The sequence below is a fragment of the Hypomesus nipponensis genome, chromosome 21 (genome assembly GCF_054491055.1).
Source record: "Hypomesus nipponensis isolate SF chromosome 21, ASM5449105v1, whole genome shotgun sequence".
Taxonomy (NCBI): Eukaryota; Metazoa; Chordata; class Actinopteri; order Osmeriformes; family Osmeridae; genus Hypomesus; species Hypomesus nipponensis.
This window is the reverse complement of record NC_140381.1, coordinates 12,758,201-12,866,350: the sequence shown is the minus strand read 5'-3', so window position 1 is coordinate 12,866,350 and position 108,150 is coordinate 12,758,201. Positions and strand designations below refer to the sequence as shown.

At 40.2% G+C, this 108,150-nt stretch overlaps 4 protein-coding genes across 4 annotated transcripts; 2 read left to right on the top strand and 2 right to left on the bottom strand.

The window, feature by feature from the left end:
* The first annotated feature begins 2,204 nt into the window (after positions 1-2,204).
* mrpl45 (mitochondrial ribosomal protein L45) lies at positions 2,205-39,878 on the top strand. Its single transcript, XM_084684901.1, has 8 exons — positions 2,205-2,363; positions 14,947-15,142; positions 19,951-20,068; positions 20,602-20,700; positions 21,577-21,625; positions 28,496-28,645; positions 28,741-28,914; positions 39,051-39,878. The coding sequence occupies exons 1-8, from the start codon at positions 2,301-2,303 to the stop codon at positions 39,147-39,149; spliced, it is 948 nt and encodes a 315-aa protein (XP_084541027.1). The 5' UTR covers positions 2,205-2,300; the 3' UTR covers positions 39,150-39,878.
* Positions 39,879-39,882: 4 nt separating this feature from the next.
* LOC146238055 (uncharacterized) lies at positions 39,883-42,045 on the bottom strand. Its single transcript, XM_084684900.1, has one exon. It carries the CDS (start codon positions 41,420-41,422, stop codon positions 40,241-40,243), a length of 1,182 nt encoding a protein of 393 aa, XP_084541026.1. The 5' UTR covers positions 41,423-42,045; the 3' UTR covers positions 39,883-40,240.
* Positions 42,046-42,608: 563 nt separating this feature from the next.
* On the bottom strand, positions 42,609-104,840 carry gpr179 (G protein-coupled receptor 179). The gene is made up of 12 exons (XM_084685981.1): positions 103,936-104,840; positions 103,541-103,649; positions 101,401-101,509; positions 100,284-100,528; positions 96,953-97,021; positions 95,978-96,087; positions 95,565-95,803; positions 63,795-63,933; positions 44,553-44,655; positions 44,242-44,388; positions 42,748-43,843; positions 42,609-42,634 (listed from the first exon to the last, which is right to left on the bottom strand). Exons 1-12 carry the CDS (start codon positions 104,838-104,840, stop codon positions 42,609-42,611), a joined length of 3,297 nt encoding a protein of 1,098 aa, XP_084542107.1.
* LOC146238054 (uncharacterized) lies at positions 75,804-80,136 on the top strand. The gene has a single exon (XM_084684797.1). It carries the CDS (start codon positions 76,769-76,771, stop codon positions 77,462-77,464), a length of 696 nt encoding a protein of 231 aa, XP_084540923.1. The 5' UTR covers positions 75,804-76,768; the 3' UTR covers positions 77,465-80,136.
* Positions 104,841-108,150: the final 3,310 nt, after the last annotated feature.

Below are 108,150 nucleotides of genomic sequence, written 5' to 3'. Positions count from 1 at the left end.
TTAACAGTATATCTAAGATTATTTCATAGGAATGACCCTGATTAAAATAAAGAGTAGTGTCATGACTCTGAATTGTTAACACAAATGTTTCCTCTTTCCAACGAAAACGATCAAGTTCATGATAATGACAGAGTTACGTGGACTAGTTGTTTGGCTATCGATATTTACATTCAACACGCAATTTATGCTTTTGCATAAGTAGCCTATGCTACATGCTTCGATACCCAAATAAATGTCCCGGTGCACATAACTCTGTCAGGCTATTGCATTTTGTACTTCTGTCGATCAATTTCTTATTTCGTGTTAGTTAGCCTACTGCATCCATCCTACTGCAGCGCTGAAGTGTAGTACCTGCTCGTAGGAATTTTCTTTACTCAACGTTGTCCTGAGGGCAGAAACGTTTGTGATTGGTTTAATCTGACAACCAATCGCAATAGAAGAGAGAATTGCAGAGGCGGGGCCTCCATTTTCAATCTTCAGGCATTTTCAGTTGCGCACAGCCAAGATCGGAACTGGTTATTATTTCAAAGCATTCATATATTCAAACCATAAACACTAGCTAAGCTAGGTAGCTAGCTAGTCAAGCCATCAGGTGAGCTAGAAAGCTTAGCTAAGCTAGATAGTCAAGCTAATAATGTGAGCTTGAGCTAGAATGCTTAGCTAGCTAGTCAAGCTAATCAGGTGAGCTAGAAAGTTTGTTAATGTACATTGCATTAAGCTTTACTGTACTCGTTTTCAAAAAACAATGGCTATTTAGGGCAGTGTAGTATAATTTATATATTTGGCTTTTCTTCATGGCTGTTTAGTCTCATCTGGTCCCAGGGCAGAGACCATGGTTTCCCGCAATTTTGTCTGAGTGAATCTCCTGGTCTCAGTACAGGTTGTATGAGGGCAGGTGAATCTCCTGGTCTCAGGGCAGGTTGTCTGAGGGCAGGTGAATCTCCTGGTCTCAGGGCAGATTTACCTGCCCTCAGACAACCTGCCCTGAGACCAGAGGAGACAGTTGACTCCCTGCCCTGAGAACAGAAAAATACAACTTCTGCCCTGAGACCAGGAGATTCACCTACCCTCAAGACAGCCTGCCCTGAGACCAGGAGATTCACCTGCCCTCAGACAACCTGCCCTGAGACCAGAGGAGACAGTTGACTCCCTGCCATGAGAACAGAAAAATACAACTACTGCCTTGAGACCAGGAGATTCACTTGCCCTCAGACAACCTGCCCTGAGACCAGGAGATTCACCTGCCCTCAGACAACCTGCCCTGAGACCAGGATTCTCTCAGACAAAATTGCGGGAAACTCAATTCTCAGGTCTCTGCCCTGGGACCAGATGAGACTAAACAGCCATGAAGAAAAGCCAAATATATAAAATTAGACTACACTGCCCTAAATAGCCATTGTTTTTTTGGAAAACTAGTACAGTAAAGCTTAATGCAATGTACATTAACAAGCTTTCTAGCTCACCTGATTAGCTTGACTAGCTAGCTAAGCATTCTAGCTCACCTGATTAGCTTGACTAGCTATCTTAGCTAACTACCTAGCTTAGCTAGCGCTTATGGTTAACATGTATGGAGACACGTAATGTTGATAGCACTGAATTTATGAATGCTTTGAAATGTTAACCAGTTCCGATCTTTGCTGTGCGCAACTGAAAATGCCGCCTGAAGATTGAAAATGGAGGCCCCGCGTCTGCAATTCTCTCCTCTCTCGCAATTGGTTGTCAGATTAAACCAATCACAAACGTTTCTGCCCTCAGGACAACAGTAAAGAAAATTCCCACGAGCGTATTGCGTACCCTTTCCGTTCAGAGTTAATGTGATGGGTTTTTGAGTGAATGTAATGTCGTTTTCCATTTGGGGGAGCTGTTTTTGTATTGGGGGGAGGTGAACAAGTCATCCGATTTGGGGGGAGTTGACTCGTAATTGGGGGGAGTGTTTTCATTTGGGGGATGTACTCATATTAGTGGGGGTGTTTTGCACTTCAGGGCAACCGTAAATAACCCCTTTTTATATCGTCAAATAACGAATTAAAAACAAACCGATCTGAAAAAGTAGCACTTTAACAGACTTAAGAGAAGAACTACCTAAAATGACAGAAATCATCTTTGGAGAAAAACATATTAGACGTGCATTTAGTTTTTCTTGTTTGGCTCATGTCCCATCCGCTTACATGGAGGGGCGGGCCACCAGGAGGCGATGAGATGTTTGGCGTCGCTTTTCAGAGCTGTTGTACCGTCCCTTTTTTTGTAACAGTCTATGATTCTTTGACACATCGGAAGTTCTACACGGTTCGCAAAGAAGAATGGCGATGTCCACGAGACGCATGCTATTACCTTTTCATCGGATGTCATGCTGCAATTTGAAGGTGAGGTATTTCTTCGTTTTAAGTGTTTAGCGCTGTACTTTCTAACTTATCAATAGCTTGCAGGGTGTTTTTGTAAAGTGGATGTCATTTTGTAGTAGCAACGGGAATCTAGGCAAACGTTGTAGTTGTCTGCGATTGGCAGCTCGTTTTCACCCTTTTTCACAGCCAATTGCGAGCGCGGTCGTTTTATTCGTGCTAGTGATGATGGAGCAATTTCACCACACGAAAGGATTTCCTGGCCGCCATTTAGGTAATTGATAAATAAGTCTAAACAGTGCCTTATGGTTTTAGCCGAGTAAGCACGGACCTTTTGAATAGTGAATTGGCAACCGTTGGACGTCCACCGAATCATGCACGACATACAGATCATATTGTAGGACTAGGGAGGACAAACGTTCTGCTCTCAATGTAATCACGACGGTGTTCCAAGCTCCATTTGCAAAACTGAACTTATTGCTCATTTTACATTGTGATAAAAACACAATTGTGATATTTAATGTACAATACGATGTACGTTGATATTATTAGTAGATTTACTTTCGAAAACGGTAGTCAATTTTCGCTTGTTGAATGAGGCGTTAGCATAATTAGCCTTCGTTGGACGACATACGATAGCGGTCTGTGATGCATGGGCGTAGATTTCGGGGGACGCTAGGTACTTGTCCCCACCAATATTTTTGCGAATTGTGTTGCTATTTGGATCGATTCCGACGGCCAGGACGCGACAGTACAAGAAACGCCATAATTTGATTGGCTGAAAACCCGAAGGGGAGGGTTACCTGACACGCGACACGCACGGGAAGAAGCATATGCTACTTTGCTTGCTTGCACTGGCAGTCGCAGACAAGTTAGTGGGTGTGTCGGCGACAACGGTACAGCTAACTTACCAGGGCTGTCTGCCAACAATACATACATAAAAGGCCAGAGTAACACATTTTAATATTCCCTTCAGCATGTAGGCCTACATGTTTGCCCCTTTTTGTGCTTTGTAGATTAGATATGCCTCCACCCAAGAAGAAGGGGACATACGAAGCTTTTTGAAAAAGCAGTGTAAGTCAGGCTAAATAACTAGCCTCACTAGCAGTGGTAGTGACCAGGCTTTCAAATGCAAATTCTACTGTGGAAAAGTATTAACTGGTGATATTATATGTTACCCAGGATATTGTTACAGCTAAACCTAGCTTCTGTAGCTAATCTTTCAACCAAGGTTAGGAGTCTAGCCTAGGACAAATTCACAGTTGATGGACTGTCACTGCATTGCTAGACAGGTGCTGGAAAAAACAGTTGGCAATGTGAATAAGTTAACACTGTTGGTTATTCAAATATAATGAATCATTATTTGATTATTAATGTCCAAATAACTGTATACAATATGGTAGGAGGGTTAAACTTGCCAGCCATAGGATAGGCTACAAAATGAATTAAGCATTTTGTATGCAGGAAAGACAGCATGAAAACACTCCAGATGTAGAGCAGGATGAGGAAACAGCATCAGGGCTTTAAGTGAGGTTTATGATAATAAAACATGTTGTTATTCAGCATTACAGTCTCATCATCACAGCCTCTTTTTTTGGAGAGTGCATTTTTAGATTATACAGTTATACTAGCTCTTTAGGGATAGTATACAGAATGGCATCTCGATTTGCGCGGATGGGTGGATGTCCCCACCAAGTCTGAGACCAAACCTACGCACTTGCTGTGATTGATCCGTTTTCAATCGTTAACACTAAAATAATAAGGCCTCACATATCGATGAATGTTTTATGATTTATTATGACATCTTATTACTAGTAAACAATTCATGAGTAACAATTGTTCTTATATACCTGTAGTTTTAACCCTGGGGAGGGGGAGAATATGAGTCTGAAAACTCTCCGTTGGGCTGTGACTACGGGGCATGTTTCAACCGAACTCGTAAAACAAATGCCTCTACGCTCAATTGGATAGACCTACAATCAGAGCAATGTAATATGTTGTTTGTTGAAAACAAATTCAACCCATTCGTGACATTGTTGATTACGTTACTGTTGATCATCTGTCCATCATCGCATAAAGCCCGCCCTGGCAATTTCATTGGTCCGCCCAGATCCTGGTTTCATGTAGTTGTTCCCAATAAGAGACCCTCCAGACCCAACTTCCCAACCAAATTTTTTTGTGGGCGGAGAGAAGTTGGGCTGTCAGCCAGGCTATAGTAGGCCCACATAATGATGTAATAAGTATGTGGATACAAGAAAGTATGTATGTGGTACGTAATAAGATGGCTCAACAAAATAAGTCAAGTTGTGACCATCCTTGTCGTCTGGCTCATAGAAACAACAAGAAGACGGGACAGTTTTATGGTTTGCAGATGAGCAGTACTGAGTTTACAAATGTTTTTCAGATGTATGAGGATGTAGTTGATCGGTTTGCCTCGAAGAACAACTTAACAGTGACTGACTAGTTTTCTTTATAAAAGGCTTCTCAGAACAATGGCAATAAAAGAGGCTGGAGGGTTGGATGCTTTTGAAGCAGGACCAGTCTTGGTATGGCCATCGGAACTAGACACTGACTGGAAAGCACATGTATGCTACTATAGCTAGAGCTTTTTTGTGGGAGCAGAGAGATCATTTTGTCATTCTCCTTTTTAAATTCAACCTAATCAACACAATAAAGTAGGCTTGTTTTGTCCTTGGCTAATGCATGGTCTAGGGGCGTCGTTAGACCCTTTTCACTGGGGCACAGCGCACCGTCACTTCAGGAGACTTCTGTACAGGATCGTGAAAGCAACATTATCACCGGTGGAGCCTACATGTGAAGATGTGTTATCCCAAAGCAGTATCCAAATTAGGGCTGCACGATTAATCAAATGTTAAGCACGAATTCGGCTCCCCACAATCAAATTTGTGTGATCGAGTGATATTTAAAATGCGTCATTCCGTTCATAGAACGCTCCGTATCAAAGTTTTTTTTTTGTAAAGCCAATCTAGCGCTCCGTAAACCAATTAGTTTGACATTGGCTGTGGCTGCATAAAACGACCAGCAAGAGTTGCCGCTTGCTGTCTGTGGTAAGAAATTCAAGCTGGTCTGTGTAAATATGAATAGTCAAAGATGGAAGTTTCAATAAAATTTAATAAGACTATACAATTTCATATGATTAAACAAAGTACTTTGTGATCAGTCTCAACGAAGGAGGAGGTGCTATCCACACAGATCGTTCGTAGGAGTGATAGCAACCATCACACATGTTCAACCTTATATAAACTTTAGATCAATGGCATTCTGTAAGGTCAATCAATCAATGTAGCAAACTCTGTGATTGGATAACTCAACTTAGTGACAGCTTAAAACAATACATTTCCACCAAGAGCCCCAAAGTTCTTTGTTGTCACAGCTCTCTCCAGAGCAGTAGATAATAAAGCCACAGGGGTAGACCAGTCAAATGGTCAACTGTCCTTTGTGTGACCATCTTCAAACAAGAACTTAATTGACATCACCTATGAAACAGGAAGAGTCAGGGCAGCTTGATCCATGTATCTATCTCACCACAGGTGACAAGAACAATACAACCAAACCCACATTGTCCTTAGACCAACTGTCTCTTCCCCCCAGGTGACAAGAACTCTTTCAGGTCACCCAGACTTCCTGTCTCTTACCAATGAACATAGAAGATTATAGATTTCATACATATATGCATATGACCAAAATTTCTACAACACTGTCGGGGAGGAGTTATAAATGGCTCTTTAAGTCGGAAAATGTGTCATTTTATGTATTGGGTTATGGTAAACTCTTTCTCCAATCTGCAGGCTGCAGCCGGCTGCGGCGCTGCGTGGAGTCGAATACACCTAATGTCTGTTCACGTGCCTCCATGAGCCAGAGCTGTTCCCTGCACCATGCAGCTCAGTTTCTAGATGTAGACGGTTACAGACAGAGTAACGTGAGGAAAATTCCGCAACAGATAGGAATCGGTCATAAGCAGTGGCGTAACTATAGTGAGTGCAGGGAGTGCAGCCGCACTAGGGCCCGTGGCGAAAGGGGGCCCTGTCCTCGATCTCAAGTGAGAACTCTACCTGAAGAACTGACTGGGCCCCTCGCTCCGCGTAAATCATAGAAAGGTTAACATATGATCCAGTCCGATCAATTCACAAACATTTCTCAATTATGGTGTCAGTTATTCTCACCTGCCCAATAAACATTAACAATAGTCAGTTTTAACAACAGCAAAAAGCCTAATTTATTTAGCCTCATTTGCCTTTTGCTGAATGAAACGAATCTCGTTTTTATTAAGTAATATTGTCTGGGTAATATGTTGTCAACGATTCTATAGCCCACCCACACGTTGTGATCGTTTGCCATCCTGTTGTGTTGCGCCTTGTGTGTTGAATAATTGCGGTTACGCTACCCCATGCCCTTCATTCAAAAACACAAAAGTGGCTGCAGGAAGCGGCACGAACGCAAAGAGTAGGATGAAAGGGTGGCAAAGCTGGCAAAATTATCTTCATTTGGATTTGTGGCGAGGACGCTACGTCTGACCCCCAGCCCAACAGCAATGAGTGAAACTCAGCCACCAGGGTAGGCTAACGTTTACTGTCTAGTATAGAATGCATTTAGACATGGCTATTAAACGTTATTAAATGCACGTATAGGCATAAGGCAGCAGCCAGGTTATATATTAAAAACGATGTGCAGGATGTTGTTGGAAAATAGCTAACGCTAGATAGTAATCACTCATCATGGCTAATCAATCAATTCACAATGTGTATTGTAATAAGCAGTGTTGGGAAAGTTCACTTTCTACGTGAACTAGTTCAGTTCATAATTCAAAATGTTAAACTAAGTTTAATGCTCCAAATAATGAACTAAGTTAGTTCAGTTCTTTTTTTTCCATATGTGGCTGCCGTCTGCAATACCGCTCTCTGCCTCTACGCAATTCGGCGTTCTCACACTTGCCATGCATAGACAGTAGAAGAAAGAAAGAAAAATAAAGAACACGCAGCGATTGACAGGTTGGGTAACCCTGGACACAAGACTGTTAACGGTGTGTTTTAGCCTGGAAGTCTCTAGAAATCTGGCACCTTATTAAACCAAATTAAAAAGATTGAACGCGCCATTCACAGACACCAGAATGAATGCATCCACTGCACAGTATTGTTCATCAGGCAGTAATACAGTAGGCTACGTTCAGTTCACGTTCACCAAAATTATGAGCAAGTTCATGAACGTGTTCAGACGCAACACTGATAATAAGTACATTTCCATGTGCCTCGCTAAAATCAACACTCCATAATTTCGCCCGATGATAGGTCGGTTAAGGGGCCCGTTGGTGAGATCTGCACTCGGGCCCGCCAAGTCATTGTTACGCCGCTGGTCATAAGGCTGCTAACAAAGAAAACAAAAAAACTACCTGTGACCTGCCTTCGCTAATCCCTAAACTCTTATTTTAGAAACAGTATAAGTTTAGATAGCTTGCAAATACAGAGGATAGCCTACCGAAGTTGAGTTAGCCAATGTCGTTAGCGATGCTAGCTAACGTTTGCTAGCTGCATAACTTTTAACTGGGTCTTGCAGTGCTGCTTGATTCACTGTAATTATTCTGAAATGTTATGTTCTACTAGCCATTAGCCTACTTGAGCTTGGCACAGTTTTCCAAAGCCCTAGTGTAACTGAGACGACTCAGTAAATAATTCCTCTTTCAAGTCATAAGCCCCTGTTCAATTGGTGAGCATTAAATTAGCTGCGAGGTCTGTAGAGATCTTGGGACTATGCCACTCGAGCGAACACAGATCTGTGTTTTGTTCATGCAGCATTCGGTTAAATAAAATCGGTAAAATAAACGTAATGAGTGGAACAAAAGATGAAGTAACGTGGCATTTTATTTTGTTTGAGTTTTAACTTGCCCAATGGGGCAAGTACATTTCTCTTCCACTTGCCCTACAAAAAAATTCACTTGTCCCGGACAAGCGTACAAGCGTTAATGTCGAGCCCTGCCGTATTTGTTTTTTATTGATTATATATTTTGAGTTTTATTCACATCCATTATGCAGGTACAATGCATTGTGACAATAAAATTTGATTATGTTAAAATCAACAAATAATCGTGATAATTAATCGTGATCTCAATATTGATCAAAATAATCGTGATTATCATTTTGTCCATAATCGTGCAGCCCTAGTCTCATGCTATCGTTAGCCGGAACCTCAAGTATTTTTTTGTTGGTCTTTGAATTAGACAATTATTTTAAGCACAATTAAAATCCATTATTTCATAATCATTGAATTTTTATAACCTAAATTAATCTAAGCTCTTCAGATATGCGAACCAGCTCCGAGCTGGCTCATTCGCGAACGACCCATCACTAAGAGCAACTGCACGGATTCTAATGACGACACAGCTATTTCATGATTGTCCAGACTCACACACGACAACTTTGACTCGTGTTTTGTATTTATTGTGACACCTTCAGTTTCACCAATGCTGACATTTGTACCAAACAATTGAATTAAATATTTGCCTTTCAGTGGGGATTTATTTAAGACTACAAGGGAAGCTCGGCTTCCCCTAAAATGTCCCCAAAAAATTATGGTCAAATATTTACTATTGTGTTAACAGTTTTAATGCGTTAGAACACATTCATCTCGAAGACGAGTTTGTTCAGAATCAGCTACATATAGCAGGTCGACTAACTCAATTTCCTTCTCATACTTTCCCCGTAGCATCACAGTGCATGCGATTATGTCTTGCCCACGGACGCTCTGCGTCTCCGGGGGTGAATGGAGGAGTGGGCTGGCCTGGATGCTGGGCTTCTGCGTGATGATTGAAGGGTCTGTCGAAAGACTGCATCTCCTTTTAATTGACAACGATTTTGTACTATAAAAAGGCGCCAAAGCTATTTAAGCTCAGTCCCATCTCGGATTTTGCAAGTGTAGTCGAAACAAACTTCTGCAACCTATTTCTTGGTATTTGCATGGCGAATTTGCTAGCCAATTTTCATCATACATTTCATACAATTAAACACCACATTCCTTGTTTCAGTTGAACCCAATTCCCACATTTCCCTAGCCTGACGTTGTCATACTCATAATTCTAGTCAGAATGAGTCTGATAACTCTCCGTTGGGCTGTGACTATGGGGCGTGTTTCAACCGAACTCGTAAAACAAATGCCTCTTCGCTCAATTGGATAGACCTACAACCAATCAGAGCAACGTAATGTTTGTTGAAAACAAATTCAACCCAAGTGTTCTTTGGTGACTTGGTTGATTACGCTACTGTTGATCATCTGTCCATCATCGTATAAAGCCCGCCCTGACAATTTCATTGGTCCGAACAGCTCCGGTTCGGACATAGTTTTTCCCCAAACGAGCCCCCCTAGACCCAACTTTCCGCGGGATAAGTTGGGCTGGCAGCCAGGCTAACATTTCCCCTTTCGAATTTAATATTGTTTCGTTAGATCGTTCGTTCAGTCATTCATGTAGTAGGCCAGGGCTCAACATTAAGGCTTGTCTGGGACAAGTCGATTTTTTTGTAGGGCAAGAGGAAGAGAACTTTACTTGTCCCACTGGACAAGTTAAAACTCACACAAAATAAAATGCTATGTTACTTCATGTTATGTTCCAATTATTATGTCTATTTTACTGAATGTATTTGACCGAATTCTGCATTAGCAAAACACAGTAAGTGGCTTTGTCCCAAGATCTCTACAGACCGTGCAGCTAATTTAATGCTAAACACTTGAACGGGGCCTATTACTTGAAAGAGGAATTATTTACTGTGTCATCGCAATTACACTATCAGGGCTCTAAAAAACTGTGACTTGCTCAAGTAGGCAAATGGCTAGTAGAACATTTCATAATAAATTCAGTAAATCAAGCAACGCTGTAAGACCCAGTGAAATGTGATACAGCTAGCAAACTAACGTTAGCTAGCATCGCTACGACATTGGCTAACTCAACTTTGGTAGGCTATCCTCAGTATTTGCAAGCTATCTAAACTTATACTGTATATAAAATATGATAAAATGGCCGCGAGACAAGCTTTCACGGGTGTTCGCGTGTCTGTTGCTTCACTCCGTGGGCCTGCACCTCGTCGATTACTGTTAACAACGTTAGCAGGACTACTTGGTTTGCGTTGCCTTCCCAGCGTGAGAAGTAAAATGTTTGGTGTGAGAGCTTCTGAGCAGGGGCTATTCTAGGATCAGACCTCTAGGGGTACTCAGCCCCCAATTAGAATGCGACATGAATACAGTGCCTTGCAAAGGTGCTAAACCCCCTTGCTAATATAAATCCCTAATTTCACTTGATAACAATTGATAGATTTGTGTTATTACAGGGTTCAACATTAAAAAAAATTGCGGCTGGCCCCATGGGCCAGTGGGTTTGAAACTTACTGGCCCCCTCCATAAGTTGTAATTTATCATTGTTACAACAAAACCAAAGACTTAGAAGTTATGTTTTTCTGTTAACATGTTTAACCATTTATTAAACACATCCTGGATATAAAAAGAACAAAAATGAAATCACATTTCTAGTGATAAAAAATTATAAGGTAATAGTCAGCAAAACAATTGACTTCTAATCTCAAAAATGACATGCTCTCTTCCCTGCTGACATCCATCTCTGCGCGACTGTCTGGCTGAAACTGAAACCTCTGCTCCCTCAAACTAAGGGTGTCCCTTTCTTCATGAACTACCAGCATCAAATGATAATAAACAATATATTTAAGAAAATATAAAAAAAAATAGCTTGAGCACTCCTAAAAAGGATCTAAAATTGCCACTGAATTGTACCCTCTACAGTTTCATTAATAAATGCATTGCAGGTCAATATAACTTATGTGCCCCTTAATTTTTTTGCTTGCGCTCCTAAAATTTTCAGTCGGGGGCTACTGTGCTCCTAGTAAAAAAAGTTAGTCTGGAGCCCTGCTAGTGTTTGCTAACGTGAGCTAGAGTGGGGTTGCTTACAGATGAAGTCTGATTAGTTCTAATGCCAAATCGAAATAATTTAACATGTTTTGTTACAGGCTAAGCTAATCTTGCCATTGCAAATGAAAAATGCATTTCGGTATCAAAACCCTGCATGTGGGAAATATAACATCTATCCTATGTCTGACAGTGGGGACGTATTAAACAAATCAGAACGCAAATTTAAACATCCGCAAAACAAATGTTTGAATGCCATCAATGATGATTTATTTGTAATGAAAATAAAGTACATGAAAAAAATAGGCTACAATAATGTGGTTGCCAGGGGTGATGATTAGGTTACCACTTGTCACAATATGGTTGCCACAATTTGTCAAGCCCTGAATATACCTATACTATATATACTATATATAATTATTTATAATTATTGTAGGCCTACAGTGACTGATATACTTTAAAATAACCTTTATTATTTAAAGCCTATACATGATGATGTCCGGCGCACTTATTTATTTTTGGATAATTGCACCCCTGACGACAGACGACACAGTGCATCTTAGCTCCATAAAAAGGTTGCTTACGTTTGAACTCATAGCTCTACTTTGCTTTCATCTTCACTTTTGTCTCGCGCCAGTTCTTAAATGTATCGAGATTCGAGAATTACAATTTGACAACCACTCACTCAACTCTCGATTTGCCAAATGTGCGCCCCACGAGCTGCAGTTATTTATGCATTTAGTAGATGGCAAAACATATGAAGGACGTTAACTTTTACGAAAAAAAAAAAAACAATCAATAATTTGCAGTGACCCGATCGGGCCAGTGAGTTGCTATTTAACTGTCCCGACGTTACTTTTTACTGGCTTTACTTACTATTGCTTATGTCAAACCCTGATCATTATGCAAAATATTGAATGAATGAAAAAAGTAAGGATGTCCCTTCATGAACTACCAGCATCAAATGATAATAAAGAATAATATATATAGATACAATTTTTTTAGGGGTGCTTGAGCACCCCTAAAAAGTTACATTTGAATATTAGCTGATATTTAACTACATACATAACCGATACAAATGCTGCTAAAGCTTGCTAGGTACACCACTGCCGACGCTAGAACTAGAAACGTCAACACAATTTTTTTATATATATATATAAAATCATAAATCTTTAAATGGACAAGTGACTTTTGTGTATGGACAAGTGAAACATTAATGTACTTGTCCAAAGGACAAGTGCCTCAAAAAGTTAATGTCGAGCCTTGCAGTAGGCTATGCTAGTGTTGTAGGGGTGACCTAACCTGTGAACTGGCCAAATAAAGGGAAACATTTTACGATGTAGGCCGAAAATGAGCTTCCCCTCTTTGAAAGACCAGCAGCTGCCACTGCTTCTTACGTATGTATTTCTTTCAGATTATCTCTCATAACAGTGAGGTATAACATCCCACCAAATGGTTTGACGAAAAACATTTATAGAGATTATTTTTTTGTTTTAAATTTAGATTTGTCGATTTTCAGAAGTGTTCAGTCGAGTCTTGGTCGACCAAAGAAAATCTTAGTTGGGGACAGCCCCTACTATCCCCATCTACCACACTTGGTGGCGATTCACAGACCTGGCCCACATCCTTTTTGCTGACTAAGGCTCCATTGCCTTACTTGATCCTGCAAAGTTTTTAGCACAGTCATTGTGACTCTCTCCAGCGGTCAAACTCCTGCTCTATTTCTTTCTCTCGCTTGACATTGTCCTTCAGAGCCCAAGCATGACAATATGAGGATAGACTATGAGGTCCTATCACCAGGCCTGAAAGGAGGTCAATGCACACAATAATTCCATAATGAGGTAAAGCCTCTTTTTTGTCAGGTACTGTAAAAAGACATGCTGATGTTTATAACTGCATCTGCATCCTCCCTCAGACACTCTGCATGAGCCTGCCTGATCTGCTCCGACTCCAGCCTTCTCTCAATTTCTGCCAATAAAATGAAAGGCATAGTGGATCACTAACTGTTCATCTGGTTTTATTGACACAGCACACATTAATGTAGCCCACCAATACACATTTACTTTTTCTTTAGTGGCAGAAGCATGACACACAATAAGAATAACCTCCCTCCCTTCCTTTGTAAGCTGCTTCCATGTCCTATCCAAAGCACATACTTATTGTGTGTTATTTCTGCCATTAAAGGAAAAATAAATCGGTATTGGTAGGCTACATTATTTAAATATTTTACAACTTTTTTCGCTTTGAAATCAAAAGGAAAAGGCAGGGCTTAAAATTTACGGTAAAATTAATGATGAAAAATATGTCTGGGACAGTTCAACAAAGACTGCGGGACGACTGGGATGGTAGACCATAACAATATAAAATGAATACACCAGTGGTTCAACACATGTTTCACCCACTTTGTGTTTATATATCACATTTAGCTCTAGCTTAAAATTTGGCTATAGCTCTAGACAGTGACGCTCGTCAGGACGTTCATGAACATGTGGATGTAGAGCTAATACTAATAAAAAACATTGTCACAACGTTGTACTTTAATATGTAGATGCCCATATCAAAACAATCTGGGGGAAGAAACGCAGCAATGCCACTCTTGATTCTTTTTTGAAGTTATCCATTGTGCCACAACTTTCACAGTCTCTATCTAACTTTCTGAATTACAGTTTACGCATAGATCTACTTCGTGAAGGAGTTTCATAATCTGCTTCATTTGTTGGTTTTCCCTTGTCTTCTTGCTAGTGACAATTGTTGTATTTTCTGAGGAGAGGTTTTGTTTGTGCTGCTTTCTGCATTTTTTTATTTTAAAGATCCTGCGGAAATATAAACAAGTGTCAGAACACGTCACATGATCAATCTGAAAGAATCAAGTTGTCAGACACCAGCCAATGGCGTTTTGAGGTCTAAACCCACCGTTGTACTTTTACGATTGGTTGCTGATACAAAGGAAATTACGTGTTTGGATTATGCAGGAGAAAGAGAGCTTTACAACGATACCAATGGTGACATGGGACAGAACGGTCACGGTACTGTACATTGTGTTAGTATGCCAACACTAAATGTGTATTTTGGATGTTTACTTTTAGCTAGTTTGACATGTTATAGAAGTCAAATAGCCAACAATCTCAACATTGACCAGTCCAAGATAAAACTATATTATTGCCTGCCTTTTCTGACAGAAAGGAAACTAAATATGCGAATCAATCTGAACTCTGATCACACCCACAAAACGTAACTAGATAACAATCCTATGTTGCTGACAAATTATAAGGATTCAGTTATCGTTAAAATTGTGGATCATCCTTGGACTTCTTCAAACCTCCAACTTTTCTAATATGAAAGTGGTAAAAAAAAATGAAACAAGTTTCCATCCTAGCACAATATGAAGATTCCAGACTTTTTTGCTGATTACAGTTTTTACCAGCACGTTCCATATTTTTGCACTTACATGTATAGGATATTATTGCAGTGTGTACTTGGCTTCTGCAGTTCAAACTGTGAGTTCTGATAATGAAGCAGTGCTTCTACTGTTAATTGGACCAATATCTTGTATATTTTCAGTTAGTTTTCCAGTGGTGTTTTTGAATTGTAAATCAACCATTAGTCTTTCTAATTAGACATTAACTAATTAAATGAATCTACATGAAGTATGCCTAATTATGTTCTTTTCCACATTCCATCCATTCAGAATGCAGTGGTCCCTTTGGATATGCGTTTTCCCCTGCCCTTTGTGGTGTCAGTCCGGACAAAGAAGCGCTACTTCATTCCACCTGCTGTGGGTATAAAAGGGAAGACCCAGGTAGACCAGGCGGCTAAAGCCAGAGCAGCAGGGATTATAATAAAACAGGAGTACATGGAGAGAGCCATCAATATTGCCTGCACTGGTAAATTGTGTTTTTTCTACATTGCAATGTTTTTATCATTGAGACTTTGATACAAGGTCTTAGATGTACACCCAGAGTACAAAATGTATGTAATATTTTGACATTGATTTTCAAGCAAGATGTCTTTGGAAGATTCGGTGTTTCTCAAACTTTTTTCAGGGACATCTACTGTAGACCAAAATCATGTAGCCTACATAGTACAATGTGTTTGACTGGTAACAGTAGTGTGAAAATGTCCACCTGGACAGATGATGGGCGGAAATAATCCTTTATTTATCGGCCAAATTTTCTTATCGAACCAATAAAAATTCAAGCAAGAAGATTTGTTAGTGGAGTTAATGGAGTTTAAAATATTTCACAGAAAATAATTTGTTTGATATTGGTACACATGCCATATGTCATTGGAAAGCTACAATTCTTGTGATTATATTGACGTAAACAATTTCAAGATGGAGTCAACAGTAAGTACAATCAACATCTTTGTCCGACCACCAACATCTCAACAAACCAAAAGAAAACAGACTGCTCACCGATCAAGCCTCACGGCTGTCCACTCATAAAACATCCCAACAAGAATGGTCTGGTTACATTGTCAAAGGTCAAAACAAACCAATCAAATAAACATTTTCATCCAAAACACAGTATTACATCCATAAATACCCACCGACTCTTGTTGCGAATGGAAGTTTATTAGACTCTTTATTCAAACGGCAATGCATTTTCAAATGGCGATTGAATGTGCAAAGTGGCAATGCAATCTGCAATTCAAATAGAAAAGCAGTTGTCAAATAGCAATTCAATGTGCAAATGACAATTCAATCCTCAATTAAGTTTTTGAATACAATTTTGAATAAAGTCTTGCATATTATGTTGACAAGGTTTTTTGACTCTTTATTCAAATACCAATGCATTTTCTTAATGTAAATTCAATTGATATTCAATTCAACTGCTAAGGCAGTGAGCGTTGCAACAAGTTCTTCCGTCACCATAATGCTGTTAGCAACAAAATTGCGTCTAAGATTACTCTACCTCTGATTGGTTGGACAAAGGTACAGACCAGAGCCTAAAAAGATGGAGCCACATTTGTGACGTCGCAAATGTGGCTTTTTGAAAACCAACCTTTTTTAAAGCGGCAGTTTCTAATTGGGAGATCTGCATAGGAAAGAGGTGTCAATGGACTTTGAGGTTCACTGTATGTCAATTTGACCCACCAAACTGTCGTTATTCAACTATGACAAGGTAAACTCGGTTTTGCATTCTATGGCCCCTTTTTGAAAGAACAGCTTTCAAATGCCTTGTTTTAGTGTTTTAGGACAATTTTACAGGATTGTGAACAGTGAGAAATCTCAAACTTGTCTCAAGTTTTTGTCAAATAGTTTATTTTACCAGGAGAGTCCCATTGAGATAAAACATGTATTTTTCAAGGGAGATCTGGCCAAGACTGGCAGCAACATACAAACGTATAGTTTTAGATAATAATAATCATTCTGCAACAAATTCCATAAGGGTGCACAAAATATAAAAGCCCCTTTTCCCATTTCTGTTCTGGCATTTGGGACAGCGAGCATAAAGAAGTCCTGAGAACGCAAGGAGTGTTGTCTGGCACTTTTCTGCATGAATAAAATACACGGGTAGTTTGGGAGCAGACCAAGGATTGCCTTATAAATGAAGGCCGAATGCTGTTTTACTAAAATATGGACCTGGTTAGTCTCCCTTTTAAATTAATGTACTGGGTCAGTGTCACATAAGCGAACATCTCACATCCTATTCGCTATTCAACTCGCTAGTGTATCTAATTCAGGCTGCAGCTGACAGTAGGCCAGAGGTTGATTTGCTTTGTTTGTGAAAATCTTGACCTGGCTGGATAGCTAGCTAATATTGTCGTTAAACATACTGTCAAATTATAGGCTATTTACCGGTAGGAGGAGCCTGTTAGTATTCTTATTCATCATCTTCTCCTTGCGCCCCAATATCTCAAAGTCCCTGGTTAAAAATGCCACATTTGACTTTAAGGGGAGCCACAGGCCATGGCATTTTCACCCCATTGCTCCAATTCTTCTGCAACTTGGTGTACATGCCTTATTTCTCATGTGGAACAAAAAAGCCTTAAGGACCCATAATGTCTGCCATGATAGATTTTGCTGTACAGTGAAAACCTACAAAAATCTTCCCCTCATGAACCATAGGTCCAATTGATTTAAGTCAAGGTTTTTCAAGTGTAGAATACATGTCTTCCTATAGGTGATCAGGATTAAGGTATGAAATACCTCGTTGGCAGATGTATATTAGGAAAATGTTCACACAGGATTGCCCAATTTCTTCGTTTTGATGCATCTGTTTCAACTATGTGAGGCTGCAACATAACCCATAACCATTCCCTCTTGCATCTGTCAGGGTCAGATGGCTGAGCGGTTGGGGGGGGTCGGGCTATTAATCAGAAGGTTGCCGGTTTGATTCCCGGCCGTGCCACATGACGTTGTGTCCTTCACCCTACTTGCCTCGGGGAGAATGTGTCTGTACTTTCTGTAAGTCGCTCTGGATAAGAGCGTCTGCTAAATGACTAAATGTAACTAGGGGAAATGACAACAGAACCCTGTTTCATTCTACACTTTGCTCTTAGTATCTTAGTAGTAAGTGTAAATAAGCAGCAACAAATGTATGCTTTTTATCTTCGTAAATAGTAAGTATGCATATTTATCTAAAATATACATTAATATCAATTGCACCAACAAAATGTACCAATCTGCAACCGACGCAAGCACATCCCACACATTTCCCCAGAAATGATGTACCCTCTCTAGTCGGTAGCCAAGCAACGAAGTTGAAACGTAGCCTAGGCCTATATCTACGAATGTGTGTTCTCAAATATACATGAATTAACATTTTTCAATTCCGTTGCATTCAAACCATCCCCTCAGTGAAGGTTGGCTAGCAACAGCAGCAGTGACTGACCTTCAGTGACAGGTATCTTGCTTCCAACTTTGGTTTTGTCAACCCAGTCATTTGGAGCAGATAATCTAAAACATGCAGGGCTACAATAGGGGCAATACGTTATAGATGTTTAGCTTAGAGGTTACATAGTGTAGCAAGAGGTTAGCAAGTTTCACAGAAAAAAAATGAGGCTGGTCAGTAGCTGCCTCTCAAGAATGCAGAAGCCGGATCATGCAATTTGGTCCTGAAAAGCTCGCGTTACTCCTACAAACAAATGCTTCATAACTCCAAAGTTTTGACTTATTTGACAAAATGTTAAACTTGTCTTTACTCAAAATATGGGCTCAGATTTAAATTTGAAGCAGTCAAATCTAATCTAATACTGTAGGAAATCTCCCATGGTATACTTTCTGGTTCCTCTCAGGCCAAAAATGGATGAAGATACATTTATTATTCATGCCCAGTAACCCCTTAATCAATTTGATGTGCTTTTAACTCATGTTCTCATGAGTATCTGGCAGTTTTCAGAAATCCAATCAGCGATTGGACGGCGAAGATATTAAGGCAGGTCAAGGCAGTTTCCCATATTTGAATGCTCCGGCTGGAATGGGTTAAAGAGCAATCTGATTTATCTCTAACACTAAAATATTGCTTTACACATCCTCTAGTTATAAAACAATACTCCGATTCAAGTTCATATGAAGACAAAGTTTAGTACTAATAAAAAAAGGATGGAAGATGAAAAGTAGATTCATTGTGAATATTTGAAATGTAGCTATGATCTGCCAATGGAAGTCTGTCTGTCTCCCCTCATGTGCGCATGGTCAAAAATTTTACTGACACATCCAGAATCCTGACATGCATGAGCTTGGGGCCACGCACACACATCTGAAGCTTCCTTGCAAGGCTGGTCTGACCAAGACCCCACCCCTTGCTCCTTGGCTGGAAGCAACGCTAGAGTTTGGTGGTATTGCATTTCAATTTGGTGTCACAATGGAAAAAACTTGGCACATTGAAACTATAGGCCACAACTGACTTGCACACTACAAATGACCCACCCAAATTGCCCATAGGTGGTGCTAGAAGCCCTAATTGTAAAAATGATGACATTTCCACCCCATGAGTAAAAAGAAAATGGACGCGTGAGATAAAGCTGTTGTTACACACATACAATTTGCTTCTTGCTTGTTGCCTCAAAAGTAAAATTCCTTTGCGATTTAAGTTTGCCCACCGTTGCCCTTGTTATTTACAGCTGATTGCCTGTCGATTACACTTGATCCACTGGCAGCATAAAAATGTGTCTGAATACGCTTATTCGCTCCTTGTAAGCGGCTCTATGTGGTGCTGGAATTAGCATTTACTTCCTTCCATATACTGTGCTAGCTGTGTCATGCTAGGTAGTTTCTGACTGGCATACAGACATTGCTCGACCACAAATGCCCAAATAAAAGCATAGAATAGGGTTTGCTCCTCTTGCTCACACTGCCTCATGTGACCTCCATTGAAAATGAATGGGAGGTCAATTTTGTCTACCGGCCTTTAGGGAGATTGTTAATTGTTAGAATAATAATTCTAACAATTACAAGAGATTTCTTCCTGCCGGAAGAATCGTAAATGTATATGTGAGAACAATTGTGCGTCTTGCTTGATAGCAAGCACACTAATGAACAGGACACAGCTTCACCGTAGGAATACAAGATCTCTCTAATCCCAGTCTGTAGTGCACCAACAATCTAAGTTGTTCTAGAAGAAACGTGGGAAAAAAACCTCTGACAAATGACATCCTTATCTATTACTAAGCTAAAAAGCCATTTGTGAACCATTGTATTGACGGTTTTAAGTGTTAATCAATGTCTTCCTCTTTCTCTCTCTGGCAGCGGGAGTCTTCGATCCCTACATCCCACCAGAGGGTGATTCCCGTCTCTCCAGTTTGTCTAAAGAGGGTTTGAAACAGCGGACCGAGCAGATTAGACAAAGTGCTGCTTCTCAGCTAGCGTAAGATGTAGTCTGTTAGTGTTTTTACATGTTAAATGGACAGTCTACATTTTTATATATTTGTTTTAATGATACCTTTAGTGTTATTTATCTAGCTAAATCGTTTTGGTGCGAGTTTTGCAGATATTGGCCATAGTGATGTTTACCAAACTTACCTGCTAACCATATTACCACGCAGAAGGAAGCGAGTCTTATCCATGAGCTGGTTGGTGTTCAGCAGAAAAATACATGAAACTGTTTTATATAAAACTGTTTGTCTCAAGATATGTTATATCAACATTTCTTGTCGCAGTGCTGTTGAGGTTTTTTTTTTGTTGCCAAAGATTGTTTTGGGGCTAAAGCAGAGTGCCATCTAGTTCCATTTTATTTGAGAGAAGGCCAACATCTCTACACCAATATCTTCAAAACTCTGCAAAAACTCTCATCATAACAATCTAGATGGAAAATGGCAGTAAATGTAAGAGGAAAATATGAATTTTGGAATGGAGCTGTCTTTTTAAACCCTTGAACACTGACATCTACTTTTCCTTTAGGATACGTAAGATCAAAGAGCACGACACAACGTTTACCTCAAAAGAGTTCCCAGGGCACGCCCAGAGGATTTACATTGAAGCTCACAACGCTCTTACACAGTAAGGCATTCAGAGACAGACAGTACTTAAAAGCTTAAATGCTCGGAGAGATTTACACCATTGTTCAAAATTTTGCCATCCCTTAGAGAGGTCCTTGTTTTCAAAAGAATAGTTACTGTTTGGTCATTAAAATGACATCTTGCGCTGTGCTACAAATGTTTTTTTAAACATACTTAGAATCTAAGGCCCACTTTTCCAGACATGGATAAAGCCTAGTCCTTGAGAGAAATTCAATTAAGATCTCCATTGAAAATGTTTTTAGTAGTGCTGTCAATTTAACGCGTTATTAATGGCATTAACGAGAACCCATTTTAATGGCGTCCATTTTTTAATTGCGCAATTAACGTTCTTTTTGGCCCAGCAAACGTTGTCGTTTTTTCACATGCTGTTGCAGCAACTATTGACGTTAGAAAAACTTCAACACCACACCGGATCTAGACCGGAAATAAAACAGGCACGCCTCACACACTTATTTGGGCTTGCGAGCCGGCTAAAGAGTAATAGGCTAACGTTACATTTGAGTGGATGGTGAGTGCAAGACGGCGAAAGGGATGCCAATAACATTCTGAATGGAAAGTCAAAGCCAGGCAATTGCAATGTTGTTTTCAATAAAAATAAACATTTGCACCAAGCAATCCGATCCACTTTTCCATGTTGATAAGAGCATTAACATTAGTAAAATGTATTGGACAAAAAGAAATCAAGGGACATTTAGAATAGATAAAAATGTGCGATTAATCGCGAGTTAACCATGACATTAATGCAATTAATCGCGATTAAATATTTTAATAGTTTGAAAGCACTAGTTTTTTGTCTAGGACTATGCTTAATCCATGTCTGGGATACTGGGCCTTCATCTAATTTTTCTGTTTTTAGGTTCAATAAAGAGAAACTCCATTCCCTTGTCACAGAAAGGTGTTATCCTGTAAGTTACTGCTTATGTTCTGTCCTATTTATAGACCCTTTTTCAGTTAATAAATATGGGGATGTTTTTATGTGGGCGGAGCTTAGGTGGAGGCAAAAGGATTCACCTGACCACTTTACTTACACTAGCTATCAAGTTATCTGGTTTTTTTAACAATGGTAAATGAATGCACTGCGTTTATGTAGTCGCTGTAGATAAGTGTCTGCTAAATGACTAAATATAACATAATATATAGCGCTTCTCTACCTTAGCGGCACTCAAAGCATTGGAGAAAGTTTACTAAACAGATTATAAAACGGTAGGCATTAGGCTATACTGTATAGAATATAGGCTACTAGCTGTAGATGAACTGAATGAACACATGCTTTGTATAACGTAGACTAGTGATGTCACGGTACCAAAATGTCAGTAGTCGCCACCAATACCAATGAAATTTCACGGTATTCAATAAAAATGTTGATACCAAAGCAAAACTAAATAAAAGGGGGTTACCGAACAGCTCATTTGTTGATGGTAAGTCACCTACAATATCTAAGACTGTAGCCTACTTATGACAACGTCAGAACATTAATACAATCACAATGCATGTAGGCCTAAAGGTAACACATTTGTGTGGACTGAATGTAGACATTAAGTAATGTCAGCAGATGACAGCAGATCATTTGTAGAGCTCAAAAATATAAATGACTTGACTTGAACATAAATTATAAGAAGTAGAAAGAGTGGATTCAACACGCTTCATGGGGCCATTTAAATTTTGGTCGCGCTACAAGCACAAAATGTAAATATAAATGCCAAACTCAAATTTCATGAAACTATGTAATCTAAAAGCCTAAAGTGTTAACCCTGTTTTTCCTTCCTTTTGTATGCCCCAGTATTAGGTATTGCATTAGCAAAATGCTGCAAATCATCTTGTTTTTGGAGATGTTCTCATTGCCTCACACCCAAAATATTTCCATATGTGGCTCTTCCACTTTTCTGGTTGACAACTTTTACATTTAGTCATTTACAGTGTAGCCCCTGCGGCATAAGCTACTTATCCAGTGTTGCCAATTTAAAGACTTTGTCCCTAGATTTAGTGACTTTTTGCCTTCCTTAGTAACAAATGTCATATAGCCATTTTCTGCGACTTTTCAAAGAATGTAATTTATACAAACACAAGAGAAGCTCAGTTATTACCTAGGGAAATTATTTACTTTTGTAATCATGGCCACCTGGTCCTAACTACCACGAGGAGTTTTAGCATTTGGGTAAACCTCACAATAATTGCAACAAAAACAAGATTTTGTGTCCTCGATATTCGGAGAGAAAAAAGTGTTAAGGAATTATATGAATAGGAACAATTTGAAAATCACAGATGTGATCCTACGCCTTTTGAGTGACAGCTATGAAGTCAAACCCTTTTGACCGATTCATCTGGAATATGGTTTAATAGTTTTTCCTGTAGAAATTTGGGAATTACATAACCGTAACTGTCAAAAGTATATATAAAGTCAACAGCATTTGCAGATTTCCGCTTTTTACCCTGAGGCTAATTTCGGTATTTTAACTCACGACACAGATGGCAAGCGTCACTCCAATTACTTTTACATTTACATTTATTCATTTAGCAGACGCTGTTATCCAAAGCGACTTCCAAGAGAGAGCTTTACAAAGAGCATAGGTCACTGATCATAACAACGAGATTGTCCCGAACATTGCAAGTAGCCAAAAACATGAAGCATACATTGTGAAAAAGCTAAACAAGTGCCAAAAGGGAAGACCCATAAGAGCATGCAGTTATACAAGTTACAAATTAAAACAACATGAACCACAAAAGTGCAGGACTGTACCTGTAGAAGACAATCAACAGTAACATATTTCACAGCGAGTACAAGACTTAGCTTCGTTATATCTAACCTAAAAGAGCAATGAGTCACTTAATAAGAGTTATTGTGATCCTGGAGGAAACTAACTAACAAGTCCAGCCAAGCATTCTTAAGTGCCGTTGTACTCCCGGAACAAGTGCGTCTTGAGCCTTTTCTTGAAGGTGGGGAGACAGTCAGTGTCCCTGATGGAGGTGGGGAGCTGGTTCCACCATTGGGGGGCCAGGCAGGAGAAGAGCTTGTGTTGGGACCGGGCAGTCTTGAGCGGTGGGACCACCAGGGGGTTGTCTGAAGAAGACCGTAGGTGACGGGTGGGGGTTGAAGGTTGCAGGAGAGACTTGATGTAGACCGGTGCAGTCCCGTTCACTGCTCGGAAGGTCAGTACCAGGGTCTTGAATCTGATACGGGCGTTGATGGGTAGCCAGTGGAGAGAGATGAGGAGCGGGGTAACATGGGAGCGTCTGGGTAGATTGTAGACCAGGCGGGCCGCCGCGTTCTGAATCCTCTGAAGAGGGCGGGTTGCACATGCTGGGAGACCAGCGAGCAGCGAGTTGCAGTAGTCCAACTTGGAGAGGACCAGTGCTTGGACTAGCAGCTGGGTGGATTGCTCAGACAGGTATATCCTGATCTTCCGGATGTTGTAGAGGGTAAATCTACAAGACCGGGAGACTGCGGCGATGTGGCCCGTGAGGGAGAGCTCGTCATCCATGGTAACCCTGAGGTTCCTGGCAGAGGATTGGGGGGCTCACCGTCGCAGATCCCAGGGTGATTGACAGATCATGGGAGATGGAGGGTTTAGCCGGGATGATGAGAAGTTCAGTTTTGGCGAGGTTCAGCTGGAGGTGGTGCTTGGTCAACCCAGGCGGAGATGTCTGCGAGGCAGGCTTCAATCCTAGCTGAGATCCCCAGATCGGTCGGGGGGAACGACAGGTACAGCTGGGTGTCGTCGGCATAGCAGTGGTAGGAGAAGCCATGGGAGGTGATGATTGGTCCAAGTGAGGTGGTGTACAGAGAGAAGAGGAGGGGTCCAAGGACGGAGCCCCGTGGGACACCGGTGGAGAGCTGGTGAGGGTCAGACAGTTTGCCTCCCCAGGAGACCTGGTAGGATCTTCCCGAGAGGTAGGATGAGATCCTCTGGAGTGCAGTGCCAGTGATGCCCATCTCAGAAAGTCTGTAGAGCAGGATCTGGTGGTTAACCGTGTCAAACGCTGCAGAAAGGTCCAGCAGAATGATGACGGATGACCTCGAAGCCGCTCTGGCAGACTGGAGGGCAGTGGTGACTGAAAGGAGGGCAGTCTCTGTGGAGTGGCCGGTCTTGAAGCCCGATTGGTTGTGGTCAAGCAGGTTGTACTTTTCATGGTTATCTAATCATTTTTTTGGAATAGCAGGTCCTACTTACTTCAACTTTTGACTGGTACTGTACATTTTTCTGCAATTAAATCAACAAACTTCATTCCCTGTTGGATAGTTTATGCTAAAATGTTCATATTATGTAAAACGCTCCAAATGTAGGTTTTTGTTGAGCTTCCTTAAAGCTGAGAATTCTTATACCTTATTGTATACATTCAACAACTGGGAAAGTTAGTCTGTCTAAAGTAGCTTGATACTTGGCTTGAATAGCTGTGTATTTGCATAAAGTGAGATCCTAGTTGTGTATCCTCAAACATGCCTATTATTATAGTGATGGTAAGTGACAGCTACAGTACATATGTCTATGGCGTAAAAGTAGTACATCTTAAGACACAAGACGTGGTGTTGTCAACATCAGCAACATACATTATTAGTAGCAATATTTTGATAAAAATAACTGACTAGGATAGATTGAGGGAGGAGGTTGATTGATATTTGGGCTCAGTACAGAGCCGTTATTCTGCCAGACACAGTAGTTCAAAACTCTTATCGGTGCAGTAAGGCAAATTAAGGTATCTAATTGATATTGTTCATGGATTAGCCAAATGCAAAGCAAGACTACCGTATTGTACAGTGCATCTGGAAAGTATTCACAGCTATTCACTTTTTCTACATTTTATGTTACAGCCTTATTCCAAAATGGATTCAATTCATTTTTTTCCTCAGCATTCTACATACAATACTCCATAATTAGTTTTAAAAATTGCAGTAAAAGGCACCTGAAGGAATCTCAGACCATCAGAAACTAAATTCTCTGGAAAGATGAAACAAAGATTGAACTCTTTGGTCTGAATGCCAAGCGTCATGTCTGGAGGAAACCAGGCACCGCTCATCACCTGGCCAATACCATCCCTACAGTGAAGCATGCTGGTGGCAGCATCATGCTGTGGGCATGTTTTTCAACATCAGGAACTGGGAGATGGGATCAAGGGAAAGATGAATGCAGGAATGTACAGAGACATCCTTGATGAAAACCTGCTCCAGAGTGCTCTGGACCTCGGACTGTGCCAACAGGACAATGAAGCATACAGCCAAGATAACCAAGGAGGGAGTCAGATGGCTCAGTGGTTAGGGAGTCGGGCTATTAATCAGAAGGTTGTTGGTTCAATTCCCGGCCGTGTCAAAATGACGTTGTGTCCTTGGGCAAGGCACTTTACCCTATTTGCCTCGAGGGGGGAATGTCCCTGTACTTACTGTAAGTCGCTCTGGATAAGAACGTCTGCTAAATGACTAAATGTAAGGAGTGGCTTCGGGACAACTCTGTGAATGGCCTAGTCAGAGACCAGACTTGAACCCGATTGAACCCCTCTGGAGAGATCTGAAAATGACAGAGCACCAACGCTCCCCAGTCAACCTGATGAAGCTTGAGAGGTTCTACAAAGAAGAATTGACACTCCCCAAAAACATGTACCAAGCTTGTAGCATCATACAAAAAAATGGCTGTTTTTACTGCCTTAGGTGCTTCAACAAAGTATTGAGCAAAGGTTGTGTACATGTTATATTTTGGTTTGCAGATCTATAAAAAACATTAAACCTTTTTCACTTTGTCATTATTGGGTATTATGTGTAGTATTCTGAGGGGTGAAATGAATTGAATCCATTTTGGAATAAGGCTGTAACATAATGTGGGAAAAGTTTGTCAAAAAAAGAGGCAATGACGATTGTCTTTCTGCTGCCAAAATCAAGCTCTAGTTATAGATAGTAGCCTACTTGTGCCTTCCAATTTGTAGTTCTAATGGCTATACTAAGCCTGGTCCTGCCTGGAAAACATCACACCCTCCTTTGTCGTACCATAGTTCTGTGAGAAGGCTTTAAAAAAAGAAAAACAATCACTGTTGAATTGACATTCTGCTTAGATTCTGAGGAAAACTGATTTAACAACATCCTCATTCACCTGATAACATCTCAAGACTACTGGTCATCTACCAACTACAAACCATGAAACGGTCCCTGCATTATTTCCCACACTGTCAATAAGATGCTTGCATGAATCACTGCACAGATCAAAGCAATCAATTTCTGTAAGTTAAATGTCAAGTATCTTATTGTCAGTGTAGAAAGTTAAATTTGCATTTGAGCAGTTGAGTCCATGGATGCTATTCAGGTGAGGACGTGGGTGATCAGTTTGCCTCAGCATCTAAGAAGAATGTCAACAGTGAATGTGATTTATTGGGTTTTCAAAGGCTTCTCATAAAACCAAGGCATATAAACAGCAGACTGGAGCTTTTTAAGCAGGACAAGCCTTCATCAGCCATCAAACGATAAACAAATTGGAAAGCTCAAGTAGGTTATCTGTACTCATAGCCAAGTGTTTTTCTCCACGTGTTTTCCCATAGAGAACGTTGTATTACCTTGCACATCACAGAAATGAAATAAGCATTCAACATTGTCAGTGTCTCTTAAACACCCTCTAGGCCTATACCCTACAACATATATTTTTGAACTTATTACTAGGAGGTCAGCCATGAGACTAAGATTCCCACACATTGGGGTCATGTGAGGCAGATGGTGGGAGTCACAATCTTTTGAAACTTAACAAGATTTGGTCATACCTACAGTACGATTAGCTGTATGTTGAAAATAAAATAGATCTTTTTCACTATGTAAGGCTGGTTGTCACCCTGCCCCCCACCTCTCATATGCTAAAATATGGAGTTGCTGGACAGAGGAAACTTGCATTGCCTGACATATTTTGATAAGGGTCAAGATGTGGTCTTTCTACAGATAATAGTTGGGTATAAAGACGTCCTTATGAAGGAGTAGTAAAAAAGTAGTAGGCAAAATATCTTTCAACAGCTCAAGGCAGCTTGATGGTTTATTCAGCAGGCAAGGTGTGTTCACAACACGTACAAGGACAAAGACCTAAGCTCTAATGTCCCAATCTTATAGCCTAAATGAGGATAATTCCCCCGCCCTGGGAATTTCTATGACGGTATCACATCCATATCCTACGTGCTTGGTGTTTTGGCTGGTAATATTGTAGATGAACTTCTACAACAGCTGGAAAAGCCCATTTCTATTGACTCCCCCTCAAATGTCCCAGGCCTCGGTCCTTGAAGCAACACAACTCCACTTCAACTCTTCTCGACCCGAATTATCCTATCCTTCATCACTAGTTCTGGCAACCCTAATTATGTGTTATTTTCCAATACCTAGGCGTATTTACACAAACCCAGCTGTTCCCACTTTCTTTGTAATGTTCTGGTCAGAACCAGTCTGCAGAGTGGAGTTTTATGAACTGCGTAGTATTATAACTGCGTAGTAATCAGCCATTTTAGGCCCATCACTCTGACCTGGCCTAAGTTACATACCTAGCTGTCCCATAATCAATCATTTCCCACAACAAAGGTAATTGTGAAGCATTGATCTATGGAATCTTGATCTCCTGAGGGTTTTATTTAACAGATACAAAGATAATATAGAAATGAAGGGAACACAACAACTTAGATTTTTTCAGTTTTTGCAGTCCATGTTATTATAAGGTACTCCAAGATAGTTTTTTTGGGGGCACTTAGTGTGACTGTTAGATATGTATTCAGATGTTTCTAAGTTTCCCTTTAAAGACAAAATCCATAAGCAATTCTAACTGTTGCAGGAAATGACGAGGGCCAACCGTTATAAGACGCTGCGTTGGAACTTTGTGGAATCACTTGAACCACCAAAGGTGGTACATGCACGTTGCCCTGACATGGTCAGTAAAGGCAACCTGTATGGTCAGGTGACTCTACGCATACACTCCAGACAGGTAACCGAAATACTTGCGCTTTTTCCTGCTAGTTTTTCACTTACTTGTAAGCGTATCTGTAATGGTTAAGAACAAATCTCCTCCTTCCCCATCAGACGCTAGCTATCTATGACCGCTTTGGGAGACTGATGCTGGGGAGTGTAGAAGAGCCTAAGGATGTCCTGGAGTATCTGGTCTTGGAGAGGCACCTCATCAACCCGTATGGCCGCTGGAGGTTACATGGCAAGATTGTTCCAGCGTGGGCTCCAGCCAAAGATCCTATCATTAAGGTAATCTTTAAGAATAACTAGTGCACAGTGCCTGTGATGCAGTCGGGGATTAAGATGTCGGTGAGACACAAAAACACAGATTTCTGGTACTAAAGATGGTGCACAGTGCCCGTAAAGAAGTAGTTGACACACACATATTCCTGGAATTGTCAATAGGGCACAGTGCCAATAATGCAGTCGGGGAGTGAGATGATTGTGCCACAAATATGTCTTAAATTATAGATAGTGCAGTGCCCATGGTGCAGCTGGTGATGACATTTCTTCTCAGTGGCTTTGGTACCTACATTTCTTAGATCACAACTGGCACACAGACACACAAGATTAATGATATTATAGATGCAGTCATTGCCATGATGCAGCTGGTGATGGTAATGTTGGTTAATTTATTTGGTGTTTAGTTTGAGTTTTTCCATCCGTCAACACATTTATTCATGTAACAAAATTAACTAATCTATACAGAAATATGTATCCACTTTATATGGTCTTTCAGTTAGCTAGCCTGCATTTCATCCATGAAGAAAATCCTTTGAAAGAAGCTGATTCAATGTTTTGCCTGTCGTCAGCACTGCTAACCTGGCCATGGCTTCTTACTGACGGTATTCTGAAAAAGTTGCAAATAACCTTCCAGCTATCCTGAAATGTAACACGATCTGGTGAATAGGTGCCATTTGCATTTATTTTAGTTTTTTTTTACTGTTTTCCTTTTCTTGCATATTATGAAAGTTAAAGTGTTGGAGTCACTCATTATAATAAACGTCATTAATTTCCGTGTTGATAGTCTGTGACTATTTCAGTCAAATGTTTGTTGTCAAGCCATTCAATAATTCAGCAAAAAAACAGTAGTTATAAATGATGATAAATAATAATAATATTTATAATTCACTTTATATTAACTAAAATCTCAAAGTGCTAGAGGTTAAGAACAAGAAAGGACGAATACAATTTATGTCACACAAGTTACAGGTTAGACTGCAGTTGGTCTATAAATGCGTAGCCCGACATTATCAACATTTTAATGTCAGCTGACAATGATAACGTTGTTCTCCTCCATCAAAAGAATAAACACACAGGGACCTCATAAACATTCAATGGTCTTATAGATCCAGTTTTCGTAGCAAAACATTTATTGTTCTTAATTTATTGTCAGGAAACAGTCCAAATATTGCAAATGTGAGAGGCAAGTGTAACTTGTTTAGAAATTCCCCCGAACAATCAGACTCTTTTTTTTAACTGTAAGATTGGGATTCTTAAAGATGCTGTGAAACAAATTCCATAATTTGCTTCTTAGTACATTATATAATTGGGAACTTAGTTCCTGAAAGCATGTGTTAAGCGTGAAAACTGTCGCACTGAAATGTGCAGTTAGTTCTTCCGTTTTCAGCTCAGGTTTTGTGACCGATCTATGTCAGATCACAGACGGTTGCATTCTATTACTCAGCTGGTACAATGCAAAGACAAAGTAATGAACACATAAAACAATCAGAGACTGAAGGTATGGCTGTTCTGATATATGCAATTGATTTAGCTGGTGTTGCTGTTGTTGCTAAATTCGAGGGAGCGGACCGTCAGCTCCTTCAGGCGACATGCCCCCCCAGTCTCAAGCAGAGAACACTGCTGATTTTCTCAGATTTTCACAGCATAATTTAACATACTTGTCTGTTTTTTTTGTTGTTTTTTTTTGGATGGGTCGTAAACACATTCTTCTGTGGTGTGATGAACTTAAAGAACAAATTTTCAATTTGACTTCACAGGATCTTTAAATAATTGATCTCTGCATAGGTGGCCTTACAGAACATGCTTCAAAGTTGTCACTTTCAAAAGGGTGGCATTTTCACTCCATCAGGCCAAGATGTCTGAAAGTTTGAAAAATATTGGGCTAGTTTTCTGGCATTTTGGGGTGTTTGGAGTAGGGGTGCTCCATCAGGATTTTTGGGACCGATCGTGAGAAGCATTATCGGCCAATACCGAGTACCGATCACCATTTAAGGAGTGTATTTGAAGCCTTCTGTTTATCATGGAGCATTATCAATTTAACTATTGTTAACAACAATGTATATTGAGTATAACAATGAAGTTATTATAAAATATCATGTATTAACAAAAACTGTTTATTTAATGGCAGGAAACATGTTTAACATATTCCACTCTCTTTCTTAGAGACGCTTTTTAGAGACGCAACATAAACCATAAAAGCCTATGCTGGGTTATTGAAAACACCTTATAAACAAATTGAACCATCCTGCTGAAAAATATTATGAAAACAGAATAAACTGTCTTTATAAATTATAACTTTAGACTATAAAATGCCTTAGTCAAAATGTTTTTCTTTTTTATCTGATCGTATCTTTTGATCGGCCTTTATAGCAAGTACCGATCTGAGTATTTAAAATGATTATCTGCCGATAATGAACGGCGACCGATCGATCGGAGCAAACTGACAGGGCTCAACATTAAGGCTTGTCCGGGACGAGGGTATTTTTTCTTGTAGCGCAAGTGGAATAGAAATATACTTGCCCCACAGGACAAGTTAAAACTCAGAACAAAATAAAATGCCATGGTACTTTACATTATGTGCCACTCGTTACAGCTCGTTTACCGATTTTATTTTACCAAATTTTGCTTTAGCAAAACACAAAGTGGCTTTGTCCCAAGATCTCTACAGACCGTAATTTAAAGGGGCAATTGGGGGTATTTCACACTGTTCCTTAAGGTCTCAGAATAGGGTATGTAACATTGGTTGGGTTGAAAATGGCCCGGGTGCTGTTCTATGCCCTCTGACAGATCCTCTGAAATGTTCCCGGGAAAAAACACTAGCTTTTCTCCTTTTATGGTATGCTCATTAATATTTATATAAGCTGCGCGCTGATTGGTTGGTTATCAACGAGTGAAGTTGGAAACAAAAACGCAACACGGCCAACAGAAGCACTCGCTGAAACACCGAAGTTGGAGACTTGAAATAAAAACGCGCAAATAGATATATCTATTGTGTCTACACAACACTGTTTTCAACAGATTGACTATATCATTTGAAATGAAAACATTACTTGTTTCCACTTCTGTTGTTGAAGCAAACTGGATTGACTTAGGTGGGTAGAACGTTAGGCTATAGCTTAGCAACCAAACCATATTGTGATTCTACTCGGCTTCAGTTAGCTAGCTAGGCTAGCTCTAGATATCTTCCTGTAAAATAACATGACAAAGATCTGGACAAACATGCATCGTGAATTGTGGATTTTCATTACACAGGTTATTTATTTGAATGAAACACAGTCAGGAACATGAATCAATGTTAGCCCCATTGCCAATAAACTAGGCTCAATTATCACACATTCTACCTCTTGCGTTAACTAGCAAGCTAAACTTGTTTACATGCCTACAGTCTAGGTGTTACTAGTAACAGTTACTAGCAATGCTAACGTATCCTGTATCTAGAACCTGCCTTTCTCCAGTTCTTTCAAATAGATTATCTAGACAGGCATTAGCAATAAGCCAGACTGCTGTTCGTTTACTGGCTTTTTTTCGGAAGCTTCCCTTCTAATGCCGACTACAGCTAGTCTAGCTAGAGTCATTTGATGTGTGTAGAAACGTATTTAGCATTCTACCTGGTATGCTATATACAGGAAACGTTAGCATTGCTAATAACTGTTAGCACAACATCATACTGTCCTTATAGCTTGCGGTTGCAATGAGCATACGGTCGGAACAGCACCTCTTTCCAGGTTCAGCTTCCTAGCAGGTCCTGCTTGAAATTGTCCAAGGTTGTCAAAACTTGGGTGAAATGTTCAGAGCAAATGAATGATTGAGTGTCGAACTTTGCCGGGATCTTCTCATAGACAACAGCAGCCATGCCTGTTGAATGTTTGGCTCCTTGGGAAGACTGTGAGTGTTAGCCTTCCCTGTACAGCCTGGAACAAAGCATTTACGACAGTGGTCCATTTTCAATATCCTTGTTATAATTCAAAACGTTCTTCTTTGTAATTCCTTATAAGTAGCCTACACAGAGCAGCGCGCAGCTAAACTAGTATCGGAGATAGACGCTACCTCGGGCTGGTCTGGATGTAAATTCTGGGGCGTGACAAAGATACAGACCAGAGCCAATAAGAGGGCGATCACCGGTCCTACGTAGGACCGGTAGCTTTGTTGAAAAGCTAGCGTTTTACAGCCAAATTTTTTCTTTTTGAGATTTGAATAGGAACGAGGTGTCAATGGACTTTGATATTCACGGTATGTTCAGTTTACCCACCGAACTGTCGTTATTCAACTATGACAAGGTAAAATCGGTTTTGCAGTCAATTGCCCCTTTAATGCTCAACACTTGAACGAGGGCTTATTGCTTGAAAGAGGAATTATTTACTGTGTCGTCTCAGTTGCACTATCAGGGCTTGGAAATACTGTGACTTGCTAAAGTAGGCAAATGGCTAGTAGAACATAACATTTCATAACAATTTCAGTAAATCAAGCAGCGCTGCAAGATCCAGTGAAATGTTATATACAGCTAGCAAATTAACGTTAGCTAGCATCGCTAACGACATTGGGTAACCAACTTCGGTAGGCTATCCTCAGTATTTCCAAGCTAGCTAAACTCATACTAGATAAAAAATATTTTTGTAGACATAATGGATTTTGCCACTTAACTTTAAAAACAATTCTACAATTTCCCTTTCTACTGAAGGCTGATTTACCAAGGGGTCCTTTAAAAGGTGTATACTTTACAGTTGAATATTAGCTAATATTTAACTATGTACATTTAACTGATACAAATGCTGCTAATGCTTGCTAGGTACACAGCTGCCGACCGTTGCTAGCTAACGTCAACACAATTATTATTTTTTCTAAAATGATAAATCTTTACCCGGAAAAATGACTTTTGTGCATGGATAAGTGAAACGTTAATGTACATGTCCAAAGGAGTGCCTCAAAAAGTTAATGTCGAGCCCTGCCTTAGTTTGAGTACTCATTGGGTTGGACATTTTGGGTCGGCACTCATTGGGTTGGACCTGGCAACCCTGAACACAGGTTTGATTTCATTCCCAGTCCTGAGTCAAAACTTTTAAAGAATGGATCAATGCCTGATGGGCCTGACCTGAGCATAGATGGCCTCACAGAACACGCTTAAAAGTAGTCACTTTCAAAAGGGTGGCATTTTGACTCCATCAGGTCAAGGTGTCTGAAAGTTGGAATGCATGCCTCATTGCTCATGGGGAACCAAAAATTGTCTAGAACCCATATTGTCGGCAATTTAAAAAAATTACTTAATCAGCCATTGCTCCAATTGTCTTGAAATGGTGTGTACGTGTATGAAATACATGTCTGTATCATGTCAATATTGAAATAATTTGCAATGTTGAGGAGGAACCCATCATTGCAGCTTGCAGCTATATTTTAGGTTATAACTGTCTGAATTACATAATTGTGCAAGAAGGCTTTGCGACATCTGCTGATAAAAAAATGAATCGCAGCCTTGAAACACAGGGGAGAAAGCGCAACCAGCAGGAATTTAACTGAAACAGGAGGAAAATAACTTCTAACAATTTTCTTCTGGTGTGATCTGCAAAGTTGAGAACTTTTTTTAAATATATAATCCAACGGAGTGCCACGATTGACGTTGTTCGGATCAGCATTTCGACGTTTCTGAAAACAATCCCCGTCTTTCATGGGATCTCCACAGGCATCATGGGAACTCATCCTGGCCCCTTCACTCTGATTGGTTTGCTGGCTAGCTAACAGAATGATGATATACAGTGGATATACTTCAGAATAATCTGTGAATTTTGTTTCATAATTTAACCTGTTCCCGTTCCTTGGCTTGCCGGCGAGCCAGAAACGCTGCGCCCCCTCCCTCAGTGAGAACGCAATCAATTCAAAAAAATATTTTTTTTCGACTAGTACACATGTTATACATCGTTGGAAAGCTACGATTCTTGTGCTTCCATTGAAATAAACCAAGTTAAGCTCAACTCGCAACAGAAAGTACAATCAACGTCTTTGTCCGGTGACCATTCAACAATGCCAGAGAAAAAAGTTGTACTTACCTACGATTACTTAGGAATGTTCCAGGTATGCACACAACTCATCAAAACCTCATCTGCTTACATTCCCAAGGGTCCAAAGTATCAAACCATGTCTAGTAGTTATCCAAACAATGAATTATATCCACACATAGCCACGATCTTGTTGCTTCATTCTCACAAATCCCCCCCAAAAATTGACGAAGTGTTTCAAATAATCCCTCATAGCAACTCATGTGAGTGGACTAGAAAGCCGAGGATAGTCTTAAAATGGCCGCTACACTCTGACCTCTTGATAGACACCTTGGTTGAACCAATAGGAGCTTCCATGCCCCGGTGACAGCCCTCTAAAGCCAACCAGGTCTGTGCGTCCCGCCCCCCCCCCCGTCGCCCCCCCCCCCCGCCCCCTTCTACACAATTTTTTTCTAACTGGCCTTGAATTGCTCTGAAATGAGCTAGTTTTCCTTGTAGCTTAGAGCTAGCTGTAAATGGCGATACCCCACATGCCAGGTTTTGTGGAGCCTTCAAAATAAAAGTAGATCGCGCAATATGTCAGTGTTCTTTGTGCGCCAATCCTGGGAATCAGATAAAGCACTCCAATGTGTTCATGCTTCAGTTTTTGTGTTTCAGTAATACTAATGAGGGATTTAGCTGTTATATATGATAGTTCTAAGTACCACCTTTCATTAGAGATAACAATGATACCTTTTTATCCTAAGAATTTGACCTTGGTTACAAGGGTTTTCTGGAGTCTCCAAAAGGCCCTTTTAGAAAACGCATGGATGTACTCTTATAAAAACATGTGTCAAATATGAATATATTGTGGTATTATGTTTGACTTTTGATCTGAATTGGGTAAGGCTTCAACCTGTGGTCCAATGCTGTCTTCCAGCTAATACCTACCACCTCTAGGCCTCTTCAGGCCTCTGTTTTCAACACAAAATCTAGGCGGAAATAGAAACTTTCACTTTCCTTGTGTTCAAGCTTCTATTTCTCAACACCAGTAGGACTGACAGGGGTCCTGACAACAGGGAACATAACTTCAGAGTGTCAGCTTTCAAAAGAGTCCATTTACATGCATGTACTCCAAATGGTTCAAGAACAGCAGTCAATTTAGTTTGGGTATGCTGTTTAGGCGTTTTTGGGCACATTTAATAGGAATAAGAAGGGTTACGGTGTTTACTAGGGGTGGGGTGAAAAATCAATTCACATTTGAATTGCGATTTAGTCTTCTAGGGATTTACATCGATTACAAAAAAAAGAAAAAAAATGTTTTGATTAAAAATCGCGAAAAATCGTGTATCAGTTTTTAATCGATTTGAGACCCCAAGAATTTATTCGAATTGTGAGGTACCAAAAGATTCCCACCCCTAGTGTGTACTGATGTCAACTGCCTGCACATTGCAAATGTACATGCAAGCGCTGTAAGGTTAATTAGGCCTACAATTATGACAACTGGCTCAACTATTATGCATGGCTTCTGTTATGAACTAAATGTTTAGATGTTTGTGGTGGTACAACAATTTAACAGAGAACCAAAATAGTACATTTTGATCAACATAACGTAAGCAATTTATTACGTAGGAAACAGCAGACAAATGAAGGTTACATAATCATGAATATAGTCAAACTGCATTGACTAGAATAGATGATGTGGAAGTTGAACAAGTACTTCAAGAAAATTTCAATTGTGATCTGACAAATAAAGGTACGAAACCACGTCAAGAACTTATCACCAGCTGCATCACCGGCACTACTCTATAATTTCAGACATATGTGTGTGCCACCAATTTTATCACGGGCATTATGCAAAAGTAATCTATAAATTATGTGCAAAATTATGATTTAAAAAAACGTGAATTCTATGAAGTGCATTAGCTTCACATGGGTGTTTGTGTTGACTGGTAACCGCAATTCTTATTCTCATGACATAGCAGGAACAATTATTGTAATTGTAAAATGTTATTGCTTTGTAAATGGATAAACATAACTAATAAATGCATTCCCTCCATTGCTCCATGACTCTTGCATTTGGCCGGTCACACTTGGCTTAAGTGACGTAACAATAAGATAAATGAAATGTATTCTTGAGCTGTATGTAGGTAGAATGGAATGCTTTGAATGTTGGGTAACTGGATTAGAGTAAGCTAGACAACGTTGAAAGGAACTGTTGAGACCAAATGTATTGATTCACTACTCGATCGATCATTAGAAGGGAGGATGGGATATCACATCTTAAAAAAGCCTAACAGATGCTTTTCACGGTTACCAGCTCAAAAAAAAATTAAATGATGTGCACAATGCAATGCCTTATTCTGTTTAGTCGGTAGATGTAAAGGAAACAACATATTCTAAATGATCTGTCAGGCTAGATAAATCAAGTAGGCCGCCTATCAAATTCAACTTTCATTATATATGGGCTACTGCCCTCGCGTAACCTGTCATCCACACTTGAAACTGGAGTCCCATTGTTAAAGTAATAGCATACCTAAAAGCAAGATACACATTCTCAACCAGTATATTATTCACTAGCTATTAGTGTTATCACGGAACCACAATTTCAGTAGTTGGTACCGATACCAGTGAAATTTCACGGTACTCAATACCATTTTCGAATTAATTATAATATATAAAGGTGACTGAACAACTGTTGTTTGTTGACAGTAACAGTCACCTACAATAACTAAGGCTGTAGCCTACTTATGACAACAGAGCATTAATACACTATGCATGTCGGCCTAAAGTATAAAAAAGACATTAAGCAAACTCAACTTATTACTTATCGATCATTTGTAGTTTATAAGAAGTAGAAAGAAGTAGAAAGAGTGGCGAATGTCTTTTTCTTCCGTTGTTTTTCCGAAGGCCGTAAGAAACATTTCAGAAGAAACTTCAGAAAATGTTCGAGAATGAGGCCCATTGTCACTAGATTTAGTGACTTTTTGCCTTCCCTAGTCAGAGATAGATTAACCAACGGGCCTACCGGGCCCAGGCCCAGGGGCCCATGAGCTCAGGGGGCCCCTAACCCAGAGTCTGTGTGACGTCACTGTTATTAACTTGATATGTACTAGTGTATTGATATGATGATATCAGCTGTAGCCGGTATATGCTAGGCTTAAGTCATTAATGTCTTAAACAGGGCCCCCAAAGTCCTACTGATTAAACAAAAAAATTGCCTAAACATTCACTTTGAAGATGTCACAAGAAAGAAACCATCATGATAACTTTCAAGAGTGTTTATCCCTTCAGTTTATCTATAGGACTTTAGAGGGGCTGAGTACTCAATGCAATATGGGCCCTTCAACTTTTTAGGGAGAAATCCAAAAAGCAAGTGCAAAACAATAGCATTTGAGCTGTGCCTAAGCACCCCCAACACACTATTTATTGAAGATATAATATTGTTAAGCCTTTGATGGTCATTTTTCAAGAAAGAGAGAGGGTTGTGTGGGCTACAAATGTACACTCTATGGTTACAACTATCAAATATTTCTGGAATATAAACGTTGTTTATTTTGTTGATTACTCGAGTACTTTTGCATTTTTAAACAACAATATCAATATTCCTGACAAAAAAAGAATGTTTAGTTTTTTTTGCCCTAACAACGCTTCTAGTTAGTAAAACCGTCTCAGCGCTTATAATTTTAAAAGAAAAGCATGATCCACACCAAAACAATAACAACAACTATATAGTGGAATTATATTGTTGGGATCACTTTTTATCCCACTGATTTGATCAAGTGCGAAGATATTATTTATTTTTCTCTTCACTTTGGTCAAATGACCGGTGCTCCGCTTGATAGGTGTATCTTCTAAAACAATTTAAGATTTCAATCAGAATAAAGTTTAATTGACAAGTGTACATAAACAAGGAATTTACTTTGGTGGGTAGTTGCATACAGTAAACATATAATAAACATATGAATTTTAATAAACATAAGCATCTTCAACATATGACATACTTTTCTGCTAAAATAAGACATGTTATTCATCACAAGTTCCTGTTTCTCCTACACAATTATGTTAACAATGATTTGACTGAATTGACCTTAACCCTGCTGATTTTAATGTGGTTTAAGTCTAATGTGGAGCTCTGGTGAGATTATTCATGTGTCCATTGTTTTTTCTTTTCAGACTGTAATGATTCCTGGCCCTGAGCTTAAACCAGGTCAAGAATTTGAGACCCTCAACTTTGAAGTTCCCAAGCCCGAGGCCATTCAGTGGCACAAGTAGGCCACAAGGGAACAGTTACTTCCTGTAGGCTTCTAATATACATGGCAGTATAGTTTCCAAGATTACATTGTATACACATTTCAACAAAAACAAAAAATTGTGTGCTATCGATTGTTTATTGCAATAATACAATGAGTACATGTTGATTCAAAGAATACAAAAATAAAGGATCCCAACTGCTTATTCATTTTTTATTTTGAGTGAATCTGTATTTAAATCATATTTCAATCCCAAATTATATAAAAAATAACCGATATCCCAACATGTATCTCTGTCTACATTAAAAAAAGATATAGGTATTGGATTTATTTAGCACATCAATTCAACAACACTAGAAAATGCAAAAAAAAATGTACCATAGTACCCCCCAACATTTTGTTATTGACAACAATTGTCAATAGGGCTTCAGTTCCTCCAATATTTTTATTTGTATTGTATTATATATAGGCATTTTTATCTTGCACTAAAGGATTATGGTTAGTTTGAATTGTCAATAATTTTATAAACAATATTTATTGTGTTTTTGTAAAGTTACATTTATTTGTAATATTTAAATTGTTGTCACAAACGCTTGTTAATTTCATAGTTTAGATATAACGTTAGACATAGGGCCACCAGTACATCATTTGTAAAACATTCAAAACTGTAACAGCGTTCAAGTTAACCTGGTGGTATGGATGTTTTTTTCCCTGTGTGTCAAAACATTTAAATATTGTTTTGAAACACTCACTCACTTTGTACTCTTTGAAATAACTAATGGACCCCACAAGGAGGGGTTAACTAAATGTTTCATATGGTAATAGAATCAATCAAACACACATAAAAGACAATTTTAAGAAGGATTAAGTAGGAAATAAACTAACTGCATTCAATACTTTTTTTCATTGAGAACTTGGTTTTTACCCTGCTTTGTTGGCTGAGAGAGTCTACATGTTGCAGAGGGAGCACTGTAAGTAGTGTAGTTGGTCCAACACATTTCACTAACTTAATTGTAATCTTCTGGTATGAGGGAATCACTTTCCATATTGATTTATTTCATTAATTTACGTCTCTTCAGAAACCATACTTGATGTCACCAAGTACTAACTGGTCTACAAGTCATCTGGGAAGACAAAGGCCTCTGCAGCACACTCAGCATCGTCATCCTCTTCATCTTCTTGAATGTCCTCAGGCTCCCATGTAAAAACATCTGAGCCACAATCATGCTCTGAAATTGAGCCGAGTTTAGTCTCTTCCATCTCCCAAGGGCAAAGAGCATCACGCCGAGCCAAGGGCATATTAGCTTTAGCCTCCACCACTTCTTGCATTCTTTCAGCAAGCTGTCCATTGTCTATCTCATCAATAGAAGAAGCGGCCTGGATTTGTATGACATCCTCCGTGAATCCTGATGGTTCTTCAATTTTGGATGAACAAACATCTACTTTACTGCTGTCTTGTTTTCTGTGTTCAGGTTGTCTGGAGACGTTTGTATCCTTAGTCCCTGGTTCTGTATAAGTGCTTTCTTGTATTTTTATAGTCTTGGTTTTTGTAGTTTCCTCAAGACAACTGTCTACATGAGTGATGTATTCTCTTATTGGCTCAGCAGTTTCCCAAGGACATATACATTCGCGACCACTGTCAGTTTCCCAAGGACAAACGTCTACTCGGATGCTGTCTTGTCTTTTTGTTTCTGGATTTTCGGTTTCCCAAGGACAAACATCTACTCGGATGCTGTCTTGTCTTTTTTTTTTTTCAGGATTTTCGGTTTCCCAGGGACAAACATCTACTCGGGTGCTGTCTTGTCTATTTATGTTTTGGGTATCATTAGAAACATAAATCTGCCTCATCTCTAGTTCCATAGTCTCCCATGGACAAACCTCTACACAAGTGCTGTTTTGTGTTTTTGTCTTTTCTGGTCCGCTGAAAACACAAGTCAGAACCCCATCTCTCTCCACTGTCTTTAATGGTTCTACAGTTTCCCATGGACAAATGTTACTCTCTTGTCTCTTTATTCTTGTGTCTCCTTTGATAATGTGTGTCTCCAAGTTACATACGTTTGATTGAATAAGTGAATCTTGTCTTTTATAGTTTTCAGTATGAACATTTCCACTCTTCATATGACACAATTCGACATTTAGTTTGTCCTCTGTCTTTTCAAATACATCAGTTTCCCAAGGACAGACATGTACTTGAGCACTGTCTTGTTTTCCTGGCTTCTCTACTCCTTTTGAGAGAACATCAGTGCTACTTTGAGTCTGTGTTTCTATAGATGTATTTGTATTCTTTTTTGACATGTCTAGATCCTCTCTTTCCCACAGACAAATATTTGATTGAGTGTCATCCTCTGTATTAATTTTTGCTGTTTCCTTACAAATATTTGCTATCTTAGTTTGAGTTTGAATTGGATTATCTGTGTTGCCAGGCTCCCATGGACATACATCTGTTGGACTGTTGTGTCTTTTTGGTTCAGGAAAAAGGTTTACTTCACAGGCATCATGTCTTTCTTGAGATTTGGCTGTGTCTCCAGTTTTCCACAGACAAATGTCTGTCTTTTGGGCTGGTGTCTCATTTGAAAAATATTCTTTGGTTGTTAGGTTGGTTAGGGATAACTTTGGGCTCTCTTCTTCCCAAGAATTAATACATGAAAAGTTTTCAGGCGGTTCAGGGAAATCCCATTGGTTGGCTTCTAATTTCTGATTTGCCAAATTAGGTACAGTTAATTCTGGGTCAGTTTTATGCGGTGTTGTTTTGTTAGTTTGACAATTTTCATCCAAATCAGTTGATATATTCTCTAATTCCCAAGGACAGACATTAACTCTCACAGTCTTGCATGTTTCTGGTATCTCAGGTAAATTCTTACTCTCTTTTGGTCGGACATTTTCATAAATATCATCAACTTTTGTGAGGCATTTACTTTTATCCATAGGAGAGTCCAAATGTAGACTCATTTTAGTTTTTGATGTTTCTGAGATTTCCCCAGGACATATGGTTTGGGCTCTTCGGTTAAGTAGTTTAGATTTCTGCTGGGACGGTTGACAGAATGAGGTATTTGTGGGTGTTGATTCCCAAGGACACACATCACCACGGACACTGTCCTGTCTCTTGAGCACCACCTCCTCTTGCGATTCCCATGGACACACACTGGCACGTTCAGATAGCTGTGCTTCTTCGACCTCCCAAGGGCAAATATCTGCTATTGTACTCTGTGCTCTTTGTGGTGATTTATGGGAGGGACCAGCGACATCTAATGGGCAAACATCCCCAAAGGAAACACCTATAGTAGGCATAATTCTGTTACCACCTACTCTGTGCACTGAAGGAGTTCTAGCTTTTCTGGACATTTCATTGGTGCTGTGTGTACTGTTTTGCCTGGACACAAAAACGTTCTCATACATGCCATCCTTTTGTATGTCCTCTAAGTCCCAAGGATAAACACCAGACTTTACAATCACAATTCTCCTTGGACTTCTTTCTGAGGAATCACCTGAGGATAGTCTGATTGCAGCCTGTTTCACAAGACAAGGTTTTGTGTCTGTTGTCATGCTTCTTTTTTGATGCGTCTTTCGCTCTAAACTTGCGTTGCTACAAGGATTTTGACCTGCGCCTACACTGTCCTGACCTTTTAGTGAAATCGAGTCATCTGTCCTGTCCTGTCCTTTTTCATCCTTTCTGTTTTTTTCTTTGAGGCTCCCATCAACAGATCCTATGAATGCTTTCACAGAGAGCCACTTTTGGGTGGATGTACGGAAAGAGAAGACCCGTCGCTCCTTTGCAGTTGTTTCCTGGTCTGACATTGGAGAACCTGACGCACTACGCAATATAGGACCCTGGGGCCCAGGATATTCACATTCTCTATCATCCCTGTCTTTGCATGGCTCCCCAGTAGTGCACAATGCAAGAGGAGGGGGTGCCAAATGATCCCAGGGGCAAATATGTTGCACTAATGGTGACGATAAACTGTCTGGGTTCTTTGACTCAGTGCTATGAGACAAAGCATAGGTAACATGCTTCTGGCTCTTGTCAGTAGGCCGTTGTTCCTCCAGCTCCCAGGGACAGATCTCTGCTTTATCAAAGGACAGAGACTGGAGAGCACTTGTAGTCTGGTCCTTTATTGTGACTTCCTGCTTGGACTTAATCTGCATATTTAAGATATCTGTGCCTACCCGGAATGTGTCCTCAAGACTGTGAACCTTACTTGAAGTTAGACTGAGTGATTTATGGAGCTTGTTGTGATCAGGACACAGGAGATTGCTGTCTACTGTGAGGTTGTGAGCACTTGCTGACTTAAATACCAATGGGGCTGTGTCTAATGAGTCAGTCTCAGAACGTTGGGATGCCCTTTTTGCTAAATTGGCCCACATTATTGAGTCATGCAATGAATGGTCTTTGTCTCTAACATAGTCATGTTCACTCTGGGATTTACACAGCACTGGTGAAAGCTGCCATACTGATTCATCTTTGTAATTCACACTCATGGTTTCTAACGTCTTTTTACATGATTCAGTGTTGGAAAGGCCTCTGCTAATGAAGGGTTTCTCTTTGTCTTCGCGGCTGCATTGCCTACTCAGGGATTCTGGGATCTCGGTAATTCGCTTTATAATTGACCTGCTAAGTCCACGGCGAGAGCTGCGCTTCTTCTGTAAATGAGGGTTGTTAGTTGTCATCTTTTTGGTTTTGTGGACCTCCAACTGGGCATATAATTTCTTCAATTCATCCTGGTGCATGTAAAGTAAAAAAAAAGCAAGAATGGGAATCAGGGAAGATGTTGGAATGAATGAGGAGAGGAGAATAATGAGTTACAAGTACAGTTAGTTGAAGGACCAATTCATTACATGAGTAATAGGGAAGAAAAGGGACGGGTAGAGAAATCACAGGTCAAACCATATTATTCATGTCTATTCTATAATTTATATTGATTAAAAAAAACAGGGCATTTAAATTGGCATTTATATTGCTAATTATTGTAATATTTATGTTTGTGTATAGATATGGAATAATATATATTTAGTTTTTTTTATACTTAATATTATGTTTCATTATCATTCTGTTCCCATTTTTCCCAGAGCCTGAATATAAATTGTCAATAAGGCATCAGGGGAGCTAAAGAGTTTACCCGAATGTCATCGGGGTCCAAGCTGTGATCACTCCAAGCAGAGGTAAAACTGCTGTTGAGATAAGAGCCAGAGCGTCGCAAGTCCACCTCATCTTCATACACCTCTGCTGCAATCTCTTCTCTCCCTGGCCTTGAAACATGGATGAACTACATTTGACAGAAAAAATGGCACGTTACCACAGGGCAACGTTTGCAACTTTAATTACCATTTGTACTCTATATTAATAAAACAGAATTTGAATGCATTTTATGTACTTTTCAAGATGGCGTACAGTACAGTTACTGCCATATATCATCAGTTTGTATATTACCTTGGGTATAAAGAGCAGAGCCAGGGTCACAGTAATTGTGACATGTGTGTGGGTAAAAAACAGTAACAGCACCCAATCAGGATGTAGAGAGGGCAGGACAAACCTGAAATAAACAAAGCATATTTCATGTATGGTCCTTGTTTCTGTGAGACTTCGGTCTTTTATTGTACAAATTCCAGCAAATGTTTTATGTATATGTTTTTCTGGACCTGCAGTATATCATAAAAATATATAATCTTTTGTGTGATTACATTGATTGTACATTTTTGGGATTCCTCCGTCAAGAGGAAATCTATTGGTATTGTTCATTTTATTATTAGGAGGAAACTTTTCATTGAGTGTGCTTGCCAAACGGCACAGCAGAACCTATATTCTCATATATATTTGGTGGCCAAGCCACCTTAAGTGTTTCTACGTATTCTTATTATTAGGGGCCAAGCAGCGAAGCTGCGAGGCACCTATTGTTATTGTTAGTTGTATTATTATTAGGGGCGAAGCTGCGAGGCACCTATTGTTATTGTTAGTTTTATTAGGATTCCTCCGTAAGGAATAAAACCTATTGTTATTGTTAGTTTTATTAGGATTCCTCCGTAAGGAATAAAACCTATTGTTATTGTTAGTTTTATTAGGATTCCTCCGTAAGGAGAAAACCTATTGTTATTGTTTGTTTTATTAGGATTCCTCCGTAAGGAGGAAACCTATTGTTATTGTTAGTTTTATTCTTTTAAGATTCTTCCGTAAGGAGGAAACCTATTGTTATTGTTAGTTTTATTATTATTTTTCTAGTTCCATGGGAGTCAATGGCAGCCCCTAGAACTGTTTGTGATATTTGGCACACTCATTAAGGACAGTCACTTCTATACTTACACCCAGTTTCATGTCTCCCATTAGACCACTCTAGCGCCACCAACGGGTCAAAGTTGGACTTGTGTTTACACACCTTTGAACCGTATGATTGATTTTTCAAAAATGAGGTACCATTGGATTCCCTGGATCAAGACGAGTTCAACCCACCCTATGGCGTCAATTTCCGGTTTTACAGATTTTCCGCAATTTCTGGTTTTATCAAAAACATTTGAAAGCCTACACCTCCTACAATTATTTTCCAATCTTCCCCAGAATTGGCACACATCATCATCAGAGCAACCCTCACTCAGGCATTACTTTTTTCTTGGATTTTCAAAACCGTTTGTCCGCTACAGCCAATCAAAATTGGCAACAAAGCAACCAAACAGGAAATTGGATAAAATCTCAGCAAATCTTTGAGATATCAACATCAAACTGGGTAAGATGACCCTCTTCTGAGGATGCCCACACAATTTGGTGTCATGTGATCACTGGGCGTGGCCCCGGGAAGTAAAAATGTGTTTTGACCAATAACTATTCATTTGTTTGCCTTTATTAACTGATTCCTTTGTCTCATGATATCTTGGGACATCCTGTGTGTGACTCATAATTTGTGATAATAGCCGAATTGATGCGGCCGCCGTTTTGAATTCATTGAAACCAAAACTGTAAAATCGGAGTACAATTACTGACTGTGTCAGTTTGTCTGTTATTGGAGTCGAAGTTCTAACATTAATTTACACAGCTACTGTAGGCTAACTAATCAACAAAGCATATGTAAAAAAAAATCTGGAAACCTAAACCCAATGCAAACCTTAAAACTTTATTTATTTATTAACAAATATTATGCCTTTTTCAATCGCGAAGAGAGTTTGTGGAGCTGTGGAAATATTCTCTATTCTGCTGTCTGTTCTTATTCTTCTGTATCTCACAACAAACATGTATCTTCAATTTGAACAATGCACCGCAAAGCAGCAAAATAAATGCTTCTTTCAACAAGAAGTCAAATGAGATCAGCATCAAATTTCCAGTAGCGAATTACATTTTGGGGTGGCACCCGGGGTGGCCAATCAGATGTCAAGGGTGTCCAGTGCCACCCGGACACCCCTCTGGCTCGCTACTGGCTGTAACTATGCACCAAGGCTGAATTTCGGGAAAGGTACTACAGATACAGTATTAGGGAACCACTAAGGCCTATATAAAAGCATCCAAAAACAGCATTTCATGTGACCTTTAAATTCTATAACAAAGACAGTATAATGTGAGACTTCTGTCTCCCCTTCGTTCGGTTGCAATTTCAAGACAAAATCTTTCACTCTTTGATTGGCGATCCAAAGAGTCATGCATCGGGTGATACAAAACAGGTGTTGGACCGAATTCTCACTCCCCCGCAGAATCCCACTCCCCTACGAGTGAACGCGCACTGCCTTCTTAGCGTAGGCTATTGCTAGTTGTAGTTTGACGAACCAAAGCGATTTTTACAAGCCCAAATTCCCTCGTCTTAGCGTTTGAGGAAACTGTCAGTAGGATATTTAATTCATGTTTCATCAAAATATAAGTTTTTGTTGTGCTGCACTTGAGAGCCGATACGATTTGTATGTCATTCTACGCGTAAAATCCGAATGATCCACTCCCGAAAATAGACGTAATTTGGAGCTGCACTTGAAAACCATATTGATGTCGATGTTGTGCTACACTGTCCTATTATCGGAATGAGGGTAATATGCAAGGGCGTAGGTTTGGTCTCAGACTTGGTGGGGACATCCACCCATCCGCGCAAATCGAGATGCCATTCTGTATACTATCCCTAAAGAGCTAGTATAGCTGTATAATCTAAAAATGCACTCTCCAAAAAAAGAGGCTGTGATGATGAGACTGTAATGCTGAATAACAACATGTTTTATTATCATAAACCTCACTTGAAGCCCTGATGCTGTTTCCTCATCCTGCTCTACATCTGGAGTGTTTTCATGCTGTCTTTCCTGCATACAAAATGCTTAATTCATTTTGTAGCCTATCCTATGGCTGGCAAGTTTAACCCTCCTACCATATTGTATACAGTTATTTGGACATTAATAATCAAATAATGATTCATTATATTTGAATAACCAATAGTGTTAACTTATTCACATTGCCAACTGTTTTTTCCAGCACCTGTCTAGCAATGCAGTGACAGTCCATCAACTGTGAATTTGTCCTAGGCTAGACTCCTAACCTTGGTTGAAAGATTAGCTACAGAAGCTAGGTTTAGCTGTAACAATATCCTGGGTAACATATAATATCACCAGTTAATACTTTTCCACAGTAGAATTTGCATTTGAAAGCCTGGTCACTACCACTGCTAGTGAGGCTAGTTATTTAGCCTGACTTACACTGCTTTTTCAAAAAGCTTCGTATGTCCCCTTTCTTCTTCTTGGGTGGAGGCATATCTAATCTACAAAGCACAAAAAGGGGCAAACATGTAGGCCTACATGCTGAAGGGAATATTAAACTGTGTTACTCTGGCCTTTTATGTATGTATTGTTGGCAGACAGCCCTGGTAAGTTAGCTGTACCGTTGTCGCCGACACACCCACTAACTTGTCTGCGACTGCCAGTGCAAGCAAGCAAAGTAGCATATGCTTCTTTCCGTGCGTGTCGCGTGTCAGGTAACCCTCCCCTTCGGGTTTTCAGCCAATCAAATTATGGCGTTTCTTGTACTGTCGCGTCCTGGCCATCGGAATCGATCCAAATAGCAACACAATTCGTTAAAATATTGGTGGGGAAATTTTGTCATTTTCAAATGTTGGTGGGGACAAGTACCTAGCGTCCCCCCCTAAATCTACGCCCATTGTAATATGTTAATTATGTGCGACTGCTGTTATGTCACTGTCTGGTTAAAGCGAGCACTCTTCTTTGTATTCATTTGTACATATCACTTTTAGTAGAACTATTCACTTCTGATTCTTGATTACGTTGTACTTGCTGTTATAGGCTACTTACTAAATGCACTATATGCCAATTGTAATATAATAAACTACTTGCCACACAACTGTTTTGTGTTTTCAATCACATTTTATAGATCCTGCTTCCCACAGCCTTGTAAGTATCTTCTAACTTGCAATGTACAGTGCTTGGTTCTAGTACCTGATAAGCCAAGCCTGGACCTTCCCTTTGTGAATGGCTAGTGGAAAACATCTAATAAATGATGACATTTTGATTGGTGATTTGATTTACAAACAAAAAAAACTATAAGGATATACTTAACAAAGGGAGATAAAGAGAACTCATACACAGTAGCCTAATGCAATGCATACAAGGTGAAAATAATGGGGCATTAAGTTGTATTAACATCTTGAAAAACATCTGATTGCTGTTCTGCTACAAGTGTTTGTCATTTCACTAACGGAGTTACAAAATTAAGCAGAGTTGTGGGTTTTATAAGAAGCCTTTTATCAATCTGCTGATTGGAGAGAATGTTTAAATAACACAACTTAAAAGGAAGTCTCTGAGGATAGGATGGTATTGATAGTGATTAGAGAAAACAAATATTACAAGATATACAGTCAAATAGGGTTTGTCAGGAATCAGACAGCAATCCTTTTAACAGAATCTCACCAGATCATCCAGGGTCCTACTCTCTTGTGCACTCATCAACTCAGCCCACAGGTTTGAAATAGGGTTAAATGAATTTTGCCTTTGTGTGACCTTATCTATATAGGCTACAATATTTTACTGCTGGTAAATTCCTAAATATTGTTGTGTATTTTACACATCTTTCACTTATATTTGTCAATGTGTTGCCAGTAATTCTGGAGTTGGCTGTCTGAACACGTGATAAGGACATGGCTATTGTGATCAGCATAAGCACAAAGGAAATGTATTTTCTTCCACCCTCTATATCCCTGAAATGTTCAAATAGAACTGTGTTCATCTATGTTTAATACAACTTAATGCCCCATTATTTTCACCTTGTATGCATTGCAGTAGGCTACTGTGTATGAGTTCTCTTTATCTCACACGCTACCTCACCAATTTAACAATCCTAAAAACCAACTGCTACTTGAATGCACTTCTACACAGCCATCATTGAGTCCATCCTCACCTCTTCTATCAGCATCTGGTATGCTGCTGCCACTGCCAAATACAAGAGCAGACTGCAGCGTATAATCTGCACTGCTGAGATGGTGATCGGCTGCAATTTGCCTATCATCGAGGACCTGCACACCTCAAGGACCTTGTACACCTGATATTTTATTTTATATATAATTAGTTTAGTTCTTAGGAATATTTAAACTTTTGTACCTTTACTTAATCTAAGATTTGTATATGTTTGGTGTTTGCACCTCCCTGTCACAGTAAATTCTGTGTTTGTGTTTGTATAACATACATGGCAAATAAACTAAATTCTGATTCTGAGTAGGCTTTTGGCAACACTGTTCATCATACCTACCAAAATCCTACCCCCCCAAGATCTTGGGGCTATAAGGTCTGACACACCCCAACATTATTTGGTGGCTCCTCATGCCCTGTAGAGTGTGCCGTAAAAAGCTTTTAATACTAGTTGCATAAATGTAAGAGTTAGGAGGGGAGTAGGATTTTGGCAACACTGTTTTGCATACCTGCCGAAATCCTCCCCCCCCCCCCTCATATTTTGGGATTATAAAATTTGACACACCCCAACTATACGGGGATGAGGACAATCTGGATGGCGACACTAACTGGGTGATAGCTTGTCAACTGGTATTGAATACAAAACTTTTTTCACTACTAGAAACATTTATAATGAAGCATTGGTATTTCTTTTTATAAGTGGTCATGTTATTATAGGTTACAGTTTTTGCCATTCCTAATGTTTGATCATTCATTATCATTTCACAAATTAATCTTAATGTTTATCCAAAATCTTGGCTGAACATTAAGGTTGGCTGTGACTCCATCTGTGTTGTGCTAAAATCCAACTGAGAGGAATATGTCTGTGCTGCCTGCCGTAAACATCCCTGACCTGTTTTCATGATCAAGCCTCAATCTTGTTAAAACTCTTCTTTAAATTATCAATTTCTTTCTTTTTTTCTACCTTTTGTTAAATATATCATTATAGTTTTTTTCTTTAAAATAAATGTGATGGAACCAATCAAAATGTCATCATTTATTAGATGTTTTTCACTCGCCATTCACAAAAGGAAGGTCCAGACTTGGCTTATCAGGTACTAAAACAAAGCACTGTACATTGCAAGTTAGAAGACACAAACTATAGGCTGTGGGAAACAGGATCTATAAAATGGATATGATTGTAAACACAACAGTTGTGTGGCAAGTAGTTTACTGAGAGGGAAATAGAAGTTGCATTCTGGTAGGAGAGACCTGTGAGCAAGGGCCCTTTTATAGAGCCTACATTTGTAAAATAATGTAGATACTCATTTACCAGACGATTATATGCCAATTAATTGGCATATTGTGCATTTAGTACATATAACAGCAAGTACAACGTAATCAAGAATCAGAAGTGAATAGTTCTACTAAAAGTGATTCGTACAAATGAATACAAAGGATGCTCAGTTTTACTAGACAGTGACTGAACAGCAACTACAAATAATTCACATATTCCGATAACATTGTTTTCAAGTGCCGAAGTACGTCTATTGTCTTGAGACAATCGTTCGGATTTTACGAGTAGCACGACATACAAATCGTATAGGCTCTCATGTGCAGCACAACATAACTTATATTTTGATGAAACATGAATTAAATAGCCTACTGACAGTTTACACAAAGCATAAGACGAGGGAACCTACGCTTGTAAAAATCGCCTCGGTTCGTCAAACTGCAACAAGCAATCCGCTAGGAAGGCAGTGCGCGTTCACGCGTAGGGGAGTGGGATTCTGCGGGGGAGTGAAAATTCGGTCCAACACCTGCAAAGGCTGGAACAACTGAGCTGTCCCCGAGCCTCTGAAGTTGAAGTCAGTTTCCCCAGGTGAAGTTTAAACTCACGTTTAACTTAAATTTACATTGGTAATGAATATAATGTATGCGTACAGTGACCTATGCACGTTGTAAAGCTCTCTCTTGGAAGTCGCTTTGGATAAAAGCGTCTGCTAAATGAATAGGCTACATGTAAATGTACGCTAAAGACGATTCTGCACCAGCGAAAACAGCGAGTCTTTTACGTTAGCCATAAGTCAAATCGCTTCATTTGCAAGAGCACTCTGTCCTTTGATTAGTTTTGATTTTAGTAAAGACAAGAACAGCTTAATATATAAACTGTTGTTTGTATAACGTTTACTGACGGTCGCTGTTTTGCCGACCTTACGTTACAATACAAAATAATACAGTGCCAGTTGGGAGATCGATCATTTATATGATCAAGCAACCCTATAAAATCCACTTACTCGAACATGCTTGTGAAATGTTCGCTGCAGAGCATAACAACTGTCGCCTTAAGCTTTCCGCCAAAAAATGGGTGATAATGGATCCTTTGTGGACTGTATTGATACGTTTTTAATTGGGCTATAACAAGTAGGACTACTTGAGTATTGTCTGCTGCACAGATAGCACACATATGTCTTGAATAAGTCGGCTTAAGATCGAAACGTCGTATATGCATCGACAAATGATCGTATTTCTTCTCATATCTGTGCTCCATCCATCTCAAACGTCGCAGATACGTCGGCTCATCGTCGGCTCATCATCACCAGGGCCGGTGTTGTATCACCCGATGCATGACTCTCTGGATTGGCACCCCCTCGCGGGAGCGCGCGCGATTCAAAGAGTGAAAGATTTCGTCTTGATATTGCATCCAAAAGAAGGGGAGACAGAAGTCTCACATTATACCGTCTTTGTTGTTGAATTCAAGAGAAGGATGTCTGTTATCTGTGTAAATATCAGATGCTATTTTCAACACAAAATCCTTAAAATTCGTCATTCAAACGGTATACGCGAACCAACATTCTTGCTCCACGACATCGCATTCTGAGGAAATATACCCCAGTATGATCATGATTATTGCTACACAAAATGTATTTTGTGTTGCAGGTTCAAAGTATTTCACATGGCATAGCTCTTCATACTAATGTATAGGTTCAAAGGCATGCGATTTTAATGCAGTTAGCCTGTGCGTAGGCTGGGTTACTCAGACAGGTCGAAAACAACAGCCTTCTGATGCAGAATCAGCTGTCCTGAAAAGGGACCAAAGGTTCACATGCCTAACCTACAAAAGACAAGTACTAAAAACAATGTATCAACCATGTATCAACATCAAAAGAACCATCGAATCCTTTTTTAAGATAGGAAATATTATTCTTATTGTTTAAATAAATGAAAAAATAAAACATAATAATCCCTCACCTACCATGGACTATTCTGTTTTCAGACTTGTCCACCCTATACATACACATGTATTGGTATTCAATTTATGCTATTAAATGTACATAATGCTGGCGTAGAAGGATAGAAACGTATGCAAGGGAGAGCATTTCATGGCAGGTTTCCCATTAGATGTAAGTGCAATGAACCCCCTGTTAACCCTGACCAGGACAGTGTGACATGCCTGAAACTTACTGTGGTTACTCATACTAGTGCCCTCAGTGTACAGTAAGAATCATTTGATGCTGGGATATACAGAACAGACAATAGAGGGGGGGGTGCATCTCACGACAGGCTTGTTTCATTCCTTCTTGTCACGAAATGCACCCCCCGCTAACCCTGACTAGGAAAGTGTCACATGCCTGAAACTTACTGTGCTTACTCATACTAGTGCCCTCAGTGTACAGTAAGAATCATTTGATGCTGGGATATACAGAACTGCCTTGACATAAAGAAATACTTTGTAAAGATGTACCTCAATAAACATTAGTAACAAAGAAAATAACACAAAAGGAGTCACGTATTTATCATACACTAGATTGTATTGGTTATGCATACAACTACAACAGGACAGTGGTTGTCCTGTCAGCTCATTTGTACTGTTTCCCAAAATCAAAATACCTACCAGCAGGTAATATGGGACTGCAACTGCATTGCAAATAATAAAAGGTTTATATTATTTAATTGTATTCAATATCTTTAATTTTATAGTGTCTGTTATTCACAGAGTGTGTGCAGTGCACAATATGGGGCTAGTATGAGTAACCACAGCAAGTTTCAGGCATGTAACACTTTCCTAGTCAGGGTTAGCAGGGGGTGCATTAAGCCTGTCGTGAGATGCACCCCCCCTCTATTGTCTGTTCTGTATATCCCAGCATCAATTGATTCTTACTGTACACTGAGGGCACTAGTATGAGTAAGCACAGTAAGTTTCAGGCATGTGACACTTTCCTAGTCAGGGTTAGCGGGGGGTGCATTTCGTGACAAGAAGGAATGAAACAAGCCTGTCGTGAGATGCACCCCCCCCTCTATTGTCTGTTCTGTATATCCCAGCATCAAATGATTCTTACTGTACACTGAGGGCACTAGTATGAGTAACCACAGTAAGTTTCAGGCATGTCACACTGTCCTGGTCAGGGTTAACAGGGGGTTCATTGCACTTACATCTAATGGGAAACCTGCCATGAAATGCTCTCCCCTTGCATACGTTTCTATCCTTCTACGCCAGCATTATGTACATTTAATAGCATAAATTGAATACCAATACATGTGTATGTATAGGGTGGACAGGTCTGAAAACAGAATAGTCCATGGTAGGTGAGGGATTATTATGTTTTATTTTTTCATTTATTTCATTTATTTAAACAATAAGAATAATATTTCCTATCTTAAAAAAGGATTCGATGGTTCTTTTGATGTTGATACATGGTTGATACATTGTTTTTAGTACTTGTCTTTTGTAGGCTAGGCATGTGAACCTTTGGTCCCTTTTCAGGACAGCTGATTCTGCATCAGAAGGCTGTTGTTTTCGACCTGTCTGAGTAACCCAGCCTACGCACAGGCTAACTGCATTAAAATCGCATGCCTTTGAACCTATACATTAGTATGAAGAGCTATGCCATGTGAAATACTTTGAACCTGCAACACAAAATACATTTTGTGTAGCAATAATCATGATCATACTGGGGTATATTTCCTCAGAATGCGATGTTGTGGAGCAAGAATGTTGGTTCGCGTATACCGTTTGAATGACGAATTTTAAGGATTTTGTGTTGAAAATAGCATCTGATATTTACACAGATAACAGACATCCTTCTCTTGAATTCAACAACAAAGACGGTATAATGTGAGACTTCTGTCTCCCCTTCTTTTGGATGCAATATCAAGACGAAATCTTTCACTCTTTGAATCGCGCGCGCTCCCGCGAGGGGGTGCCAATCCAGAGAGTCATGCATCGGGTGATACAACACCGGATTAATGTATGGGCAACCGGGTCAGTTGCCCAGGGGGCCCACGACGAAATGTCGGGTAACGTGCACTAAAATAAATTACAATGAGCAAGTGAACTGTCCAGTGTTTACATACTCACTGTTTAAGCGCGACAAATTAACCAATTAAATCGTGTGAATATTTTCTAACAGAAGACATAGTTACCCTTTACGATTGGTACAATGGTAAGGGAGGGTGGGTTTAATGTAAAGGCTGAAAAAAATTAGAAAACAACGTAGCCTAGCTAGACAGGCAGCGCGGAAAAGAATGGAGAGGCGGTTAGAACCGAAACTGTACTGTCCTGTAGCTAGTGGTCCAGGACAGTGTAGCTAGTGGTCCAGGTCAGTAGCTAGTGATCCAGGACAGCGCCTCTGCTGGCACAGGACAGTGGTACGTGACAGCGCCTCCACTGGTACATGACAGTTACTGTTCTGTTGATAGTGGTACGCAACTGTCTCGTAACAGTTGCATTGGTTGTCTTGCAGCATTTTTGGTGACTGTCGCATAACATTTTAGAATGGGAGAACAGGCTATAAACTTTTATTTTCAAAATATAAGTTAAACTGTCTACCACTGGAGGCGCTGGGCTGGACCACTAGCTACACTGTCCTGGACCACTAGCTACAGGACAGTACAGTTTCGGTTCTAACCGCTACTCAAAGAATGGATCGACGCACTCCTAGCGCTAGCGGGTAAGTTAAGCGAAAGCAAAAAAAGGAGAAAGAAGCGAGAGGAGCAGCTTTTTTACAAAGTAGGATGCTTTCGATCGACAGCTTTAAAAAAAAAAAAAAAAAAAGGTTGATCATCAGAGGAGGCACCTGTTGCTAGTGCTATCTGGTAATGTGAGCAATGAGACTGACTTTTCTTGACTCTACTGTGACAATAGAACGCGTTATTTAGGGTAATCACTGTCAAATTATCCTGGAACGCAGGTGAATCGAACGTTCAGAAAACATTATTATCCTGAATGTAGCTGAGAACGCCGTCTGAAAATATGGCACCAGAACTTTCAGGTCCACGTCCTTTTCTTAGTTCAATAACTAGCGACTTCTAGCAATAAATGAAAAACAAGTATGCCAGTTGGCACGTAGACACTTAAACCGTAATGCTATCAAATGTTGGTTGCAATAAACATTGAGAAAGTGTATGAAAATACTGTTAATAGTTTTTGCCAATTTGGCTACCTTTCATAGAAGGTCGGCACCATTAGGACACATATCTTAAACTGAAGTGTAAGTTGTTTTCTTCAAAATAAGGTATGTTTAGTCAATGTTAAAACATACATTTTGAGGAAAATCAAGTTGAAGTCATGTAGATGAAAATCCCATAGGAAAACATTGGAATCTGAACGTTCTATTGAGAAAAAAGTAGTTTTTTCCCCTTGTAACTTTTCAGCATGTCGGCACCACATGGACACTTCCTGAAAAGCTACATTAGGTCAGAGCCATATAAAAAGAGTAAATATAAGTAAATAAAGCAAGTAAATGTATCTTCCACTTGCCCTACAAAAAAATCCACTTGAGGGATCTTTATTTATTATTACGCCTATGCTATTATTCCCGCTGCTGGGATGTATAATTTAATTACATTTATAGTTTGTATGCTGTTCATTTTTCATTGGCTGCTGTAGCCTACTGAACAATCAATATTATTTTGCAACGGACATAGTTTTACATATATAACTAGCTGTGGTAGTGGGAGGGGCCCAAGATGCCTTTGTGCCCAGGGGCCCAGAATTTGTTAATCCGGCCCTGATCATCACTGACTGTTTCAGGAAGAACGTTCAATTAGGCTCATTCTGTGTTGTATTGCAAGCATATCTATAGCCAGAGACTCGCCAGTCAGAGGTGTTCACTTTTTAAACCGTCATTTTTCTTCCCAAAGAAGGAGCAGTCGTTGTTAGGTAAGTAAATGAAAGTAGAAAAATATCAAACGTTTTGCTATAAGTAGCCTATGCCAACAACAATGTGTGAAGCTATGGAACACAGAGTTAGTCAAAATTAAATAAATAAATAGGTAAATAAATAGATAAATACATATGAAATAAATATGGCTATGAAAAAAATTCTGAAATCAAAAAAAGATGGCAATAGATATAGCATTATATAATTATATAGCTGAATCCATTTACCGACATCTATAAATAAATACATTTCTTTATTTCAAAATTCAGTTTTTGTAAAGACAACATTTATATATTTCATGGGACTTTTATTTCCTAATGCCACATTTATTTATTTTTTGAAACTTTACATACCACTTTTATTTTCACATATATTTCCACACCACCTTTATTCCCACACCACATTTATTTTTGTGCTGTATTTATTTCCGATCTCATGTGCAAACTAGTGGGGCGTGGTTATCTTCAGACCAACGCAGCTCCACACAAGATCGAAGGCAGATAGGGACACCTACATTCGGTAGACTATGGAAGACAAGGCCGATTTATACTTCTGCGTTTTTACGCACACGCACACGGGGAATGCCCTCTCCGTCAAGAAACGCCCTCTCCGTGTCCTCTCAGAGCCCCTCGGAAAGCTCTGCATGCACCTCTTGATTTTCCTGACTATACGTCTGTCCGTCCGTCATTTTACGGATACCCCTTGGCTGTGATTGGTCCGTATTAAGAACCGCTTCTGTCAGGGGCGGGGGCGGGGGTTGCCGTGACCAACAAGAGAACAGAATCCTTTGACCGCCATTGTTGTAAGTTTTTACAATTCATATTTCAGCTAAACAGTACATGTAAATCAGCATCCGAAATAATTTTGCTTTCAGCACGCAGAGCCGTCGGAGTAGTATAAATTCAACCAATCCGTCCGACTCCGTGCGAGCGTCTGTCTAAAGTATAAATCGGCCTTAAGGCCGAAATATGCTTCTGCGTCTCCGTTTACGGATGGGCGGGCGCACGGATACGGACGGATAGACTGCGTTCATGGTTCTCCGTAGGCTGTGGGTGCTGAAAACAATTCACCGCCAGAAGAGTAGGTGGCACAACGTTTTTTTGTAAGACGTCGTCGAGTGTTTATTTACCTAGGTTACCAAGAAGTCGGAGCAAATTTACAAATTAGCCATTTAATCAATAAGATATGCACATATTCAACAACTACACTGCCCATTTCTCGTCACATTTTAATTCAGATGCTGATTTACATGTACTGTTTAGCTGAAATATGAATTGTAAAAACTTACAGCAATGGCAGATTCTGTTCGTCCTGTTTATCACGACAACCTCTAGCTCTCCGTAGCTCTCCGTAGCTCTCCGAAATTACGACGGATCGTTAAAAAATTCAGGAGGTGCACGTCAAGCTCTCCGAGGCTCTCCGAGGGCTGACGGAGAGCCCGTAGAGGGCGTTCCGCGGAGACGAGGGTGTTCCCATGTCTCTGTTTTTCGAAAAACGCAGAAGCATATATCGGCCGTTAGTCGTGTCAGAGAGCGCATGCTGGCCTTATACATCAAATGGATCAGCATGGCTTGTCAGGATGTATTATTTTGGCACACATTGTAGATTTTGTAGAGGTACTTCAGCGTATTTTCTGAAAGCTTACATCCTAAGGATGTGATCTGTGGAAAAGACTACAGGTTTGAACACACATTTGACCATTTCTGAACTGTCCATTCATGCTTTAGGGAGATGCACATTTTTGATGTAGCCTAAATAATTATTAGGCTTCTAAACCTATACCAATTGTGAATTTGATACGCTGATAACATGATTTACTTCTCAGAAATCTTCATATGAACAATCTACATTAAGCTTATGTCAATTATCAATATGAAATGGCTGGATGCATTTATGTAAACTTCTATATGGTCTCAATATCCACATGACTAGAAAACAAATTTCCCTTTGACCAATGGTTTCAAAACTTTGATATACTTTTTTTTTTACACCTTGCAGCAGGCTCCAGTGTCACCCAAGCGTCAACTGTCCATACCCCACTGGCTGCGAAGCAACGTGAAGCGCCACAATCGACCACAAATGGCGCAAAACTGTTCACACTTGACGCGCATTTCTCCGCAATGGTCACCAAGCCTTTCACCTTCTCTGAGCTTTCCTTTTTCAAATTGAAAGCTGACATAGGCTTTATTTAGGCATAGAAGGCTCCAACCAGAGGCGTTGTTAGACATAAAACTCTACTGGGACACAGGCCCCTATTCATATCCTTTTTTTTCTTTCAAGCTAGCTGCGCACAATGCACTATGAGGCTATAGAAATTCCCATTGCTTAACCCACTATACAACAGTTCAGGAATGCAAGTTTGATATCGGCTTTGGCAGCGACATCAATAGTTAATGCGAGTGCGCAAATTTTTTGCACCTAAATTTGAGCGCAAATAGTGTTTTTTGAGCTTAATGTAATAATGTTTTTGTTTTAATCAAAATAAGATGATCGGTAGGCCTCTCATTTAGAAATTATCTTTAGTTCTGTAATGTTTTCTTAGCCTACCTCAATTCTGACTTGTGTGCTGAGTCCGACACCTAGACTTCTGTGTGCGTGCGTGCGTGCTTTTTACTGGGGCACATGCCCGGGTAAAGCACATGCCCGGGGAAAAGCACATGCCCAGGCAAAGACGCCCATGGCTCAAACTCAAGAAAGCAATCGTCGGAACGGACAGAAGACCACACCAGAGGAATGAGGTGTTATCTGACTAAGAACAATTGCCGGTGCCGGTGTTTAGCCAATGCTTTTGGCTGCCTAAACAACATGTATGTTGAGGGACCATCAACAAATTACACATTTCAAAAGGTTTTTCACTTTTTTTCGCTTCCTGTTCACTAACATGAACTAGGAGCGTAAAAATAATGTCAAACTGTTGAAGACGTATGCATTCATGTCTTTGTTGTTAATTTTCATCTCAGGTTATTAAAAATGTATTTTGTATTCAAAATAAATCTTCAAACTGTGGGTCCTACACAATAACATGTCAAAAACTAATGCTTGCACCGTGTCGTTGCCCTGTGTTTGCTATGTAGCCTAACCTAAAGAATTTCGGCGCTCATGCCTTATTAGTTAGCTTAGCATACATAAATACTAGTGCTGTCAAACGATGAAAATATTTAATTGCAATTAATCGCATTAATGTCATAGTTAACTCACAATTAATCAACATTTTTATCTATTCTAAATGTCCATTGATTTCCTTTTGTCCCATTAATCAATTTTATATTTTCTTATCAACATGGAAAAGTGGATCAGATTGCTTAGTGCAAATATTTTTGTTGTTGTTTTTTTTTTAATAATATTGCAATCGCCTGGCTTTGACGAGGGGGTGGAGAATTTGCATCAGCTGTGTGCTTGGCCATCAAGTGGTATTTCAGACTGGATGTGCTGCGATGATAGCTCAGTTCACAACGACAAAACACACAGATCACTTTGGTCTTGTCGATGGAACCATTGGGCAAATGTTTAAAAGTAAATGTTCCATTCAGAATTTGGTTTGCATCCATTTCAGCGTCTCGCGCTCGCCATCCACTCAAAACGTAACGTTACCCTACTACTCTTTAGCCGGCTCGCAAGCCCAAACAAGTGTGTGCAGCATGCCTGTTGTTTTGTTTCTGGTCTAGCTAGATCCGGTGTGGTGTTGTAGTTTTACTAACGTCAGTAGTTGCTGCAACAGCATGTGAAAAAAACTATTGACGCCGTTAAAATGGGTTTGCGTTAACGCCGTTAATAACGCATTAAATTGACAGCACTAATAAATACAACTGTCTCCTTTACACTTTAAATGACACACATAGACCTAAACCAATATAATTGCAGTTTTGTAAGTGACAGCCAGTACACATTTCTAAAGTTGAAAGGTAGTACCTCTTCGAAGACAGGTGTTGTCAACATCTGCAACATAAAGTATTGGTAGCAACATTTTCAGGAATATTTACTTGACAGGATGAGTGACAAGGATAGATTGAGGGAAGAGGTTGGCTCAGTACAGAGCCATTATTCTGCCAGACACACAGCAAATAAATGATAGATTGACAAAGGCACGTTCATTTTCCAACTGGGCCTTTGCTCCATGAAAGAAGCGTCATCTAGCGACCATACTTGTCAGTAACAACATCTCTGTCTGAAGCGCTTCCAGTATGTAAAACCGGCTCGCCGTTTCTAGTGGTAATGAAACACGTGAGTGGCCTGTGAAAGCACTTTCAAATATGTACAGTATTCACTGAAGCTGTTTCAATAAATGGAAAGTCAGTTTATGTTAGTTTTATTTTTTTATAAATAGATGTCTGTGAAATTTGTAGGCCAAAGATATGGTCAGATTGATATTTCTTTCTTTTTTTATGTGTGATCAAGAAAAGCCAAAAGACATATTTTTCCTTTTATATATTAGTTGGAAGGTAATTTAGCATGTACTATTCTTTTGTATTCATGATGTAATCTCCTGGAGCATGCAAATGTTGTAACTATTTGAATAATTTGCAAGTGTGTATTGGGTAGATGGTTGTGTTGGAACAATGAGAGTTTAACAGGGTTGGTCGGGTTGGTCTGGGTATATTAGCGTCATTTTGCTTGTTTTTATTCATTATTTATTTCAGCATTTATACAATAAAATACAACAAAGCAAATGTCTACACAAATAACACAAAACTAAAACTTTTTGTGGTGCCTGGAGAAATACCAAAAGTTAGTGGAAAGAAAGAGGACATCTTTGTCAACTGCATGTCTTTCACTGCACAATCAGTGGTAGGGGGGGTTGCAATGTGCAACTTTTTAGAAGTTGCATGTTCCAGTGCCCTAAGAACCCCAAAAAAGACTGGTGGTGATCTGTTTTGAGTGTATGGTGATAAAGAAAGTCTTTTGTCCGTCTCTTCATAAACGGAGTGACTAAGTTCAGTTGGGTTCTGGATTTTACTAAGTATTATCAATCTGCAGATTGGGAGAGAAAACCACTCTTCTGACTAGGGCTGCAACTAACGATTATTTTAGTATTAGATTAATCTGTCGATTCTTTTTTCGATTATTCGATGAATCGGATAAAAAAAAATGTAAAAACAAAAAAGCATTAATTTCCAACCCTTTATTCAAAAACAGAACTGAGAGTGCAAATTCACAGTGCAATAAATCTTCAGAATGTGCACAAACAGGCACACAATTTTGAAAAAATTGCGTGGATTTAATGCTATTTTCAGAGATTAGCAATTTATTTGAGTTTTGTGTAAAACATTTTTGAAAATTGAAAGGTTGTGGAAGTAGGCCAGACTTTATTAGAATAATCTGGTGTATATTTAAGATTTTTTGACACCATTTTGAAAAAAGTTTAGATTTGCGAGGATTAAGCTATTTTCAAAGATAAGTGATTTTCTATGATTTTATTTGAAACTTAATTGAAAAAGTAGAGGCTGTGGAAAGATACCAGACATTGTTAAGATACTCTGGTGTCTGTTAGAGGTTTTATATTCATACAAATATTATAAAAGTCTAAAATAATTTAAATGGTGTGGGTAGTTTTCACCCGGTCCCTAACGCGACGCTGCAAAGTAGCGTCTTCAGAATGTGAGACGAATGTCGAATATGAAACTAACTTCACCTCGGTCATTTAACACACCTTTTCGACGTATTTAAAATAAACAAGTGAAATGCTGCACACCTTGGATGACTTAAGTCGTACTGATTTCTCCTCCATGTGTTTCAGATCAACGTTACTCAACAACGTCTCTCCGATGGTCTTTTCTCTACCTCGGCTCTGCTCCGCACTCAACTAAAGAAAAAAAAATAATACTTTAACATCTCCGCGACTTATAGAGTGGTGTAATAATCGCGCGAAACAACAAATCGATAATGAAATTCGTTGCCAACGCTTTTAATAATCAATTTTAATCGATTACATCGATTTGTTGTTGCAGCCCTACTTCTGACCGTAAATTACAACACAACACCAAGTTTAGGTCTCAACCATGTCTTTCACCGCTTTGAAGGCCGGAGGACCATCTTTTATAGGGCACAAGAATGTAAACATAGATAGTGACAGTCAGGCAGTAATGACGTTATAACAGTCTCAGAGAAAGAGGTTCAAAGCTCCCAACACATGACCCCTCTCAGACTAGAGTTCATAGTTGGAGCTCTCCTTGTAATCGTGACACGGGACGTTTAGCCAGTACTTTCTCCTGACCCCGAACATCTATTATCCTGACACATCTACTTATTAAGAGCAAGCTTACATGACAACATACTTACTAGTATCCAATGACTAGTTCTATTGATTACTGAATACTGTAAGCAACAGAAAATCCAAATTTCTTCCACAATGGCAGGATCCACTTTGTGTCTGCCTGTCCCTAACCTAGAGAAGAGTCGTCCAAATTTGCACTGCGCATGTGCGCATGTTGGGGAAATTAAGACTGGAATGTTTTATACTGAATAATACAGATGCTTAGCATTCTTTGTCAGCAGATAACAGAGCCCCCCCCAAACTACACTCTAGGCTTTCTTATCACCCTGGGAAGGGTGAGCATTTGTTAAGACAGAAGATGTTGGGGGTTTGTTTTAAGAAGATGCTGTGTGACAAGGACTTAGATAGGGTGCGAGGCCTGTTGACCATTTGCTGGACAATTACGTGAAAGAGTTTACGACCCCAGGACCGGAGATCCTGTTGTTGTGTTTCAATCAGGGTTGATGTCATAAACACGCACACACGTAAACACGCACGCACACATGTCTATGCGCACCAGGTCTATGCAAGGGAGCCAATGAAGATTAGCCATCGGACATTTGCATGCCTTTGTCTTAGCCAATGACTGTAAAGAGCGGGGCTGCTTAAATAGCTAGCACAGCATGCTAGCAGACAGACTTTGTAGCACATTGGCGTGTGATGTCTCCTTGTGGGTCGGCCGCAAGCAATAAAGCTTTCTTAAACATGTTCACCGACTGACTGCGCAATGCGTGATAGATTTATATTTCTGACAGCGCAAGATTTTTTAAAAGACCTGAGACAAGCTGAAAACACAGTGGGTCAACCCGACCCACTTTGACCCGGTCTTGACCAACCCGTTCCAACATTAGGACTCAGGTCTAACCTTTCCATCTCCCTCCCCCCCCCCCCCACACACACACACAATAGTTACCGGAGCAGGTGGAACATGGATGAAAGCAGCAACTCATTATGAATGGCTATGCCCATGTAGCGAGGCTCGTGGAAGGCGGAGGGAACTGGCTTCACCGCGCTGCACAAGAAACTGCCCCAGCACAGAAAAAGCAGTTCAGCTGAAAACAGAAAGAGATATAGGCAAAAGTTAAGTCCCAGTCTACAGTCATGTAAAAGTCATGTGGACAATGGCACTGATGTTTTCAGTTGTTATTCACTTGGATCTCCATAATATAAGTGCACTTAAAATGTGCTTCAAATGTGCTGGTGTGTCCGGGTCACGGTGTTATGCAGAATTCACACTCCCTGCCAAAATGAAACCCCCCTGCTCGTGAACGCACACATGTTGCTTCTGCATTGCTGCGACTCTTATTTGTAGACTTCACAATTTAGCCTCCGTTTTGCTGTTCTTACTAAATGAATTGTTTTTTATTGGACGTACAATGTGCAGTTTTCTTGAGTGTAGGCTATTCGTCTATACATTAGTTTATACAAAGTATATGCCCTATCGCCCCACATCTTATATTTGAAAGTGCGTTAAGTTTATCATCTAGCCAATATTCATATTAATAGATAGCTGCATATCGGTAGTGTTTGGTGCCTGCTGAAGATTACCCCCTCCCCTCCCTCCCTATTTTGAGACTGAATCATTCTGGTAGCTCATGTTGATGACTGTGCCACAAAAAGTATTTATTTCCAGTGAAAAAGGATAAAACTTGTAGGGGATGGGGGGGTCACATTTGGACAAGCTCATTTTTTGCCTGCCAAAAATCACCCCCCCTCTCTATCTTGACACCTAATCTTCTGACACACCTGAGAATCATTTTCGGAACTCATGTTGACCAGGAACTGTGAAGTTACCAACAAATTTAATCAGTAATTGATTTGTACTCAGTTGTACCCTGAATGCAATCTGTCTGTTATTGTAAATTCATGATAAAAACAAATGTTTGTGCAACTGTTTCTCTAGCGGTGATTAGGTTAACTAGACATTTTATACTCCTGACATATCACACATATGACAGGGTTGATTCTCATATAAAGTTATATTTAAAATGTTTGTTAATCCTGAGATGACACTTGAAATGTGACCCCCCCCCCCCCCCCTACAACTTGCTCCCCTTGTCACTGGAAAAAAATCATTTTTGTGGCACCGTCGTCAACATGAGCTTCCAGAATGATTCAGTCTCAAAATAGGGAGGGAGGGGGTAATCTTCGGCAGGCACCAAACACTATTGATATGCAGGTATCTATTAATATGAATATTGGCTACATGATAAACTTAACGTACATTCAAATATAAGACGTGGGGCGATAAGGGCGTATACTTTGAATAAACGAATGTATAAACGAATAGCCTACTCAAGAAAACTGCACATTGTATGTGTCGCCCAGGGGCGTCGTTGGACCCTTTTTACTGGGGCACGTGCCCCAGTAAAATCTAAAGTTTGAGTTTTAACAATTTACTTTATAATGCCCCTGGTGTCGCCCACGCAAACAAACCATAATTCTTTTATATAACAAAACAACAACTAAATGTTGTCTTAAAGGACTCTAATAAAACATTTTTTTAAATCTGTAAGAACAGCAAAACTAAATGGATAAAGAAAGTAATAGCAAAGTCTACAAGTAAGAGCCGCAGCAATGCAGAAGCAACATTGCCCCAACAAACTCTAAAGGTTAAAACATTGTACCAAGCTACGAGTAAACGTATTAAGTACAGTGGTATGTTCCTGTCGATCATTTTCTTAAAGAGCAACCAGTGATTAACACGATCAAACGCTTTGGAGGCATCAAGGAAGGCTACATATAAAGGGGAGCCCCGTTTCTGGTAGTAACAAATTACCTCCTTCAGCGCAAATACACACAAGTCAGTGCTATGCTGTTTCTTAAAAACAAACTGGTTATCCAATGTATGTAAAAAATCATCTAGGGCGTCTTAAAAGCAATTTTTCAAACACTTTACAAATCCGACTGGAGACCGCTATTGGGCGATAGTGGTCTCTGTCAGTCACGCTGCCATTTTTCTTCTTAATGATGGGAATGAGAACAATGTTAAGTAGCCTAGGTGGAACATAACCATGTCGGAGCACAGCAGAAAACAACAGTGACAACAACCCAGGTAGCCGGGGACCTGCATACTTCAGATGCTCCACTGAAATGTGATCAACATCACATGCTTTCCCATTGGACAGCGCATTACTGGCGTCGCATACTTCATTAACAGAAACAAACATTTCTGGATCGTCAGGGACACCTGACTGAACTGTACTGTTTACGCATGACTTATATACAGTGGAATTGACAGAGTTCAACAATATACCAGAGTGTCGGTCAATTGTACAAGGTAGACTGGATTTTGAGCCATTTTGGGAGCGGAGGGCAGACCAGAAGCCCCTGCTTCCCCCCTTATGTAAGCACTTTGCTAGCATGTTGGCCCGGTGTTGGACCTCAGTACGGCAGCCTTGCATAAGGGAATATTTAAATTTTGCCCTTGAGGTTCGCATGAGCTCCCAGATGGCTCCATGTTTAGGTCGACCATTATCTCGCCACAGAGTGAAAGCAAACCTGAGCAGCATTATGATATTCCTTGACAACTTCATTCCAATCGGGAATTGAGTGGTACACATAGCTTTTCCTACCAGGAAAATACATTTTTGACGCTTCCTGTAGTTTTTGGATGAGCTCACATAAAAAACTGTCAAGAGACTCCCTGTGACTTTTGTCCGTGCAGTTAGAATAGATATATCTGATTGCCTCAATTAGGGGCATAACCTCAGACAAAAGGTTTCAGTACAGTTGTAATACTGCAACAAAACATCATGAGACGCACGTTCCCAATTGACTCTACTGGCTGAAGATTCCAGGTCGTCAACTGAGTATGTAAACACAGGGACTGTGGACCAGTCCAGTGAAACTCGAAGGGGGAAATGGTCAGAGGACACAAAATCAAGTACACAAATTTCAGAAAAATCACAGTGATCTAACCACGAAGTACATCTATGCGCGTCGCTGTGGTAAGTAAAAGTGTCCTCAGGAAGCAGCTCTATATCACTAATATGAAGATTACCATCAAGGCAGAGGTTATGCAATAAGGGGGCAAACGTTCCATCTGGCCGTGTTTGAAATCACCCATAATTAATACATTAGGGAAACCAGACTCCTCTATGGAGGCTTCTATTTTACCAAGTTTCTCCAGAAAGATCTCAGTATGCTTATGAGATTCTGTTGGCATCTACACACAGATGATCAGAAGCTCTTTGCCTTTAGTATTAATTCTTATTGCCAAAATGCGATCATCATCGAGGTCCTCAATAGTAACTAATGCACCTATTGCCTTCCGCCAGAGAACAGCTACGCCGCCATAAGGTCGGCCGTGAAGCAGACCTTCACTCATGTCTATGGGGAAGGTACCAAGGGCAAGGAAGTTTGCATCAATGTTGGATAGATAGGATAAATCGTCTGGCAAAAGCCAATGGGCCTCATTCTTGAACGCAGTTAAGAAGAATTTAAGAAGGAAATTCTTCTGAATTGGATTTAGGAAAATATTCGGCATTCATGAAAGTTTTCTCATCTGGGATTTGTTCTGAACTTCAGAAGACTTTCCGAACTCGAAATAACAGTCGTAAATCGGCCAGAGTTGTCTCAAATGCGAATCCTAAAAACTCCACAAGGATCAGAGGAATCGCATTTAAGAAAACTCTGTGTTTGAAGTGTTAATGAAGTTTTGAGAACTCGTTGGTGATTGCGTTCAACTCTACAGACTATGGCAAGCCGTTTTATCATTTAACCAATGAATTATTGATATCCAGAATTGCATTTTGGATATCAAGAATTCAATTCTGGATATCAACAATTCGAATTCTTGATATCAAAAATTCATTGGTTAAATGATAAAACGGCTTGTCATACTTAGTAAAAAAGCTTAGAATTGTATTTTCTATATCAAGAATTCGAATTTTGGATATCAAGAATTCATTGGTAAAATGATAAAACGGCTTGCCGACATCCTTGGATTTAAATAATTAACTTTGCTTAGTGTGCACGCTGTTAGATCCAGTGGAGAACAATTCCACTGCTCATCTTACTGGTATGATGTTGCACCGATGCACCTGTGCACCGGTTGCTTTTCTCTTGGACATAACTTGCATTCCTGTTGCTTTCCTAATTGTGTTGATTCTGACTGCACACGTCACTGCTGTCGCGTGCCCTTATAAGGAACTTTTGGGGCGTGTATGTATGCAAATTCAGGAGCACGAGGACGCGCTTTCAACTTAAGAAAACTTCCCGGGGAGCACAGCTCAGAAAACGTCTGCTGCATAGGAACACATTTTCAAGCGTTCATGAATTTGGCGGATGTCTTTTTCTTACGTTGTTTTTCCGAAGCCCATAAGAAACATTTCAGAAGAAACTTAAGAAAATGTTTGAGAATGAGGCCCAATGTTCTTGCAGGAGAATAACATCAGAAGTTTCGCATAGGTCCTTCACAGTTTGTACAGAGTTTTTGACAGACCACAGTTGTATGATACAGACTTCAGTTTACCTATCTGTCCTGTAGTGTTTGCCATGAGATGTGTGGATGATCCTTCTTTGGGAAAAACGTCCTCACCAGGACCCCACAAGGCCAAAAGTCCGGCAGCTTGACTTTCTCAGCATCAACTTTGTCGATCCTGAAGGATGCATAAGTGTCGAAACGGGACTTCGGCTTCTCACAGGTTACTAGAACTGTTTCCTTATTGTGTAGGTACTGGGATAAGGATTCCTTAGACATCTCTGAGTAAAGCCTGGACACAAACAACTCCATGGGTCTGGGTTTTGCCACTCGCAACTGTCCACAGTTGGAGACCCTGCCAATGATGGCGTTACCACGTCGACGCCTGCAAACAGTTTTGAAGCCTTCTCATCGGAAGCACCGGGGTTGCTACGTCGGTAGGCTGGCGTGGCTACAGACTTTGGTACTGTTGATTGTGGGCGCTCTCTGGGACATGGGGGAGGGAAGCTTTTCCCTTTGTCCTTAGCCACAGTCGATGCATAGGTCTCGGTTGTAGTTCCATGCCTCCCAGTTCGGCCTCTAGTAGAGCGTGGGGTGGTGTCGCGATGCTGTTGCACTTCTGTTTTTAGGACGACAATCTCAGCTTGGAGTTTCTCAATATTGCGTTTCGCGTCCGATATGGACTTGGTAAACTCAGATCTAAGTCTTAACTCATCTTGAGAGGCGTCCCGCATAGCTGGAGCTCTTGTCGTACAAGCTTTAGTTCTTCGAGGCACAGGGATGCATCGATGTTGGTGAGGTCGACCGCGGGTAAAAGCTACCGAGGCAAATATCAGCACCTGGTCAGGGTCCATGGTATGTAGGACTTTCAGAATGTCTGTCATGTCGGACATACTTTTGCCAGCCCCCTGGCGCTTCCCGCACCTTTCACCAGGGTCACAAACCTCATAGAGGTGCTTTTTACTGTTCTGGATTTTCTCCGTATAGGTTTCGCAGCATACCTTAGCAAAAAGGTTGTTAGGAACAACGTCCATTTTGTTGACAGCATAACACAACAGATCGTCTACAATGATGCCAGAAAACCGCACTTTCAACAATACCGCGACTCCTCTGATGTTGTGAGCCACGGGCTGCAGAACATTCCATCATAACACAACATCACAACACCTCCCTGGCACAGACGGGCACCACCTGAAAACCGTGCAGTTCGGCATCCCGATCCGACAAAGCTAAGCTATCTAGTTAGACAATCCAAAGACCGAAGAGTTTACATCCAGCAGCTGTAAATTGTAATCCAAAGCCGTCTGAATTTGCTCTTGTAGACACGGTATTTCCTTGATTTGATACGATTTCATTCAAGAAAACAAAGGTGTTGTTGACGCCTTCAGTACTCCACCACTAAAGCCCCTTTCCTCCTACTACTGACGTCTATATCAATGCGACAGAGCTTACAGAAGGCATTATATTGATCTGTGCTGGCCTTAGCGGCAAAGTGGAGTTCTGAACTCCACGTAGGTTTGAAGGAGGTAGTGATGGGAAGTTCAGATAATTTTACTAAATCTCATTCAGCAAAATGAACGAAGCTTTTTTCGAGTCATTTGTTCATTTCAACGGAGGGGGGGGTGTTGCTCAACATTTTATAGCCAATTCCCCGGCCTAAATACGTCCACTGCAAACAAGTATCATATTTGGGTGTGCTCACACCTTCGGTGAGCACAACCATTGTTCTCTCACATATATATTATTATTATTATTGTTTATTTTCGCCCCCCTAAGGATCAGTTAATATTTGGACTACATAAACAACGTCGCTGTAAAAATGTTTGTCTTGGTCACGATTGCGTTGCTTCTATTGGGATTTACGTTCCGTTGCACAGTTTAGGAGGTTACAACGTTTTTGTGGCAAAAAGTGCCTTTAGTCGACGAAGGGTACTCATTGCTAGCTACGTCACCACGTCAGAACACGTTAGTAATGTGGAAGAAATTTAGATTTCCTGTGTGCTTACATTATTCACTAATCAAAAGAACTAGTCATTGGATACTAGTTAGTATGTTCTCATGTAAGCTTGCTATTAATAAGAGTAGATTGTGTCTATGTGTCAGGGTTAATAGATGTTTGAGATCAGGAGAAAGTACTGGCTAAATGGTCCTTGTCATGACTACAAGGAGAGCTCCAACTATGAACTCTGTAGTTTGAGTGGTCATGTGTTGGGAGCTGTTAATCTCTTTCTCTGAGACTGTTGTAACGTAATTTCTGCCTGACTGTCACTATCTATGTTTACATTCTTGTGCCCTATAAAAGATGGTCCTCTGTCCTTCAGAGCGGAGAGAGACTTGATTGAGACCTAAGCCTGGTGTTGTGTTGTCATTTATTGTCAGAGGTCTGGTTTTCTCTCCCAATCTGCAGATTGATAAATACTTATTAAAATCCAGAACTCAACTGAACTTAGTCACTCCGTTTATGAAGAGACGGACAAAACACTTTCTTCGTCAATTGGCGTTGTCGAGCTGCAGGATTGCAGAACCAGATCCAGGAGAGACCCACGGCAGCACCAGTATAAAGCAGAACCCGTGGTGCACAAAACAAAATGGTAAGGGGATCCTTTTCCAAAACCCCATTCATGGACTGCTTTATGCTTGGTGCGCCTGCTGTCCCTCTGCGATGCTGGTAACGTAAACAATTTAAGAACCTTTTATTGTGACGTTCAGTTGGGAGCCTGGTCTTAGCAGACCAGAGTCTGCTAGGCCTCAACAGGAGGAAGATAATATTAGGTTTAGTTTAGGTAGAGTTTTGGTTTAGTAAATTTGGGTCATTATGTTGACTTGCTATTTTTACTTTGTCTAGGTCAGAGTTGACAAACTCTGATAGCGTACAAGAACCCTGGTCGCGGGAAGTATTGAAAAAGTATGTAACAGAATCTGTATTCTTGATCTGAGGTAAAGGATCTGTTAACAGAGAATACGGACCATATACTCTTGATCTGAGGTAAAGGATCTGTTAACAGAGAGTTATGGTTTTACAGATACAGACCAGGGGTGAACCAAACAAGGAAAGGTATGTGTTATGTTTTATGCATGTTTACAGCTGAACATTTTAGTTGAACAGAGATATTATGTTTGTTTGAATTGTATTAAGTTGAACTGGATTGTATAACGTTTTGTGTTGGGCTTTTCTCTTTTGAACAGAGATCTTATTGGGACTTTTATTTTTGTTTATATTGTAACTGTATTAAGTTTTGTTTTGGGCTATTCTTAAGACCAAGCACAGTAGGTGGGCGGTCATAATGTATAAGGGTCAAAGGCTTTATGCGAGAGACCAAATTTAAGGGTAAAGTGGTTTTATACAAGTTAGGGATACTTTGACAATGTAAAGGGACAGTTAGGTTTTTAACTGACAAGCTTGGCATTTAATGATCAGCGAGGGACACAATCAAATACTAAGGGAAAGACAGACATGCAGTTTATGAATCAACTCGTCTCTTTTAAGCACAAATTGTGTTTTTTTTTGTGTTTTGTTACTTATGAGGTAACGGAGTTGTGGAGATTATTGTATGCCGTTCCCAAAGAGTTGGGTCTCTGTAGGCGCATCCCATGATGGAGCTCCCGGAGGGTGAGGATAGCTTGGCTTGAAAAGGGCCATATTTGTAGTTCACAACCACATGATGTTGTAGTTCTCTTATACTTTAATATTGTGACCGTTTTACAGTGCTACCAGATTGTGCGACTATTCTAAAGTGCTGTGTGATTCTTGTTGCAGTAAATCATAAAAGTTGGTGACATAGCCTACAGTTATGAGATTTGTTACAGATACTTTGTATTCAGATACATTGTAATTCAGTATGGGTAATCTAGCTTCCAGTATGGGAGCGATAGAGACGTTGTTAGTCCAGCCCGATATACGTGTGATTTACATGGAATTCAAGCAGTTTCAAGTATTGAGAGATTGCATGCGTGGATTAATCATGACTCGAGACATTGTTTTCCGCTGGAGGAAACGTTTGATGTAAAGATATTGGAGTTTAAAAGGCCATTCTGAAAGACAAGGAAACAAGTCGGACGTGTAAACAATATTAAAGCTGGCAAATGTTGATATGGTTAACTGAATCTAAGAGACAATGTGGCATTTTCTTGAGAAAGTAAGGTCAGATCAAGCTAAAACTGATTCTGATAGAATGCTAGTCTATTCAGACAGAGACGAGATGAACAGAAAAGTCATTATTAAAAGGTGATCAGACTGAACAAAGTCATAGAGTGAGGGAACTCAAGACATTGCTTGAACATGTTAGCATGAAGTTGCTTGAACAGACGAACAGGGCCAAAACTAATTGTGAGAAGTCAGTAGTTGTGAAACAGGCAGAAGGTAGCTTAATTCTCAAGTGAAACAAGAGAGTCTGCCTAAGATTTGTAGCCTATTTACCGACAATGAAGATGATGCTGTTGCTATAGCTGTGGCTATACAGAGGAGAGCCAGAGACGGGGAAAAAGCATTATTAGGGGAAGCAGCGGGTCAGGTACAGCCAGAACAGTACTTACAAGAGAAGGTTGAGGTTCATATCATAACAAATATGATTGGTGAGGTTATTCAGGAAGGCCTGTAACTATGAATTGAACCCCCAGGTATCAATGAACCCTATGGTTCATCCAGGCCCTGATGTATGACAGCTTCTGTACCTTTATCGCCCATGGTCAGTGACTGAGCTGAGGGAGCTAGGAAAGGGATTTCCTGACATGAGAGGACTCAGCAACATTTTCTAAGAGATTTGCAAATAGCTATCAATGCTAACATACCTACTTTTATTGATTTGAATCAAGGTTCATAGGGTGAACTCCAGCCTGGTATGTTGAGAAAACATAAAGCATACATTTCTGTTGGTGTTTAATGGTAGTAATACTGGAGGAGTGTTGCTTGACTGGAGCAAAGTGTATGATCGCAAACAGAGAAAATATGAGGATCCTAAAGATTATCTGGAAAGACTTACTAAAATGTAAAAAAATAAAAATAAAAATAAAAAAATCTGATATTACAGCAGCTGCTTCCCCGTGCCACTTTGTCAAGTGTTCATATGTGGATTGTTTCCTGAACTCCAGGTAGAAGTTAAGAAACAGGTTCTACATTGGGAGAACAAAAAACTGTTGATATGGTTATGGATTATGTCAAACATAATTGTACATTGATGCAGGAGAATGCAGGAAAGAAAGTTGAGAAATTAATGACATTGCAAATGAATTTCTTATGGAAAGAAAATAATATGTTTAAAAAAAAAATAGGGTTGGAGTCCCTGAGGTTAGAGTCCTCTAAAAAATAGGGTTAGAGTCCCTGAGGTTAGAGTCCTCTAAAAAATAGGGTTAGAGTCCCTGAGGTTAGAGTCCTCTAAAAAATAGGGTTAGAGGCCCTGAGGTTAGAATCCTCTAAAGTAAAGAAAAAAATAGGTTGAAATCCTTGAGGTTAGAGTTCTATTTCTTTCAACTATGGGGTGTCGAATAAATCTGTTCGAAAGGAATTTGTTGTGCAAACTAAACCGAAATGATATGCACTACTGATGTTTCTTGTCTATTCCTTAGGATAAAGAACACTTGGCCTAGCAATTCCATACACATCCCCCAGCAGTGGAATGCAGAGATTTTAGCGACCGCAGATGTGGCCTTGCTAGAAGCTGGGCCTGAGCTCCTGTGGTCCACACAAGCTAATCATATTGTTATAATTGTTTGTAGTACGACTCTTGAGAACCGGACCTCAGTATGCTAGTGATAGAGAAGTAGGGAAAGGTATTGTCCCAGTTATTGATGCTTTGTTGAAACAAGGAGTCATAGGTAGACTTAGGTCAATTTGATCCCTTAAGGCTAATCAAATACTTGGAAGTTTATTATGGGTTTATAAGATGGTAATGCCTGTGTTATACATCCTATTGTGCCTAACTCTGTTACGATACTTAGCAAGTAACCCTGTTACTTTCTAGCTCTGTAAATGACTATTGGTTGCTTTTCTTCTTTGTTCCCATTGCAGAAGAGAGCCAGTAACTGTTGGCATTCACGTTTCGCCAGGTCTACTATACATTTCAGTTGTACCACAGGAGTACACTGAATCACCTACGTTGTTTAGTCAAGCATTACGAGAGGAGCTCCAGGATGTCACCTTAGCAGCCGGCTCTACTCTGGTGCAGTATATTTATGACCTTTTTGATATGTTCTAAGAATCTTGCCTCCTGCCAACAGGACACTATTGTTGTGCTACAGGCACTGGTTGAGAAGGGCCACAAGGCCTCAAAGGCAAAACTGCAGTTATGGTCTTAGGAGGTCAAGTATCTGGGCCATACACTCAAAGGTACAGAGTGTCTATTGACGCCTGATAGAGTGGAGGCCATCCGATGGATACCGAAGCCTAGAACACCAAAACAACTCTAGGTTCAGTCGGGTGATGTCGTTAGTAGATCCCTTATTATGCTGTGTTGGCTAGACCTCTCCTTGATAAAAGGAAGGAGACTGATACTCATTTGTTGTGGAAAACTGAAGCTGATAAATCATTTGTATCTCTTAAGCAGGCCTTGGCCAAAGCGCCAGCTCTCGGTCTGCCAGAATACACCAGGGTGTACTGACCCTGCAGCATGGTTATCTTAAGAGGCCTATCGCCTATGTGAGTTTCTTCTTTAGATACTGTGGCAGCAGGTTTCCCCCCGTGCTTACGAGCAGTCTGTGCTGCGGCAACATGTGTGGAAGCAACTTCAGATATAGTGCTGGGGTCGCCCTTGGCAGTGATGGTTCCTCATGCAGTAAGTGTTTTTCTGTTACGCACCAAAACTCAACACCTGTCAGCCACTAGAGCTACAAAGTATGAACTGTAATTCTTGACTCAAAGTAACATTACATTCCATAGATGCCCCACATTGAATCCAGTTTCATTGTTGCCCACCCCTGATGATGGTGAACCACATGACTGTGAGATGGTTGTCGATAAAGTGCAAACACCCAGACTTGATATGTTGTGACAAACTTAGGGATAATGCTGAACTTGTGTTGAACGTAGATGGATCTTCGTCCCGAGCATGGGATGGCTCTCTAAACTCCGGATAAGCGGTCTGCACGGACAGTGAGACATTCGAATCTGGTAAACTGTCTGCACAGCAGGAAGAGTTTTGCTTTGACAAGGGCATGTTGTTTGTCAGAAGGCAAGGTCGTAAATATTCACACTGACTCGAGGTATGGATTTGGAGTTACTTACAATTTTGGTGCCATATGGCCAGAAAGAGGTTTCATTAACTCCTCAGGTGGAGCAATTAAGAATGGAAAGATGATTTGATAATTTAATACTAATACCGAGAAAGCCAACTATTGTTAAGTGTAAAGCTCATACTAACAATAGCAGAAAAAATGTTTCAAGAGGAAATACTAGAGCTGATGTTGCAGCAAAGGCTGCGGCCCTCTGATGTGTCCCAGGTCTGTATTTGTTTTTTTTTGTGTCTCAGCAACCAGAAACGCGCATTCCCTCTCTTCATGTTGTGGTGGACCTTTAAGTCGATGCTGATAACACTGAGAGGGATGGTTGGTTATCTGTTGGCTGTGTGAAAGATTCCACGTGCATTGTTCCCTTGGTTGGCTCGCATGGCGCACGGATGTGCCCATACGAGCAAGGGGGGTATGGTCTCAATAGTAAATACAGATTTAGTTTTGCACCTGGTTTTTCCACAAAGGCTGAGCAACATTGTGCTCAGTGTCATATTTACCAGCAGCATAATCCCGGAAAGGGACCAAAGAGAAGAGACCCAGCCCACCCACCACCAAGTGGTCCTTTTATTAATTTACAAATTGATTTTATGCAGATGAACAAGTGTTGTAATTTTGAGTGTGTACTTGTAATTGTTGTCATGTTCTCTAAATGGGTAGAAGCCTACCCATGTCGGAAAGTTGATGCTACCACGGTAGCCAAGATTTTATTATAAGAGATGTGATCTGTAGATATGGGATCCTCACAAGACTGTCCAGTGATAGAGGTTCACATTTCACAGGTAAAAATTGTTCAGGAACTTTGATAAGCGCTCCAGATCAACCATCATTTCCACTGTCCCTACCACCCACAGTCTGCGGGGACAGTGGAGAGGCAACATGGAACTTTGAAAAAAAAAAAACTAGCCAAGATATGTAGAGACAGGCCTGAAGTGGCCTGGTGCACTTCCACTAGCTCTTATAGCCATGAGGTCCACTCCCCAGAGGAGAAATGTACTTTCCCCACACAAGATAGTTGAAGGGAGACCAATGAGATTGCCTGTCTCTCCCACTATCATTGACACAGATGGATATCCACCAAATGGATGATACAGTGTTAAACTTTTGTTACGCCCTAACTAGAGCAGCCAGGGTTGTGCATTCACAGGTGAAAGCTGCCCTGCCTGGGGAGCCATGTCATCCCTATCAACCGGGACACTACGTGCACGTGAAAGTGCACAAATGGAGGACTGCCTCTCACCGAGATGGAGCTGTCCATAGCTGTTTATCTTGGTGACTCACACAGCTGTGAAAGTGGAGGGTCGTCCAACATGGAGCCATGCGACACACTGCAAAACAGCCCCGCCACCGAACAACATGGTGGAGGGTTCAAACGGAGAGTCAGGGGCCGGTGGAGGAGCTGGTGCACCTCCAAATGGTGCCTGCTCCAACTTGTCATTTGTCTCATCCCCACCGGGTTACTCTTCCAGGAGTACACCAAGGGGGGTGGAGACCCGTTTGCAGCAGCTGATCCGGGAGCAGGTTCCAGTCCAGCGGACCGATTTGAGCCAGAACCAGGACCCCGCCATCCAGCACTCCAATCCAGGGGTGCTGAGAAGGAGGTCCCAAAGAACACCCACCCGGAGGTGTTGAAGACGTCGAAAGGTGAGTCACATGTGGAGAAAGCCAGAGAGGGGCTGCTGTTGCTACCATGCCTCTCTCCCCCATATGTGATTCATGAAGCAGATGACAGCACCCAGACGGGAAACCAGAGAGAGGAGCCTGGAGAGGGGAAGACACTTTCAGTCTTCCTCCGGCCTCTACATGAAGCAGATGACAGAACCCAGAACGGGGACGAGAAAATACTGAGGCAGAGGCCCTCGGTTGTTTCAAGGAAACCGAGGCCGCTGCCTGAGCTACGATGCAAGATGAGATCCAGACATACTGACGCACACACCTGACAGACTTTTACTGATACTGGACGCACGAGTCCACAGACATCGCATACATGAGCCACACCGAGAGTCACTATTGCACGCTCCCAATTATACTGATGTGACATTGAGATTCATCATAAAGCACACATGAAGAACAATCTGTACAACAACACCTTACCGTGGACGAAAAAAATGACTGGACCAGCATTAGAGGGGACAGACCTTGCAGAGTTTGTGGTTAGAGTCCCAAGCACCCTGGAAGTTATCCAGGGATATCTGTCCCTCTGTCAATGGCTGATATGTGTAAGGTTAAGAAGTGGTTTTGTGTAAGGTTGGATGTAACAAATGTGACTGTTCTTTGGAACGAATCAGTCATCTCTTGAATATTCCCCATCTGCATGGTTATGGTGTATGGCAGAGTGGTACAGTGAGAGTGTTGGGGAATAATACATGTAAGGATACGGTTTCTATGTATGCTCACCCTCTACTGGATGATTTGAAAGTTCCATTGTATCTGAGTTCAATGTTACTTGTCTTGTATACCATTTGGATGGGTGACATTAATTCCTGATGTTGCTGACTATGCTATTCATACACCTTTATCATACTACAGAAGATGTAGAATGTGGTTGATTGAATGTTCAAATAACTATGGGAAGTTAGTTGGAAAAATACATTTACCACACGTTTATGTATGCTAACAGCTTGTTGCATGATTGCCTGTTGCAGATGGACCTGTAAGTACTGTATAAGGACATCACCATGTTGGCTTCCTCATGTAGCTGACAAGGGCACCATGTGGGGATGTGGTAAGAGTGCTTATTATTTCCTGCGGCCGACTGGTCGGGAACGGGTTACCTTGGGTTTATTGTAGGAGCCCTCAGACCTATAGATGGGTTGCCCCTGCACCCCTTGCCCAAACATTGGTGGCACCGCCACAAAAGAAGTATTATTAAAGCAGATGCTTTGGGATCACATCACGTGGATTCAATAGTACCTCAGTCACTTGTCATGTTTTCAGCTGCTATTTTCCCTGTGTATGGTGTTATCACTGCCTTTACAGATATTAGGAGCTTAGCACTAGGGTTGGAGTCTATTGGTAATGAGACAGCCAACGCCTTAACTGCGGTTGCTTCTGAGATGAAGGCCATGAGGCAGGTAGTGCTACAGAACCCTATGGCATTGGATTATCTGTTGTCAGCTCTGTGATAGGTCATGACTGATGTACTTTTATCCCAGATGAATCTGCTAATATCACAAATATGCTCACATTAAAGAGATCATTTCAGCTTTGGGGGAACTTGAAGCTTGGAATTGTGCGGACTGACCTCCTCGGGTGGGGTTTCTTTTTCGACTATATTTCAAATGGGAATCACTGGATTGGGCGAGTTAATCGTTGTTGTGCTGATTGTGGTTTGTGCTTGGAAGATGTGTACTTTCTGCTGTGTACAGTGCTGTGCAGTAGGCTCTCGGAAGCATGCCAGTAAAATTATGGTAGCCCAAATCAAGCCACACACAAAAGCAAGCAAAACTGATGATTACTGTATTGCCCTGAGAATGATGGACTTGTCTGATATGTAATCTCAAGTACCACGTGACTACTTTGCCAATGTAATAAAGATGGCCATTTGCCTCCTTTTATTTTCCAATTGATATACAATATTGTATGCAATCTGAAGAGATCTGTCTTTAACCACAGATCAGTTAACAATAATTAAAGATAATGGTTACTTTATTGCTTGTATACTGTTTGAAATGCTCTGAATTTACATGTAATGAACAATGTTTGGTCTATACCCTGCTGTGTTGAGCTCATGAGAGCACGACCCTTGGTTACGTCCAGGAGAGAAATATGCCTATGTTTCTAGAATCGTTGATAAACTGTCATTATGCTGTTTGCTTATGAAGTGAATAGCTGTAAGCTGGTTCTTTTGTAAGGTCCTAGGAAATGCCTGTGTTACTAGGATGAATCAGAGGTTACAATATCACCAAAGTGTATAATGCCATGCAACTTTGAACAAGGAAAATAGAAGGAGGGTTAAGGTCATTTCTGGGAGCCCTATCTAGAGAACTAAACAAAAGCTATTCACTTCATTGACTTTGTACTTTTTCACCTGATTGGGTACTACCTAATACTTCTTCAAATCCTATAATCATGTATGCTGTACTGAGTAGTAACAGATACTGTATTGTTTGATTGTTAAGGTATTGAAATGTTATGAAACTTGTGAAATGTAAGGCACTACAGCAGGTCCCAGGTAAACAGTTGATGAATGATTGTTGTGTTGACGTTAAACGTCAAAAGGGGGGACTGTGGACGAAATTTAGATTTCCTGTGTGCTTACATTATTCACTAATCAAGAGAACTAGTCATTGGATACTAGTTAGTATGTTCTCATGTAAGCTTGCTATTAATAAGAGTAGATTGTGTCTATGTGTCAGGGTTAATAGATGTTTGAGATCAGGAGAAAGTACTGGCTAAATGGTCCTTGTCATGACTACAAGGAGAGTTCCAACTATGAACTCTGTAGTTTGAATGGTCATGTGTTGGGAGCTGTTAATCTCTTTCTCTGAGACTGTTGTAACGTAATTTCTGCCCGACTGTCACTATCTATGTTTACATTCTTGTGCCCTATAAAAGATGGTCCTCTGTCCTTCAGAGCGGAGAGAGACTTGATTGAGACATAAGCCTGGTGTTGTGTTGTCATTTATTGTCAGAGGTCTGGTTTTCTCTCGCAATCTGCAGATTGATAAATACTTATTAAAATCCAGAACTCAACTGAACTTAGTCACTCCGTTTATGAAGAGACGGACAAAACACTTTCTTCGTCAGTAACAACGCATGGATACAACGTGCATAAATGTGCTGTTGCACAGGCAGTATCGTGCCGTGGAGTACTAGCAGCACATATACATTTAAGCAAATCAAGACTTGCATGTACAGTAAGTAATGTCATATTAAACAATGTAAATAAACTCAAGCTTGTGTGGTCTTCAATGCCACAGCCTAAACTTTATGTCAAAAGAAACATTATAATTTGTGCCGCTTTCAAACAATCCCATAGACGTAGGTTATATGTCTATGAACAATCCCCTCAGTGACGTTTGGCTAGCAACAGCAGCTTGCTCATAGCAAATTTATTTTGAATCAGCCATTTCCCCCAAAATTAATTTCAAATGTATTTACATTTTTGGGGACATATTTTCAGTTAGCAGACGGTACTGTTTGAATCGTGATTCCATCCTGAAATACTGCCAGTGACAACGTTACAGTAGCTTGTTTCAAAGGGGGTTTCCTTGTTTCAAAGGGAGTTCTTAATGAATTATGTGTAGACTAAATGCTTGAAAATATCATTGGAAGGGAAAAACTTAAGGGGACGGACCCACCTGCAAGCGAGCACACCCTACAATTTCCCCAGAAATTGTACCATCTCTAGTGTCATGTTAGTGCATGTAAACCAGCAGATACTATTTTAAAAGAAATTCCTGCATTAAAATAATGTATCATGACAGTTTGTATGATTTGAAATTGTCATGTATTATCACACTAGCATTTAATTATCATGGAAAACAATTACGCTGCACTTAAGTAAAGTACAAAAAATAACAAAACCTGTATTTATTACTTGTGAACGAATATCATTCACGTCTTACTAAACCTAGTCACGTGAAAGTGAACTAAACAAATCCTTTCTGTTTCCTCTTCTGAGCCTATGCAGGTCAAGTGAAAAATGATCTGTATCCGAAGACCCAGATAAAATGAACGAATCGTTTCTGGTTTTGCTAGCCACCACTACTAAGCCTATGCAGGTCACGTGAAAAATGATCCAAAGATCCGTATCCAAAGACCCAGTCAAAATGAACGAATTGTTATGTCTTTGCTAGCTACCAGTACTGAGCCTATGCAGGTCACGTGAAAAATGATCCAAAGACTTGTACCCAGCAGATGAACGAATCGTTGACCTCCCAACCGTGTCTTCAGATCAATGTTTCGTTCTTCTGACAACTGTGTCTTCGGATCAATGATTCGGGTATGAGTCTTTGGAACATTTTTCACGTGACTTGCATAGGCTCAGAAGAAGAAACAAAAAGGATTTGTTTACCTCGTTCACTTTTTTCTGGGGAAGAGCAGAAAAATATTTTTCTGGGGAAGAGCAGATTAGTACTAAATGAAGGGTCTTGTAAAACATAAATGCAAATCGTCCGGACGAGAAAAGTTTCACGTACAAGAAAGTTTTACAATATATTAAATAGTTTCACGTTTACTTGCCATTTATATTAATAGGTATGGCTATATTGGAATTAGCCTCTATATAACCCTTTATTAAATATAAGTGTTGTCAACGTTGCACATTGTGTCATGGCCACAGCCATGCCCCCCTGTTGTTTTTGGTTTTGCCCTGCCCTAGTGTTTCCCTGTCATTGTCTTCACCTGTGTCTCGTTGTCGTTAGCGTCATTGTGTCCACCTGTGTCTTGTTTGTTTCTGTATTTAGGTTTCCGTTTTGTGTCCAGTCCTTGTCTTGTCATTACTGCTTCTCCTGTCTGCGTGAGTACCCTACTTGTTCCCAGTTTTTTTTTTATCGTTAAACTTCTGTTTATCACGATGCCTCGCATCTCTCCTGCGTTTGGGTCCTACCCCACCTCACACCCTGACACATCGTGATGTGTGTGTATAAATAAAAGAACGCCAGTCCCGTTTACCAAAACAGTTAGGCCCTAGGCCTAAATGTACCGTACATTTAAGTGAAACGATAGTCTTTGCTCTGCTTTACTAGGGCCTATATTATCGCCTCGTGTTAGGCCTATAACATTTATACAAATAGGCTACAAGTCAATAATAAAACAGTATCAGACATTTAAACAATACAAGTGTCTTGAATGAAGGCAATGAAGCTATAGGTAATGCTATCCACACACTGGAAACCGTAACACGTCCAAGAACGTTTCTAGTCCGGAAGAGAGTGTCCTTTTTTTTCGTCTTTTCACAGGTCCCTTCAGGGCTCTGTAGATTAGCCTACTACAGGTCTCAAATCTCACACATTTGCTGTGAGACTCATGCATTTCAACCATTTCTCACACTGAGAAGCGCAGATTTTCTGCAGAGTGGATAATTGTCTCGAGTTATACAAAGTTAAAAACCAGACAATAGCTAAATGTACGGCCTACATTTAGCTGGTTTCATGTATATACTTTTTTGAAGTCTTCTACTTACTGTATATTTAAATGATTTGGCTTCAAAGACTGTTTTATTCTGTCTCCCATTTGAGCAGCGCATTTTGATACAATTTCACAGCAGTTATAAATAGCTTTGCTAATAGAAATTGTGCATGGTCTCTGTCCATTGTGTAAAAATGAACCGTCATGAAACACGATTTAAAACAGTCCGGATTAGGCTCACCCACTTCCAGTTTATATCTGATTACAGATACTTTTTTGATAAAACAGAAACAGAAGATGGCATCACTGCTCACCCCTCCTACATACCATTGAGAATGCTTTTTATGTGTCATGTCCAGTGTGTACGCTTGACCGAATCTTCTTTGTTGGTGGCTTTATCACAGACATCCCAACCTGCAAAAACTAATTTCAGAGGGAGGTGGCTTTACTGTCGCCCCCCCCCCCTCCAAACACACACACACAGCTACAAAACATGTATGCCCAAGGATATTTAATTTTTACCAAAGAATACAGTGCATTTTGTACTTTTTTGGGGGACACTCTGCCATGGTGCTGCAGACACTAAACTGAATTGAACTTATGGATGAATTGGATAACCGAGAAAACGAATAAATAGCACAAAGGGAGACCAATCAGGACGTGTGCTGCATCACTCTCTCACCAAGTCTGTCTCTAGCTCTCCATTTCTCCAGAGTTGGTCTACCATCAGAAATGACCATTGAACTCTCTGACACTCGCAAAAAAATAATATATGTATATATAATTTGGCGGCGTCAGAGGGAGCTTCTATTAAATGCGGAAGACTCCAGGAACTTACGGGAGAGTTGGAATGTCTGTTATCACTAGTTTCTGTAAAAGAAGAAAAGCTAAGATTATGTCTGTTGCCTCCAATAGCAAACAGCTTTGTGACAGGCCTTTCCAATATATTGGGTTATGTTTGAAGCCATACAGTGCAGAGTTTTGTTCAACTTCCTCAGTGGTTTCCTGTGTAACTGCAGGCATGTGTTCTAAGAGGCTGGGCCCGTCTCAGACAGAATTGAGTTTTAGTAGTATGTTTTATTTGTTACGAGACCCAGATCAACTGTCTTTAAGTGATGACAGCTTAGCAGGGGTGTTGAAGTGTGGACCAAAATGTCCTGATCCTTCCAGATTGGGTCCAGTCTTGAGTGGAGCCCAAAGGGAGAGTCCCTCTGGGAAAAAGTTATTCATGGCCTGGCCTCTTCCCAGCAGAGCTGCCTCAAGCACCGCCCGAGAACTTGTGCATCATCTGGTTCCTCCTGACCAGAGCCCTCACATCAGAGTCCTCCTCCTTGTGATTTTTTTTTTTTATCAAGGCCTCCTTGAGGGCAAAGGCTTTCTTCTGTAGGTTAATCACCAGCTGTGCTCTTGCAGTCCTCTCCTGCACCAGCTAATTTCAATCACATATGTGGTATAGTACATAATGAAACAAAACAAAGTTTCTCCAGGACCAAGGTACTACAGACAACTACAACAACTACATATAATCTGTGCATGTAGAGCTATATATCTGTGGTTCGCATATCTCAAGAAACATTAATCCGATTGACTTCACACTTAGTAGGTGTGTCGAATGAGAAGTTGTTTGTATGAAATTTAGATATCAAAAGGACCTGCTCAGATAAGGCTTTTCTCTGTGGGGAACAGTACCTTAAGCGCTGACAGCCCGGTCACCTCAGCTAGTCCACATTACCTAACATTTCCGAAAACATCTGAGAAAAGTTAAATTAGGCTCTATCTAGGGATGTGTAACGCAGTGTAATAATTTATAGATATGTTTATTTTGTGTGCGTTTTATTACTGCATATGGTTTTGTGAAATCACCATGTTTGTTAATTTAATATTGTATTTAATATTTTTGTAATTCAACCAATTGTGTTTCAAAACTGTATGTCCAATCCGTGTCCTGGGTCAAAGCGGACTAAATGGATAAATTATATTTATCCATTGAATCACTTCCTACATGTAAAATATAATCGGGAAAGTAAATCTTGTTTTCTGTGAGCGATATTGAGACGGTTGAACATGTTTTCTTTCAGTGTGAACCGATTAATGAATTTTGGATGTCTTTTCAAAATTGGCTTCAATCTAAAGGTTGCTGCACCCATTAAATGAAATGTGAATTAAATTATAATTTTTTTGTTGGGTGGGATGTATTTCAGCTAGGATGTAAAAGGGCAACGGACTACAATAATTGAATGGCTTATGTTAGATAAGTGAATAACAAGAATTACTTATAGGGTTTATTCTCTATGTAATGTTGTGACATTGATATTTGCTACTGGATTTTTGTAATGCAATGAAGGAAATAGTTTATTTTCCCATTTGTATGATGTATATTCGATTTAAGTAACTTCAAGTGCTAAACAGCTAAACATTTTACTGTCATGACAATATATCAGTAAAAAGTATTATATCGAAGCGTTTGTGAGTTGTTTCATTATGATACTTGGATAATTACAGGACCCAAGGACAGTTGTAACCTATATGGTTACCACACGTAGAAAGGCACACACAGAGTAGTGAAGTTTATTAATAAGAACTCAGGGCGCTCCCGTATCTGTCTTAAGAAGGGGTAACCAGCACCACAGATGCTACTATTCTAGATCTCTACATTACATTACATCAACTACATTCTGTGACACAACAACAATAGTATTTCGAAAGTGGTACAGGCTACAGTTCAGAGTTTTCTCCAGCATGGGTCTTGTTGGTCATGGTAAACCTGCCGCCCTAACCCCGGAAGTAAGTGGTTCTTACTTCTAGACCAGAAACATTTAGGGGCTGAAAAAAACTTTTCTTGGTTCAGAGCCAGTTCTTTGGCTTTTTGACGCAAATAACTGGTTTGAAAGTAGGCTTTGACCAGCACTCCCTTCCTTTTTTTGCTAATACCACTCTTGCTGTGTTTCTTTGACTTGGTCTTCTTACTAAAGTCATGGTTAAACTGCTAAATCATGTTCTTTATGCATACAATAGAATTTTGATTGGTTTGTGATGTAGCCAATGGGTTTCAGTGTCTCTTCTGCTTGATTGTAGACTATGACAGCTCTTATCTCGCTCTTTGTTAATAGATATCTAGCTACTGTTTAGAAAGAACAGACTAATGTTGGCTGGACAGCCAACGCCATCATCAATCAGGGTTTTGCAAGGTTGTTGAGAATCACTTATTTCATATTTGCTGAAATAAACTTCACATATTGATAGCATATAAAGGTTTGACGGTAATATGAAATCAATCCGACATCTGTGGACATTGCAAGACTGTAATAAACACAACCAATCATTAAGCCGTACTCTGACTAATGATTGGACAGGCTACCTGTCCGTCTACCTACCCACCGGCGCACACTCTGCCCCTACACTCAATGCGCGTTACTGTAGTTTTGTGGAACTGGTTTTGAAGCAATGGGGTGGGATATTTTTGGTTTAAATTGTGTCAAACAGAAGCTAAAATAGCTAGCTTCGCAAAACTTGCCTACCCTGCCTTTAAGTGATAGGCTTGTCTATTGCTTACAACAAATGTAATATGTTTATCCAAATATATCATATAATATGGTGTATTTTATCATTCTACAGCCAAATTCTCAAGCGGCTTGCGGAAGAATTTGACCATCTGTTGAAAGGATCGCGGTGCTTCACAGCGATTCGCAGCCTGCGACTTTGCAGCTAATTGCGGCACTTCGCAGCTAATTGCGGCGCTTCGCAGCTAATTGCGGCGCTTCGCAGCTAATTGCGGCGCTTCGCAGCTAATTGCGGCGCTTCGCAGCTAATTGCGGCGCTTCGCAGCTAATTGCGGCGCTTCGCAGCTAATTGCGGCGCTTCGCAGCTAATTGCGGCGCTTCGCAGCTAATTGCGGCGCTTCGCAGCTAATTGCGGCGCTTCGCAGCTAATTGCGGCGCTTCGCAGCTAATCGCGGCGCTTCGCAGCCAGTGTGTCCCAGGTGTAAAGGGGGCGCAGGCTGGGGTGCACTTCAAAAAGATGCAAGCTTACCTGACTTGCGCTCTCATAATTTTCACACAAATTTGCCATCAGCAGAGGAGGCTTTTGGATACTTTTGGATTTGCCTGCCAATTTTTCTTGCCCCTCCAGCTGAGGACATTGAACCTGGTTTTACATTGCTGTGGTGTTCTTGAGACCCCCACTGCTAAATCATCATGCAAGGTTCTAGATGTAGCAGTTAGAGATACACCAAAGTTTTGGCTGCCGAAAATCTTCTGAAAAATTTCTGAAAATATATTCCTCACTGCCTCTCAGTTCTCAGATATCAGTTGAATCTAGCCATCAAGGCGTCAGTGGTGTGGACATAGCCTACTTCAAAGTTTCTGATGACTTGGGACGTATTAACAAACAAAATAAATACACAGGAGAAGCATATCCGAAATTCAGTGTACCTTTTTTCCTATGAGAACTTCCTGACTGCGTTTTCCCATAATCCACCAACAGACTACAACTGCAGTCTCCTTGTCCCAGAAAACTATAAGCTCCATCATCGTGATACATTACAGACAACATACATTTAAAGGGAGGGTTTGGTACTGATGTAAATTAATTGAAAAGTCTAATAGTAAAAAAAAAAACTAAGTAACTGAGTAAAAAAACTACTTTACAATAAGGGAAAAAAATCTTTTGTCATTTTTGGTTTAGGTGCAGAATAAGTGCATCCTGAATTTTTGGTTTCTGCCCAGAATGTTAATTTTGGTGCATAACTAATAGCAATCCATGGGAGAGGATGAGCATCTCCATATATTATTGAGACTGTCTTAATCTCTCTAATAGGTTAGTCTCCATAGGCTCTCTATCGGTCTCTCATAGTGTACAATATTGGTGATGAGGAGCAGCCAGATTGCTCAAATATTCCAGCCAGCAAGCAAGCCATTAGGACTTATGGACAGGGGGACAATATATTCCAAATTGGAATGGATCATCCATATCCACACCAGCACCGTCAGCCACAACAATGTTTCTAGCGCAGCAACTGTAATGTTTTTCAACTGCAAAGACTTTTGTTTTGAGGAAATTACAACTTTTATTCTGAAGCAGGAAGTGGTCCTCATACCAGGAAATAGGAAGTGCAGAGTCACTTAAGCACAGGCAGAGAATATCTAATATAGAGAGAACTGCCACTCTCGGGAAACTTCCAGGTTCTGAACTGGTTGAAGTTCCATGTGAGGGCGCTAACGAGCGAGTGCAGAATGAATGGAGGTCTATAGAGCTATACCCCTCAAAATCCACTTTTCTCAGGATGTAATTTGAATTCTGAATTCGAAAGGGAGGAAAAAAAAAATACACACTGCTGGCTGTTAGATTTTTTTAAAGTCGCCTTTATGTTCTAAAAAGCTTTTGAAAATGTAATTGACGTCATGCACATCGTACGACCAGAGCTACTGCTTTACGGCAAGCTCTGGTCACTTACTTTTTTCTCTCAGGGCATCAACAACACAGCTGACATGTTAGGCTCTTCCTGTCAATACACATGCTAGAAAGAGTTTTGGCTTGCTAATGTTGTTGCTAATGTTGCTAATGCTCTGACATTCTGATTCCGCTTCGGATGCCATCAAGCAAGAGCTCTGGTCGTATCAGTCCTTCACTAACCAATCAGCATTCATTAGCAGAATGTTAGCGTGTTATAGGCAACAACGACTCACCCTGTAAGAAATCAAAAGGACATAAGTACTCGTTCATTCAACTTTTGACCTATAATCCATGTTGAACATGCAAAAACTACAATCGAATCGGAGATTTCTCAACGACAATCAGGCAAAAGAGACAAATTTAGCCGTTTAGCTCCATAGACTCCCATTCAACATGCACTCGCTCGCGATCACTCCCAGTGGAACTCTGGTTGAACTGCAACCAAATTCGGTACAGTGGGGCTTAATAGGGAGTGGCAAGGCTCTCCTTAAACAGGCTCTGGCACAGGTCAAGCCCCCACCCCTCGGCTTGAGGCAACAGCCCCGGTGGATGTAGTTGGTATTGCATTTCCAATTTTCTACCCGACTCGTCCGGTCGTTTTTATTCTATTAACTCCAGTCAACATATCTAAAACTATCTCCCCCAATAATTTTTGTTAGATTCTCGAACCTGGTTCATACTACTAGCTTTTTCAGAGAAGAATTTTTGCAAAGATTGAAACCAATACGAAATGGGTAAACAAGCAGCCCATTTATTTGCTTACGTCAAGAAAAGTTGCCTGGAAACATGCTCGTGGATACGAACAATGAACGAGCACAAAAGGGAGCATCAGCAAATCGCTGATTTACCTGAGCTGAATGAGAACAAAGAGAAAAGATTTGATCATCTACAGCTGCTTGCCTTTATTGTAGTTTTACAAATGGTTGCACATACATGACGGATGTTTGTAGAGTTAATTTAAGTTATTTTAAAGCAGATTTAACCATTTTGTAATGAACGCTATTATGCACATGGATAGACAAACGTAATTATAGCCTAATCTAATCAGTTATAATATCGTGGCATGTTACGGCTTCATTAGGGTGAGTTCAGGTAATGTGGGACATCAGGTAAAGTGGGACAGTTATGCATTTTGATGATTTAATATGTGCAAAACTGACATCCCATCACCAGAGCTGATCTTGACTCGTAAATACAACACTTCTAGTCACTATGCAGTGGTTTTTATTTGTCTGACATCATCAGAGTAGGCGTGATCAGGCTTGACAAGAGGTCTATACAGAAAAAGCGCATCGAAAGTTTGCGTGACCGCAAACGTTAGTCCAACAAAATGCTAACGCAGCGGGACTAGCTAGCTAGCACATAGACTGCAGATCACTAAGGCTTACATCAGTTACACTTTATGCCTATTGTATAAGTCAACCCCCACAACTAAATTAATCTTGCCACACCCTTGCACCTTGTAGTGTTGTATATAAACTAATAATTATTATATCAGCAGACTAGGACGACAGACAATGACTGTCCCACTTTACCAGACAAGCTGTCCCACATTACCTGAAAATGCTGCCTGAGTGAGAGAGGGGGTCATGTTATGTTTGAAAGTGTGTAGCTTCTAAAATATTGTGTATTCCCATTTCATTCCAGCATGAAAATGTTCCTAAGCCCTAAAACGATTTACAAAAACACCACTGGGGCGAGTTACCAGTTATTTTGTAAGTCTACTGGAGCCTCTACCAAAAAGTGTCCCACATTACCTGAAATCACCCTATATTGTTGACATGTTATTCTGAGGCAAAGACAAAGATGAATAAATCATGTCTGATAACGTCAATATTGTTATGGTCGTAATATTGTTAGAACTTTAAGTCAGTTAACACCACAATGATGGCATTAACAATAAGCTAGTAATTGTAAACAACACTCATCATCATTATAATAGTAAAGGTATAGACTTAATTTGCTTTGCAAAGCTAGAACAACAACGAAGCCAGATATTCAGGTTTAAAGTTTATTTATCTGACACAATACATAAGCAGTTAAACTATAAACACAAAGCAAAAAGAACAACGTATAGGCCCTGCACGTATAATACTACAGTACTAATAGTATTGATTTTCGTAAAGTTCACATGTAGGCTATCTGCTTCTTGATCGGACTTGTACCACATTCTGACAGTTTTCTGCAATGCCTTAGCTCCAGCTCACAAGCTCGAAACTGGTTGTCGCAAAGTATGACGTATACAGCTAGTTGCAAGCATGCATGAGTTTCGGAGCTAGGAACAAGCTTCTGCGCAAGACCGGACGAGTCGGTCTGGAAAGATGGCGCGGTCCGTTAGGAGCTCTCGCTTGCCTCACTGCGCCACTGAGCACTGAATGGGGACGCCATCTTGGAAGACAGAAGTAGCTGTCTCTAGTTATATTAACTCTATGGCACAGGTAGTGTGTGTGAGTGTTGGTAAAGCACATGGTGACTGCTAATGGATGGTGAATTGGGGGCTGAGCTTGCTGGGCATTTCCAGGGATGCCACTGGTAGGACAATGGTTGATGACGTTATCTGTTGATCTGTTCAATGGTAATCTATTGTAAAATTGTGCTTAAGTGTTTTAATGAGTAATTTATATGTTACTGTTGGGTGTTTCTGTTAGTTCATGTAATGGCTAGTGATGGGGGAAACAAAGCTTTCCGAAGCAACGAGTTATTTGACTCAAATTTGTCTCAAAAGTATCGCTTTTTCGAAGCGTTCGATACATCTTCTCCATAGGGACATCTGCTGGTCAGCTTAAAGTATGGCGACTGTATCGAGCGAAGGAAGGAATCAAGTGACGTCAAGTCCACAAGACGTCAGTCTCACAATCGTCATTGACAACTTGATAAATAAAGTTTGTGTGACAAATGTTTCGATTTGCAAGTGTCAAATATGTTATAATAGGCCTATATCTTGTTGTATTATAAACCACGTAACGTATTTGCTGAATATGGCTTTGTGGTAGGAGCGCAGCCTCTCACTCTGACTAAGTGAGATCGCATCCGCTCACCCCATTTTAGTGCAAGTATATGCTAAATGAATACATTATTATATGATAATGTAAGCTAGCGGTTAAGGTTTTGGAACATGCTTTTGCAACCGGGAAAGGAATGGCCACATTTGAAGGCCTAGCAAAAAACTAGAGAAATATGTAGGCTATGTGCTTGTGTATGATCTCATATCTGTATCTATCTCTGTCTATCTAGCTCTGGCAATCATCTGTATCTCTGGCTCTGTCAATGAATGTATTCTATAGCGTCCGTAAATAGGCCTATGTGTCCTCTCTATAACCTACGAGTATTAGTGATTGCTGATGTCTTTTAAGCGTTTGAATAAAACACCGTTTGTCTCAGCTGCTTGTGTGACGTCACTTAGACACTTAGACTCTGATAACGTGGTTTTTGCCCATTTGAAGCCATGCTCAACACGTTTGTATCGTTACCAATTGTTTTGAAAAGTCGATACCGCTTCGTGAGCACGGTATCAAGCGTATTATCACTAGTAATGGCATGTTTATTGTAGAGTGGGAGTAATACTTGTTCGAAGTGTGTTGTTTGGTGAAACAGTGTAAGGGTGAGAATAACCTGATGGGTGTTTGTGTATTTGATGGAGGACAGTTTGTGAGTGTTGTATCTTTTGTGTTTGTTTCTTGTAAAGGTTTTCAACCTGAAAAGACGTGTTGCACTGAAAAGAAGTATTTAAACCAATGACTGACTTAAATAAATCGAACAAGAATGAAGAAACTGTCTGAGTCGTTTCCATTTTAACCCTGTTGATGATCAAGGCCTTTTTCAAGTTTGGGCAGAAGCTAAGAATCTTCTGATAACTTGACAGTCACTATGTAAACTGAACTTCGCCAGAACTTCTCACCATCACCAGAAATTCTTCTCAACATCCCAGCCAAACCCTCCATCTCCCACAATCTGTCAATCACATTCACATTTCCCATTTAGTCATTCAGCAGACGCTCGTATCCAGAGCGACTTTCAGTAAGTACAGGGACATTCCCCCGAGGCAAGTAGGGTGAAATGCCTTGCCCAAGGACACAACGTCATTTTTGCACAGACGGGAATCAAACTGGCAACCTTCAGATTACCAGCCAGATTCCCTAACCGCTCAGCCACCTGACTCTCTCCTCCAATCACCCTAGGATCTGCTACAATGACCCCTTCATACTCTGCCAGGAACCTCTGGGTTACCATGGATGACAAGCTCTCACTCATGGCCCACATTGCTGCAGTCTCCCCGTCGTGTAGATTCACCCTCTACAACATCCAGAAGATCAAGAGATACCTGTTTTAGCATTCCACCCAGCTGCTACTCCAAGGTGGACTACTGCAACTCACTTCTCGCCAGTCTCCCAGCATGCACAACCCGCCTTCTCCAGAAGATGCAGAACGTAGAAACCCGGCTGGTCTTCAACCTACCCATGTTACCCCGCTCCTCATCTACCTTCACTAGCCACCCATCTCGGCCCGTATCCGATTCAAGACCCTGGTACTGACCTTTTGAGCAGTGAACGGGGCTGCACCTGCCTACATCCAGTGTCTCCTCCAGCCATACACCCCCACCAGCAACCTTCGGTCTTCTTCTGACAACCCTCTGGTTCCCAACTCTCAAGAGTGCCTGCTCCCAACCCAAGCTCTTCTCCTGTCTGGCCCCCCAATGGTGGAATCATCTCCTCACCTCCATCAGAGACACTGACTGTCTCCCCACCTTCAAGAAAAGGCTAAAGATGCACTTGTGCCGGGAGTACAACGGTACTTAAAACTTAAAACCGCCCGCGGGCCTGAAATGCTGCCCCTTCCTTCCCCAGTTACTACGCACTAAATGTGAACAAATACATTTTTTAGACTGCTACACGTTATACATCATTGGCGTCAATCGTGAGAATCAGATGAAGCACTCCAATGTATTCATGCTTCAGTTTTTGTGTTTCAGTAATACTAATGAGGGATTTAGCTATTATACATGATAGTTCTAAGTACCACCTTTCATTAGAGATAACAATAATAAAAATAATACCTTTTTAGCTCTCTCTTGGAAGTCGCTTTGGATAAAAAGGCCTGCTAAATGTAATGTAATGTAAATGTAAACTAAATAATGTCTCACTGGAAACAAATAAATGTCAAAAATATATCGTCATATCAATATTTTAGACTGCCTCTCAGCATTGGTAACATGTCCCACACAAACATACTATTTGTCCCACATTTGTTTGTTTGGGATCTGGGCACCCTAGTGTGTGTGTGTGTGTATGTGGAGCTCAGCCCCCTTTGTTGGAGGTTTGGGTTTGAATAATAAAGCTGAGTTAAGGGGTATAAGTAGCCTGGCTGCCAGGCCAACTTCTCCCGCCCACAAAAAAATGTGGTCGGGAAGTTGGGTCTGGAGGGTCTCGTATTGGGAAACAACTACAGAAAACCAGAATCTGGGCGTACCAATGAAATTGCCAGGGCGGGCTTTATACGATTATGGACAGATGATCAACAGTAACGTAATCACCCACGTCACAAAAGAGCGCTTAAGTGGAATTCGTTTTGAACAAACAACATATTACGTTGCTCTGATTGGTTGTAGGTCTATCCAATTGAGCGAAGAGGCATTTGTTTTCCAGGCTCGTTTGAAACACGCCCCGTAGTCAAAGCCCAACGGAGAGTTCTCAGACTCATATTCTGACTAGAATTATGAGTATGACAACGTCAGGCTAGGGTATAAGGGCTGACAGATGAAAATAGACAGTTTGAGCAGTTGTTTGTGAATCAGCTGGCAGACTGAGTGAAGTACGTTCAGGATGAGATAGTATTGGACTTGTATGGTTCATAAGTTAATAATGTAACTTCTGCTGGTAAGGGGGAATTTTCTGATCGGTGAGGAACAATGGAGTATTAGTACTTTATCCTGTAGTCAGGATGAAGCCAAAATATTGATTGATTGATTATAGTAATGACTTTGTGCAGACGTATACTGATTGAATTGACAAATGTTAGAACTATCCTGTATAAAAGGCTGTGTCTGTCTTGGGTCTAGTATCACTCTATCCTGTGGAGCGTCGACTTTCAAGCTTTCTTTTGATAGACGGATCACAAAGATCTTTGTTACAGTACTTTTGTTACCATTGGTGTTAATAAATATTTGGTTAATGCGGCATCCTGACTATTTTCTCACAGTTACTGCAAAATGTTCACCACAAAGGGCATTGCAGCAGTTTATTTTCTTATCTAGTTAACTAAACATACTAATGTTACTTAAAAGTTAAGCTAGCTAGCTAAAGTTTTATTCTACCAAGCTCCTCACTTTGGCCACGTTCAGTTTTGTCTGGCATACCTGGTGCTTTTCTTTGGTAAGAAATTTGGCAATTGCCTTTCTGATTCTTTCATTTACTTTTTCTCTTTGTTTCCTCACTTTACTTTTTTGAGCCCTGATATTTACCTGTGGTGAAGCATTTTGACTTGGCTAGTCAGGTCCCTTTACATTAGCTTCATATCGTCTGTGTTCTGCACATCTGACTGGCCAAGTGTTTCGACCACACAATTTTCATATAACAGTGTAGGGGGTATCAGTTGACAAGTTGAAATGTGTTTTAATGACCATAGTATTTAGATGGTACTGTTCCAAAATTTGGAATACCACATTTTTGCCATACCATATCCCCAAAAGTGTGGCTTTAATTTATTATATTTACATAAATGTCTACATGTGTATGAATTGATTGGAAATGTCTTTGTTATTTTCAATCCAACAGATGTTGCCAGACGATATCAGAGTGATGCAATTAGCTGATTCTAAAGATGGACGACTTTGTTGTTAGATGATCCTTAGAGAATATCCTACATTAATACACTGGCTGCCACAAAACAAAAACAGAGAAAAAAAAGCTTCTTAAATGATTTTTCCTTTAACCCTGTAATTTGTTTATTAATTTAATTTATTCATTTAGCATTCATTTTATCCAAAGCAACTTCCAAGAGAGAGCTTTACTAAGTGTATAGGTCACTGATAATAACAACAAGATAGCCCCAAAAACATTGCGGGTAGCCAAAACATGAAGCACACATTGTGAACAACCAAAATAAGTGCCAAAGAACCATTAGAGCATGTAGTTAAACAAGTTACAATTAAACAACATAAATTGCTATAAGTGCAAGTTTACCTGTAGAAAAGCAAGCAACAGTAAAAACTTGTATATATTTCACAGCGAGTACAACAAATTAAATCAGTTACCACTATCCAACAAGAGCAACAAGTCTTTAAGCAAGAGTCATTGTGATCCTTGAGGAAACTAACATTTACCAAATTTATGATCAATTTAGAGGTTATTTGTCAATTATCATGAGCAAATGTGACTGCTTGAGCAAAGTGAGTCAATCTTCTTACTCAAGTACACTCATTTAAAGCTTATCTATTGGGATTCTTTTGGCTAACCTTAGATTCAATAACTGTAAAACCAAAACTTTATCTGTTGTCATGTTAACATGTTGTCCACTCACCTACTGCCATCATGTAGTCCCAACGATCAAGGTCACACAGGCTGAAGCCTTGCCCATCTGATGTTGTGAAGGTTATCAGCAAAGGGACATTGCGGTCACGATTCTGTAGAACACCAACAGTCCATGCGCATAGGAACCAGCTGACAGTCAACACCATTATTCCCAGCATCCTCAGCAGATGAGTACTGGACATGAAGGGCACTCTTTGTGCCGTGCGGGAGAGGAACACCTTTAGCACCCTGTTTGCACAAAAATACATCATTCAGTGGACACACACTACTGTAAGCTACTGTTTGTATTGATATTAAGGAATACAAACCACGTACATACAACTGATTTAACTGATACAACATATCCTTAGATTGGACTTTCACAAAACACAGCTAATGATCAAGCTTGACTTCAGAACTGACCGGTACATCTTTAGTGTAACCGTTCCATATACAATAGCGAATCCCAGCATTCGAACCCAGCGGAGCAGGATGCAACGGAAAATGCTGGGCTTGAAATACAAGATGAAAACCTCAGGGGGAAACAGAGTGAGAAAGAGAGATGTAAGCCTCGAAAAAGTTCAGAAAACATTGGGACCTTTTGCTCAATGGTCCAAGGTTAACAACATAATATTAACTGCATTTGTAGGTAGTTTGCTGATCATTCTAAGTTCAAACCAGTCAGTTCACGTACTATATATCTCAATATCTACTTACAGTAGGTGTAGACTGTATATTTGTCTTAGTTTGTCAATGCACCACTGACAACATCAACATAAGCAGATCAAATTACTCTGTTGCTTAAAGTGGTGGTTAACATCACAGGGATGTCCTTGAGAGAGATTCATTATATATAACCTTTCCCTAGGGGCAGGGCTGCATGCGCTACAGTTTGTGTTAAAACAGTGCATAAGCCTTTGTTATTCTTTGTTACCTCCTTGACTATCTGCTGCACTTACTGCATGCACAATTTGTAATTGCTGAACAAATAAATGTAATCGTCAAATGTTAATGCAATGGGATGTAGATAGACTACACTTACCAGGGAAACAACACAATAAAGCTGGGTTTATCAATATTATAGTGAATACAGTAGCTAGACTGAAACAGTGTAATGCATGACATAGCTTTTTGCATGCCCTAATCTCTCAATAAAACACTTCCATCCATGTTTGAGATTAATGGATACATTAATAATTGACCCATGACTGTGGTAATAAATCTATAGAGATAATCCTTCACCACATTTGAGCAATGCCATGTTGTTTACACCATTTGCCCCCACACCACAACCATTACCTCCTACCCATTAAAAACTTTCCATTATAATATAATCCTGTGCAGTGATCTGAAAAGAGCACTCTAATCTCACTCCCCATCACTCATATTCTCACTCACTGGGAAGTACAGGAGCAGAGAGCCAAACAGGATTGTCTCCAATAGCAAGAGACCCGATGCTCGTATCCTCTTAGGGGAGAAAGAAAGTTTTAAATTGTGAATCAGTTAGATATTGTGAGGGTGAGAGGAGACATGATTAGTTCAACATGATTGACTTACTTTACAAAGGTTTTTGTAAATACTCAAGTGTATTGTATGATGTTTTGTGTTGAAAACCATGTTAGATCTATAATTAAATCAAATTGTAAATCCAACATGGTATTGAACACAGAAATTGCAGAGATTCATGTGAAAGGAAACCAAAAACTGTTAAATGTTCTAAATTCACTATAGAAATAGTTTTCTCTATGTATTGTGGACAAAAATAGCCAAAGACAAGAAATACAGGAATATGGTATAAGTATGTTGAGTTCTTTGCTGAAATAAAGCCATCGATGAAGTGTTCGACGTAGCAAAAGTGTCCACGGTTGTTAAATTACAGCATTAACATAGTAATGTCACAGTAATAACGCATTGACTGTAAAAAGAATGGACGGCATGACAGCTCCTCAAAAGTGAAGCCAAAATATTTTGATCGCCCCCTGGTGGCTAACTGCAGTATATGTCATAAGTCCCGCCTCGTCCATGTCAGCAGATGGGACATGAGCCAAACAATAGGAACTAAGTGCACATCCACATTTTCTTTCCCAGAGACGGTTTCTGTCATTTTAGGTAATTCTTATCACGCTGATGTCTGTTCACATGCAAATTTTTCTGACCTGTTTGTTTTTAATTAGTTATTTGACGATATAACAAGAAGGCCCTTAGACCCTTTTTACTGGGGCATGTGCCCCAGTAGATTTCTGCTGAGGCCCAGTAAAATCTAAGTTTGAGTTTTAACAATTTACTTTATTAGTCAATACATTAATTTAGATTGTAATATATTAATTTATATGACATATTTCAATATATTATATATGGAAATACATGGGATAACATATTGATGATAAATATATTATACACTAATATATATTCATGTGATATATTGCAATACATTGCAGAATATACAAATGATGCCGTTTTCCATATATTGCAATATATGGAACATGAATATATAATATATGTGGTTATATATCCCAAAATATTTGCAATCATGTATTTATACATAACCACCATAATGTATGCCACTGTATATGGAAAAATGTATGGGTAATATATGTAAAGATACAGTGTCACATGTATGCTTCATATATGGTAGAATATATTTAAAAAATATGTACAATTATATGGAAAGATATATTGTACAATGCATGTGTACATATATGAGAACATGCCCATACAATGTACAGACATATATGGTGATATTTACATGTAGTCATTTAGCAGACGATCTTATCCAGAGTGACTTAAGTAAGTTACAGTAAGTACAGGGACATACCCCGAGGCCAGTAGGGTGAATTGCCTTGCCCAAAGACACAGCTTAATTTTTGGCTTCCAGGAATCAAACCGGCAACCTTCTGATTAATAGCCTGATTCCCTAACCGCTCAGCCATCTAGTGGGTATTCTAATAAGGTTGTCAACAGCAGTATTTCAAATGGAATCGAAATTCAAACAGTACCACCTTCTAACTTAAACAGGGGCCCCCAAAAACGTATTTACCGTAAGATTGAAATTTATTTAGGGGGAAATGGCTAATTTAAAAGAAGTTTGCTGGAAGCGATCATTGTCAGTATATATTTCAAATATTTTTCCATATAATTTTACCTATATTTTAAAATATATTCCACAATATATTGAAACATCTGTACATTTATTTAATGTATATCTTTCCATAGTATTAGGATTCCCCCGTCAGGAATAGGCTTTAAGGTGACTTCCCCCTAAAGTACCCTGCCAAGTTTCACCTTAATATGTGAAAATATGACTGAATTAGAGCTGTGTGAGCTTGGACCAAATGTGACTATAATTGCCATAGGAGAAATGTCTTATTTTATTATTTAGTAACTGAACACTGGAAAGTCTACATCTTGGAATGGCTCAATTGGATGAGAGGTTGTGCTGGTAAACGAAGGGTTCCGGGTTCAACTCCTAATAGGCTTTTTTTTTTTACAGAACAGTTTCTAGTTTTCTGGGTAATCGCGGTGTAACTATCTATCATGTCAATTTTACAATTGTACATATAATTCAAATATATTTCTACCATATATTAAACATACATGTGACACTATATCTTTACATATATTACCAATACATTTTCCCATATAAATCGGAATACATTATGGTGGTATTTATAGACATAAAATTGCATATATTTTTGTATATATAAACACATATATTATATATTCATGTTGAATATGTTGCAATATATGGAAAACGGCAATCATTGCTGTATTCTGCAATATATTGCAATATATTACATGAATATATCATAGTTTATAATATATTTATAATATATTTATCATCAATATATTATCCCATGTATTTCCATACAATATAAATATTAAATCCCATATATGGATATATATTGCCTAATGTATCACATGATATTTTCCAATATACTGCAATATATTTTCCTTCCGTAAGGGAAGGTTAGTGTGTGCTTGCGATTGGGTTTGGCGAGTGTATTGGTGGGACCTCAATACCGCGGCTCCACCACCCGATCACTACTGCGCAGACTCTGGCTCCAAATGACATCACAAGCGCAATATGGCAGCACCCGTATACAGGATAAATACATGTATTCATTTAGCAGACGCTTTTATCCAAAGCGACTTCCAATAGATATTTTGGCTTCATTTTTGTACAGTAGGAGGAAGCAGAGACGCGTTGTTCATTCTGTTTACAGTCTATGTAAAAACACTATTAATCTAGTAATGTTTAGCGTCTGACAGCAAAATAAATATTTATATAAATATCAAAAAAGGTTTTCCTCATGATGCTTGTGTGTGTATTGCCACATACGACTTCAAGAAGCTATCTGCTTCTGTGATTGCATTTATTGATCAGTAATTATAATGCATTTTGGCTAACGAAGAGCAGTACCATGTTGTGCCGCTTGACTGGGTTTTATTCTATAAAAGACAGTTTACAGCATATGGTATGAATGGTACTAGATCACTACCACTATCATAGAGAAATCAGGAAAAGTCCAAGACATGGTCTGATTATACCAATGCATAATCTTTATATTTTTTATATCTTTATAATATAACTGTCCATGATGGCTTCAAACATCAAAACAATGAGCTGCCTCTCATTATAATAGAATATACTGTATTTTTTCAAGACAGTAGATGTACAAAATATGGTAAAAACACCATTGCTGTGCTCAGTGGAGTAGAACTCACTCACCCTGCTCCGTCGGTACTGGTAGGCCACTAGCATGCTGATAAACACCAGTAACATGAAGAAGCCTTGGACTGCCAGCACAACTGCCCTGAGGAACCAGTCCTCCTGTACCCAGCAGGGGGAACCGTCCTCACAGCGCCCGCAACCAGGCCAGCAGGGTAGACAGATGGGCAGGATAGGGTAACACACAGTACCACCACCACCCCTGCCACTGCCAGAACTGTTGCTCCCATTGATAGTTTCGTCCACTGCATCACCCACAACATAAATACAGACAACAAATTGCTCATAAGAAGACACACACATACACAGAAGAGTGACAAGAATGACAACAATCAGATTTGATGTACTCTCTAGAGACTACTTAAATGAGGAAGACATCATTACTTTAGCCATCGACATTGATGTGTGACTTTATAGGACATGGACATTATAAACAAAATGTACGATCAAAACCCTGTTTGAATTGTCTACAGTTTCATTGAGAAGGTTGGGAATATTTGAGACATTAAAATTGATTTAGCTGTCAATTCAATTGCTTCAGTAGCTCAAATAGATGTTAAATTTGCTGGCTGAAGCTCCAGTTTTCAGTTTTTGCTAGGTTTCACTCCAATTTAAACCTGTTCAGTTTAATATGTTTCCAAAGATATTGTAATTTGAAATATATTGATGGTATATTGACATTGCAAGTGATTTCAGGCCATACAAATACATATGCATACAACATGCATCACTCCTGACAACTTCTATACACCAAAATTGTTTGCCCAGACCAGACTCATAGAAAATCTAAATGTCACTCTGGAAATGACTTTACAATGAAACACAAGTGCCCAGCTACCAAAACTATAACTGAGCTTACTGTTAAAAGCATGTCTTTGAGTTGCCGTTAAACAAAAGCAATTAAATAGTCTGCAATTCATGTAACTGCATACGTATCGTTTGTGTGCCTATCCTTGCAACCAGCTCAGTTCTGGGCAGGCTAGCTGGTTAAGGGGTGCACTTCGCAAACCTTGATCTGTCATTGAACCCCAGGCCAGATAATGCATTGAGAAGTTGTGTTAGAGTTTGTTGACTATTTACAGGGTGATATTACATACTGGATCCAGACTGTGGACACTGATGGGCTTACATGTGTCCTGATTGTCAATTGGAGGACTGTAGTATCCATCTTTGCAGCGGCAGCAGTACTGCCCCAACTGGAATCCCTTGCCTCGGATTGGCTCACACTAATGGAGAGAAAAGAGCAGCAATATTAGTTTCTAATATATCATTTAGTTTTGTTATTAAGTAGAGAGTGTATCTCAGTGTAAAGAAGCCCCCCTCCTTTTTATATCAATTGAAAAGAACAGATAGCAATTGCAGTTTATCAATCATCAGTTGTCCTGATACATATCAATTTCAAACCTACTGTCTATTTATATCACTAGGAAAAAGGTTTCAGAGAAGATGTCAGTTTTTACAGGAAACAGTAAACCAATATAGACAGTTAGAGATACAGAGTAGACACTTGAGCGCGCTCACTCAGTCAGGAATGCACATTTTATTGCTGCGTGTTAATCTAAGTAAAAACCTACATCTAAATGGATACGTAATGCCTTGAGCAAGAGCATTATCCCTTTTTGACCAGCATTATGAGTGCACACTATACGCTTACAGTAAACACTGTCACACACACATACACAAACATGCACCGCCTATCCCCAACACACAAATGCAAGTAATCTTACTCTCAATCAGGCACTGTTGTGGCACAGTATCTAATAGTTTAAAGGGTTCAGTATTAATGACAGTAATAAATTATGCAGTCATAAGGACAATTTAATACTCTCGTCGAAGCACTGTAGTGAATGTTCCCATCTCAATTTTTGTCCTGTTTGTGACAACCTTCCATCAGCCTACATGGTTGCAACATGTTACCAATGCACTTAAATCTTAATGTAATGGTATTGGTGACACAACTTTTAATGCTTGGATGTTCATAGGGAGAGTTTTCTATTTTTTTAGTCTTTCAGTAAATACCAACTCTCAACTGACGTAAAATCAATACCAATGAAGCCCCAAGGGTTTTCGGCCAGTAATAGTTTTTTTGTAGTTGTACTCGGTGATCTGTTAGTGTAGCACATGGGTGACATCAGATTTTGAGATTGTACCTCAGTTTTTTTAATGTCTGTTATGAAAGCAATGGTGTATGGAGGGGGGAAAGGATGTCAGCACTACTGGATTATAATCTTAATCTGACAGATCATCCCTCCACCAAACAGCACAGAGAACTTTAAATAGAACATTGGGATGAGAAGTAGAGGATTGGGTTGGATGGAACAAATGAAAGAGATGGAGGAAATCCTGAACAGGGATAATGGTAAAAGGGAATAGTGTCTCTTCTATGAGGGGAAAGGAATACCTGAATGATAAAAATAGAACTTGTGTAGCCTATTGATACCTGTATCAATAGATAAATAAAGATACTACAAAATAAAACATTTTAGAAAGTTCACTGCGTATTTATGTGAAATGATAGCCTGACGTCATACGCATAATTCCAGTCAGAGTATGAGTCTGATAACTTCCCGCTGGGCTGTGAGTATGGGGCGTGTTTCAACCAAACTCGTAAAACAAATGCCTCTTCGCTCAATTGGATAGACCTACAACCAATCAGAGCAACGTAATATGTTGTTTGTTGAAAACTAATTCAACCCAAGCGCTCTTTGGTGACGTGGTTGATTACGTTACTGTTGATCATCTGTCCATCATCGTATAAAGCCCGCCCTGACAATTTCATTGTTCCGAACAGCTCCTGTTTGGACATAATTTTTCCCCAACCGAGCTTCCACAGACCCAACTTCCCGACCAAATTTGTAAATCTGATTCCTAAGGGAGTCAGATGGCTGAGCGGTTAGGGAATCGGGCTAGTAATCAGAAGGTCGCTGGTTCGATTCCCGGCCATGCCGTTGTGTCCTTGGGCAAGGCACTTCACCCTACGTGCCTCGGGGGGAATGTCCCTGTACTTACTGTAAGTCGCTCTGGATAAGAGCGTCTGCTAAATGACTAAATGTAAGTTGGGCTGTTTTGAAGTGCATCCCTCCACAACATCTTTGGTATAGATAAAATATTTGATTTAGATGAAACAGCTTTGGTAAGTATTCTTAACCTAAGGTTGATTTAAAGATAGCATAAGATCATTATGTTATGGCATGGGAATTCTAACCTTTTTTAAATATGTCAGGATGGTATGTATGTTTATGGGAGCAGTATTTTACCTTCATAGTCGTGCGGTTGCACTGGTGTGTGTTGGCAAACCAGCCATTACCCATGGCACATTGGTCCACATCGAAGTCCTGTATATTTACATCCACACGGATCACCCCCCTAGCAAAGGAACACATGCATATGCACATACATAACGACATATACATACATATACGACATATTGGTATTATTCACCCCATTTTACAGTATATAACTTTTAGTTTAACATTTCCTTCAGTGTTACATCTGTGTTTCTCTCCCAATTGGCAGACTTTATTCAGTTTGGCTAATTCAATTATTATACCTATTGAATTTGATACTAAAATAAATTATAGTCAAATGTTGTTAAAAAATGGGTGTACTGACACTGGTTCATCAACATGACTGGACAAAGGCAGGTCCTGACCTGAACTCTGGGGTGAGGTCAGGCTTGAGGCCATAGAATGAAGTAGAGAGAGTGACCAGCCACCCAGGTAGAAAGCGTCCATCCTCACATTCCAGGTAGGGGACATCCCCCCAACGTACTCCAGTTCGATTTGTGACATAGCTGTCCCCTTGACCCCATTTTGGTGTGTCTAAGGTGTTAAGGTCATTGAGAAGCACCCGTTTGGACAGGGCTGGGGTAGGCTGATTGTTGGAGGGAAACTTGAAGTTGGTGAACCAACTGTCATCTGGGGCTGGGGCCGGAGGATGCAGGCTCTCCCAAGCATTTGATAAGTCCTGGAGGAGAATTAACTGAACTTTTGGGGTGGAGCTTCGGGAAGCACGGAGCAGCAGCTGTGGCACAGGGGAGGCGGGGTCAGCATCAAAGGTGAGTAGCGCACGGCGGATAATAGGATCGGCCTCCAGGAGGGAGCGGACCAGGGCATGGTACCACTCCATGTCTTCTTTAACACTGCTTTCTCGCAAGTCACTGGCTTGGAAAATCATGTTCAGGAAGTTGGCTGTATTAACGAGTGCATCCATCGCTGGCTCGAGGGGGGTGTCGAAATTCAGAGGCAGTGTGCTCATTTGCCTGTTGAGACTGTACGCCCGAGTACACTCACCTAACTCCAAAACGGTGGGGTCTCCGCTGAAAAGAAACGCTTCAGCTGGTGTCCAGTCCTCTCCTTCGGCCTCCGAGTGTACCCGATCAGGCATAGAGGGCTGTGTGCTGCTCGAGGAACTTCGGAAGGTTTCTGTTCCTTTCATTCTGGAATCTGTGACGTATTCAGACTCAGTTGTAGCTATTCCAGATCCTGGGCCGACCTGGGCAGAGTAGAAGGGAGGGAGCAGCAGGATAAGCAAAATACGGTAGATTGTAAAATACATCATGGAACTGTTTCCAAATATCCAGATTAAAAAATAAATAGTTTTTTTTCTTTTTTTTATCTCCTCTCAAGAAATGTCACATTGCCGTCAAAGCTTGCCATTCTCGTGTGTTCTTTCTTTTTGTCTCAACTCTTTGACTGGTTGTTGTCATATGGATAGAGGTGTTCGGATGTGTAGAGAAGGATTCTGTGATGTCAAGTAGTCGGTCTGTAGTGCTCTTATATACACACAACAGTACTATTCTCCATGTATGCCCACACACACTCTCTCTCATAACCTCTCAACTACACATCCAGCCTTAGTTAGGAATCCCACAACACTGATACAAATTCTGACATATTCCAGTGCAGTTCTTTTCCAAGCATATCCAGCGTCCTTGCATTGTCTTGTTTCTATATTCCGAACTCCTTTTCCAGGAAAGCAGACACATGATTAATGAGAGAGAGGCGCGTCGCACTACAGATCTGAGCAGATGTAGAAAGACAACAGCAGGGAGGATGGTGCCTGATCAAAGTTGAGGGAGTCCTTGATAGCATCAAAAGAGATAATGTTTTAAACTGATACTGTGGTAGGAAGAATAGCTCTTCTCCTTCTGTTGCCTCTTTACACAATGTTGCTGCAGAGCATCTCCCTCTGGTTACTCTCTCTTTAATCTCTTTTTCCCTCCCTTCCTCAATCTCTCACACAAAATCCATCCCTCTTACTCCTCCCCTTTCAAAGTGCTGGGAATGTTCATGTACCAGTTATGGGGGGTAATGAGAGTGGCACATCTGTTGGCTGCAGAGGCTTTGTGAGTGCATGTTTGTGTGTATGTGTGTGTTCGTGTCTGTGCATATGTGTGTATGTAGGCATAAGAGAGGATGATGCAAGTCGAATTTTAAGCCCCCTGTATTAGAGCATCCATCAAAATCCCACACTTGATGGATTAACCCTTGGATACTATTTTCACTATCACTCTAGGTACAAAGGAATATTCCTCAAATTCATTCTGTAGTTAGCCCAATAATAATACTTCACGAGTTCAGTAACACACCAGCAATTGAATAATGGTTGCACAGCCAAGCCTGATGCAGTTTGGTGGAGGCTGGTAGCAGAGCCAAGCCTGGGGTTACTTAGGGGACGAGAGTGTGATTACTGGGATGCACAGAAATGAATGATGATGTGAAGGATGCATGCATATTTACCAGGCATTGAACTTGGGGTGTGACGGAAAGTCCTAGTGGGTCACGGCCAAGCAGCAGCTCAAGCAGATCCCCAAAAGGAACAGACTCATCTAGCGGGCTGCAGCGAGGCTGATGCGAGCATGAGTGTGATGAAGGTCAGGAAGGTTGGTCCTGACGTGAGTGGTATGCCTGGGAGGACCAGCGACCCAGGAGCTGGATGGTGTGGTCGGCAACGCCTTGGCTGGAAGCCGAGGAGGCCGCACCAATCCTGAATGAATGTACTGAGTAAAGGGAGGGGTCAATCCCTGATTTGGCGAGGATGAGGTGCAGAGGATGGTGGAACCAGAAACGGAAGGCGACGTGTCCTGATTCCGTGGTGAATAGACCATGACATATTCTGTGGCTCTGCGAAGTGGCATGTGAACTCAAAGAAATTAATCAAGAAAAGTAACCAGTACCAGCATTTTTTGACTGTCTCACAGACTAAAATAAGTTTATGTACCTGCAGTCTCATTCCCCTTGTCTCGATCAATAATTATTTCAATTGCTTATTAAAGATCCTGTCAAGTGGAATTAAAAATACGTTTTTAAGTTCATCACACCACAGAAGAATGTGTTGTTGACTACCAATCCAAATTCGAATGAAAAAAAAAAACATGTATGTTAAATTAGAATTTGAAATTTTGAGAAAATCAGCAGTCTTCTCTGCTTGAGACTGGTGTGGTGTGTCGCCTGAAGGAGCTGTAGCTCCGCCCCCTCGAATGTATTGAATTTAGCAACAACAGCAACACTACATTACATTTAGTCATTTAGCAGACGCTTTTATCCAGAGCAACTTACAGTAAGTACAGGGACATTCCCCCCAAGGCAAGTAGGGTGAAGTGCCTTGCCCAAGGACCCAACATAATTTGGCACAGCCGGGAATCAAACTGGTCACCTTCTGATTACTAGCCCGATTCCATAACCACTCAGCCATCTGACTCCCACACTAGGTAAATCAATTGCAGATATCAGAACAGTCATACCTGCAGTCTCTGAGTGTTTTATGTGTTAATTACTTTGTCTTTGCATCGTACCAGCTGAGTAACAGAATGCAACTGTCTGTGATCTGACTTAGATCAGTTGCTGTGATGTAGATCAGTTGGGTTTTGGCTCCGCCTATCCACCTTATTCTCAGGGGGTCTACTGTAGAAATGATTATGGGTGTAACTTCCGGCGAATAGCGGAAGTTGCGGTTTGCCATACGTTAGTCCCAGCCAGCCGTCAACAGTGATTCTTTCGAAAGTAATTTCAACTGTAATTTAACTAAAACTGGTTTGTTTTTAAACATTTGTTGTAATTTGATTGTTATTATCATTGTTATAAAATGTCATTGCGGATCTCTGGTAGGCTACCAGTTGCGCTGTTTAGCTAAATCTGTAGCTTCACAGACAGTGTGTTGAACACACACCCACAACAAAAAGGGATTGTTCTTATGACAAACGGTACAGTTTCCTTTGACTACAAAACAATGTAACTGAAAAACCTAGCCTTGAAGAGACCACCCAAAACACTATCGTATGTGTACTCATTTCATTTTGTGGACAAAAAACCGACGGAGGAAATCCGCATCCTACTTTGTGTTGAGGCAAAAAAAATACACACTGCTGGCTGTTCGATTTTTAAAAAGTCGCCTTTCTGTTCTAAAAAGCTTTTGAAAATGTAATTGACGTCATACACATCGTTCGACCAGAGCTACTGCTTTACGGCAAGCTCTGGTCACTTACTTTTTTCTCTCAGGGCATCGACAACACAGCTGACAGGTTAGGCTTTTCCTGTCAATACACATGCTAGAAAGAGTTTTGGCTTGCTAATGTTGTTGCTAATGTTGCTAATGCTCTGACATTCTGATTCCGCTTGGATGCCATCAAGCAAGAGCTCTGGTCGTATCAGTCCTTCACTAACCAATCAGCATTCATTAGCAGAATGCTAGCGTGTTTTAGGCAACAACGACTCACCCTGTAAGAAATCAAAAGGACATAAGTACTTGTTCATTCAACTTTCGACCTATAATCCATGTTGAACATGCAAAAACTACAATCAAATCGGAGATTTCTCAACGACAATCAGGCAAAAAAGACAAATTTAGCCGTTTAGCTCCATAGACT

Bases quoted from the DNA above. Each gene is read 5' to 3' on its own strand.
- mrpl45 (XM_084684901.1), top strand. From the start codon at position 2,301: ATGGCGATGTCCACGAGACGCATGCTATTACCTTTTCATCGGATGTCA. The intron at 21,626-28,495 runs GTAAGTTACTGC...TAACTGTTGCAG, and splicing joins TCACAGAAAGGTGTTATCCT to GAAATGACGAGGGCCAACCG. The intron at 28,915-39,050 runs GTAATCTTTAAG...TTTTCTTTTCAG, and splicing joins CCAAAGATCCTATCATTAAG to ACTGTAATGATTCCTGGCCC.
- LOC146238055 (XM_084684900.1), bottom strand. From the start codon at position 41,422: ATGTCAAAAAAGAATACAAATACATCTATAGAAACACAGACTCAAAGT.
- LOC146238054 (XM_084684797.1), top strand. From the start codon at position 76,769: ATGGAGCTGTCCATAGCTGTTTATCTTGGTGACTCACACAGCTGTGAA.
- gpr179 (XM_084685981.1), bottom strand. From the start codon at position 104,840: ATGTATTTTACAATCTACCGTATTTTGCTTATCCTGCTGCTCCCTCCC. The intron at 97,022-100,283 runs GTGAGTGAGTTC...TTCTCCCCTAAG, and splicing joins ACCAGTACCGACGGAGCAGG to AGGATACGAGCATCGGGTCT. The intron at 44,656-63,794 runs GTAACTATTGTG...TGTTTATTTCAG, and splicing joins TCCATGTTCCACCTGCTCCG to GTTTGTCCTGCCCTCTCTAC.